Raw genomic sequence first — 121,896 nt, 5'->3', positions numbered from 1 at the left:
TAACCCATTTTGACAGAGGGGATATAAAGGGAATGGGCACTGGCCTAACTTTATGTGCATTGTCCCATAACATGGTACTGTCTGCAGTCAGGGTCAACCTTTGTATTTGCCTTGGAGCTTTCAGGAACCTTTCTCTTCTTGGCTCAATCAGACAGGTAGCCCCAAAGGCCGCTGTGCCAGGGATCAGTTTCAGTTTGAAAAGTGGGTGTTTGGATGTAGAGCAGAGAGATTTTGGTGCCATGTAGATGGTGGCCTGCAGGTTATTTAGGTACAGAAGCATTACTCTAGTTCACTTGATGGCCACAGGGTCAGAGCAGGATTGGATTGGCTGATTTGGCACCAGAGATGAAGTGAACACACTCTGAAAGCCAGCATGGCAGTGCTACCGAGTGCTTTTACTGCTTCCAAATTATTCATCAGCCATTAGAACTTGCATATTATGAATTATGGAAGAGTGCTGTTTCTGTTAAGCAAGGGGACATATTTTACAGTGGATTCCATTATTTCCAGATTATAAATGATGCATTGTTATAATACCGCATTCAGAATAATGAAACTGGACTGTTTGCTGAGCCCCATGGAGTCCAAATGGCCTTTGGTGTGGGACATGACTGGTGACAAGACAGGACCTGTAGCAATGTGTCCAGAGGGGAGGAAGGTGCAGTGTGAGGACCAGCATGAAGGAAAAGCTCCTGAAAAAAAATGGACCCAGAAGTCAAAGCCCATGCGAGTGAAGGTCAGCGATTGGGAGAGCTGCTGAATCCTGGCATGGGCCTGATGGCTGTGCAGGCTGGCTGGCATAGAGTGTTGCCTGTGAGTGAATAGGTATCCCCTATGCTGGCCCACTAATATCCTGGCCCCATCTCCCTCTCTGCACACTGATGACCATATGCCAGCCACTCTGGGTGTGAAGTGAGTGCTGGGAAGCAGGGTACAGAAGCCACTTCAGCCTGCAGTTCTGGCTTCCTGGTCCTGCAGCTCACATCTGTCTGAAGAGCCTGTGCTTTTCACAGTAGTCTAGGTGTCTTGCCTGCTGTCCTTCTTCCAGTAGGAATTGGCACTGTCATCCCAACTACAAAAGGAACTGCCTCTTATCTCCTACAGGGTGCCAGAGTATAGAAAGGCTCTTGTGGACGAGTGAAGAGTTGGGAAGAGTCATGTGTGGACTGCTCAGGGCACCTATACAAGGTGGTATTTTCTCTAGGGTACTTGAAAGGATCCTAATGCCCCCTACATTCCAGGATAAGCTCTTAACTCATACAAGTGAAGAATGTTTGTTCCTTGGAGTGATGCTAAACTTACACACTTCTGTGTGAGAACAGTCTTAAAGAGCCCAGAGGTTCTAGCCCCCCGACTCCACCCCCTATTAGTGTTGGTACCTCCTCTATGCCCTTCAGAGGCCTACCAGCTTCTCAGACTTTTGCCTCTTGCTGAGAAGGTCTGTGGGATCCTGAATCCAAAACAACTTCTGTGAACCAGTTTGCAAGCCTCATGAACAGGGACAGGGGCTATGTCCTGCCCTGTTACCCTCTACCTTAGTTCTGACCCCCTAGAAAGCACTTACTGAGTAGCTTGTATAATTGCCAGTGAATTGGTCTTAGTCCTTTCCTGAGCCCTTAAAGAAAAGCCCTGATACATGTGAAAGTCAGCAACTACTCAGTCCTTTGGAACCCTTCTCTGATTTTACTTCTATTTCCTCGGGTTGTCCTGGTTTCTGTTCTTTGAACAATAATTCTTGTCTCTGTTCTTCAGTTAGATCCAGAGCCTAGGTGCTGATCTATTCAACTGCAAAGGAGTATTTAGTGGGTTTCTAGCTAAAAGCCAGAGATACTTCAAATACCACATCTTCTTACTTGGGTGGATGGGAATAATGTAACAGACATGTTTTTAATGTCCTTCTTGCCAGAGAAGACATAGCCACATTTAGCAGTTCTGTTTTCTTTCCATGTTTCTTGTGAAATCCCCTATTTGCTACCTACATTGGGCTTATCTGCCTCTGTTTGTTGCCTCGTTTTTTTTTTCTTTGCCAGGAAAAGAATGTCTTTGTTCTTAGCACCTCTACCATGACCTGGCCCATCTGGTTCCTGACCTAGTTCTTCAGGTTTGGTATGGTTCTTATCTGTCTTTGGCTCTCTGCCCTTCTGATCTAACACATCCATATTCTTGTGACCCTTTATAACGTGGAGCTTGGTGCTTGCCTTGCTTCCTGTGAACTTCCAGTCTTTTCAGTTGCATTCTTTCCTATCACCCTTCCTTGCCTAAACCCTCAGCTGTGGGCTCTGTCTCTCTCCTCAGATCCCTGTGAAATCCATCTTCATACTGGAGACACATCCATCCCCCTGGGCTCTTTTTCCATCACAAACTGTCATGGTACCACCATCACCATTCATGAACATCTCTCTTGCCTCCATCCTATCCTGGCTAACAGTACTACAACTTCTTGGGGAATCTTTTTCCCTTATCACACAGGATGGAGTGCTGGCATTGAGTGCTGTTCTCTAAGTGATACTTTCTTTAATGATGCTCAGCTGACAAGGAGAAAACCAACCCAGAGGCCCAGCATCTCTTCAAGGGTACTTTTAGACCACAGTGCAAGAGTTCTGGAGAAGAGTCCAGTGATCCACGGTCTGTAGCTTTGTATCAACTCCAGAAAGTCAGTGAGTGATATTTATATGATTCATATTGAACACAGTGACCAGGGAAGAGATTGGCAGCTAGAAGATCCTAGGAGCATCCGTAACAGTGCTAGAAGAAAATGAAGTCTATGACTTGAGGGGGACCTGTGTTGTGCAAATAAGCCAGGTCATGTTCTGATAAGCATTCCGAAGTCTTAGAGGCTCAGCATAAAGCAGTTTTTCCCTGTGTCTAGCAAGTTAGCTTTGGGTGCATGTGACTGTTGCAACCCGTATGAGGTCATACATCAGATATCCAGCATATCAGATATTTACATTATGATTCATAATAGTAGCAAAATTACAGTTGTGAAGAAACAATAAAATAATTTTATGGTTGGGTTCACCACATCACGAGGAACTGTATTAAAGGGTTGCAGCATTAGGAAGGTTGAGAACCACTGGTCTAAAGTTCCCGTCTTCTGTGTAGCACTGCAACTCTTATGATATAGTACTCCCTTTCCTACAGCCCCCAAAGAGAAAATAGGTTGGGTTTAACAGTCACTTCAAAGACCTTGGAAATGACACCTCATATCTGTTCCTGTTTATTGGCCACATCATGTGGATGTTATTTATCTCAGTGTATGACTGGGCAGAGGAGACATGTACTCCACACCCAGAAACAAGACCCAGATTAGGACCTAAAATAAACACCCCATCATCATTTTTCCTTCCTATTCCTGCAGGTATGTTGATGACCCCATGGAAATAAGAGGCAGTTCCTTTTGTAGTTGGGATGACAGTGCCAATTCCTACTGGAAGAAGGACAGCAGGCAAGACACCTAGACTACTATGAAAAGCACAGGCTCTTCAGACAGATGTGAGCTACAGGACCAGGAAGCCAGAACTGCAGGCTGAAGTGGCTTCTGTACCCTGCTTCCCAGCATTCACTTCACACCCAGAGTGGCTGGCATATGGTCATCAGTGTGCAGAGAGGCAGATGGGGCCAGGATATTAGTGGGCCAACATAGCAGATATTTTGCTGCCTGGACTGCAGCCAAGCAGGGGTCAGCAGGAGCCATCAGCTGCTTTGATGCTCTTCCCAGCTTTTGATAAACGGTTTTGTAGCTAAATCAAGACAGAAAGGCAGATCTACAAAAGGCAGGGCCCAGCCATCATTCTCACAGCCACAGCAGGCCCTGTAGCCTGCATGATGGTCTCTGCAGTCTGCATAAATCTGTTTCTCAGACACAGGAATGCCATTCCTGGGCCGTCACATGTACAGATGCAGACACCATACTCCAGAACCTGGGACCCACTAACAAGTAAGTTTCACACCAAACCAGGTGGCACACTGAGACTTGCCCTGCGTCGGATCCTGGGAGTGCTGTGTGGGTAGCAACTGTGCAGTCCCACTGGCTCAGGTCATGTTGAGGAAGAAGCCATTAGAGGAGAATGTCAGAATGTCCCCTCCTCCATTGCTGTCAGGAGAGCTGGAGGTTTCCCTCCCCAAGTGAAAGATAGTCTGGGAGGAGGGCAGAACTACAAGTCCCAGTCCGGCCTCCTGGGGCAAGAACACGGTCTTGGCTGGACCTGATAGGCCACTTATTATCCACATAGGCGGGTCTTTACCTTTTCTGAGCCTCAATTTCCTTCAGTGCCGAATATCTAGGGATTGAATTGCATTCTCCAAAAATAATGACTGAAGTCTTAACCTCGGGGGGGTGACCTTTGCTGAAAACAGGGTCTTTTAGAGGTGAACAACTTAAAGCAGGTTCAGTAAAGCAGCCTCTTTATAAGGACAGCAGCCCTTATAAAGGAGGAGAAATCTATACTGGATAGTCAGGGGGAGATGGCCAGAGGACTGGAGAGAAGTGGGCAGCTGTCTGGAAAGCTGAGGACTGTGGCAGACTCCACAAGCTAGAAGTGGCCACACCTTGGTTTTTGACTTGTGTCTTCTAGAACTGAGTGGCGAGCTTCCCTTGTTGCCTGCCATGCAGCCCAGATTCTGTTACAGCAGCCCTAGGAGTGACTACATCGTGTATCATCCCCCTCCCCGTGGCTTGGAACAGAGAGACAGGCTGTGCTGATTCAGGCACAAACACAGTGGAAGGTAGCTCACACACAGAAGAGCAGGACACAGTCCCAGCCCTGTCTCTTTTCCTGTCCCCTAAAAACTGTGTAGCAGCTCAGTTTCCTCATCAGCAAGATGGAGACAGTTCTGCCTACTTTCTAGGATGTCACAGAGACGAAATAACAGCAGAACAGCCATTAAATGACTGTTGCCATCTTTTTAGAAGAGACAAAGGGGATGTCACTTTCTGCTGACAACAAGCTTTGACCTGACATTCATTTCTCCTTTTTTTTAATATTTATTTATTTATTTATTTATTTATTTATTTATTTATTTATTTATTATGTATACAATATTCTGTCTGTGTGTATGCCTGAAGGCCAGAAGAGGGCATCGGACCTCAATACAGATGGCTGTGAGCCACCATGTGGTTGCTGGGAATTGAACTCAGGACCTTTGGAAGAGCAGGCAATGCTCTTAACCTCTGAGCCATCTCTCCAGTCCCCTGACATTCATTTCTCAACGATTCTGCCTGATGGATGACAAAGCAGATTTCTGTCCCATCTTCTGTCCTGCTTTCTGGGTCTCTCCAGATGCAGGCACACCATGTCATAAGTCAAACTGGAGTGTCTTTCTGTTCTGGCCTCCCCAGGACCTACAGTCACCAAGATGTCAATGGTCAAGCTAGCAGCAGGGATGAGACAACATCTACAAGGGACTGTCCTGGGAGCAGAAGTTTTAAGCCTATCAAGGCTATGCTGTATGCTGGCTCTGCAAACAGGCCGTCTGGGCATCTGCAATGTGGTGTGTAAAGCCCTCTCAGAAGAAGTGCAAGTGCTTCAAACTGCTGGCACTGCCTGAACACCTGCTTCGTGTTCTCTGTGTACTTGATGTGGTCTGATCAAGCTCCTTCAGGACCTTTTCATACTTGTCCTTGGTCTATGTTGAAATTGACACAGAGGTTTGTTTCCATCCCACCTCTGTTTACCCCATGTGCCCCGTTGCTTCGCAGGCCTCCCCAAATTCCAAATCCAATCCCTGTGCTTCTCCATGGCAAGTTGCTCTCTCTACCTGCTCTGCCTCTCACTGGAGCAAAGCCCAAACAGGTAGATATAGACAGGAGGCGGTCACACCAACACTCAGTGTCCTGGGTTCCAAGCATACTTCTATGTTGGTGGCATAGTTGTGAGCATTCTGCTGCCTTTGTTCATTACATGCTTGTTTCCATTTTGTCAGTGGAGAGCGCTGTGCTGTCCAATGCTCTAACCTAGGTCTGGCCCCAGCAGCTGTGGCATGTGAGGCACCTTAGACACAAGGTCATTGTCTTAAATGCCAAGTGGTCCTTGGTCTCACTTTCATTACTAAAAAATGAGAATACTATCTGTATCAGTATTTTGAGACTTAAATGACAAGTACAAAGCTACATGGATTAGACATTTCTAAAGTCTGTCCATTCGGCTTCTTTTTCAAGGATTTCTGGAGGAAGGGCATTTAGTTAAAAGGATAGATTAAGAACAATATGGTCCAGCTTAAGCAAGTCTCTGGACAGAATGTGTTAATCCCTAGGATGTGATGAAAGTGGACACCTGACAAGTGTGCTCAGGCTTGAAGACCACACTCGCCCAGGCTTGTGGACTGTACTCTCCATACCATGCTAATCTGTTGCTTTTGTGGCTTCAGACAGTTTGTTTGGTGATAGGAGCTTCCTGGGAGTGAAGGGAAGGTGGGTTCTGGGAATACCTGTTTATTGAAGAGCTTTCCATATGTGTCTCTAACAACTGAAAAGTGTTCAAGGATGCACGTGAGGAGTACGTGGTGCTCTTCCTAAAGCAGGTACTATGCCAATGCTCAGCACACCTCACCAGCCTGTGATTAACCCTCGGTGTCCATTAGTATAAGTATATGGCCACCTTAGTGTTCCATCTGTAGCCTCTCAGGTGGAGGTCAGTAGAGTCACTCTTCTTCGGCTTCAGTGGAGCTGCCAAGCTTTTCCTGTTTTATACCCTATGGTGTACTCTGCTACCTACAAGTAGAGGGAGTGCTAATGGCCACATTCATGCGGAAGACTCCATTCTCAGATTCTTTTCTGAGGACTCTGGACTTTCTGAAGGCTCTGTGCCTCTTCATTTCCTTGAAACCTCCCCATGGCTGTGTTAAAAGTTGTCATTGCTGTCTAATGTGTGTGTGTGTGTGTGTGTGTGTGTGTGTGTACTGTCAAGATGAGGAACAGGTACAAACTAGGTAAACTATCACTACAAGGGGTCATCAGGAAAGGACCTCACTTGGTCACTCTCGACTGCTAATTTCTTTTTGATTTATACTATAATACTGCTTTTGAATAGTTTCCTTGCTACTTAAAAAGCAAAGGACTTCACTCCACGGGTACTTGGCAAGTAATTGTCTACCTGCCAGACACTCTGGAGGTGGGTAACCTGCCCCTTGTTGCTTTACAACATGCTTGTGCTGCATTCCAGACAACAAGCTTCCCTGCTTTTGTTACCAACAGAGACAAGTCTGCAGACTGAGATTCTCTGCATCCAACTCCAGGCCAGGTACTGAGAGACCAGCTGGTAGATTAGAGAGTGATGCCAGCTAGCAAAATGCAGAGCTAAGAGTGCCTGACATCTCATATTGACCTAGGGGAAGGGACAGCTTCCCATAGTTTTGACACTGAACTAAAGCCTTCTGCTTTCATGTCATAAAAGACTATTACTAATTTCTAGTTATTCTCACTTCCTGAGCACCTTTGTTATGCTAGGCACCATGTTTATGGTTCAGCCTCTGAATATTGCCTATTCCCTAGCAAATTGGAATAGCTGTCCCCATTTCACAGATGAGGAAACTGAAGCTTAGGGCAGTCACTGCATCTGCCGGAGACCTGCAGCTCAGTAGCTGAACTAGAGCTGAAAATAGACATTTGTTCCTGGTAGAGACAGTCTCGAGAGCAAAACTCGATTATTACCTGCTTTGTCAAGAGCATATTGAGTGTTGATTGACTCTCCCCCCACACACACACACATTTAAGTTAGGAATTTATAAAAATGAGAATGCCAATGGCTAATTTAGGGTGAAAATAAAAATACTCAAAATGTTTCATCCTTTGAGCTGTGGTCTTTATAGGGTACTGGCATTAACACTGAAGGACCCCAGGATAAAAAAAGGATCTGTTCTCATCTTTTTCCTCTCATGATCTTCACAGTATTAGCCAACACATTTTTACTCTGTTTGCCTGGCTGGCCATCCAATAAGTCTCTCTGCATTGTTCTTCATCTGTGGCAGCAGTTCAGAGCTGCTAACAAGAGGAAAGCTATACTTTGACATTTTTGATTTTCATCTGTATTGAGCAAAAGTTACCTCAATCAGTTGCTGATAGTTTTGATGACCACAAAGGGATTCTTAGAGGGCCTGAAGAAGAAAACCAACTCTGATGATGGTGCAAATTTGCCTTGTGACTGCCTGAACCTTGGCTTCAATTTTAGTCAATAGACTCTTGGCTGTCTATAATGTGTACCTCTACCCACCATAATATAACCTTCTCTGCTTGTCCTGTATTCTGGCTGTCACCTTCTAGTGGCCCCAGTTTAATCTCCCCTTTGGACTGCAGACTGGCTGAGCACTGTAATGGTCTGTAGGCTTTGTCTTTGTTCTGCTGACTTGGTACTCTATTCCAGTAGACTCTGGCTTCTGAAACTTTGTTTGAGCTAGTCTGGTGACTCATGCCTACAATCCTAACACTCAGGAGGTGGTTGTAGCCAACCTGAGCTACATAGTGAGTTCCAGACCAGCTTGGGCTACAAAGTGATACCCTGTCTCCAAAAATAAGAAAAAGGGAAGGAAGAGACTTTAGGTAGGGCTGCCACTCACACTGCTCTGTGCCTTGTCCCTGTCTGAAGCCTCGGGGCTTGTTTTGTGAGCACCTATAATTCCAGTTCTCACACCCTGTCTGCAGGGCCATTAACATTTCCAGGAGTGCCATGAAAAGCAGTTAAAGAATAGGCCTAGGAATCACCCCATGGTTCAAGAAAAAACACTTTGCAATGCCTGACATCAGTTTTAGTGAGGTTAAAAGACCAATTGGCTGGATGTTGGATTAGTCTGCTCTTGAAGGAAGAAGACTCTTTATCTAATCTTTTACGAAGTTATACCAGGACCCTCATCTGAGAGACTCCTAACTAAGCTCCTACATCTACAGACCCTGTGATCTAGACGGGAAGATACAAAAGTTTTAGGAAGGACCTCAGACCGTGGGCAGAGGGGGAATAGATAAAAGTCAGTACCTTGTGGCAACCACCTCAGGGTAATTCTAAATTCAAAAATAAGCCCCAAAATAAATCTAACAAGAACCAAGGCACCAGACTGAGAGCCAATGCCTATTTAGCCAAAACGAAGGGTACTAGGAAATGACTGCTTTGTAAAGGGCTGGCCAGGGAGTAGCCCCACCCAAGTGCAGCCACGTTTAGCCCTTGGGTTAAGGAAGCCCATGAACTTCAAATGTCATTATCAGTGGGACATTCTATGACACTTGTGTCCAGTTGTTACTGTTATCCCATACATTGTGGTATTAGTGTTTGGGTATAAAATGTCACCCCAAGCACTGATAGGTGGAAAGCTCCTCAGCTAGTGGTACTGTTGAGGAATGGTTGGATCCTAAGGTTGTTGACATCAATGGACTAATCTGTTAATTATTTGGTATTTGAATGGGCAGACCTTGGGACCTCTTTGCAGAAAGTGGGAAACTGGAGGAGTGCCCTGGAAAGAGTATCTTGTTCCTAACCCAGTATTCTATCATAAGGAAAGCACTCTGCCAAGTGTTTCTATGATGTTTAGTTTTGCCTCATACAGTGATGAGACCAAAGAACCATGGACTGAAGCTATGAGCCAAAATAAGTTTTAAGTCTTTACTCATTTCAGTTATACCCAGCATTTTGACACAACAGTAGATGCTAAGACATATGGATATTTTTTTCTGTCTATATGTATGTAAGGGTATATATATCTCTACATGTATACTTTATGTTTGCATATTGTATTGTGTACATTGTACTAAATTGAATTAGAAATAAACACTTGTTTATCAGAGAAACTGTTGTGAGATAAGCTCACCAGAGACTACCACTTAGACACTCTTGTTTTTTTCAAGACAGGGTTTCTCTGTGTAACCCTGGCTGTCCTGGAACTCACTCTGTAGGCCAGGCTATCCTCTAACTCAAGTGCTGGGATTAAAGGCGTGCACCACCACCACCAAGATCACTCAGACACTCCTAAAGCCAAAAAGAAGGTCTTTATTGCCAGCTGTTTGCTGCCTAGGGAACTTGCCTAAATTTTAGTCTTTTCTGAACAAAAAAATATCTCATTCTGGTTATCATATTTCAGTTAGCAAGAACTACAGAAGCTAAAATGCAAGGTTAGTGAGTGTAGAAATTTTCTTGAGCCGGGCGGTGGTGGCGCACGCCTTTAATCCCAGAACTTGGGAGGCAGAGGCAGGCGGATCTCTGTGAGTTCGAGACCAGCCTGGTCTACAAGAGCTAGTTCCAGGACAGGCTCCAAAACCACAGAGAAACCCTGTCTCGAAAAACCAAAAACCAAAAAAAAAAAAAAAAAAGAAAAAAGAAATTTTCTTGAAACTATGGACTAGTTCTTGAATGGGTTAGGTCTTTGTTCCCATTTTGGAAGATATTGGGCCCTATGTGCTAGACTTTAAGGTCAGATTGGTGCCTCTAACATGGCATCAGTTGTGCCAAGTCTGGTGCCTATTAGATAACAATCCCAAATGTTTTGCAAGTTTTGTATAACTTGGAAAAGTTTAGGAGAAGACTGCTTTAATATTGACATGTCTCTGATGTGTCTCTTGATGAACCAAGTACTCAAGTATGTATTTTAACATGTAAAGTGGCGAGTCCGTTCTACTACATGTACTACGGTACTATGCCTGTAGTGTGGCGCCTGCATTACGGGACTGTTCACGAGTAGGGCAAGGGCCTGGAGATTTAAACATACATATATACACACACAGAGGCACAGGTCATCCTTGAAATAAGAATGTCCCCTTTATTGTGCTTAAGGGCAACTTATATAGTGCTCTGACCATGCCCCAGCTCTTGGGATCTTTAAGCTGCAGCCCACCAGAAACTATTCCCCTGCCATCAGGAACTCCTGAGGGTCTTGTACTCAGAACAGCTGCAGGCTGCTCAGAGAAGAGGGAAAATAGTTGTACAGGAAATTCAGAGTCTTGTGGTCTGCAGTCCCCAACAGTAAAGCTCTTGTGTAAAGAAACAAGATAGCACTAATGCCTCAGAAATAAGGATAAGTTGTGTGCTTAGGGTATGGCTCAGAGGTAAAGTGCTGGCCCAAGATTAGCAAGACCCTGAGGTTCCATCCCTAGTTTCCTAAAATAAAATAAGCTGACAAACATAAATAGGATGTTTATAACCATAGGCAAGAGAAGACTTTCAAGATGTAACATACCCGTTGCTGAATATAAGTTTAAGTCCTCTGGGAAATTTCTAAAATGCAAAAACGTAATCTACCTGGATTGATAGGTGTGTCCTTGAATATTTAGAATTCTGGTTAACATATGTGGTTCTGTATGTGAGGAATATAAAGTTAATCCATGAAAAATTTAAAAATCTTGAGAGGCCAAGAGGATGCCTTAGTTGGTAAAGTGCTTGCCAAAAGCATAAGAGCCTGATGCTTGTAAAAAATTGAAGATAGTAGCATTTGCTGTGATGACAGCACTAGGCTGGTGGAGATGAGGACGCCTGCTGGCTGGACAGTCTAACCTGATCCTAGCCCAGCTGCCAGTGAAAGATCCTGTCTCAAAAGAAAAGGTAGACCCAACCAACTTTACCTCTGGCCTCCACATACACACTTGCATATACCCTCCGCACAATTGCATACACAAAAATATGCACACACAAAAATCAATAAATTTAGAAATGTTGTGTGCTTGGGCTGTGGATGTGTAAGACTCTGGCATGTATACAATTATACATCTGAGTATATAGTTCAATCTATAATACTGAGGAAAAATGAAATTGTTGAGTAGGCAAGAGCAATATGGAGAAATTTATAGGTATGATAATCTATTTAAAAATTTGTATGCATATAGGTGTTTTGCATGCATGTATGTCAGTATACCATGTGTGCAGTACCCATGGAGGCCAAAAGAGGGTGTTGGATTTCCTTGAGATTATATTTACAAATGGTTGTGAGCTGCCAGGTAGTTGCTGGGAATTAAACCCAGGTCTTCTGGAAGAGCAGCCAGTGCTCCTGACCACTGAGCCATTGCTCCAGCTCCATAAGAATCTATTTTTATGAGAACGCTGGAAGGGAGAGAGTATTTATTTATGAATAACAAGGGATTTTGTCGGTTTGGAATGTAGCCCACCAGTTCAGAGCACATACTGTGTTTGGTACCGAGCACCCACATTAGGCAGCTTCCAAATGCCTGTAACTCCAACTCGAGGGAATCTCATGCCTTCTGGCCTCTACAGATACTATCCTCATATACAAAACCACCCAATAGACACAGTCAGTCATCTTTAATGGGTTGGAGAGATGGCTGGCTCAGTGGTTCAGTTCCCAGTACTCACATGGTGACTCACAGCCAGCTGTGGCTCCAGTTCCAGAGCATGAGGCATCTGATGCCTTCTAATCTCTTAGGGCAGCAGACATGATACACATACATGCAGGCAAAGTAATCATATACAATAATAAATATAAAAACTTGTTTTAAAATGGTAAGCATTGCAGATGGAAATTGTGTAGACCTCTGGTTATCAACACATGGATTATAGAGAGAAAATCACTGGCAAATGGGAGAACAGTAGTTAACTTGGGCTGTGTGGGTGGAAAAACTGAATACCACTGAATGAACATGTCCAGTGACGCTGAAATTGTCACTGAAGTGTTGTGAAGGACAGCTAGAAGTCAAGAGGGTAATGGTGGTCCACAGAGGGGCGACAGAGAACTGGAGTTTAGATTCTTTGGGGGAAAGGCTAAAATTAAAAGCAGGTTTAGAGCAAAACCAAATAGGTAGAGGTGGACTCGCAGCCAGTAGATGAGAGATGTCTGGGGAAGCACAGATACTGAGCAATTGGTATGGTGGGGGTCTAAGGGGAACTCCACCATGAAGATTACTTAGAAAACATCAAAAGTCACCGGGCGGTGGTGGTGCACGCCCTTAATCCCAGCACTGGGGAGGCAGAGGCAGGCGGATCTCTGTGAGTTCGAGGCCAGCCTGGTCTACAAGAGCTAGTTCCACGACAGGCACTAAAACTACAGAGAAACCTAGTCTTGGAAAACAACAACAACGAAGGAAGGAAGGAAGGAAGGAAGGAAGGAAGGAAGGAAGGAAGGAAGGAAGGAAGAAAGGAAAGAAAGAAAGGAAAGAAAGAAAACATCAAAAGTCTCAGACTCAGGGTTGTGGTTAGGACTTAATATCCTGATGGTGTTTGGGCAAAATAATCCTGAAATTAGGTGCATAAAATTGGATAGTAAGAAAGTGCCCAAAGGCAAGCAGCAACAGAGATTTTTAGAATGAACTCTTTGGAAGACAGTGACAGCAGTTGAGGGTAGTGGAGTCAGAGAAAGAACTGAAGAAGTGTTATCCTAAAGGTGGGAAATGGAGAAAGAGATGTGAACAGAGCCACCTGCCATTCCCATGAATCTCCATGGTGGGCAAGGATTGCCGTTTAGGTCTTTTGGGAGGTAAAACAACAACAACAACAACAAAAAGACTTGATCATCTTCTCTGATTACTACTTTTAATCTGTCATCTCAGTTTAAAGCCTTTTCGCCCATGGAAGAAATTTTGAAGAGATAAAATACCCCTAAAGAAAGGATAAGTCTTTAATAATACAAGGGAGAGGAAATCAAGACTGACTCTGAAAAGAGGCTCTGAGAGTTGTACCATTTGCTATGGGGTTAACTCTGGGGAAGACACATTTGGCTACTATGTTCAGGAAGAGAAGGCTAGTTCCAGCAATCTGGCCACACTGGTAGCATCTGAACTTGCAGAGAGCAGGCCTGCCAGAGTAGCTCTGGCCAAAGAGCAGCTGGCTAGCCAGCCGTGGAGAAAGTATTGGCACAAGGACTTGGAACAGCATGGACAGAGAGCTCATGTGGGTGAGAAATGGGGAGGAAAGAAAGGTTGAGGATGAAGATGAGTACAAGGGCCAGGAAGAAGCCAGTGTGTGAGAGGACTTGGATATGAGGAGACAAGAGCTCAGCAGGACTGTCAGAGACAGGTGCTTCCTGAGAGCTACTTGGAAGAGTGAGAAGGACATCTGGAAGGTGACAAAGAGGCTTAAATGTGGAGTTCTATAAAGTGCTGTGTTACTGGGTCGAAAATAAGGACTGTTGAGTGATGAAAATGTGGCTGGCCTGGGGATGTAGATCAGAGGTAGAGCGTTTGTCTAGTATGAGGCCCTACATTCAGTCCCTGGTGCCACAGAAAGAAAAGAAAATACCTCTGAATGTGATAGACAGTAGGTCAGTTATGTAGGGAATGCACACTGAAGACACCAGTGTTGGCTGAGAGATGTCTCAGTAGATAAAAATCCTTGCCACTAAACCTGAAGACATGATTTCAATCCCTGGAAGCCATGTGGTAGGATGAAAGAACAAGCCTCTGACATGATGAAAGAACTTGTCCTCTGAATCTACAAGCACTCTGGCACATGGGTGCACGCAATACACTTTCCAAATTGTTGGAGTAGGAGTGCGCTTGCATGTTCCCGGCTGCCCAGACTCCTGAAATAATCACACAGAAACTATATTATTTGCAATACTGTTTGGCTAATAGCTTAAGCATATTGTTAGCTAGCTCTTACATCTAGAATTAACCCATTTCCATTTTATATTTTACCATGAGGCTCATGGCCTACCAGCAAGGTTTCAGCATGTCTGTCTCCAGCGGCAGCTCCATGGCTTCTCTGACTCAGCCTTCTTTCTCCCAGCATTCAGTTTAGTTTTTTCCCACCTAGCTCTACTCTACCCTATCAGGCCAAGCTAGTTTCTTTATGGTATTCACAGCATACAGAGGGGAATCACATTAATTTAAAAGGCATCAGTGTTTCAATAGCATAATTTACAGGCAGCGGCTGGAAGAAGAGCGAGTGGGAGGTGTGCACTAGATGAGTGGAAGAAGAGCAAGTGGGAGGTGTGCACTAGATGAATGGAAGAAGAGCGAGCGGGAGGTGTGCATTAAATGACTGACTATATGGAGAGGGGATGTGGAACTGAGGTGGACCTTGGTGGGTGGATCCATACCACAGTGGTAAGAGACAAACATGCCGTTCAGGCAGAGCTTACATGGGGAGTTTTATTGAGAAGGGAAGGGAGTAGGGAGAGAGAAGGGGAGTACAGAGGTGCAGATAGGCAGAGAGCTAGAGTGGGAGAGAGATACAAAGAGAGGCAGAAAGACAAACAGAGACAGGTGGGAGAGAGGAAGAGAAAGAAGAGGAAGGAGTAGGCCAAGTTCCACCATTTAAAGAGATGGGTGCACAGAGACCACACAGCAGACCAGTCTACTGCTTGTCTGCCAGGTCCCCAAGGGGTGGGACCGGATGTGCCAGGATGCTAACATTTCTCCCTTTTTTATTTATTAAAAAAGATGAGGAGTCAGGCAGGAAGGATAGGGAAATGAGGGTGCCCAGTTCTTGACACTGCTTCCTGCTGCTTGTGGGTGTCGAAATCTTGAGGGACCTGAGAAAACTGAGGAGCTGGCCTTGTCCTGGAGTAGCTGATTGTCTCACTTCTGTCCAGGCTCTGTGGAACTGTCTGGGGTCTCTTGGATGGGGTGTGGTGCTGACAGAGCAAGGACAAGGTTAAGTTTAAGGAAAAATTGTTTTTCTTAGGTCATGGTAATTGAAAGAGGGCTGTCAACACCAGGGAAAGGCAGGAGGCTTACGCAGTACTTATCTGAAGTGTGCCTGAGCTGTTTGAGGAGAATCCAAGTCAACTTCCTGGAGCTTACAAGAATTTTTTGAGTTTGTGAAAAGTTTTAAGAACATTAGCATCCCCACTGTCTATATTCTCTACTGAAATCTGCATTGTAGAAACTGCTGTATACTCATGGCAGAAAAATGATTTTGGTTGAAAGCATTAGCATTCTTTCTTCTATCCAGAAAATCGTGACAGATGTTTTTAGCACAATGAAAAGCACCTTTTAAGTCTATAGTTAGGAAACAGCCAAAGGAAATTTGAAATCTTGAGCTTGTGGCTATGATGCCAGAGCCCGATTAATAGCTTATCAGAATTCTATTGATTAATGTGAAGACTATGAACTTTTGGAGTCTTAATATAACAGTTGCATAATGAGAGAGGGAAATTGGGAACATGTTTTATTTCTCTTTATCCTCAGACCATAATAACTTGCACATGTACACCTTAATAACTTACATGTGAGCACCTTAATAACTTTATTTGCACACCTTAAAAAAACCTTCTTAGACCCTAAAACATTCTTAGATTTTCACACCTCAAGCTTTCCTATCGTTATGTAAATAAACCAGAAAGCACCTGTTCCTTTCCCTCGTCATGGCATCACCTTAACACTCAGGAGACTCAGGTGGTTGATCGCTGAGGGCAGTCATTGCAAAGCAAGTTCCTTTAAACAAAGGAACACTAAGTTACATTGAAGTTTGCTTTGTGAGTTTATCTCTTTTCTGAGTCCAGTAACAAGGTAGATTGTATCTGGACTTAACATCAGCTCTAGGAGAGCGAGGCCTGAAACCTGAACTTTATTTACACTGGGAAGAGAACTGGGAAGGCAGTTGAAGCCTTGGTTGCTGCTGTTAAAAAGCTACCAGTCATCAAACAGCATCAGAGTTCTGAGAGGAATAAAATTTTACCTGGATTAGCAATTAAAAATGGCTTGTTTGACTACCTAGACAGCCACCCCGGGGTCCTCCATGGTCGTTGAGGGCAGAGGTCTCAGGGCAACATTTGTGTTTGGCTGACAGAGGTAGGCCTGTAAGGTCCCAGAAGATCCCACAGGCGTCTGTGGAGTAAGGACTCATGGGAGGACCAGCCTGCCTTTGTCTAGACAACTTGAGGCAGTCAATTCCCTGGCGTCCTGTTGTCCACGGTCTGAAGAGGATCTTAGCAGTAGTGGAGGTGAAAGGCGGTTTTGCCCAGAGGCTAGTGCTGCCACTTACGAAGCAAGTTCCGGGTGGAGGGTCTTCTGCTCTCATCCATCGTCTTTGGAGGAAATAGATGCTGCCAGGAGCTCGCTTGTCTCTCTATTATGAAAAGCCTTTTAAATTAAACATTTTAAATGCCATATTCTGCAGATCTCTGAGCATTTGAGGACTGTCTATTGGGTATATCATATCTGAGTAGACAAATTTTGTCTTTAGTTACTTGTTTCCTTGTGTCTGAAAACATATAGAGGACTGCATAGGGCTTATCTCTATAATTAATTATATCAGTACTCAGCGTGACCACAATTAAAGAGCTTGCTCATGTATAAGATGACTCTTAACTTGTGGTCCTCAATAGTCTACAGTAGGTTAGCAGCTTCCATAAGACTAAGACTTCACATTACATTCCTATCAGATTTAGTCTTAAAAATAATGATTTTGGGCCAGGCAGTGGTGGCGCACGCCTTTAATCCCAGTACTTGGGAGGCAGAGGCAGGCAGATCTCTGTGAGTTCGAGACCAGCCTGGTCTACAGAGCTAGTTCCAGGACAGGCTCCAAAACCACAGAGAAACCCTGTCTCGAAAAACCAGAAAAAAAAAAAAGATTTTGAATTGAAGTTCTTTTAGTATCAAAATAAAACATTTTAATTGTAGATGATGAGTTCGGTAAAGAAATCAAGATAGCCATTCTGTGGGTAAAACTGAACCAGTTTGTACCAAACTGAGACTGTTTCCTGAGAAGGCAAGAAAAAGTTATAAGGGGAAGATCCCAGGGCCAAAAGGGGAACAGGAGAAAAAGGGGGCTTGTAAGTGGGGGTGTGTCCCATGAGCAGGGATTAAGGAATCACAGAGATGAGTACTGCCTTTGATAAGCCATAGGGGTCTTGACCCAAATACCCAACTCTGGGAAAAGGACCCTCTCTGGGGACCAGTCATTTTATTACAGATTAGATATCTTATTTATCAAACAAGTTGCCACTTATTTAGATTCTCTAGAAGCTTGGTGTTGAACATTTGGCAAAGACATAAGATGAAAGGTAAAGCCGCCAGTGAATGAGAAAGCAGGTTTGTTTTAAGTGGGAAAGGGCAGGTCTATTTCAGGCTGAGCAGGCGGGGAAGGGTTTCTGCTTGAAGTGGGTGCCTCTGGCAGGCCCTGCCAAGGCATGCCACTAAGCAAACACACCCGCAACCGAGTCAGTGTGAGAAGGAATTAGAGATAACGACGTGAGCAGAAGGTGAGAGACGAGGCAAAGAGAATGAACTCTCTCAAACCTTAAAGATCCAGTTGGGGTGTGCTGGAGGGTGTGCCCACTGAGCTTTCCTGACCAAGAATGCTATATGTAGAAATCCTTAATAATATGACTGTGCAGCCCCACACTCCTAAGCGTCATTGACTCAGCAGAAAGGGAGACTATCAGGAGACTCAGTATTCACTTAAGCTGGGATTTGGCACTCATACCCCTCGTAGGAAACTTCGCTGTTGTGGCTAGTCCATTGGCAGATGACCTCATTCGTGGCAATAATGGTCTTTTGTTTACGTATGGTGTGACCGGAAGTGGAAAAACTCACAACGATAGGTTCTCTGGGGTATGAGGCCTGCTTCCTCGTTGTTCAAATATGATCTTTAACAGCATAGGGTCATTTTTTTCTTAAAGATTTATTAATTTATTATGTATACAACATTCCTTCCATGTATGCTTGCCCGCCAGAAGAGGGCACCAGATCTCATTATAGATGGCTGTGAGCCACCATGTGGTTGCTGGGAATTGAACTCAGGACCTCTGGAAGAGCAGTCAGTGCTCTTAACCTCTGAGCCATCTCTCCAGACCAGCATAGGGTCATTTTGAGCCAAATGTTCTGTTTTTAAATCTAAGGATAGGAACAGCATGGAAATACAGTGTGAAGTTGATGCCCTATTAGATCAGAAGAGAAGAAAAGACATGCCCATTTCAGGTATGCCTTCTAGCAAGCAACAAGCAGATCCAAAATTTGTAGATATGATAAATGGACAAGAATTCTGGGGGCTGGAGAGATGGGTCAGTGGTTAAGAGTACTGACTGCTCTTCCAGAGGTCCTGAGTTCAATTCCCAGCAACCACATGGTGGCTCAAGCCATCTATGAGACCTGGTGCCCCCTTCTGGCTTGCGGGCACACATGGAAGGAATGCTGTACACATAATAAATAAATAAATATTTTAGAAAAAATAATTCTGCAAGGCAGAAGCTGATGAAGACAACATCTATTTTTTTGAAATCTATAATAATTACATATATGCTCTATTGCAAGAGGTGCAGTTTAATCCCATAAAACCCAACCTCCCACAATCTACTGCGAAAAGAACGACAATATGTATATTGCAGGTGCTAGGTGTATTTTTTAAGATGAGCCTCTCCACTGACACAAATAATTCCAATCAGACCAAATCAGACTGAATAAATGATGCCCACGTTTAATGTAGCTGCCCCTCCCCCTAAATAGCCTGTGGGAGTGGAGGGGCTTGGTGGGCTTTCCCGGAGGTGGAGTCCGGACCAAGGCAACGCCCATGGGGAGGGGGCTTACAAAGAGGAATGCTGGGTAGTATAGCAGGATGTGCAGAAAAAGAAGTGAAATCTACAAAAGAGACTTTTTGTCGTTTTTGGAGAAGTCGGAAATAGAGATGTATTATTAACAGCCGCCGTGGTTTGGACCCACCTGCCAAGGTCCACCTCGTGCCGTTTGCTAACACTGACAGCATGCAGCACAGGGCCAGAGGGAAGAGAGATGGCAAGGAGCATTACATGGGAAAGACAAAGGAAGTCAGAGAGAGGGGAGGACATGGCTAAGCAGACCCTCTGGAACAGGAATGTGGTTCAGTGGGCAGTGTGCGCTTGCTTAGCATATGCAAGGCCTTGAGTTCGATCCTGAACAAAGAGGCCAAACACACAACTGTTCCCACCCTGTCTGGGCCTTCTTTCAGCTGTCTCCTTACTGCTGCTACCCTTTGATCCTTGTGGGTTTTTTGGTTGTTTTTGATCCAGCTCTGGGTTGGTGAATGCACAGCTTTTGTGAGGTGCCAATTTCCCTGAGGGTGTGCAAGGAAAGTATTCCCAACTTCACACCAAGTCCCCTTCCCGAATATCCCTGAAGCTGCTGTGCTGCTCCGGGCAGCATGTTTCAACCCCACTTCCTCCGTACAAGCTAGGAAATGACTAAAGCCGCCTGGTTGAGAAGCAGCCAGCCGAACCGGGAAGAAGTTGGGGCACTGCATTCAACACCAAAACCTGTTTCTCTTCTATTGTGCCCTACCTGAGGCCATGTTTGTCAGCTGCTCCACGCTGACCCTTGTAAAAGAGGCACCTGCTCCCGAGCTCAAGCCTTCTAGCTACTAATGTTATTCGAAGTTTAGATGGCGCCCCAAGCACTATACAGTCATGTTTCTGGTCTTTCTAGACTTCTCAGTTCTGATCCTGTCAGAATCTGTGGCCTTGAGGCGGGCACTCTCTCCACTGACAGAACAAATTATAGTTACAAGATTACCGAACCGGTATGGCACAGCGCAGACCTGTAATCCCAGCACGCAGGAAGCTGATACTGGAAGATTCCAGGTCAAGTGCTGCCTGGGGACTATACAGTAGGTTCTAGGCTAGCCTAGCTTCACCGGAGAGAGGAGAAAACGAGGCAGCAGTTTGCAGCACGGACTTTCATTCACGGCTTAGCTTCAGCTGAGAAAGAGAGTACAAATAAACGTTCCTCCGTTGCTTCTCTCCAGGATCCCGTGAGGATGGGACCCGCTGGCTCTGCCACCCAGTAGGAAGAACGTGTGACCGTGGCCGTGGGAGGAGCCATCAGCGAGATGCTGGCGGGTACGGTGGGTAAGCGCGCTGCCCCCTGCGCAAAGCCTGGCGCTTCTGCCCTACACAGCAGACCAGCTCTGAGAGCTGATGGTCTGCAAGAAGGAGACGCTACGTCCGCGCATGCGCCTGTCGCCCCGGGCCTCTAGGTGAGAACCCGGAGGGTCCTGACGCGCCGCTGGAACGTCAGAGCGAGGGAGAACGGCGCGTGCGTCCGCTTTGTGGGCGGGGTCTATGTGCGGCGGGGGCGTGGCCCTCGTCACGCGCAGCCCCGCCCCTCGGTCTCCGGGAGGCGGCAACCGCTTCTCCTTGTCTCTTCCCGGTTGTCGGGGATTGCCTCACCTCGGTTCTCGGTGACCATGGGGGACCCCAGCAAGCAGGACATCCTGGCCATCTTCAAGCGCCTACGTTCGGTGCCCACTAACAAGGTAACGGCCCCAGGCGGGCTCGGGACCCCACGTCTCGCTGGACCCCGGTGTGGCCACGGCCATGGGAGGAGCCGCCCGGCCTGTGACACGTCGCACTGTGGGCCTGGCAGCCGCCGCTCCCCAACCTTCGCCAGCGAGGGACGGAAGGGGGGGGCACACACGAGGGGCTTGGCAAGGGAGTACGGGGTCCATCGAGAGCCTGGCTAGAGGCCCTAGGGGCCTAGGGAGAACTTGAGACATGGGCATCTAGAGGATGTACAGAAGCACAGAGCAGAACACCTGGGAGCACAGAGAGGGCCGGGGCATGGACATCTGGGGTGTCCCGCACCGGAGGACAGAGCACCTGGGCGTAGACAGAGGATGGCGGCATGGGCATCTGGAGATGTCTAGGGCAGAGAGAGAACTGGGGTCTGGGCCTCTCGGGATGGCCAGGATCAGAGGCCAGTACCTGGGGACTCGGAGAGAGAGAGAACCGGTTCATGGCATCTGGGGGTGCCTAGGTTTGGAGACCAGAGCACCTTGACCCAGAAGCACAGACAAGGTGGGGGGGAGAGCAGGGAGTGGAAGTACGCCTGTCTATTGGATAGCTGATCTCTGAGAAAGCTCGAGAGGCATACACTCTGGCTCCTGTGAGCTGAGGGGGAACACTTACAGCCACCTAGACCAGGGGGAAGCATGTCTAGGGGTCAGAACATTAAATGTGCTGGGCTCTGGGAAAGAAGGAATTATCCCCACCATGGTGCTTGTCTTTAGTGTTTCTCAGGACTGATGACCTGTTAGATCCTGATCCCATTGCCCTTTGGTGGCATCCCATTTCCAGATCCAGTAAAGCTAAGGTTTTCTGCCTTGGATGCCAGCTTTCCGTGTTTCTGAGGAAGTCCACCAAAGTTCACCTTCATCCCTTCAGAGGTTGAGGTCCATCCCTCCAATTTCTTTTCCCTGTAAGCGTCCCCACCCCACCCCCACTGTACCTCATAACGTTCAGCACGTGGCAGGCAGTGTTGTTATGATACACAGGGTTAAAGTGACCATTTTCCTGGGATGACGGAGTAGGGTGGAACCTGGAGAGTACAAAGGGCTGTCGTGTCACCGTGGACTCTCCCCACCCTCTTGGAGTTCAGTCTGGTCTCTACCTCCACCTCCAAGGAAACATCTGGTAACCAAGCACAGCCATGAGTCCTGAACTGGTGGCCTAGAAAGTTCCAACGTTTTATAAAATCCAGGCATTTTAGGCCTTGATGGTGAGAGTCCAGATTTTTATAGGCTTCTAGTGAAGGAAATGGTTCATTGGGGTGATAATGTCTGGTGAGTGCAGGAACGAGGAGACAGCTTCCAACAGTGTCTGTTGCTTTACTATTTCCTTGATTTTTTTTCAAATGTAAATTGATCTGTGTGTAGCAGGGACTTGCTTGTTACCACACACGATTGGATGTGCAGCTGGCAGGGTGGAAAATACATATGCTAGTGCTTTCTCTGCCTGTCACACCAGTATGTATTCTCTTTGAAGTCCTCAAAAAGACGCTGCTAAATAAGAAAGATAAAAAGCAAGAAACAGCAACAAAAAGGAAGATGTTCCCTTTAAATAAAAAGTCAGTGTTATGATACCAAGAGACACTTTTAAGGAACCCATGTGGGCTTGCTTGCATATTAAAATGTAGTTGGTCATGGTAGCATATGCTGTAATCCCACCACTTGGGAGGTGAAGCCAGAAAGATCAGGAGTTCAGGGGCAGCCTCAGCTACATAGCAAGTTCTAGCGTGCCTGGGCTACATGAGACTCTCTCTCAAAAAAATTAAAATTATTGTCCCTGGGCATGATGGTACATACTTACAATTCCAGAACTTGGGAGTCTGAGGCAGTTGGATTTCCAATAGTTAAAGAACAGCTTAAACTACATAGTGGATTTCTGGTTAGTCTGGTTACAGAGTGAGACCTGCCCTAAAATGTACACACACACACACACATTATATATATGGGGGGTGTGCTGCTGTGTTCTAGCTTTACCACGCTGAAGCACATCCCTTGTTCACTTTGCACTTTATTTTCATTGTCTGAGAATGTGGTTATGAACTGGATCTAACCGAAAGGGTGGTTGTAAAGATTAGATTAGATTAGATTAGATGATCCAAGAAAACCCTGTTGTGACTTTAGTCTACATGAATGAAGCCATTGTTTCCATTTTATTCTAAAGAGCACACCTGTGGATATATTATGTTCTGTAATATGATTTGTTTGTTTGTTTGTTTGTTGAGACAGGGTTTCTCTGTGTAGCCCTGGCTGTCCTGGAACTAGCTCTGTAGGCCAGGCTAGCCTCAAACTCACAGAGATCTGCCTGCCTTTACCTTCTGAGTGCTGGGCTTAAAGGCGTGCACCACCACTGCCTAGCTAGTGATAAGATTTCTAAAGCAAGATGCCAGAGTAGCTTCTGGTCATGTCTCATGGCACTTGGCTCTGCTTTATGGTCTTGGCTTGAAACTGTTGATGATGAAATGGCTTCAAGCCATGAAGAACAGTAAAAACTCGTTTTAATTGCTAGAAGGACTGGTTAACAACAAGCCCCTCCCATTTTCTGTAGTACTGGGATTTGAACCTAGGGCCTTGTGTATTCTAGACACTTTGCCATTGTGCTGTAGCTCCCCAACTCACCTCTCTCCCTCTCCCTCTTTCTCTCTCTCTCTCTCTGTCTCTCTCTCTGTCTCTCTCTCTCTCTCTTTCTTCCTTTTTTTGTTTTGTTTCTGAGACAGGTTCTTTCTGTGTAGCTAGCTTTAAACTCACTGTGTAACCCCGGGCTGGCCTTGAATTTTGCAATCCCCCTGCCACAGCCTTCTGAATGATGAAATTACAAGAATATGTCATTATGCCTGGCTTAACAGCATTTTTTAAAACACTTAGGTTGAGGCAGACGGATTGGCAAATTCAAGGCTAGACCACATAGCAAGGTCCTTTCACAAAGGAAAATTTAAAAATTAAATAAGTACCAATGTATAAAGACTCATCTGAGCTTATAAGGGCATGCCCTGTAAGTAGCCTGTGCTTTAATAGGGCTGTAGGCCTGGTATAGTGCTGTACACTTTTAATTCCAGAACCTGGAGGGAGAGGCAGGAGGATCAGGAGTTCAAAGTCATCTACAGCTACAGAACAAACGAGTTACAGAAGACCCTGTCTAGAAAAGAGGGGGGTAATAAAAAAAGGAACACTAAAATGCACAAGTCAGAAAAGGCAAAAAGAAAGCAGCTAGATTGGCTTTATTTGGAATTCGCCATCCACATTGCCTTGGATGTGATGGCGGTCTGCTTGGGTGAATGGCCTCGGCTCACAGGCTGCTTCCTGGTGTTTGTTCAGCACCCATTGTGTGCATTGCCATGTAAAGCACTGAGGACATTTATGCTGAAGGTATAGACATGACATATGCCTTCGAGACGCCTGCAGTGGGGTGAAAATAGAAGATGTGGGGCTGGGGAGATGGCTCAGCAGTGAAGACTGAGTGCTGCCCTTGCAGAGAGCCTGAGTCAGGTTCCCAGCACCCGTGCCAGGTGCTCACAGTCACTCCAGTCCCAAGGGATTCAGTGCCTCTGACCTCCAAGGGTAGCTGTACTCACGCCTACACACGCACACATGCGCAATTTAGAATAACTCTTTTAAAAGTAAACGGGGCTGGAGAGGTTGCTCAGTGGTTAAGAGCTCTTAATAATGCTCTTACAGAGGACCTGGGTTTGGTTCTGGCATCCACATGGTGGCTCACAGCCATTCATAACTACAGCTCCAGGGGCACCAGTGTCCTCTTTGGCCTCTGCCGACACCAGACACACATGTGGTACACAGACAGACATAAAACATTCATAAAATGAAGTCGTGTTTAAAGTAGATGAAGGGCTTCATTTGTTGTGCTGTCTGATATGGGAGACACTGGTGAAATGCTAGGGGTAGGTGCCAAGAACACAAATCACTTAGGGTCCAGTGTAGCTGAAATCAGCCTTGAATTTCTGATCCCCCTGCCTCCACTTCCCAGGCATGTCCCACTGTTCCTACCCTGGTTCCTGTATCTCAGCTCTGATGTCTGATTGTTTCCTTATTCTCCCTGAAATGATGGTGAAGGCCAGCTATTAATTTGTAAAATGCTGAAAATAGAGAGGTTATGCCCTTGTTTGAAAAGCCTCGAGAATTTCAACTCGTAACTGCAGAACATTCAGTCTGCCCCAGGCCCGCTAAGGCAGCAGGAGATTTCCCAGGGGTCCCAGGCAGTGGGGTGGCTGTGCATCCCTTCACCTAAAGCCATAGGATCAGATAACGAGTTGTCTCACCCACTAGACCATGGGGGCAGGGACAGCACAGGATAGGAAGTGCACAGCTGCTTCCTCAGCGCTGTTTAATGTCTGTGCCTATATCTCTCCCCTTATGACCAGCACCTCACGGGACAGCACTTGGCCATCAGGGACTAGGTCTCGTTGTGCGCTGGTGGACTTACGATGCCGTCCACTCCTGTGTACCTTGGCTTCTGTTACAGTGTCTGACACATAGCCCAGTGAGTCACTGTCCACTCTCCAAGCCTGCTGTCGCTGGTCAGCCTGAGTCCAGCATGGCGACAGCTATTCAGCAGCTTGTAGTTTCTCTTGCTTCCCAAGGCTGCAAGCAGCTGAGGGTAGTGTTCACTGTATAAAATGTGTCTAAAGTATGTCGGGAGGGGGGGGCTGAAAAATATTAAAGCTAATTTCCTGTTTGTGAAAAAATGTAATTGCTATTCTGATTTGAATTAACTATAAATATTAAATTCCATGGAAGACACTGTATGATTATTTATTTATTTTGGATGGTGGTGGGGTCACATGAGTACCATGGTATGCTTTTCATGACCTGCTTGTGTAGGTCAGAGGACAGCTTGAGGGATTCATTTCTTTCTTCCCACCATGAAGATCCGGAAATTGAACTTAGGTCATCATCAAGCTTGGCAGCAAGCACCTTTACCCACTGAGCCCTCTGGTGCCCAGCACTGTGTATCTTTAAATAGCTCTGTGCACGTGTTATCAGATAAAGAGTGTTTTCTCTCATTATCATGGAGGGGTCAGGTGGCAGTTTGTGAGCTGGCAATAAGTTGGTGTGCTGTTTACTTGGTTAGCAAACATTTGCTGAGTGCCTATGAGAAAAGACTACTTGATAAGAGTCCGTGGGAGGTAAATATCCAGAACCGTTCAGCCAGCACTAAACACCTGTGCTAATAGAGAAAACAGGTAACAGGGAAGGCCCAGCCCTGTAGGGACTCTCTGTGCTGACAGAGTGGAGGACACATTCTGTTGTCTGACCTGTGTGTCTAGCAGTTCTCAAAGTACCCTGGATTGGCGGTTGGGATAGCCGTGTTTCAGAGAGGAACACTGGAGTAACTCCCAGACTTAGCATCTTCCATCCACAGACATGTTCGCCAACATGGGTTCTGAGGTCAGGAGCAGAGTGACTTGGCCGGCTAGTGTGTCATGTCTGTGATGCCGCTCATGTCTGTCATCTGAGCAATCACTCCATCTGCTGGTGTGGCAAGCCTCCACTCTCCATAGCTGTTCAGCAAGGGCCTCACCCAGCTCCTTGCCACTTGAGCCTGTCCCCAGGGCTCTCTTGAGTGTCCTTGAGAAACTGTATCTGGTTTCTCCCGGAGGTAGTGACCCAGTGGAAACGGCGGTGACACGGCCAATCGCAGAAGTGGTAGATTGTCCTCCCACCTCATTCTCCGAGGCACCTTGGTAAAGTGAGGCGGAGATTGCACAAGGATATGATTATTAAGAGGTGGGGGATGATTGAGCATCTGGCTAGTGCCCCTCCTTCTCGGGCAGAGAGAGAGACTCACACCCAGAAGCCTGCTATGTGGGTGACAACCGCTGCCCCCGTGATGGGATGGGACAGAGTGTCCCGGCAGAGTCCTGTTCCTCAGCAGCATGCATTTATGAGCTAAGGCTCCCTACTGAGAGTTCTGAGAGAAGCAGTGTTTGAGATAAATCTATATTCTTACTGTATTTAATTAATGTAGCTTTATATTATTGCCGTCATCGTCACTATAAAAGAAATGTGAACGTTTGGAAAACCTAGGTGACATCCTTTCTCTTCCTGTGTGAGTATGTCCATGTGAATGTGTGGGCGCACATGTGTTCATGTGTGTGTGGAGGCCAGACGACAACCTCAGGGGTCAGCGGTCATTCCTCAGGTGCCACCTACTTTGTTTCTTTGAGGCAGGGTCTCTCACTGGCTTGCAACTTGCCAAGTAGGTGATCTGTCAGTCTGCTCCTCCTTAGCAACAGGTAAGCACAGCCAGCTGGTCCCCCCGCCCCCACTGTGGGCTCTAAGGGTGGACAGCATGCAGATCCTCATGCCTGCAAGGCCAGGTCTCTGTGAGCTGAGTTTCCCCAGCCTCTGGATGTAAAGTGTGATTCTCCCCCTCCAACCTCCTGGATGACTCGCCGACTGATGTCAGTTAGTTGCTGACCACATCTAATGTCTTTTCAGGTATGTTTTGACTGCGGTGCCAAAAACCCCAGCTGGGCAAGCATAACCTTCGGGGTGTTTCTTTGCATCGACTGCTCAGGGTCACACCGGTCACTTGGTGTTCACTTGAGTTTTATCCGGTAAGTGAGCTTTTTTTCCCTCACGGGCTGGAGAAATTGCACTGTTACGTGGGTGCATATAGTACTTGTCTCCCTGCTGGAGACAATACCTGGCAGGAAGAATTTAAAGGAGAAAATGTTAGTCATCTTTTGTCTGAGACGCTGGTTCCAGATGTTTGGAATGTGCTAGAATGTCTTTGTCTCATTTTATTATTGTTACTATTACTATTATTATAATTCCTACTGTTACTACTACTACTAGTTTTTTTGAGACAAGGTTTCTCTTTGTAGTCCTGGCTGTCCTGGAACTCAGAGATCCACCTGCCTCTGCCTCCTAAATCCTAGGATTAAAGGTGTGTACCACCACTTCCCAGATTCTTTTTATTTTTTATTTACTTAGTTCATTTTTCGTTTTTGAAACAAGGTCTCACTATGTAGACCAGGCTTGCCTTACAACCGACAGAGGTCCATCTGCCTCTACTTTCTAAGCCCTGGGATCAAAGGTGTCACCACACCTGGCTCCTATTTCTTCTTTAAATGTTGAGGGATTTAATGACCAGTTAAATTTTTTTTTATCTATTCCACTTTTTCTTATCATGATATAAGACACAAATAATACAGATATATAGTTCGCCTTTCTTCATGTACAGCTCAGGGTCCTTAAATGTCTTGACTTGTGACTGTCATGCTTATCTTCTTTGCTGTTTTTGCTTTTTTATTAGTGACATTGAACCTGGGGCCCCACTGAACTGCAGCCCCAGCCCTCCACCCATTTACTTTAACATTTTAAATTTTTATTTATTTGTATGTGTATGGGTATTTTGCATATGTGTATGTGTGTGCGTGTCTGTGTGTGTATGTGTGTGTTCATTCTGTATGTGTCTGGCCTTTGGAAGCCAGAAGGTACCAGATTCCCCTGGAACTGGAGTTGTAGAAGGTGAGGTGCCGTGTGAGTTCTGGGAATCAAACCCAGGTCGTCTGGTCCTCTGCAGGAGCAATCAATGCTCTTAAACCACTGAGCCTTCTCTCCAGCACACTCTCCCCCCACTCCTGGAACTCACTTTATAAGTCAGGCTGGCCTCAAACTCACAGAGATCCATCTGCCTCTGCCTCCTGAGTGCCAGGATTAAAGGCATGTGCCACTGATGCCTAGCTGTGCTGACTGGTTTTATGTCAGCCTGCCACAAACCAGCATCATTTTGAAAGAAGGAACTTTGATTCAGAAAATGCCCTTCACCAAATCGGCCTGTAAGCAAGCCTGTGGTGCATTTTATCAATGTTTCCCTCTGCTGTCTTTAAACTCTATGATTTGCCTACTTTAATACTTCCTGTGCTAGTTTCTAATGTGTTGCTTTGCTGAAACACCATCTCCAAAAGCAACTTAAGAAAGTTAATTTTGGGGCTGGAGAGATGACTCAGCAGTTAAGAGTACTGGCTGCTCTTCCAGAGGTCCTGAGTTCAATTCCCAGCACCCACATGGTGGCTCACAACCATCTGTAATGAGATCTGATGTCCTCTTCTGGCCTGCAGGGATACATTCGGGAAGAACACTATATAGATTAGATAGATAGATAGATAGATAGATAGATAGATAGATAGATAGATAGATAGATAGATAGACCTTAAAAAATTTTTTTAAAAAAGAAAGTTAATTTTGGCTGAGGGTTCCAGAGAGAGTCTATAATGGTGAAAAAAAATCATACTGGAAGGAAACTGGGCCAGCTTGACCATCAGGGATCAGAAAGAGGTCAGGAAGTGGGGTGAGGTTGTAAGAACTAAAAGCCCACCCTAAGTGATGTCCTCCAGCAAGGCTCCACCTCCTAAGGCTGCCATAACCTCAGAACAGCACCACCAGCTGGGCCCACAGGCTTTAACACAAGAGCCTGTTGGGGACGCTGACTCAAACCTCACACATTATGTGAATAGAGCTGGGGTGTTTGTCGGGCACTGGCTCCGTTTGCTTGGCTCACTCTTATCAAGGCTCGTCCATTGTTTCATAATCGGTGTTCCCGTCCTTTGGCGAGGCTGAACAATATCCCAGCCATCTGAGACACTGTTTTGCTTCTCTGTCCAGCCGTGGATGGACACAGTTGCTCCCATGTTGTAGCTCATGCCTTGAGCACAGGTGCACGCACATCACATTGGGAACTGTTGAGTCCTTTTGGGCCGGTACCCAGAAGTGCTGTTGATGACTCAGGTGGTGATTACATCTCTCCTGTTTTGAGGAAGCCCTACCTGTTACAGAGTGTTTGGGCCTTCTTACATCCCCCATAGCAATGCACTAGGCTTCCAGTCTCTGCTCATCTTCACCAACATCTGTCACTTGACTTTTTCCTCTTCCTCCTCCTTCTCTCTTCTTCCTCCTCTTCCTCTTCTTTTCCATCTCATCTCCTGTCTCTATTCTTCTTCCTGGTCCTCACCCTCCTGATCATGCCCTTTTGTCTTTTCTGTGGTGCCAGGGACTAAACTGGGGCCTCATGCATGCTACACAGGTGTTCTGCTGCTGAGCTAGACCCCAGGCCAGCCCTCCCTCCCTTTCTTCCCCCCTCCTTCCCTCCCTCCCTCCCTCCTTCTTCATTTCTATTAACAGCCATTGGGTGTGATGTGAATTCCCCAGTGATAGCGCTCAGTGTCGTCTTGTGCACTGTGCCCATCTGTGTATCTTCTTAGAAGACTTTCTGTTCAAGTTCTTGCCTGGTTTGGATTGAGTTGTTTGTTGTATTGAGTTTTCAAACTTCTTTTTGTTTGCTGTATATTGGCCCCTATAACAGAAATGATTTGAGAATTTCCTCCCATTTGATTGATGATGACTCTACTCTGTTTTCTGATACACCTGTTGGAAACTTTCCTGACGTCCAGATAGTGTGTGTGCCTTTCAAATCCTTCTCAAAGAACGAGCACCAAGCCCACAGCCGTGAGCTCCTGTTTTTTTCCCCCATAGTTTTAGTTTTATAGTTTAGTTTTATAGTTCCCCATAGTTTTATAGTTTCAAGTCTTACATTTATGTTTTTGATAATTTGGCTTTTCTTTTTGTTTTTTAGACAGGGTCTCACTAGGGTCTCACTATCTAGCCCTGGCTATTCCTACAATTATCTCTGTAGACCAGACTGACCTCAAACTCCTGAGTGCTGCAATTAAAGGCATGAGTTAATTTTTGTTTGTGAAAATAGCTAAGTGTATAAGTTCGTGTGTGTGTGTTTTTGTCAGTGTGTGAGTCCCCTTTGGACAGAACCAAGGAACTTGGATGCATACAGTGCCACACCAGTGAATGCTAGGCAGCTGTTCTACTGAGCTAGATCCTCAGCCTCTTTGCACTTTTTGGGACAGGCTTTTATACTTTTCCCAGGCTGACCTTGAACTCACTCTCTACACTGCCTAGGCTGGCCTTGAACTGGAGATCTTCCTTCCTTAGCCTCCTGAAGCACTAGGATTACAGACCCAACACCCACCATCCCTCTCCCAGCTTCCAGATTTACGTTTGAAAATGTTTTTTCCCAGATTTGTCATTAGCTGTTCAGATACAATGCCACACCCTGTCCAGAGCAGAGGAAGCACACTCCTGCTTGGGGCTGTTCTGTCCTTTTCTCCTTCCCAGGTCCCTTCCTTATCATCTGGCCTGTCCTCATGCTCACCTCTAAGGCACACGCTCACACACACAGTTACAGGAAATCAGGTAGGAGGAGGACTGGCCTGGAGCCTGGAACCTGAGCAGCTAGATCTGCTGGGCCTGTGCAGGTCCAACCATGTTCCTTTTCAAAGTCAGATAAATGTAACTGCATGAGTCACACACTAATGGATGACTCAAAAAATAACAACTAAAAAGTACCGAGCCAACGGACAGCTGCCTAGGCTGTGGACAGGAGAAAATCCAGGGCACACGTTACCCAGGACAATCACTGCCAAGTGTAAGGCCAACCTGGTCTACATAGTAAAGACCAGGCCTGCCAGGACTGCATAAAAAGACTCTGTTTCAAAAATCAAACAAGCATGCCGGGCGGTGGTGGCGCACGCCTTTAATCCCAGCACTGGGGAGGCAGAGGCAGGCGGATCTCTGTGAGTTCGAGACCAGCCTGGTCTACAGAGCTAGTTCCAGGACAGGCTCCAAAGCCACAGAGAAACCCTGTCTCGAAAAACCAAAAAAAAAAAAAAAAAAAAAAAAATCAAACAAGCAAACAAACAAGACATCACAAGCCTGGCAGAGTGGCACATGCCAGGAACCCAGCCCTAGGGAGGCTGAGGGCATCACTTGAGTTCATAAGTCCAAGACCATCCTAAGCAACCTCATGTCTCCACTCAAAAGAAAACATTCGGATGCTCAGTGGAAAAGGTCTAAGCAGCACCCACATATGTAAGTGAAGCATGGAAGCCCCTGTTCTGGGTCCTCCGTCCTCCCCCCTCCTCCTCGCCCTCTCCAGCCACACACGTGCACACAGATGAGCACCAGCACACGCCAGCAGTCGGAGCTTTTAGTGTGTCATGGTTGGTATATTTAATCAAGTGGAATTTGTGATTTTAGATTAAATTTCAAGGTAGTGATTTTTACGAGGACCAATAATTTCTAACCTGTCTTTGGTGGGCATCCAGCGAAACAAGGTAGGAGTGTATGTATAAACACCAGACTTGATGATGCCTGGGACCCAGAATTCAGCAGTGGCTGGAATTGCCCTGGCCCTGCCCAGCACCCAGGGTGGTGCTGTTCACATCCTCAGCTCAGACTCAGCTTTGTGCCTCTCGAGGGATTCAAGCAAAGAGCCTTAGCACGACACCAGCATGGAAGGGGACACGTGGCCTTGAAGGAAGAACCCTCACACATTGGAAACAAATGACCTACCACAGTCCACACTGTTCACCACATACTTTCTTCCCTCTGCACTGCTGACTATGGGAAGTCAGCATTCATTCCGCCAAAATCTACTTAAACACTCTACTTACAGAAGTGCTGTGTTGGGTAGCCACTAGTGAAGGGCGAGGGAGGCCACTGTCTCCTTACCTCATAGGCCACCTTCCCGTTACTCCATTGGTTAGCAAAAGCACTTTTTTCTCAGCACTCAGCTTTCACAGGACTCTCTGCTGGGCAGCAGTTCTTCCTATTGGAGTGGGCACTGCTCAAAGCTCATATGGGGCATGCTCAGGCCTCCACAATCAGAACCTTTTGTTGTGGGAATCCAGGGTTCTGAGGGAATTTGTTAACTAAGTTAAATACCCCCGCTTAAAGAGGTTGGAGAAATGGCTCAGTGGCTAAGAGCACCTGCTGCTCTTCCTGAGGACCTAGGTTTGGTTCCCTAGCATCCATGTGGAGGCTCATAACTGTGTGTAACTTGAGGGGATCAGACTCTGTCTTCGGGCCTCTGAAGGACCGGGCATACACAAGCTGTACAGACATACATGCAGGTAAAGCACCCACAATAGCAACTATCAGTCCCACCCTTTGTGGTTTTTGAAATAGGTTCACATGGAACTTTGGCAAGACTCCAATTTGTAGTTCTCTTGCCTTTGCCTGCCGGGTGAGGATACAGGTACACACCACTGTGTTTGGCTGCACAGAGGTCCCAAATCTCAGTGCTCTAGGAAATGTTATGAAAGGTTCGTTAGCAGTTTGATGCCAGAGAAAGGAAGTTTTCACACTGTGGGATCTTGTTTCTTTCCAGATCCACAGAGCTGGATTCGAACTGGTCTTGGTTTCAGCTTCGATGCATGCAAGTTGGAGGGAACTCGAATGCTGTAAGTCCCGCAGACTGGCCCTTTCCTCCTCTTTACTGAAGTTCAATTCTTATGTGTTTGGGGTGGGGGTGGAGATGGTGGGGGCAGATGGCAAAAAGCAGGCTCAGCAGCCAGAAGCATCAAAGGCGTTTTTTATTCAGAAACTCATTGAGTGAGTACCTATTGGACTGAATGCTGGGTGTCTGGTGACAAACCAACCCCTCTGGTGGTAGAGTCAGAGCACAACTGAAGAAGTAAATTCACAAGAAAATGAAGGAGTCTAAGTGCTTTAAGGAATCTGAAAGCAAGTGAGGATTTAGTAGACCTGGTGTGCTTAAAACAGAAGGAGGGGCTGGAGCGATCACTCAGAGTCTAAGAACATTAGCTGCCCTTCCAGAGGTCCTGAGTTCAATTCCCAGCAGCCACATAGTGGATTACAACCATCTGTAATGAGATCTGCTGCCCTCTTCTGTCATGCAGGCACACATGCAAATACAGCGCTCATATACATGCATAAATAAATCTTTAAAATAAAAAGGAGGTTTTAACCCTTGAAGGAGAGCCTCTGTGCTTACACTGGAATATGTGTATTTACATTAACTAGAGAGAATCAGGTCTACCTAGTGGTAGACCGGAAACCGGTTCAAAGAAGCTAGTGTGTGTAGCGGGGGAGGGGGTCATTTTCTTCAGTGATGTAGCCATGGGGTAGTTGTACAGGCTCCAATAAATAACTATACTTGACTGAACTCAGTGGGTCACACAAAAAAGCAAGCCCTCCAGTAGGCATGAAAGGAGAAGGGGCCTTGTTGGGAATAAGCAGTGATGAGAGAGCCTAATAGAAGGCAAAAATGACCAAAACACATTATATGCATACATGAAGTTGTCAAAAGAGGAGAAAAGATGCTAGCCCAAAAGGTCCTTTGAGACACTGACACTCCCTTCTTTTCCAAACGGTACGGACTGGTGACTGAAACACTTTCAGAGGTGCTGTTCAGCCAGGTGTAAGAAGTCATCTGTTGTCACATGTGGTGACCATGTCTGTAAACCTGGCACCCAGCAGGCAGGGGCAGAAGGAGCTCCATGAGTTCAAGGCCAGCCAAGACTATATAGTGAGACCCTGTAATGAAGAATTGTCATTTATTCTCTAAGACCTTTGTCCTGCCTGGTTTCTCTTTTGAGGCTATGCAGCCCTGGCTGTCCTGGAATTTGCTGTGTAGATCAGGCTGGCCTGAACTCACAGAGATACATAGCGAGCCCCTGCCTCTCACAAGGAAACCCTCATCAGAGTAGCCTTCAAGTCAGCATAGGTGGTTGGTGCAGATATGAAGGCCAGTTAACCCATTCTCTATCTAGTCTTGGGTCTAGTTTTATCAAATATTAACTTTAGGACCCAAGATGGTTCAGCCTGCTGTCAGGCCAGGTGACATGACCTCTATACCTGGAACTCATTTTCTGGAAAAGGATAACAAGAGTCCCCCAAGATGTCATGTGTGCACACATGCACCCCCAACAACCCATCCATCAACCAATAAGTGTTAAAAATAAAAATATTGTCACTATATTTGAAGGGATTTTCTTTTTAAATTTTTTATTCCATTCATGTCTTTGTATGTGTGTGCACATGCTAGTGCACATGCCATGGTGCCCGTGTAGAGGTCAAAGGACAGCTTGTAGGCGGTGAGCCTCTTTTCCCACCACATAGGTCTTGGGGATTGAACTCAGTTTGTCACCTTTGCAGCCTAAGCCTTTCACTGCTGAGCCGTCTGGTCGGCCCCAAGGATTCCCTCCTGTAGGGAAATTTACTTTAGAGCTTTCATGGTGTCCAGTTGTTTTCATTTTCCCTTGAACTTTTTAAGTCCCTCATTCAGTAGCATTTTGAGCCTGAGGTCAGAAGTCTTATATATTTCTGTTAATTTGCCTGCTTTTCTCTGTAGTCTTCCTTCTTCCACCAGCACGGGTGTACCACCAGTGACACCAACGCCAAGTACAACAGCCGTGCGGCTCAGCTCTACCGGGAGAAAGTCAAGTCTCTGGCCACCCAGGCCACCCGGAAGCACGGCACTGATGTGAGTCCCTGTAGATAAAGTTCATTCAGTAAAAAGCGTTCGTTTAATCCCAAGCAGTAAAACTCTCTGAAGTCTCCTGTGAGGAGCCAGGGCATGGAAGACCCTCATTATTAGAAGGACTCTGCCCTGTCAATTCACATGTGACCTGGACCAGCAGGTCATTCTTCAGTGACAGGGCCCAAAGGAGAGGGCCAGGAGATACGAGGATAAAGGAAGTAGGAAAGCGGGGCTCGGAGGTCTTGTCCAAGTTGGTGGTGTGTGCAAACGAGTTTATTAAGAAGTACAGCGTCTTGTATACAGTTTGCAAGGATCAACAGAAAGCTATCGCCCAATGGGACAAAGTCAGCAGGAAGGTAACCAAGCAGTGTCGTACAAAGGGAACATAGGGTACCAAGTGTGTCTCAGACAAAGCACACAGCAGCCTTGGGACTGATAACCACAGCCCTTTAAGGGGCAAGAGTTGAATTCTCAGGTTTAAGTCACAGTTCCCCCAAGACCCTGGCACCAGGCTGTTACTGGCTCTGCCAAGTAATCCAGGTCTTAGACAAGAAAGCACATTCCTTCTCCAGGTCAGGTCAGCTCTCAGTACACATGGAGGCAGAGGATCACTGCTGGAGACGTTAGGTTCCTTCTGGCCGTGGGTCATACAGGTCATGTTTCCATTAACTAATCAATACATAACTACTTAATGTGTGCTTCCAGTTAAAGATTTGTCATTTTAGTGTTAGGTGCGCTGGCTCACACTTGGGATTCCAGCACTTAGGAGGCAGAAGCAGGAGGAACCCAAGTCCAAGCCCAGTCTGGGCTATGAGACCCCATCTCAGAAACAAAAATAAGCTAACAGGGTGTCTCAAACCTAGGATTCTAGTACTTGGAAGGAAGAGGTAGGAGGATCACCTCAATTATGAGATCTATTTGATCTACACAGTGAGTTCTAGGCCAGTCAGGGTCTTGAAAATGAAGATCAGTCAACCATAAATAAAAGGATAACCTCATTTCATGGGCGTAAGCTCCGTGACAGAATGTTGCTGCCTGTGAACAACCCTGGGCTTCCACTTAATTAATTAGTTAATTAATTAATTGCCAGCTTTGTTTAATATATATTGGTGACATGTAAGCATTGACCACACAGGGGCCTTAGCTCAGGGCTGATGGGTCTTCTTGAAGGCACATCACAGCCTTTGGAAGCCTGGGAGCCCTAGACACTGCTCAGCCCTTGGGGCTGTGTTTACCATCGAAACCATTAGAATAAAAAGCGTGACAGTGAGGAAGGCAGGCATGCCCTGAGGGGGCACAGGAAGGCCACTCATTTGTTAGTCTGAGGACTGAAGCACAGAGCAGTGTGCCTGCCTCAGCCTCAGCCAGGAACATGTTTTTCCCACAGCTCATCTTTGCTAGTGTCTGGAGATGGATTGAAAGCATCAGGGGTGTTATATCGAGGTCATAAGCAACTTCAGTGAGGATGGAAATTTTGGGTTTGGACTAGGCCTGGTCACTGTGGTTTAGAACCTACATTAATATCTAAAAGGGTTTCAGGAACTGGGGTCCTTGACCTCCTGAGGGTGTGGACTTTGGAGTAACAGCTTTTTCCACAGTGTGCTCAGGGCCCTGTATGGACACTCTGGTGTTGTGTGTGAGGTACTAGGCAGTGTAAGCTGCAAGCTCCAGAGGGGAGTGGAGGGAAGAGAAGAGCTGAGGTAAACTCCCTGCTAAGCTCTGTTTTATTTTCCTTCCAGCTGTGGCTTGACAGCTGTGCAGCTCCACCTGTGTCCCCTCCCCCAAAGGAGGAGGATTTCTTTGCTGCCCATGCCTCCCAGGAGGTAAGTTTGCTACTTTGTTCTCAAGGTTTGTTTTAGATCATGTGTATGTATATGGGGGTTTGTACATGTGAGTGCAGTGTCCATGGAGTCCAGAAGAAGGCATCAGACTCTTGGAGCTGGAGTTACAGATAGTTGTGAACCTCCCTACATGGGTACTGGGAACTGAACTCGGGTCCTCTGCAAGAGCACTGCAAGCTCTTAACCCCTGAGCAATCTCTCTGGCCATGCTTCACATAATTTTAAAATGTGCTTATTCTGAAGCCCTAACAGGCGTGCATTTGCGATGCAGTAAGATACAGGCTGCCTGATGAGTTTCCTGTGCTGTTCTCTTTCCATGACTTCTGACTTGGGGTCTAACCTGGGGCCCAGAAGCATTCCCTTTCACAGTTCATAGGCAAGGTATACCTGTCCGGGAAAGCAAGGGCCCTGTCTTGTTTCAGAGACAGTCTAGAAGTGGCATCCACACCCCTGCTCCTGTCTTGCTGACTGGAATGTGGTCACCTCTGTACCTAGCTCTGGGGAAACTGAGTGCTTTCTTAGCCAACTCAGAGCTTGGTGACTGAAGAATAAAGACAGTTGTCATGGGGTAAATCTCAGAGCCCTGACGTCATAGGAGTAAATCTCAGTGCCCTGACGTCATGGGAGTAAATCTCAGTGCCCTGACGTCATGGGGGTAAATCTTCGTGCCCTGTCATCATGGGGTAAATCTCAGTGCCCTGATGTCATGGGGGTAAATCTCAGTGCCCTGTCGTCATGGGGTAAATCTCAGTGCCCTGATGTCATGGGGTAAATCTCAGTGTCCTGATGTCATGGGGTAAATCTCAGTGTCCTGATGTCATGGGGTAAATCTCAGTGCCCTGATGTCATGGGGTAAATCTCGGTGCCCTGATGTCATGGGGTAAATCTCAGTGCCCTGATGTCATGGGGTAAATCTCAGTGCCCTGATGTCATGGGGTAAATCTCGGTGCCCTGATGTCATGGGGTAAATCTCAGTGTCCTGATGTCATGGGGTAAATCTCGGAGCCCTGATGTCATGGGGTAAATCTCGGAGCCCTGACATCATGGGGTAAATCTCAGTGCCCTGATGTCATGGGGTAAATCTCGGAGCCCTGACGTCATGGGGTAAATCTCAGTGCCCTGATGTCATGGGGTAAATCTCGGAGCCCTGACGTCATGGGGTAAATCTCGGTGTCCTGATGTCATGGGGTAAATCTCAGTGCCCTGATGTCATGGGGTAAATCTCAGTGTCCTGATGTCATGGGGTAAATCTCGGAGCCCTGACGTCATGGGGTAAATCTCGGTGTCCTGATGTCATGGGGTAAATCTCAGTGCCCTGATGTCATGGGGTAAATCTCAGTGTCCTGATGTCATGGGGTAAATCTCGGAGCCCTGACGTCATGGAGTAAATCTCGGAGCCCTGACGTCGAGAGTCGCTGTGAGAATGGAATGGCACGAGTAGAATGCAGAGAAGCAGTGCGGTGGTGTCCAGGGGTGGCATGCGCAGTTATATCGCAGCAGGACAGCCACAGCGCTTCACTGGCTTCTTCTCAAGTCACTTTGCTAAGGGAACGTCGAGCTTGCAAGACCCAAAACACTAGCAGGTCCTGGGAAGCAACACTTGCAGACTTCTGGCTTAGAGCCCCGTGGTCTGGATTCTCCCTGATTCTTACTGTCCCATTGAGGAGGGGCTGCTACTTGCTCAGTTTTAAAATGAAATTACACGTTCATACCTGTCATGGTGGCACATACCCAAGAAGAAAGATTTACGATGATGCAGGTTTGGAGGTTACAGCCTGGTGTAGGCAAAGTCTTCCATCTAGACCACCGATCAGCTCTGTCCCACCAGCTGCTCCCCAAATACCCACACCGAGGCTTAATATTTACAGATGATCAGCTGATAGCTTAGCCATGTTTTTAACTAGCTCCCATCACTTAATTGAACCCATTTCTATTCATCTCTGTGCTGCTCCAAGGCTCACTTACCTCATCTATGTACTGCCCATCCTGCACGCTTTGCACCTCCTGGCATCTCCTGGTGATTCCTCAACTCTGCCCTTCTTCCCAGTGTCCTCCTCCCTCGTCTGGCTCTCCCACCCAATCTCTGCCTGCCCAGCTCTAGGCCAGTGAGCTCTGTATTAACCAGTGAGAGTAGTGCGTGTTGCCAGTGCACAGACTGTTTCATAGCAGTCAGAGATGGTTCTTCTTGTAGCTCCTGGGCCTGTTCAACATTAGGACACTGGTGGGGAGCAAACAGAGAAGCAAGATTGCTCATCTCATGGCCAGAGGAACTAGGGTCCCTTTTTTCCCTCCAAGGACCCTGAGACCTCCCTTTAGAACCTCCCCTGTGCAGGCTGGAGACCTGGAGGGCTTAAGCAAGCACTATCCATCATGGTCCTATGCTGCTGAGGCTGAGATGCACCACTGCTTCAAGTTAGAGGTCCACTTTGGCTGTAGAGTGAGTTCCAGAACAGCCTGGGCCATAGTGTGAGGCTCTGACTTGAAAAATCAAATTTAAAACACAAAAATCCACTGGGGAAATGGCTCAATAGATAAAATACTTGCCATGCATGAGGACTGGAGTTTGGACACAGGAACCATGTAAGCTGAACAGGTAGCAGCCTTCCTGTAATCCCAGGGCTCAGGAGAGAGAGATGGTGTCCCTGACGCATACTGTCTGTCTAGACTAGCTGAGTCAGCAAGCTCCAGGCTCAGCAAGAAACCCTGCCCCAGTAAATAAAGGGAGAGGGATCAAGGAAGATATCTAGTGTCAACCTCTGACCTCTGCACACACCTGTACCCACATATCTGTGACCATGTATGCCCACGATACCACACACACACACACACGATAAATCTTGATTTATTTCTTTTTTGCTATTATAACTTGCATATATATGTTGTCATTGATGACATAATAAGGAGTTACCAGAAGCTGATGATGGGGACACAGATATGTAACCCAGCACTCAGGAGGCTAAGGTTGAGGATCGTGAGTTGAGGCCAGCCTGGGTGGGAATGTTGCTATTGTTTAACACAGCACTAGATACAGAATAGACTGAATAGCCATGCTTAGTAGCTGAGAAATGGCAGCAGTAAAAAGATGGGCTGGGAAGAGAGAGCCAGGAGCAGCGTGGTGTGGTCTTGGGTTGGAGAGTTAAAGAGGAACTCGTGTGTATCTGTGTCATCTCCGTAGTGCATGTCTGCGCATGTGCAGATGGAGACGCTAGATAAATGTGCACGCGTGTTGGCCCAGCTTCCCCACCCTATGCCAAGAATGCCTAGAGACGGGCAGCAGTGGCAAAAGCCTTTAATCTTAGCACACGGGAGGCAGAGGCAGGTGGATCTCTGTGAGTTCGAGGTCAGCCTGGTCTACAAGAGCTAGTTCCAGGACAGGCTCCAAAGCTACAGAGAAACCCTATCTCAAAAAACAAAAACAACAAAAAAAATCAAGAATGTCTAGAGACAGTGACATATCCCGGCTCAGCAAACACCCTCAGCATCTGGCCTTGGTTTCTAAAGACTTATTTATGTGTATGTGAGTGTCTGTGTGTATATGTGTGCAACATATGTGTGCCTGGTGCCTACAGAAGTCAGAAGAGGACACCATGTCCCTGGAGCTGGAGTTCGAGGTAGTTGTAAGCAGCCTGATGTGGGTGCTGGGAACTGAACCTGAGTCCTCTACAGGAACAGCCGGTGCTGTTAACCACTGAGCTGTCTCTCCAGACCTTCAGCCCTCCTGCTTTCTAATTCCCATGTTCCAGCAGTGGAGCCAGGCTACCTATCGGAAATGACCACTGAGGTTTCTGAGCCAGGTATGCAGACCGTCTTGTAGAGTTAGAGCTCAAGCTGGAAAGTGAGGTGACCTGGGGAAAATGGACAGAGCTTCATCCAAAGGACTCATAGGCAGCCTGAAAGACCCACCCCACCCCCATGGTCAAAACTGGGGCAGTCTGAACTACAAAATCAGTGTTGTTACCACCCAAAGAGCATCTGCCACCAGGAGTCTGTGTGACTTCAGTGAGTACAACATGAATGGGGGAGGGACACGTCTTCCTCTTGGACCCTGAGCTGTGAGTGGAGTCTTGAGGACGTGCTCAGCTGGCCATTCCTCAGGTGCAGGTCAGGCTGGGAGACACCTGCCAAGACTGGAAAGGATGCCACATCCCTTCACCAAGGGTCAGGGGACTGTCTCCAGTGTTGAGTCATGTTGACACAGGCAAGAAGAGGACCACTCTGCTGTGAAGCACTGGACAACGTCCTTCAAAAGCTTCAAGGCCGTGAAAAATGATGACAAGCCACCAGAGCTCATGGTTGGGTCCCCGAGTGGCTCCAAGAGGGGAGGAAATGACTGTAGATACAGCAGCCTTCAGAGCCTGCAATGCCCAGGTGCTGCATCCATGACCATTTCCTGTACCGACGATGTGCAGAGGAGCCTGGGTACATAGAAATGTTCTGTGTGATTTGTATCACTTTTGCATAAATCGGAAATTATTCCAGCTGGGTGTGGTGGTGCATACCTTTAATCCCAGCACTCAGGAAGCAGAGGCAGGCAGATCTCTGAGTTTGAGGCTAGCCAAAGCTACATACTAAAACCTGTCTCACAAAAACAAAAATTCCAAAGTTTACACCTTAGAAGGGAAGAGGCTGGGAATATAGCTGAGTTGGTAGAGCGCTTGCTAGAGAGGACACAAGGCCCTGGGTTCTGTTCCCAGACATCATAAGCTGGGGCTGTCTTGCATCTGTAATACCAACACTGGGAAATGAAAGGAGAAAAGTCAAAAGTTCAGGGTCGTCTTCTGCCACAATACCAAGTTCTAGGCCAGTCTGGAATTCATGGTACTCTGTCTCAAAAAACAAACAAACAAACAAACAAAAATGGTGAGCAAAGTGAGACATTTGAACATTTAGGCAGGGCTGTGGACAGATGCCTTTGGGAGTCTTGCCTCTAGCACATGCTCAGAAGGGGCTCCTGCACTGCTACCCTGATGCTGGTTTGCTGTTAGTGATCCTTGCTTTCCTGCTAATGACTTCTCTCATCTCACCTCAGGTCAGTGGTACCGTGCGGGCATCAGCACAGCCAGAACCAGCTCCTTTAACACCGAGGACCATGGAAACCACTCCCGAAAAAAATGAAGGTGGGGCTCATGAAGTCAACACAGAACACTGTTCTGTGGTCTAGTAGCCAAGCTGAAACTGTTGAAGTTAAAATAGAAACCCTTTGTGTTAGCCCATGGATTCTAAAGACATTCTAGAAGGGTCCGAGCAAGACGTCAGCTAGAGAATAGGATAACTGGGTCGTCAGTGTCTGCTGTGATGCAGTATTGAAGTGTGGACTTCTATAATTAGAAGGCAAGATTTCAGAGTTCTTTTTTAAATTTAGTTTTAAAACTTTTAAGGCAAGGTTTCTCTGTGTAGTCCTGGCCATCCTGAAACTCTCTGTGTAGACCAGCTGACCTCGAATTGGCAGAGATCCACCTGCCTCTGCCTCTGGAGTGCTGTGATTAAAAGTACGTGCTACCATGCCTGGCTAAGATTTCCATTTTAAAATTGTTTAATAACTATTTCAAAGTAAGTAAGTCACACACACCTGCTAACTGTATTGCAGAACTTTATTGATTTAATGGTTTTTTGAGGCAGAGTCTCATGTTTCACAGGCTGTCCGAAAATTCACTAGGTCACTGAGATAACTGAAGAGTGCTGGGCTCACAGGTATGCGCCACCACACCCAGCTGTACATGTACTGTAAATATGCTGTCAGTCATTGTGTGATCTAATGTACGCATTAGAAATGACCTAGGTGCCTGTTGTGTCTAAAACTGAGCATCTTTCTTTCATCAGCCCAAATGTTACAGTAAATTAACAATAAAATGTACCTTTGACAGCCAAGCAGCGAACTTGGGATGTGGGACCCAGGAAAGACATCTGGCTTGTGGAGAGAGGCTCAGTGGCAGCCTTTGGGTTGGGGTGCAGCAAGACAGTTTGAGAAATGGACTCTGCTGCAAGGACTAAAGTTAGTGCTGTCTGTCACGAGAAGGGTGGTAGGAGAGCAGCTTCAGAAGCCATGAATTAACTCTAAGGTAACCCCAGCATGGATGCTTTTCACCTATGGTTTACAACCATTGCTTTCTTTCTCCTTTTTTCTTTTCTTTTTTTTTTTTTTTTTTTTTTTTTTGGTTTTTCGAGACAGGGTTTCTCTGTGGTTTTGGAGCCTGTCCTGGAACTAGCTCTTGTAGACCAGGCTGGTCTCGAACTCACAGAGATCCGCCTACCTCTGCCTCCCGAGTGCTGGGATTAAAGGCGTGCGCCACCACCACCCAGCTTCCTTTTTGATTTTTTAAGACAGGGTTTCTCTGTGTATCCCTGGCTGTCCTGGAACTCATTCTGTAAACCAGGCTAGCCTTGAACTCAGAGCTCCACCTGCCTCTGCCTCCCAAGTGCTGGAATTAAAGACATGTGCCACCACTGACTGGCTATGTGGATTTCTTTTTTGTATCCTGTGGTTGAAATGCCTTGGAGAAACACAGGAGTCCAGCCTGGCATCCTCCCCCTTCTTTTCTGGGCCTGCAGCTCCAGATGCAGACAGTGGCCACTCCCAACACACCTGCCTTCTGCATTTTGTCTCCATTCTAGCACAGTACGCCCTGTTCTGGAGATTGCTGTGTCCCTTGGGTTGCATGTGACACGTGTCCCATGACAGAGCGTATGTGGATGTGCCATGTGCAGTGTAGTAACTGAGTGCCTTACTGTAAACCACACATGATGAGGGAGAGTTCTGAGACATAGCTACAGTCTTAGCACTGAGGGGCAACGTCAGGAAAGTCAGGGTTCAGTGTCATCCTTGGCTGCCTAGGGAGTTGAAAGCCAGCCTGAGCTATATAAAACCCTGTCCAAAGCAATTACAAAGTGGAATTCTAAATGGTAGCAGTTGAAAAGACCATTAATTTTCATTCTATAAAACCATTGTTTTAAACATGCATTGACATTCTAATGGGCAGAATTCTGTCTTTTTTTTTTTTTTTTAAAGACATGGTCCCATGTAGCCCAAGTGGTCTCACACTGGGCTACATATAGCTGAGGATGACTTTGAACTTCTGATTGTCTTGCCTCTACCTCCTGAGTCTGGGATTACAGGAGGACACCAACGTGCCCAGCTCTTACAGCAATTTTATGTCAAATTGCTTATGGCAGGGAGCAGGTTGTGTGAGGGTGGTAATGGAGCCAGGGGTCTGGTTTGATAGGGGAATGACAGCCATGCTTCACAGCACCTTAGGATAACCTGCATCTGTTAACGCTGCCTAACAGTAGAGAGGTTTCAGATGTGTCTGACACAGAGAGGTGCTAATGTTTGGTACGATACATGATCATGACAAACTGTGGGCATTGTCGAAATGCCACAGCGTGCCTCATAAATACATAGGATTATTATATGTCAACTGAAAAGAAAAATGTATTTAAAAATGTGAGGGTCCGCGTGGTGGCCCACACATTTAATGCCAGCACTCAGGAGGCAGAGGCAGGCAGGATCTCTGTGAGTTCAAAGCCAGCCTGATTTACATAGCGAAACCCCGTCTTTAAATGATAATGAAAAAGGTGGGGATGTAGCTCAGTGGTAAAGCACCATCTTGGCCGTGTGCACCATCAAAAATATAATGACGAAATAGATGGTGGACCTGAAAAGCAAGGTGATTGATGTTCCCAGATGAGAAACCTAGGACTGAGCATTAACATCAGTGCTTTACATTTTCAGGTGGACCGGAACAAGGGCCAAGTGTGGAAGGTCTGAACGCCCCAGGGAAGGCTACAGTAGGTAATATGCCAAGGGTCCAGGGGTCGTCTTTGAATTCTGCCCGTCTCAGTTCTTACAGTGTTCAGCATTGTGACTGAACCCATTCCTGAGTTTTATCAGGCAAAGCTGCTATTCCATTTAGCCACTGTAGCTGTGCACCTTGCAGGGGCTGGTTCACAAACGTGCCCACTGTATGAGCTCAGAGCCCCGCACCACCCTTCATCAGACATTCAGCATTTTCTCCACGTTCTAAACTTCAAAGCCAGTGTTCCATTTTTAAGGAGTTATAATCTGATATTGATGTGTATTAATTTTCATGTATTGGAAAGTAGCCACACTGATGAAAAATAACTAAACCTCTGGTCATTTTCACCATCTGTCAGACTTCTCAGTCAGGAGCAGGTTATGAAGCATGTGCAATAGGAGTCTAAAACAGAGCTGTGGAAAAGAGAGTCCCCGTGGAATCCTTTTCACACTTGAAGTCTAGCGCTAGTCTCTTCTTAGAGCTGAAGATTGCAGTCTGCTACAGCAGGGGATTTACATGCTCCCCTTCCCACCATAAGGGTTCGTGCATGCATTCGTGCGTGTGTGTCTTGGAGTGGGATGGGGCTTCATGCATGTTAGGCAAGGGCTCTACCACTGAGCTGTACCCCCAGCCCCAGGCTTTATTCTTCCTATGCCACCAAAATGTAATTCTAAAACCAGAATATATATCTGTGTATTAAAAATTATACAGAAAAGCTGGGTGGTTGTGGCACACTCCTTTAATCCCAGCACTTGGGAGGCAGGGGCAGGCAGATTCCTGTGAGTTTGAGGCCAGCCTGGTCTACAGAGTGAATTCCAGAATAGCCAGGTCTACACAGAGAAACTCTGTCTCAAAAAACAAAAAACAAAACCAAAAAATAAAATAAAATAAAATGATTCAGAAAGTGATATTTTAAAGAAACTATAGAGCGTGTATTTTTGTGAAATTTAGAAAATGCTGATACTAAGACCTTAGGAAAGGCCAAAAAGCAGTGAAAGAGGCAGCTACTACATGACAGGCTGGGGGCTGGAGAGATGGCTCAGTGGTTAAGAGCATTGCCTGCTCTTCCAAAGGTCCTGAGTTCAATTCCCAGCAACCACATGGTGGCTCACAACCATCTGTAAAGAGGTCTGGCGCCCTCTTCTGGCCTTCGGGCATACACACAGACAGAATATTGTATACATAATAAATAAATACATGACAGGCTGCTTCTCATGATTCAGTCAGTGGCGGGATGCTAAGATCTGTGTGTAAGTCAGTAGGAAAACCCCAGCCCGGGCTTTAGTTAGAGCATAGTGCTAGGCCATTTCCTGTTTTTATTTTTTTAAATATTTATGTATTTCATTTTGTAATAGGTATTTGGCCTGCATGTATGTCTGTGCACTGCATGCATGCAAAAGCCTGCAGAGGTCAGAAGAAGGGTCAGATCTTTTGGAATTAGAATAACAGATGGATGTGAGCTACCACGTGGGTGCTGGGATTCAAACCCAGGTCCTTTGTAAGAGCAGCCATTGCTATTAACCTCTGAGCGGTCTCTCCAGCCTCCAGTTTCCTGGGTTTTTTGGTTTTGCTTTTGGGTTTTTTCTTGTTTAGTTTTTTTGTGTTGTTGTTTTTTTGTTTGTTTTTGATTTGGTTTGGCTTTTGGTTTTTTAAGACAGGGCTTCTCTGTGTACCTTTGGAACCCATCCTAGAACTCTCTCTGTAGACCAGCTTGGCTTTAAACTCACGGAGATCTGCCTGCCTCTGCCTCACAGAGTGCTGGGATTAGAGGTGTCAACTACCACCGTCTGACTCGATTTTCTGTTTTTTTTTTAAAGATTTATTTATTTATTTATTATGTATACAATGTCCTGCCTGCATGTGTCCCTGCAGACAGAAGTTGGCACCAGATGTTATTACAGGTGGTTGTGAGCCACCATATGGTTGCTGGGAACTGAACTCAGGACCTCTGGAAGAGCAGTCAATGCTTTCACCATTGAGCCATCTCTCCAGCCCCAGTTTCCTGTTCTTAAGGAGCTGAGGCTCAGTGGTGGAGCACTTGCCTACTAGGTTTGATTGCCAGTAGCACCGAGCAGTGGTAATGGTGGTGATGATGGTAATGGTGGTAGTGAGAATGTTGATGATGGTGATGGTGATTACCATGTGTGAGGGGGTGCAGTAAAGAAAATGTCAATATGACTGCTCATTTTTTATTGTGAATAAGAGCAAGAGAACATCCAGAGGCATCTGGAAGAGTCCAGAGCAGAGAGAAGAAACAGATCAGACCTAGCCAGGACTGTCTACTAGAGAAAGGAGAATAGTGTATAGGGAGAGAGTAAGAGGATAGATAACAAGGGATAGAGTTAGTACATTGAGGCTGGGTTGAGGTATAATAAAGACAGCAGTAATCTGAGGTGGGGCGGGGCAGGGGCTTTGAGGGACTGAGGAAGCCTAGAGGCCAGCATGGGCTTTGATATGCAAGCACAGGTTTATGTCAATGGAGCGTATGTCAGTTCTACCAGAAGGAAGGGAAATGACTCCTTTTGGCAGGTGGGAATCAGTTGAACGTGACTTTTGTCTAACTACCAAAATTTCTCTGTAGCCCTGGCCATCCTATAACTGACCTCAAACTGACCAGACTGACCTCAAACTCACAGAGATTCGCCTGCCTAGCAACAAAACCATAAGCGGGATAACAACAACACAAAAAAATGAGGACTGAGGTGTAGCTCAGCAGCATGGTGCTTGCCTAGTATTCCTGAGTCCCTGGTTCAATCCGCAGCATCAAAACTGTTTTTTAAAAGAGAAAACAAAGACAGGGGTGCAATCATTACTTGATTGTCAGGGCTCTGGAGTAGAAGAAAAGATCTTGACGGGAATGGGGCTCATGACCTAGGACACCTGGCCCAACTCTGGGAACTCCCCTGCCTCAGACAGTGCAGTCATCTCATCAATCTGATAAGGCTGCATGGAATGAGCAAAATCTTCTGAAGTTGGGGCCACAAAGCTGCGGTTTCTCATCACGTAGGAGTGCTCTGAAGATTGAAGTTGGAGGGCTGCTAGGCTCTGTCATCCCCTGGGAGCAAATGAAGAGAGGATGCCAAAACCCCATCACAGAATATGGCTGGAGCCCAAGGCTGGACAGAGCTTAGATGGCATGGGGTGGGGCAGTGCTTCCAAGGGCCACGGACAGCAAATAAGGCTCAAGGTAGCAATAGACAGCAAAGAGGCCACAAGCAGCAGAGAAGGCATCCAAAGAAACCATAGGAACAGGCTAGAGAGAGGGCCTGATAGTGAAGATCACTGGCTACTCTTGCAGAGAACCCAGGTTCAGTTTCCAGTCTGTAACCCTAGTCTCGGGCAATCTGATGCCTTCTGGCCCCCAGAAACCCCAGGCACACAGATGGAACACAGGTAAACGTGCAGGCAAACACCCACACACAAATGGAAGCAAGAACCCCAGGAGCAGGCCGGCTCCTCTGCTGATAAAGGAGCTCTCAGCTGCTTCCTGGAGAGTGAGTAAATGAGAAGACAAGGTGGTGGCCCTGGGGGAGAGCCTCAGAGCAAAGGTACCTTGGCCAGTGCCAGCTGCAAGTGTGCAGGGCTGTGCAGCTGCGGTCAGGCTTGGGTGATGGAGCATCCCAGTGAGGCGCTCGAGTCTCAGCACCTCTCAAAACAGGCATGTGAAGACTGTTTATTTAAGAATGTTGGATTTCGCCGGGCGGTGGTGGCGCACGCCTTTAATCCCAGCACTTGGGAGGCAGAGGCAGGTAGATCTCTGTGAGTTCAAGACCAGCCTGGTCTACAAGAGCTAGTTCAAAGACAGGCTCCAAAAACCACAGAGAAACCCTGTCTTGAAAAACCAAAAAAACAAAAAAACAAAAAAAAGAATGTTGGATTTCTATGTCAGTCATCACGGGTCACATGTTCTTACCTATATGAGAGAAGGACTTTTGAATTCTTACGTGCTTTAGAACATAACATAACCATATAGTCTTTGAGAGTTAGAACTCTTTAGGTCTGCTAAGAAAATTTGATTAAAAATGGTCTTCCCAAGAAAGGGGTTCAGGGTTCTTGCAGATATGGGGGATCAGGACAATAAATGTTTAGGGGTTGACATTAGGCTGTATCACACAGAGAAAGAACCCCAAGTCCAGGCCTTGTCTCACCTGGGTGATAGCTGTACTTTAGAAGTTCTTGATGCATATAATTCAATAGGAGAGTTAGCTCCTCTTAAAATTATTTATTGCACTTTAGTTATCTGTGGAGTGGGGTGCATGCTATGGCATGTGTATGGAAGTTAGAGGACAGCTCATAGGAGCCCACCACATGGGTCCTGGGATCAAACTCAGGTTATCAGGCTTGGCAACAAGTGCCTGTACTCACTAAACCATCTCACAGAAGAGTGGGGTTTTTTTTTTTTGTTTTTTGTTTAAAGATTTTTACTTATTATGTATATAGGTTTCTTCCTTCATGTATCCTGCAGTACAGAAGAGGACACCAGATCCAGATCTTATTACAGATGGTTGTGAGCCTCCATGTGGTTGCTGGGAATTGAACTCAGGACCTCTGGAAGAGCAGCCAGTGCTCTATTCCTCTGAGCCATCTCTCCAGCCACCCAGAAGAGTGTTTTTAATGCTTGTGGAGAGCAGGTCCTGGGATAAGCACAGACTGTTTCTCTAGTGTGTACTTAGAGCAGGTGTTTGCTCTGAGCTGCAGTGGTATATGGTTATACCCTGACTCTGTGCTGATGAAGCCCTGGGAACCTGAGAACATGCCTGACAACATACACAAGCAAGGCATCTTATTTATAAGACACACTAGAATAGAAAAGTAATGCATAAAATTCTATCTGTCTGACTTCTTTTTTCCCCCCTTTGGCAGAAGTTTCATCTATTATAAAAAAGAAACCAAATCAAGCAAAAAAAGGAGTAAGTATTACATTGTGTAAAAAATACAGGAGTTCCCCTCTTCTGCTTCTTCGGCGTACACATGTGTTTTCTCTGTCTCTTTCCCTCTTTCTCTCTCCTCTCTCTCTCTCTCTCTCTCTCTCTCTCTCTCTCTCTCTCTCTCTCTCTCTCTGCCTCTCTCCCCCAATAAAATGCTTTATGCCAAAAAAAAAAAAAAAAATACAGGAGTTTGACTCTAAAGACTAGAGATCCATTTTCTCTTATGAGTTTTTTTTTTTTAAAAACTGGCATATACTCACTGCACATGATACTGGCTTTCATAAATCACTATGATGGTACATGTCTTTAATCCCATCACTCAGGAGACAGAGGCAGGTGGATCTCTGTGAGTTGGAGGCCAACCTGGACTACAGAGTGTGTTCCTGGTCAGCCACAGCTACACAGCGAGACCTGTCTTTAAAAAGAAAAAAGGAAGGAAAAAAAAAAAACTATATTGTGTAGATAGAGACTGTGCTTTCCTTTTCCAGCCACTTGGAAACTATCTTAATTACAACACTGTTTGGCCAATGACTCAGGTGTATTTCTAGCTAGCTCTTACATCTTAAATTAACCCGTTTCTATTCATCTATATACCACCGAGACCTTTTGGGGGGCCTTATTCCATCAAACCACATTATCCTGGAAGGAATCTACAGATTCTCATCTCCTGTGAAAACAAAAGCAGAACCTCTTTTACACAGTAGCACATCCTTAGACTCAAAATTTGAAGTCAAGGTACTTTTAAAGTATATATGTTGGTTTAGCTTAGCAGCCCCCAGAATCAAATGTCTCTCTGCAGTCAAAAAACTCAAAAAAAAAACTGTAATAATATACATAATCCAGACTGTGTATTTTCCATCTTTATGTGGTTTAATTTTCTTTACTCCTTTAATCTATGACTGTCTGTACTCTTTTATATTACTTTTACTATCTCTTTAAAGACTTTGTTTGATTTTTTAAAACTATTTATTTTTATAACTGTCTATACTCTTTTTCTTCTCTTTCACAAGTGTACGTACATTTATCCAACACTATGACCCATTCAGAGGTGTTCTTCATCTGAATCTGTCTTTATTGCATATCTGTAATCATTTTCTGAGTAGGAGCGCTTTTTTTTTTAATGCTAAGTGGATGTAGCTAGGACCAACTTCGTGGCCCTGTCTGTTTGCTCCACCCAGTCCAACATGGTGGACTGTTCAAAGCCTCTACAAGCCATGCTCATGGCCCCAGCTCCAGGGACGCAGCGGGTATGTTACCATTAAGCAATTTGTAACACACTGCTCAAAGACCCCATTTAAGTGCTCTGTAGCAGAACCTCCTGAAAGAACCAGAGTTGTTTGTTCTGCCAGCACAAACCAGGAAGCCAGATCTTAAAGAAGCTGTGCAGTTTTGCCACTAATGCTAAGTCAGAAAACCTTCTCATAAAGGAGCCGTGCCTCTGCTTACCACTAGCAAACAGAGCCCACATGAGAAAATGCTGCTACCAAGAAGCTGTACTTAACTCTGTTCTTTTGTGTCTAGAATTCCTTCCTAAGCTCTCTCAGGTTTTATGTGGATGTAGTTGGCCCTTGTTGAGCACCATTTTGTAAACAGAGACTGCTTGTTTGTCTCCTGGCTGCTCAGAGCCAAATAATCATACAGAAATTATATTAATTATGGCACTGCTTGGCAAATAACTTAGGAATATTCCTGGCTAACTCTTATATCTTAAGTTAACCCATTTCTATTAATCTGTGTACCGCCATGAGCTGTGGCCTACTGGTAAAGTGATCTGGCATCTTCCTACTTCAGTAGCTACTTTCTGACTCTGCCTGCTTTCTCTATATATCTCTGTTTGGTTTTCCAGCCTAGATTTAATCTGCTAAGTCATTGGCCAAAACAGCTTTATTTATTAACCAATAAAAGCATCACATATACAGAAGACATCCCACATCACTTTCTTTTGTGTCCTGCAGAATGTCTGTCAGTTTCTTTGGTGAAGAAGGAGCCCTTAAAGGATCATTCTTTCTTTTGGAAGGTTTAGAAGTTACTTTTCTGTGGGTCTTGCATGTCCAGTTCATACAGCATACTACCAAGCAGTCCAGGAAAGAACAGTTTCTTGCCCAAATGACTAGCCTTGTCACATTGAAGGCAAATTCCATAACGAGTTTTTCGATGCCCATCAACCTCTCTGAAGTGATTGGTGCTGCCAGAAGCAGACGTGTCTCACTGTTGAGAAAAGTCTTAATTTCTTAAAACACTTTAAATGCCATATTCTGAAGATCTTTGAAAGATACATATCTATCTAAAATATATCTCTGTACATTTAGAAAATCTAATATGGGGGCTGGAGAGATGGCTCAGCGGTTAAGAGCATTGCCTGCTCTTCCAAAGGTCCTGAGTTCAATTCCCAGCAACCACATGGTGGTTCACAACCATCTGTAATGAGGTCTGGTGCCCTCTTCTGGCCTGTAGGCATACATGTACACAGACTATTGTATATATAATAAATAAATAAATATTTTAAAAAAAAAGAAAATCTAATATGACTACAAGTTTGACTGTTACAGATAACTATTAATCCATAATTTTTAATTATACATTACACTTTTAAATGAGCTGTATAAACATAATACCTTAAACAAGAGTAGAAATATACATATAACAAAATTGACCTTAAATTTTTATCAGTAAACCAAAGTCCATACCAATATATTAATTTCTTTATCATATCCCCTTTTTTTCTTTAGAAAGACCTTGACTGTCATCATTAAACCCTTATTATCAACCCACTTTAGATGAAAACAAACGTTTATAAACAATATTTGGGAATGTGAGTGTAGTTTTTTAGACTACTTCCTGCTGATTGGGGATGCTGGTAATCAGGTCTTTCATGGGGTATCCTGTGTGGTTGGTTCATTTCAGCCAGTAGTCCTGAAGCTGTCAGGGGTCTTGTTTGGTCAAACCATATTAGCTGGTAAGAAATCCACAGCTTTCTATACTTTGTGGAAACAAACACAGAACCTCTCTTCCAAAGTAACCTGTCCTTATACTTAAATTTTGAAGTCAAGACACCTTTAAAATATATATGTTGGTTTAGCTTAGCAGCCCGTACAATGAAATGTATTTCTGTACTTAGCTCATTCACAGTCAAAAAATTCAAAGAAAACACAATAATATACATAATCTAGACTCTTTGTGTATTTTTATTTTTTAATTTTTTTTTTTTGGTGGGGGGACAGGGTTTCTCTGTGTATCTTTGGCTGTACTGGACCTCACAGAGATCTGCCTGCCTCTGCCTCCCAAGTGCTGGGACTAAAGGGGGTGCCCAACTACTCTATTTCCTTTTTTTTTTCCAGGACTTTATGCTTTTTCTTTTCTCTCCCAAGCCTATGTATATTTTTAAGCACACTGTAAACTACTTAGAGGTTTGTTGTTTTTTTTTTTTTCATCTGAATCTATCTTTACTATATATCTCTTTTTCTGACCACATTTGCTAAACAGTATGGCTAGGATTAAAACTGCAGCCTTGGCAGCCGACTCCACCCCATTCCTTACCTTTTTGAGAATCTAGCTTCATGGGAGCCACATTTATTGTCACAATTCTGTGGAGTTTCTAGGTCCATGTCACCACCAAGAAGCCTGATTAAGCACCATCTAAGTGTTTAATGGCAGAGCCTCTTAAAAGAGCTGCAAGATTTTAGCCACTAATGCTGAGCCAGGAAGCATCCCTTAAAGGAGCTGCACCTCTGCTTGCTGCCAGCAAACAGAACCTACCAGAGAAAAGACACCTACCAAGAAGTTGCACTTGACTCTTTTCTTGTCTGTCAAGAATCCTTTTTTTTTTTTTTATGGGGCTGGCCAGATGGCTCAACGGTTAAGAACACTGAGTGCTCTTCCAGAGGTCCTGAGTTCAATTCCTAGTACCCACATGGAAGCTCAAAACCTTCTATAACTGTAGTCTGATGTGATCTGATGCCCTCTTCTGGTGGGTGGAGGTACATGCCAACAAAGCATCCCTATACATAAAATAAATATATCTTTAAAAGAGGGAGAGAAAAAAAGAATCCTTTTTTTTTTTTTTTTTTTTTTAAAGATTTCACAAGCTTTATGTGGAGAGTCTTGCTAAATGTTTGGGGCCTGTTTGTAGGCACAGATTGTGCTTTTGTTTCCCCGCCATCCAGACCCAAATAATCACATACAAACTATATTAATTACAACACTGTTTGGCCAATGGTTCAGGCATATTCCTAGGTAGCTCTTACATCTTAAATTAACCCATTTCTATTAATCTTATGTATCCCCATGAGGAATCTTTCTCCTTTGACAGCTACATGGTGTCTCCTTGACCCTGCCTACTCTCTATATATATCTCTGTTCAGATTTTTTCACCTGGCTTTACTGTGCTAAGCCATTTGGCCCAGACAGCTTTATTCATCGACCAGTAAAAGCAGCACATATACAGAAGGACGTCCCCCATCAATATTGGAATTCATCTTGCCCTGAGCAGAGCAGTGCCTTCACTTATTTTGAGCCATAGCACAATAAATGTGGTGGTTTTGTTCAGTGAGTATTATACTTCGTATTTTCTAGAATACATGTTTAACCTTGTCGTCTGGTCTGTCTGTGGCCAAGTAGAGACGCCTGTGAGGACCAGAGGGTGGCTTTGTGAAGAATTCTCCCTTACAGCGATGCCTGCAGTAAGGGAGTCATTCTTGCAGGCAAGGGTTGGGGTGGGAGCACCCATACTCCCCCTCTTCTCCTATACCCACTCCAGCTCCACCTCACTCGGCAGTCCTGGATACTCCCTTGATTCCCATGGATCCCATGTGTTTCATTCAGTGTCATCATCTGTGTGTGGGGTAAGGAGACTGCCAGCCTCACTGAGGAGACTAAGCAGGAGAAGGAAATGTTTGTCACAGACCTGGCAGGTCACAGGCCTCAGAGTGTATTGCTGCAGTTATAGGTTTTAACTCTGGGTAGAATAAAATCTAACATATATTGCAGCTTGGAGCCAAAAAAGGAAGCTTGGGAGCCCAGAAACTGACGAACGCATCCTTCACTGAAATCGAGAAGCAAGCACAGGCCGTGGATAAGAGGAGGGAGCAGGAAGGCCTGGCCAGGAGCGCACCGAAAGAGGAGTCCATGTGAGCTTCCTTTGCTTCTGCCGTCTATGCTTTGACTTTTAACTTGGTTTGTTTTCCAGGTACCCTGTATTTTTGGTGAGTGTGCTCTTCAGGCATAGTTTCATGAAGGCTTGTGTTGGTGCGTGTGGGAAGGTTCAGCACTGATGGCTCTGGGAAGCAGCAGTGGACCCTGGGGGAGCCATGGGCGGGAATGGTAGACGGGGCACAGTGTCAGTAAGATGCCAGTTGTTATCCAGGAAGGCAACTACAACAGAAAGACAGGCTAGAGCAGAGGTTCTCAGCCTGTGGTGCACGAACCCTTTGGGGGTCAAACAACCCATTCACAGGACTCACCCAAGACCATTGGAAAATAAGATATTTACATATAACTCACAACAGTAGCCAAATTACAGTTGTGAAGTAGCAATGAAAATAATTGTATGGTTGGGGTCACTACAACATGAGAAACTATATTAAAGGGTTGCAGCATTAAGACAGTTGAAAACTACTGGGCTAGTGGCCCAGTACCCACTTAGCATGCGTGAGAGTCTGTAGTCTGTCCCCAGGACAGACAGACTGTCGGGAATGCTGGTAGGACACAAGCATTGTAAGGCTGTTGGTAGCAATGGGAAAGCAACTGAGGCTCGGGCTTTAGCTCAGTTGAAGAGCACTTGCCTGGAATATACAAGAGCATTCCCAGAGCATGCGCCCCCCACAGCAGAGTAGAAGGAACCTGAATGTGTCTCCTGAATAAAGGATGTGTGTCCTCACAGTGTGATCTGATAGCTAGGAAAAGAATGAATACCTGGATGCACATTGAAAGTTTACCCAAAGGAAGAAAGCACACACAAAACTACACAGTGTGATTCTCCCCATAGGAGATGTCTAGCAAGCAGATCAGAGGTAGAGGCCGAGGAGGGAGAGCAGGTACTATTAGTGCAGAGGAAAAGACAGCAGGGCCCTGGGTTTTAGTTTTGTTTTGTTTTTTAATGTATCTGTTTGTGTGTGTGCGCGCACACATATACACAAAGTCACTACATGTGTGGAGGTCAGAGAACAACATGGCAGGAATAGGGAGCTCAGGGATCAACTTAGGTTGTCACACCAGGTGAGTCCCCCCCCCCCCCCCCCCGGCTGGGGAGCTGTATGGACCATCTCCTGTGAAGTCTCATTTATATGTAAACTGTCTTCCAAAGAGTCTTCTTTCTGTGGAGTCGTGTTTTTGTGTGGACCTTCTGCGAAGTGTTGTTTCTGTGTGTGCTGTCTTCTGCGGAGTCTCGTTTATATATAGACTGTCTTCCAAAGAGTCTTGTTTCTGTGTGGATTGTCTTCTGTGGAGTCTGATTTTTTTTTTTTTGTGCAAACCATCTTCTGTGGTGCTTGTATCTGTGTGGACTGTCTTCCATGGAGTCTCATTTATATGAACTGTCTTCCAGGGAGTCTTGTTTCTGTGTGGACTGTCTTCTGTTGTACTTGTTTCTGTATGGAGTATCTCCTGTGGAGCCATGTTTTTGTCTGGACTGCCTTCTAGGGAGTCTTTTTTTCTGTGTAGACTGTCTTCCAAAGAGTCTTGTTTCTCTGTGAACTATCTTCTGTGGAGTCTCGTTTTTGTGTGGATTGTTTTCTGGGGAGTCTCATTCTTGAGTAGACTGTCTTCTGTGGTGTTTGTTTCTGTATGAACTGTCTCCTGTGGAATCTTGTTTCTGTGTAAACTGACTCCTGTGATGTTCTGTTTCTGTGTGGACTGTCATCTGTGGCATTCTGTTTCTGTGTGGACTGTCTTCTGTGGTAATTGTTTCTGTGTGGACTGTTTCCTGTGATGTCTTGTTTCTGTGTAAAGTATCTTCTGTAATGTTCTGTTTTTGTGTGGACTGTCTTCTGTGATGTCCTGTTTCTATGTGGACTGTCTCCTGTGATGTCCTGTTTTTGTGTGGACTGTCTCCTGTAGTGTTCTGTTTCTCTGTGGAATATCTTCTGTGGTGATTGTTTCTGTGTGGAGTATCTTCTATAGAGTCTTGTTCTTGTGTGGACTCTCTTCTGTGGAGTCTTGTTTCTCTGTGGACTGTCCTCTGTGGTACTTGTTTCTGTGTGGACTGTCTCTCGTAGGATCCTCTTTTTGTGAGGACTGTCTTCTGTGGTGGTTATTTCTCTGTGGACTATCTTCTGTGGTGATTGTTTTTGTATGGTGTGTCTTCTGTAGAGTCTTGTTCTTCTGTGGACTGTCTTCTGTGGAGTCTTGTTTCTCTGTGGACTGTCCTCTGTGGTACTTGTTTCTGTGTGGACTGTCTCTCGTGAGATCCTCTTTTTGTGTGGACTGTCTTCTATGGTGGTTATTTCTCTGTGGACTATCCTCTGTGGTGATTGTTTCTGTGTGGAGTATCTTCTATAGAGTCTTGTTCTTGTGTGGACTCTCTTCTGTGGAGTCTTGTTTCTCTGTGGACTGTCCTCTGTGGTACTTGTTTCTGTATGGAATGTATCTTTTGAGATCCTCTCTTTGTGTGGACTGTCTTCTCTGGTGGGTGTTTCTTTGTGGATTGTCTCCTGTGATGTTTTGTTTCTGTGCAGACTGTGTTCTATGATGTTTTGTCTCTGTGTGAAGTATCTTCTATGGAGTCCTGTTTCTGTGTGGACTGTCTTCTGTGGTACTTGTTTCTGTGTGGACCGTCTCCTGTGATGTCTTGTTTCTGTGAAAAGTATCTTCTTTGGAATCTTGTTTCTGTGTGGACCATTTTCTGCGCTGCTTGTTTCTGTGTGGACTGTCTCCTGTGATGTTTTGTTTCTGTGTGGACTGTCTTCTGTGGAGTCTTGTTTCTGTGTGGACTGTCTCCTGTAGAGTCTTGGTTTTGTGTGGACTGTCCTCTGCAGTGATTGTTTCTGTGTGGACTGTCTTCTGTGATGTCCTGTTTCTGTGTGGACTGTCTTCTGCGGTTCTTGCTTCTGTGTGGACTGTCTCCTATGATGTCCTGGTTTTGCATGGACTATCTTTGATGGTGACTGTTCTGTGTGGAATATATTCTGTGGAGTCTTTTTTCTGTGTGAGCTGTCTTCTGTGGTGCTTGCTTCTGTGTGGACTATCTCCTGTGATGTCCTGGTTTTGTGTGGACTGTCTTCTGTGGTGCTCTGTGGATTGTCTCCTGTAGTATTCTGTTTCTGAATGGGCTGTCTTCTATGATTGTTTCTGTGTGGGCTGTCTCCTGTCATGTCTTATTTCTGTGCAGACCATCTTTAGTAATGTCCTGTTTCTGTCTTGACTGTCTTCTGTGGTGCTTGTTTCTGTGTGGACCATCTTCTGTGGGATCTCTTATCTTCCTGTGTTTTTTATCTGCTTTAGCTAGAATTGTAGTCCACTGAATAACGGGCAAAACAAATGACCCTGATTTGTGAGGTTCTTTCAAGGTACAGTTTAGATGACATTTATTGAAATTCTGACAACAGTACCTGGAGCACAGTAGGAGTTCAGTTAGTGCCACTGGCACGCAGCAGGTGCTTAGCAGTGTGACTTGTTTCTGTTTGTGCTGACGTTGGTTTGCTGAGTGAAACTCAGAGACTAAGCGTGGATGGTTTGAGATTATTTTCCTGTTGAGCTCTCAGAATGCCAGGGGCAGCACTGACCTGTGTAGACAGACTTTCTCTATGACAGGAGTCAAGTGGAAGACTTGAATTTCTCTTTTCATTGCTTTCTGACCAGGGCAGAGGCAGCTTAGTGCAGCTGTTGGGAAGTGGCTCTGCCTGTGCTGCCAGGGCTTGAAGTAAACTCAAAAGCCTGGTGAGACAAGAGCTGCGGGATGCACCCACGCCCTCCTTTGTGTGATCAGGAAGCTGGAGAAGCAGGACACAGAGAGACTAGCATGAGATGCTGGCCACACCCACCTTCCATGTGTCTGTCTTTAGGATACATTGAAAACACATTGAAGAGGGCTTAGCTTGCAGCTTGAGGGTGTAGTGGTACTTTCTCATCATGGCCACCAGCCACAAATAAGAACATAGATACTTAGTATCAATTATTACACCAGTCATAGCAACATGTCTTCACAGTGTGCAGATATCACACAGCATGCGAGTAGAGCGTTTCCCAGGCATGCAGAAAGCCTCTGTGCAGAGGTGTCTGGTGGGGAGGGAAAGAATGATTTTCTTGGGAACCCAGTTTGGTAGCTTTGTTGCCTTTCTCTAGGACCTCATGTGACTGACCACCTGTCCCTGCTATGCAGACCAATTTCACCCCTGTCTGAGCTCTGTGTTCACTAGGGGAGAATGAGGGTGAGATCCTGGAAGCTGACATTTCTAGTGAGTGTGAATAGCTACAGATTCAGGGATCAGTGGAGGTGTCAGCATGCCATACCCTGTCACACTGTGAAGCTAATGGCCTTGGCAGTTCCTCATCCTGGCTGGCTACCCGGTTTGCTTCTGTGCATCCTACAGCCCAGCCATCACCGTGGAGAGCACATGCTTGTGAGCAAGGAGAGTCCCTTGTCAGTCACTAAGAGCCCCTCCTATGATCTTCCTAGTTTCCGTTCTTCTCCAGGGGACCTGTTGCCCCAGTTTGTCAGGTAGTGACTCTAAAGAAACCTGACGTTTTACCATGTTTGCTTAGGAAGACGATATAAGACAGCTAAAAAAAAAAAAAAAGACACCTGTCAAATCAGGGCCGACCCAAGAAATCCCCATGTCTTGTCTCAAGAAGGAAAGAACACGAACAGGAGTAGAGTTTCTCTGGTGTATTTTTTTCCTGCCACGGCACAGGAGTCACTTTGCACAGGGTTCTGATGCTCGCTGCTGAGGGGGCCCTGGCTCTGTCCAGGGCGTTGGGAAGCAGATGGTAGGCATGTCATTTCTCATGACACTGCCACTTTTTGATGCAAACTCCCGTTCTGAATGACCAGCATACATAGCTTTCTGTATGACCAGCTTGAGCTTGTGGAAGCCTGGGAGCAAGGGCAATGTGCACACACCTTCCAGGCCCAGTGATGCCTTCTTTAATAGAAATCAGGGTATGGCTGGGACACATGGGATGGCCCAGCAGGTGACCTGAGTTCAAACTCCAGAACCCACGGTGGGAGAACTGATTCCATAGATTGTATCCCCCCTCTCTCTCTCACACACACACACCATATACATGTCCCCCACCCCACATACAACATGTATGCATATAATAACAATAAAATGGTTTTAAAGCTAGAGATAGCGCCTGGGTGTCCATTTTAAATGTTCTCAGAATGATACATAAGGAGACACTAGAGGAAATTATTTGAAATACAGCGGATGATTTATATATTTATGAAATCAATTCTAGATATATTTTCATCTTTTTAATTAAATTAATTGTATGTATGATGTCTCTCTGCTTGTGGGAGTTAGCATGTTTTTGCAGGGGCCTGCAGAGGTCAGAAGAGGGCGTCAGATCGCCTAAAGTGATCATAGTTTCATCTTAAATGACACAGACAGTTTACTAACCACATATGCTGGTGTGTCCCAGGGAAGTGTAATCAGATGTCAGTCAAAGGGAGGACCCTGTGTGGGAAGTAACCAAGGAACTCGCCATGCTACCCCAAAGCGGAGGAAGAGCCAGAAAGTCCTAGCTGGTACAGCATCTGCAAGTGTGCTAACTAGAGAAGGACAGAGATGCTGGAGCTCAAGGGGGCTTTCTTGTCTGCAGTCTGCCCGGGATTTTAATGTCAGTTGTGGTTGAAAGCTGACCTCACGAGCGTGTGCTTTCCCAACAGGGTCTCATCACTACGCTTGGCCTACAAGGATCTCGAAATTCACATGAAGAAAGATGAAAACTCGAACCTGAGAGGCCAGAAGAAGGTGGAAGCCGAGAGGCTAGGCATGGGCTTTGGGAGCGGCAGGAGGTACGGTCTGCTTGGCCAGGTCAGCCCAGTGCAGTTTGCTCATGGCAAAGGGCTCTAGGGGCTCATTTCAACCTCAGACCGTTTCCCTGGTGCTCTTCCTTTCCTGGTTGTGTGGCTTTGCTTTGGTATTTAGTATATTATGGCTCTGGCTGGAGCTTCATGGGTAGTATGTGCACAAAACCCTAGGTTGGTTCCCCAGTACCATAGAAACCAAGATTGGGGGTTCACTCATTCTGAGCTACAAGAGTCCCTGTCTGTCTCAAAATAACAAGTACAGACTAGCTTTAGGGTAAAGCTAAGTATAGTGGTGTGCGCCTCTAGTCCTAGCACTCAGGAGGTAGAGGCAGAAAGATCAGGAATTTCAAGGCCAGCCTCGGCTATAGAGCAAGTTCAAGACTAACCTAGGCTATGAGACGGGGGTGGGGGGAGGATGTGATGACAGATGGCGCACATGGTTCTTGAAGAGAAGGAAATGGGCCCGAGTTTCCAAGAAGTGTGCAATGGAGTGGATGTCTTGGGCACACCCCATGCATGTGGCTGTCTTCTTCCCAGTCCTGCCCTCCGAATGACCTCTAGCTTCCAAAGCTCCCATTGGGTTTCCCAGCCCTTCTGATGAGCTTAAGTTTGTTCAGAGTACAGCTTACAGCATTTTTTTGTTCAGTAAGACACAAGCCTTTAGGAAACCAGTGATGTAATACTTCCTGTTTTATTTTGTCTCTTCAAGTGGCATCTCCCATTCCGTGACTTCAGACATGCAGACCATCGAGCAGGAGTCGCCCACACTGGCAAAGCCAAGGAGGAAGTACCAGGAGGACCCAGACGAGTCGTACTTCACCTCCAGCCCCAGGTGGTCTCAGCCTGGCCGCAGCCAAGGGTGCATTAGGGGTTGTCCTTAGGAACCAGTACACATCAGTGCCTGGCACCGTTTGAAAGCTCTGGCTGATGCGAATCTGTGCGTAGGACCAGAGGGCAGGGAAGCAGTGAGGGGCAGTGTTACAACCAGGAAAATGTTTGTTGCTACAGTCAGCAACTGAAGATTAAAGTCAGAGGTGGAGGAGATGTTTCTGTACTGTGAGGAGTGGAGAGAGGCAAGGGCTGGAGCATGCCCAAACCTTCAGTGGCTTCTGTGTTGAAACACTGCCTTCTGAAAGCTCCCACAGAGTCTGGGAGAAGATAGCATTTGCAGATGGATTTATTCGGGAAAGCCATGGCTATTCTCTGAGGGGATCCGACGGTACTAGGACAGCCTGCTTCTGTCCTTTTGTGTCTACTGTCTGCTGAGGCAAAACGTGAGGCTGGCATAAGGCTGAATGTGGTGGGGACAAGTGTCATCTGGAATATGTCACCTTGTCAGGGCCGCCCAGAAGCTGTCTTCACAGGAACTTGGGGTGGCTTTGACACGTAGGTGCAGAAACCAAGTAGCCTAGGTTGAAGGCTGACTGTGCCGCATGTGAACCACATAACAGTGGCCGGGTTATTAAGATGCTCCCTGCTGCAGCCTCCTCATTTGTAAATGAAGCCTCCTGGTGGTGCCTGCCTTGCTGAGGCACTACCAGCAGCGCATAGCTCTGCTGTGGCTTGTCTACTGTAGTCTCGGGACTTGTCCAGAGACATGCGGCTCAGCGAGTGGCCAGGTGGGCAGCTGCGTTAACCACACCGAGGACCCTTTCACTTCTGGAGTTAGTGGGGAAGGGACACATCTGTCAATGATGGTGCTGCCATGGTCACACAGGCTTCCTGGTGTCACATGGCCGCAGACATGGACGTCGTAGTAGAACAGACGTAGGTTGTTATCTAGAGTCAACTATGAAATCACTGACTTTCCTATCCAAGCTCCCAGGTAAGGAATCGTGCAGATAGCTCTTTCTTTATTTCTAAGCACGGCTCTGAGTTACCCGAGTCCCAGTATTTTAGAGAGAGCTTTCATAGCTTGCTGGCATTGTCAGAGGCTGCCTGCTCCCTACCTGCCTCTGACTTCAGCAGCATGCTTGGGTCTGCCCATACTGTGCATTTGAGAAAACCGAGATACAGCTGACACGAGAGAAATTCAGGTTCGTGTCTAAACCTGGACACGTCAGGCCATTTCACACACGGTTTAAGGAGGGCTGGGCGAGGGTCTGAGGACCGACTTCCCTGCTCAGTCGTAATGCCCATGGAGGGTGGTAGGAAGAGACAGACTCACTTCTTGGAGCGCCACTTCCAAGCTTGGGTAGCAGTGTTGGTGAAAGGAAGGGTTCTGGCTAAGGTTGCCTACTGAGTGGGACCTTTCCCATCCCCACAGCCTCAGGTCACGGAAGAACTCGTGGGGGGCTTATGTGTGCCTTGGAGCCTCCAGCATCCTCTCTCAGTCAGAAGGGTCAGCCCCAAAGGCCGCTGTGCCAGGGACCAGTTTCAGTTTGAAAAGTGGGTGTTTGGATGTAGAGCAGAGAGATTTTGGTGCCATGTAGATGGTGGCCTGCAGGTTATTTAGGGACAGAAGCATCACTCTAGTTCACTTGATGGCCACAGGGACAGAGCAGGATTGGATTGGCTGATTTGGCACCAGAGATGAAGTGAACACACTCTGAAAGCCAGCATGGCAGTGCTACAGAGTGCTTTTACTGCTTCCAAATTATTCATCAGCCATTAGAACTTGCATATTATGAATTATGGAAGAATGCTGTTTCTGTTAAGCAAGGGGACATATTTTATAGTGGATTCCATTATTTCCAGATTATAAATGATGCATTGTTATAATACTGGACTGTTTGCTGAGCCCCATGGAGTCCAAATGGTCTTTGGTGGGGGGCGTGACTGGCGACAAGACAGCGTGCTAGTTGCTAGAGGCTTTTCCTGGGGACCTGTAGCAATGTGTCCAGAGGGGAGGAAGGTGCAGTGTGAGGACCAGCGTGAAGGAAAAATGGACCCAGAAGTCAAAGCCCACGCTGGGTGAAGGTCGGCGATGGGGAGAGCTGCTGAGTCCTGGCATGGGCCTGATGGCTGCGCAGGCTGGCATAGAGTGTTGCCTGTGAGTGACTAGGTATCCCCTACAGAGTGCCAGCACATAGAGAGGTTCTCGTGGATGAGTGAAGACTTGGGAAGACCCATGTGTGGACTGCTCAGGGCACCCATGCAGGTGACATCTTGTTTTGCAATTTAAAGGCACCCATTGCCCCTCCAGTCCAGATAAGGTTTTCACTCACATAGATGAAGAATGTTCGTGTTGCCAGGCGATGGTGGCGCACGCCTTTAATCCCAGCACTCGAGAGGCAGAGGCAGGCAGATCTCTGTGAGTTCGAGACCAGCCTGGTCTACAAGAGCTAGTTCCAGGACAGGCTCCAAAGCCACAGAGAAACCCTGTCTCGAAAAACCAAAAAAAAAGAATGCTCGTGTCTTGGAGTGGTCATCTCTAGAACACTGAGCGCCATTGTTGAAAAGAACTGAGTATCCTAGTCCTTCCCCATCTAGTGCTGATACTCCCCCCACCCCGCCATGTTCTTCTGAGGGGTCGACCAGCCTCTGGACTCCACCCTATGGCATCACAACTGTCCAAGGGAGTGGCAGTGTCAGCAGCCTGAGGCTACAACAGAGGGACCCCTCTTCCCTGAAGCCTTTAGAGAGCGAGGTCAGCGGGAGCACAGCTGCTGGGGGGACCTTGGAAATGGATGCCTCACGTCAGCTCATGTTCATTGCCACCTCTAGTGTCATGTCTGCCCTTCATTTCAGCACATGGCTGGGCAGGGAAGTCAGTTCCCCATACCCAAAAGCAAGAGACCCAAAAGGAGTGAGCATCCTTAAGTACTCCCTAGTCACTATCTCCTCTTGTTATAGCAGGTACTTTGATGACCCCATGGAGTTAAGAGGCAGCTCCTTTTCTAGCTGGGATGACAGTACCGATTCCTACTGGAAGAAGGACAGCAGCAGAGACCTCGAGCCTGCCGTGCAAAGCACCAGTTCTTCAGACAGGTGGGAGCTGCAGGCTGGGCAGCCAGGGGCTCCTCTCATAGGACCAGGGGCTGATGTATGTGTCACGAGTGTCCTGTGCTGCTTTAGGAAGTGGCTGTGTGTTGGGGGCACATGCCGGAAACATCTGTGGCTGTTAGAAAGCAGGTGTGAAGGCCAGTTCCTTGGGGGAGTCTCAGCCCATGTGTCAGGGTGACCTGGCTCGTGAATGAGTCACCTTCCCCCATGTGAAGACTATTTGTAAACTGTAGGAGTCCCTATTTCCTAGGCAACAGTTCTGCAGTTTCGTCTTGTGTGTGTGCATCTGTGTTTGTGTGTGTGTGTGATGCTGGGATGTGTTTCTGGGTATATATACATGTGCATGTGGGGGAGTGCTATGTGTGAGTGTGTATACAGGTGTGTGTACATGTGGTCTAGGGATATGTGGGGGAATGTGCACATGCATGAGTGTGTGGGTGCTCTCTATGGGGTGTTGAGTGTGCTTGGCAGGCACACTGCACTGAATTACACACGTGCCCTTGGGAGTCTAATTTTATTGTTTTATTTTGAAGGCAATTTTCCTGAGTTACCCAGGCTAGCCTCAGACTTGACATCCTCTCGCCTCTGGCTCAGTTTTCATAGTCTTGACTAGCACACAGTCATGTAGTGACCGCTAAGAACAAGGCCCAGGACATTCTGCTGCTGCCAAGTCCCTTGCTCTGTCCTCAGCCCCCAGCCCCTGCTATTCTCTTTTTGGATCTTCCCACGTGGACTAGTCATCCAATAACTGGCCTTGCCTGAACTCTGAACTCGTCAGTCACCTGACTGCAGAGGTCACCTGACTGAGGTAGCCTGGCCTCCGCCTCCACAGCTCTCCTGTTGAAGCAGGAGCCCATCATTTACTGTTCACACCAAGGAACCTTACACGTGTAGTTCAAGGTTGCCCCGTGCGTTATACTCTGTTGATGGCCAGTGTTGTCCTGCGCAATCACAGTGTGGGCAGCGTCGGCTAACACAGTTAAGATGGGAGACTCCACATAAGTTGAAATATGATCTAGGTTTGCTTCACCGCCCTTGGTGTGACCAACCCTGGCTGTTTCTCGCTCTAGGCCTAGCACTCGCCGGAAGCCGGACTACGAGCCTGTTGACAACACGGATGAAGCCCAGAAGAAGTTTGGCAACGTCAAGGCCATTTCCTCAGACATGTACTTTGGAAGACAAGCCCAGGCAGATGTAAGGGTGCAGAAAGCTCCCACAGGAGCCCCGAGAACCAGGAAAAAAGCTGTGGGGACCATGAGAGGGTGGGCTGCTGAGGGAGAAGAGGCCCCCAGACAATAACGCTGAAGCCAAGACCAGAGCCCAGGTCTGCCTGAGCACCCTGGGCAGCTGTGGAGTCAGGAACCCCGTCTCATTGCTCTTCTGCCTCTCTGGGGAGAGTGGCCATCAGTCAGCTTTTGAGTAAATTCAGGTTTTTATGTAGCAGTAATTGCTTTTGATCAGTTTAACATAGTTAAATGGAGCCTGGAAATGTTTGTGGGCGACAGCTTCATTAGCCAGCTGTCACCTGCCTTAGAAATGAACACATTCATCCAGGAGTCTGGCTAAGCTGGGGCCAAGCCCACTTCCCTCTAGTGCTCAAGTGCAGAGGGGCTGTGGGGCTAGAACTCGGGCATGCTGGTTTGTCTCTTAGAGGCCTCATTGCCAGAGGGGCCTCCAGCTCTTCTGCTTGGTTTATTTTTAAATGTGTTAATGGGCTGGGGTACACTCCTGCAAGTATGCCTGCCTGGCATACTCAAAGCCCTAGGTTCTATCCCCGGTACCACACACACACACACATATACACACACACATGTGCACGCTTGAACACACACAAATTTGAAGTACTTGAAGTTGATGGCCTAAGCGGTGTGCCCAGCACTGAGGGGTTTCCTAGGGTGGCTGAGAGCAGTACTGAGCTCTGGCTGCCCCTCATCCTGACCTCACTGACAGTGATGTGGAATGCTGCCCTGCGTTGCCATGACCTACTCCACTATAGAGCACACCTTTATTCCACCTCCAGGGCCTGGCTGGGAGTGACACAGGAGGTAGCCAAGGGGAGCAGACTCATTCCAGTTCTCTTACTCTGCCTTTTTCTGTCTAGTTTGAGACCCGAGCACGGCTGGAGAGGCTCTCTACCAGCTCCTCCATAAGCTCCGCAGATCTTTTCGATGAACAGAGGAAACAGCCAGCAGGTGAGGGGTCATGGGGATCCCAGCACGTGCGATTCCATAGGGCCTTTCCCTTGCCAGGATCCCATGCCCCATCACCTTTGCCCCTGTGTGAGCAGTGAGAGCTGAAGCTGTCCTTCCAGGAGTCCTGTGAGAGGAGACCGCATCATGAAGTTTATGCCATAGCACCCTTGTCACCTGGCAGTTTGGTATCCAGAACATTGCGAATACAGGAGGCGGGGGCTCCTGCGAGGTGCCCACCACTCACTAGCTGGGGTCATTGTTAGCCTCCGTCTCCTGCCTGTGGAGGAGTTGGACCTGAGATACTGTGTAAGGTACCAACCACTTAGGGTCCTGCACCCAGGAGTCACCTCAGGCCCCTCAGCCCTCAGGACACACAGGCACTGAGGAGTGGAAGAGCCTGTCTCTGCTGCCCCTCTACATCCTGCATGAGGTGTCTGGTCATCCCAGGGCTGAAGTCTAACCATGTGCCCAGATGTGAGCCCCAGAGCAGGCCCTTCACTGCCCGCCCAGAGAAATGCCTCCGCTTTTACCTGTGCACTCACTGTCCCAGAAGGCCTTCCTGTGTGGGCACCCCACACAGCCTCCACCAGGCCACAGGGCGAGAGTGAAATGACAGCAGCCTCTGAGGTCATTTCAGGAAAAGAACCAAGAAGGGGTCTTTGGAGCCAGTGCTGCAGACTGAGGTCTCTGTGTGCTGGTTTGCATCATTTACTTGACAACCAGACTGGCTTTGGCCTACAGAAGGCCTGAGTGTTTGTGTGGGGTGACCATCTTGGCAGCCACGCTGCCTTTGAGACATTAGAGTGGATGCGGCTTCAACAGAGAATGTGTAGGGTTCGTCTCGACTGTCTGGAACCTTCTGTGTGGAGGTTCTGGCATGTGTAGTCATTATGGCCTCAGGTACAGTGGCACTGCCAGCTTGCCTGCTTAAGTGGGGAGAGCCGTTCTAGGCTGGAGTGTGCTGGTGCAGTGGCCGGCAGGTAGGCAGCAGTGTTCAGAGAGACTGGTGGGCCAGCCTTGTAGGTCTGCTGCCTGACGAGGCTAGGCAGGACCATGGCGCCTGTGCCCATCCTTCCTGACTGCAGGCATGGAATGTTGTTGGTCAGCCACTGCCCAGCAAGTCTTTAGCCAGCAGTCTGCTACCTTTTCACGTCTGACCTTCACATCCTGGCCTTTGTCAGGACTTCCTGTTGTGATGTGACACACCCCTAGCACAAAGGCTGCACCCAACCTCCCCGAGGTCTCCGGGCAGAGCCCCTACCCTGTCCATGCTGGCTAGTCATCTCGGAGCCAGCCCCAAGACCCAGTTGTTGAAATATCCACATGCTTTTTTAATTTAATTTCTTGGAACATTTACTCCGAACATGATTGTTTGTTTAAACACACACACAAGAGGAAAAGACAAGAAAGCTCTTTGAAGCAAACACACCCTTCCGCCCTTCACATTGTTCCGGAACATGGCTAACTCAAGCCTGCCTCCTGCCCCACCACCAAACAGAGGTCCCCTGAACTCTGACGCTGGGGCCATAGCAGCAGCTTGGGGAAGGCCTTTGTGAATTGCTCCCTAGGGTGTCAGGCCACCCCCTGACTATGGCTGGTGGTCTGCTTTGAGCAGAGCTTGCTCCTCTCCCCGCCCCCGCCCCTGCTACTGAGCCCATCTGAAACCCCAACACCACTCCCCTCGCGACACCTGCAGCCACCGCCCTGAGCTAGCTGGACAGCCTTACCAAGGATTCGTTCTTTGTTGTGCGCTTCAGCAAAGAGCCTAAGCGAGTGTTAGAAGGGATCCTGTTGGCTCATCCTGATCACTCCCGTGTGTCAGATAAAGTACCTCCTGTGCAATAGATCCTTGATGGGGTGGTACTCAGGGCTGATCCCTGCTAGAGAAGATGGAAGGGTTGAGTGAGAAGCATGTGTGGGTATCAAAGCTATCCCATCACATCAAGGCCTGTGGCCACTTCTATGAGCAGGGCCAGTGAGTATATGGACTGGGCCATCCGAGAAGGGATGGGGCATTTAGGACCATAGATGCCAGAGTAGAGGGAGGTATATGATAGCCATGTTAGAAAAAAGCTCAGGGTACAGCTTATTTCTTGGTGTTTTTAGCATGCATGCATGTGTGCATGTATACATAGGCACCTGTGTATATGTGCATGCCTCTGTGTGTTTACGTGTGTGTGTGTGTGTGTGTGTGTGTGTGTGTACACATGCCCTTGCTCATGCATGCATGCTTGTGGAGGATGGAACTAATAGTCCCTCATCACTCTCCGCTCTATTCTATGAGTCAGGGTATCTTAACCGAAGCCAGAGCTCACAGATTGGACTAGTCTAACCAGCAGCTTGCTCAGGGAAATCCTGTCTCCACCCTTCAAGCTCTGGGATTGCTGGTGGGCTGTCATACCTCACATTTGTGTGGGTTCTGGGGATCTGAACTCTGTCCTCACACTTGAGGAATACAGTATCCACAGAGCCATCTCTCCAGCCCCCTCAGTGTCCCTTTCAAGAACAGACTGATGGTTCCAGTGGAATGTCGCCTGTGACTCGTCAGCCTACACAGGCATGCAGGCCTGCAAACCCAGACCCAGTCGGCTCTCAGGCTTTTGCCTGCTTAGTTGTTACCCACATCCATCAGGCAACACTGCCCTGAGACCCAGAGTGTCAGCAAAGTGTCTACAGTGCCTGCCTCAGAGAAGTAGCAGGCCAAGTGTTTTGATCCTTGTTAGATTCATTATTCTTAAAATCTTGGACTTTTCTCTCAGTTTGTCTCCATTTCTGAGAATGTGGTCCATAAATAGCCCATTAAAGAAGATCCATGACTCCGCTGGAGGGTGAGAGGGCAGAGCCCTGAGTTCTGGGTGTCCCCAGGTTCTTCTGTCTAGAGCTGTTCCCATGACCCAGACCTTTCTGCGTGTGTTGTGTCTGTCATTCATCCCTGCTGCCCACTGGCCTCTTCTCTGCCAGAGCAGCCAGCACGCTGCTGAGCCCTTGCTCACAGGCTGGTACCCTGCACTCACACCTAGTCACTGGCTTGCAGCCTGGCTCCTGCCTCTGCCTCCTCAGTTCTTCCTCCGGCCAGCTGTCCTGGGCCTGTGGGGACTCCGCAAGCCTCCCCATACTTGCACCTCACCCACAGCAGGAATGAGGTACCTGGTGACCTGACTACAGCAGGACCGATCTGCTCTTTTCTGTGCCCTTGGCACTTGACAAAGCCTTTGTCACAGGTGTGCTGAATGAATGATCGAACATCTGGAGAATGAATGAATGCGATATCCTCCATGCCTGGAGCGTGCCTTCTGCCCAGCACAGGAGCTGTCACAGGCCTTCCCAGTACCTCCAGTTCCCCATGGCCACTGCTGGCTAACGTGTCTGATTCCATTGGAGCCTTGAGAGTCACTGTACAGAGTGCTGTGTCCACCTTACTGTGGTGGAACCAGTACTGTCCTCTGAGCCCTGCCCCACTGTGTGTTCATCTTTGTGGGCACAGTCGTAGCTTGGGAGGTGACAGCAGAGGCAGAGTGGGTTCGCAGAGCTACACATGTCCTTAGAAGAGGGGCGAGCTGGCATCTCTCTGTGTGCAGGAAGCTACAACCTCTCGAACGTGCTGCCCAACGCCCCAGACATGGCGCAGTTCAAGCAAGGCGTGCGATCGGTTGCTGGAAAACTCTCTGTCTTTGCCAATGGAGTCATGACGTCCATTCAGGTGAGTGGCGCTCCGCGAGGCTCCCAGGGAACTAGGATGTAGCTGTGAGCGCGAAGCTGTGCTGCAGACTAGCCCTGAGACAGAAAGATCTCGAGTTCCAGATCTGCCTGGGCTGAGACCCTGCCTCAGGCAGCATTTTCTAAGTTCCTACTGGGATTCATATAATTCCCTAGTTGTGAATTTAGAATGAAGAATTCTTTTTTAAAAAATTAGATTATTTTATTTTATAGGTCTGCATGTTTTACCTGCATGTATTGTGTATGCATGCCTGGCCATACAGAAGGGGTTAGATCCCCAGAACTGTAGTTACAGATGGTTATGAGCTGCCATGTGGGTGCCAGAATTAAACTCAATCTCCTGCAAAATCAACACTCGCTATAAACTGCTGGGCCATCTCCCAGCCCCACAGAAGAGAGGATTCCTAAGCTAAAAACCATCCACCGTCTCCCTGCTCTGGGATTCTGCTGTTTTGTTTTAGTTCTAGACTATGAAGTCCTGGCTGTCCTAGAACTCACTCCGTACCCAGGCTGCCCTCTAACTCACAGAGATCCACCTGCCTCTGCCTCCCAAGTGCCGGGATTAAAGGCGTGCGCCACCACTACCTGTGGCTGCGTATCTTTCTAAATGAAGGAGTCCTATTGCTCTGTGACTGTATGTTCTCCACTTCTCAGTGGCATGTTCTGTGTGGCTCTCTGGAACTACAGATTCTCCAGAAGCCGTTAGATGTGGGGTGAAAATATGCTTATCTAATTTGCTTGTTCCACACATTGGACATCGCACTGTTCGCTCTCTTTTTGAGTTTTATTTGTATTACTCTATACTCTGGTACCTAAGGATGTTTTCCTAATGTATAGAATTTCCTCCATACCTCTGCCCTTCGCTCGTGCCCTCCCAAGTTGGTCCTCTTAGTCCCCTGGACAGTTTTGCTTCTACTTTACACATACATACTTTTATGTATCTGTGAAAATATTATCTTTCTGTGTTGGACTTAATTCACCTAATATACAGTAAGGAAAAGGCGGAGCCTGTTTGTTAGGACAGTGAGGACTTCTCTAAGCTTGTGAATGGCTTGCTTAAGTGCAGCCATTTGGAAGCATGCTGTTGGGTGAAATGTGGCCCGGAGGAGGAGACCGGGTCAACGCTGCCCCTTCTGCGTCCATGGAGGCTCTTGGTCTGCAGACAGACACTGCTGCGGCCTTGGTGGAAACGTGAGGAAAGCCCTCCGTGTAACAAGCCTAAGGTCTCCTCCCTCAGGTCCCCCTGGCCCCAGTCCTCCTGGCCGTCACTGTCCCTGCTTTGTGGGTGATCATCTTGTTTTTAGAGTACTCCCACTCCTGTCCTGCACTTATAAGTGAAGAAACAGAGCAAAGACTAAACCTCTGGAAGATGCACAGGGACCAAAATCAAAGTTTCAGACTTGAGACAGTTCCTCGGTGCTGGCCCCTGCCTTGCAATCCTTAGTACAGCCTGGAGCTCCAGACCTTCCTTGGGCAGCTCACTTAAAGTGTAATCCAGGCAGGTCTCCAAACCCCACTCACCTCCTGCCATAGAGACGCTGAAGCCGTGCTGCCAACACTCATCTACTCTCTGTGCCAGGAGCTGGGTGCCTGCAACAACGGCCGTGGGGTACATGCACAGGAGGAGACAGATGCAGTGTATTGGAGTAAATGTTGGTCTGGTTCTCTCTAGGATCGCTATGGCTCTTAATCCTGGTGCCAGGCTGTGTCTAACCTGGTAAAACTCCGCTTCAGACGGACCTGGGACCACATCTGGCTGCACCGAAGCCTCAGCTGCTGTGCAGGCAAGTCCTGCTGGTTGGCGAGATGCCTGCACACTCGGAGTGTGCGTCTTTCCTTTGAGGCACCCCCATTTCTATGTAGTGGAGCTCTGCTTTCATTTCTGGTTTAGCGTAGCTCTTTGTGTCAGTCGAGCACATCCTTGCTTTGTCTTTGTGGAATCTTCAGTTCTAGGAGCTGGGAGCCTGAGCTGCGGGCTTCTCCCACTGCTCCCTGAACTGGGAGCCTTCCCCAGAGCACCTGAGAGTCTCCACGGACTGTGGGCTCAGGGCTGCCAGAGCTAGCTGGTGCTGGATGGGTCAGAGAAATAAAGCTCCAGCACATGCTTCCCTCTGCAAAGGCGCAGACAACAAAAACCAGACCAGAAGTGCCCGGCCTCTCACTGACAGATCACTTCCTGTGTCCCTCACACAGCGAGGAGATTTCAAACAACACTTAAAGCCATCTGTCACTTTGTAAATTATTTTGTACATTCTCTACACTTAAAAATGATCCCCAATCAGTTCTTTTTAACAAGCCCGAGCTTCCACAGTGCCAAGGGAGCTCATTGTGACATGGTGACAGGTGTTGCAGGGCCAGCTAAGGGCTCCCAGTACACCTAGAAATCACCCGAGGCGGCCATGTGACTTCAGGATCAGCTCAGATTTGGGGAATGGTAATTATAATTGGGTGATTTTGTTAATATTTTTTATCTTGACCTTGATGTTCCAAAAGTTACAGGATAAATGTAAATCGATAGTCGTTTGGCTGTGTTTTAGACAGCACCAGAATATATTGTTCAGCACAGTAAAATATATTTGAAATTTGATGAACCAAAATGTGATTTCAGATGATTATTTTGTGAATCTTTCTTAAAAGATCCAATTTGTAGACTTCTAAATATAACAGACAGCACAGCAGACCCTGTTGCCTGTGTTGTCTTTCACCAGAGCCTTTGCAATGACTCATGGGAAACTGGGCGTGGGTGACTCTGTGTTATGGGTGGGACTGGCAGGTGGGTGCCTCTGGGAGGGGAGGGGGCTTCCACACATGGGCACGTGCTCTTACTGTGGGTTGTCATGACAGGGTCAGGGTACCCTCAGGGTATGTTTTCCCAGAGGCCTTGATTACTGATATGCAGGAAAGGAAGGGGTGCTGCTGGTGTGTTACCCCCTTTTCTCTTTATTGGTTCAGTCTTGGGAAGGGAGCCAGGGCTTTGAACATTCTGAGCACTGAGAACTCAGCCCGTCTTTGTCAGGGATGCCCCATGACCACCCATCCGTGAGGAACACGGCAGCTGCTCATCTTCTGAACATTGATGCGGAACATGAAACACTGACAGCCACGGGGGGCGGGGGGAGGCCCAACTTGCTCTTCTCATCTGCTCCCCGATCTGGGGCCTCCTCACTGGGCAGCAGGCTTGCTTGGGTGTCTTCTGAATCCATGTAGTCAGTGTTTCCAGTAATTCAATGAGGACTCAGGGCTGAGTGCCATGCTGTGCAGACGAGTGCACTGCCCATCCAGAGGCCCTGTCTGAGGTGTGCTGGGGAGAAAAGGGGGCGTGGCTGTGCAGTATTAGGTTTCATTGCTGCTACCAAAAGCTAATTGTTCATGTTGGCTGAATGAAACCCATTTTGGATCTTTTCTTTTTTGCGGGGAGGGGGCAGCAGCTGGAGAGAAGCTCAAGGGTTAAGAGTACTCAGAAGACTTGGGTTCAATTCCTAGTACCCAGCTGGTGGCTGCAGTTCCGAGGAATCCCACACCCTCTTTTGGTTTTGGCACACACGGTACACAGGCAAAACACCCAAAGATGTTTTTTAAAAAAAAAAAATCTCAAAAAGTAAAATGGGAGCGTGACCCAGCAGCAGAGGACTTGCTTGCTGTGTGTGTGGCCAGAAAAGACAGAAGGGCCCAGAGCCTGTGTTCGCACTGTATCCAGTGATAGAGACACGGGCTGTGTGCTCTTCTGCGCCTCAGTCCCCGTCTGTCCCGATTGTGGTTCCCGTGTCCTACCCAGCCCTCTGCCTCGCTCACTGGGAACTCGGTGGCTGTGACACCCGCTGCAGACCCAGCACAGACTGTTAAAAGGGTGTCCACATGACTCTTCTCTGGTTCCCTGTGCTTCGCATCTGTGCTGGTCCTACTGAGGCAGCTGGGGTGACATGGGGGGCATTGTCCAGAAAGGATGGGTCTGGCCTAGTTGAACCAGGCCTGGGGCTGAGCCTGGGCTCTAAAGCCTTTCCAGTCCCTGTACCCAATATGACTTCCTGCCCCCAGGTGAGTCACATCCAACTAAACCACACCCCTGGCCACTGAAAACAAACCTCAGCTGAGGAGCCGCTGCACGCAATAGGACTCCTGCTTGGCTTTCTGCCTCCAGCGGCCCTCATCTGCACCTCATCTGGAAAGTCCCTACTTGTATGGGCACCCAAAACTCTTGACTGTCACTGTCCTCCTATGGGCCCTCAGCTTGCCATAGCCAATGCTGCTGCTTCTCTGAGTGGTTATGGTCCAGGGGAGAAGAGAAAGTCTGTAGTGCCTGGGAATGGGGCTGGGAGGTAGGGAGCTGTGGCTGGACCCTGGTAAGGGTGAAGGAGTTTGCTGGAAAGTATAAATAGATCGTGAAGAAGTTAAGGGCTTGCTAGGTATGAGTAGTTACCTGGTGGAAGAGCCAGGGCAAGAAATGTAGGGTTCTGGCATACAGATGGGTCTGCCTATGTTGGGAGCTCAGAGGAGGGCCAAGTTGCAGGGGCACCCGTGAGCTATCCGGGTAGAGCTGGCTTTCAGGGACAGACTGGAACTGCCCAGAGCTGGAACCCACCAAAACAAGCCAGAGGTCAAACGAAGAGGAAGCAGCTACAGCAAGAGAGAAGGACCAGCCACAGAAGGGGTAGACAGTCCAGCGAGGAGGTACACCAGAGCCAGATGAGAAGATCTTCAAGTGCGGAAGGACAGGCAGTGAGTGACTATGGGCTTAAACCCACCCAGTAAGGTCCAACAAAGGTGGAGACCATTACTCCCATGTGTCGAGTACTTACTTGGTGCTAAATCAGTTAAGCTTTGTGTTCAGGGGGTGAGAAAGTAGCTCAGTTGATAAAGTACTTGCCTAGCATGTACAAGGCCCTAGGTTTGACCCCTAGCACAGTATAAATTGGACATTGGTGGTGCATGCCTGAAATCCCATGATCCCAGCACTCCAGGAGGGAGCCAGGAAGATCAGAAGCTTGGGGTCTTCCTCCACTACATAATTCATTTGAGGGTATGGGCTACATGAGATCTTGTCTCAAAAAACAATTTTGTGTTCAGTTGCTATAACCGCACAAAGCAGTCTCGTGATACAGATGTGCTTGGGGTTCAGTTTCACATCAAACATCTCAACACGACGATGGCGGCAGGGACCAGACCCCTGCTCGCCATCTCAGCCAGTATGACGGTGGGACTTGCATTCATATGCTCTCAAAATGGCTTCCCTAATTTCAGCCATGGAGTCTGCAAGTCTGGGCAGGAAAAAGGGCGAAAAGGGTCTGTGAGAGATGTCCTGTCTTCACCCTTGCCTCTGATGACCACGATTTGCCATTTGGAGCTGCCCATTGCCTCTCTGCAGACATAAAGTTCAACCGGGAAGGAACAGGCAACTGGGAGACATGACAACCCGAGTTCAGTCCCCAGCCCAGAGGAGACGATGCAGGGGAGGAGTAGAGTGTGGCTTCTGGAACCCCAGCTCCAAGGGCATAGAGATGGATCCCAGGGGCTCACTAGCTGCCAGTCTAGACAAATCAGTGAGCTCCAAGTTCAATGAGAGACAGCCTCAAAAGCTAAAGTAGGGGCTGGAGAGGTGACTCAGCAGGGAAGAGCATCTCCTTGTCTTGGAGAGAACTCGAGTTTGAGTCCCAGCACACACACACACACACGGAAGCTCACAACTGTCTCCAACTCCAGCTGTAGGGGCTCTGACACCTTCTGGCCTTCAAGAGCATTAGGCATACGTATGCACCGTGCACAGAGACACATGCAAACAAAAGACCCATAGAAAAGAGGCCCAGGAACATTGCGTGACAAGTGAAGGTTTCTTCCAGCAAACCTGAGGAGTTCAATGCCTGGGACCCACATGGTACAAGGGCCATACTGACACCGCAGGTCGCCCACTGACAAACAGCCACACATGCACCAATGCATGTGCATGCCCGTGCATACACACAAGTAAATACACAAGGGTTTAAAAAAATAAGGTGGACAGCCATAGAGGAAAACACCTGATGCCAACCTCTGGCCTCTATACCCAAATGCACAGGTGCACACCCCCTTAGACACCGTCATACACCACACACACACACACACACCACACCACACACACACACACATGTATAACAGGCAAATAGGTGTTAGGAATGAAGTCCCATAGGCCCAGTGCCTAAAGCAGTTCTGAGGAGATAGTACGAATAGCTGTGTCTTGTGGTTGAGGAAGCTAAAGTACCAGTACTCAGCTACTAGAATGCACTTCATGGTCACCCAGATGACCAGACTCTGTTTTGACTTACCCAGAAGCCTCAGAGATCTGCCTGGTTCCCTCCCCCATCTCCCAGACTTGATGTATTGGCTCCTGGCCATGCACCATTGTGTCCATGGCCTCAAAGACCAGCCTGGTGGGCTCTGATCTGCAGGAACTTTGATGGCCCTTCCTTTCAGCCCGGAACTGGGCAGTCTCTGCACCCTCCCCCACCTCACAGACTGGAACAGACCTTGGAGAAGAAAGGGCTTGGCCAGGTCCCAAATGAGCCAGGTCTTCAGGCTTTGCAGGAAAAATGTCTGTTTCCTGGGCTTCTCCTAGCCCAAACTGGGTAAGCTGGTCTGGGGCCCACACAGTAGGAAATGCAAAAACCCAGACCCCCTGGCCCTGGAGGAGAAGGATCAAAAACTGGGAAATGGTAAAGGGATTGGAAGGTGACTGGATGCAGAGGTGGAGACCAACGAAAGGCAACGGGCTGCTGAGGCCTGGAGAGCTGGAAGGAGCAGGTGGCTACTTTCCATATAATATGACCTCCCTAAGAGGACATGAAGTTGGGAAAGGCCGTGGGGAAGGGTCTAGACGGAACTAGAGGGGTGAATAAAATCGAAATGCATTCTATACATGTATTAGCCTTGCAATAAGCGGGAAATCTATTTTTAAAAAATGACCTTCCTAGCTGCCAGCAGAACATGCTGGAAAGTCCCCTATAGAGTCATCATTGGCATCGTCCCCTTGGGCTTTTCAGGGCATGGAAGGGTCAGTTCCTATTCAGTCCATCCAAGGACAAGCAGCTGAACACAGTGGTCCCTGATCAGGCAGCTAGCTCTGGGGACCCTGTAGAGTCAGTCATCTGGGAAGAGGGATCTTCAGTGGAGAAAATGTGTAGGCAAGTCTGTGAGGCATTCTCTTGACTGATTGATGTGGGAGGACCCAGCCCCGGTGGTGCCAGCCATGGGCAGGTAGTCTTGGGTTGTATAAGAAAGCTGACTGTCCCAATTATAGCAAGAAGAAAAACTAATAAATACAGACAATTCTGAAAAAAAAAAAAAAAAAAAAAAAAGAAAGCTGACTGAGAGCCGGGCGGTGGTGGCGCACGCCTTTAATCCCAGCACTTGGGAGGCAGAGGCAGGCGGATCTCTGTGAGTTCGAGACCAGCCTGGTCTACAAGAGCTAGTTCCAGGACAGGCTCCAAAACCACAGAGAAACCCTGTCTCGAAAAACCAAAAAAAAAAAAAAAAAAAAAAGAAAGCTGACTGAGGACCGGAGTGATGGCTCAATGGTTAAGAACACTGGCTGCTCTTCCAGAGGACCCAGGTTTGATTCCCAGCACCCACGTGGTAGCACACAACCTTCGGTAACTTCCATTTCAGGGGATCCAATACCCTCTTCTGGCCTCCGCAGGCACTGCACGCATGTGATACACAGACGTTCATGTAGGCAGAATATCATACACATAATAATGGTGTTAATCCCAGCACTCAGGAGGCAGAGGCAGGCGGATCTCTGTGAGTTCGAGGCCAGCCTGGTCTAGAAGAGTTAGTTCCAGTACAGGAATCAAAAAAGCTACGGAGAAACCCTGTCTCGATAATAAAATAGTAATAATAATAATAATGGTGATGATAACAAAGACTTTAGAAAGAGAACAAGCTACGCGCATCACAAGGATCAAGCCGGTAAGCAGCATTTTTCCATGGTCTCTGCTTCAGTTCCTGCCCTGACTTCCCTTCATGGTGGACTTCAGGCTGTAAATTGAAATAAATCCTTCCTTCCCCAGGTTGCTTTTGGTCATGATATTTATGCAGCAACAGAAACCAAACAAGGACAGCCAGCATCGTTGGTTCTAGGAAGCGAGTCTGTAGCCAGGCCAGCCATCCAGGGCAAGGCTGCCAAGGCTGGTTAAGCCAGGTTCATTTCAGTTCTTGGATAGCATCCCACTAGACCTGGGTTGAATCAAGCAAAGGCTTCCTGTGCCTTTCCAGATGGTGACAGACCCCACTTGACCCCAAAGGGGGAAGTGCCCTGGGCGTGGGTGATGCTGCCTCCTGTGCTCCCCAGGAGGGCATTCTGTGAGACTGTAGGAAAAAACAAAAAGTGGGACTCTAACCATAAACTGGATACAAACCTGTGAAGAGAACAGAATTCAGGCTGATGGCTCCTCTGGTAAAGGCACCTGCCCCCAAGCCTGGTGACCTGAATGTGATCCCCAGGACCTGCGTGCTAGAAGAGAACCAACTCCTAGAAGTCCTCTGGCTTCGCACCCACGCTGCGATCCGTGTGTATTCCCCAATGCACAAATAAAATGTAAAATAGTAATAAATTCTAAAAACCAAATCAAAACAAATTGTACAATTTAAAAGCCTGGTGTGTGGTATCCCACACGCGCACGCACACACACACACACACACACACACTGCTGATGCCTCTGATGTTTCAAAATTCAAGTTCGGGGATTTTACAACCTTATCCCTACCACCCCCACCCCCGCTCAGTAGTGTGTCACAGCACTTGGTCAGGAAGTCCTAAAACTTTTCTGTGGAACTGTGGGCAGGGTTTATGCCTGGAAATGGGGCTTAGACTTGAAGAGAAAGGAGGTCAAAGGAGACACGCTTAGGCCCGTGATTCACCCTGCGTCATGCGTGATTTGGGACCATGAACAGCAAAGCGCTGAGCCTATGGCAAGGCCTCAGATACTGCAGTATGCAGGAGAGAGAGAGAGAGAGAGAGAGAGAGAGAGAGAGAGAGAGAGAGAGAGAGAGAGAGAGAGAGAGAGAGAGAGAGAAAGAGAGAGAGAGAGAGAGATATGCATGTGGCAGGTTGAGTACAGGTACAGAGCTGCCTCTTCCGACTCACCTCTGGGTGCACGGAAGACAAAGCTGATACGGGATTCAATAGGGACTAAGCCCTGTGCTCCTCCAGAGAGTCAACAATGTGAGAGTCACTGTGATTTGTGACATCTCTCAAATAGGAGCAACATCTGCCTGACCCACTGCACAGCTGGAGGGAGACTGTGGTGGTCTCAATGAGGATGGCCCCCATAGGCTCCTATGTTTCGGCCCCAGTTGGGGAACCTATTTGGGAAGGAATAAGAAGTATGACTTTGTTGAAGGATGTTTGTCACTGGGGGTAGGCTTTGAGGTTTCAAAACCCCATGTCATACCCAGTATATGTCTCTTTCTCCCTCTCCTATCTATCTATCTATCTATCTATCTATCTATCTATCTATCTATCTATCTATCTATCTATCATCTCCCTATCCATCATCTATTTATCTATTCATCATCTGTCTATCATCTATCTATCACCTATCATCTATCATTTATCTATCTACCATCTATCATCTATCAACATCAGTCTACCTATCATCTATCACCTATCATCTATCTATCTATCTATCTATCTATCTATCTATCTATCTATCTATCTATCTATCTATCTATCTTGTACTTGCAGATAACATGGTGAGTTCTAAGCAGCTGCTTCAGTGTCATGCCTGCCACCATGCTCGCGACATGATAGTCATAGACTCTAACCCTCTGGAACTATAGGCCCCAACAAACTCTTCTGTGAGTTGTCTTGTTCATGGCATCTCTTCACAGCAATAGGACAGTAACCAAGACAGGATGGAGCCTAGAACCAGGCTAGCAGGAAATGGGAGCAGTTCAGACAGAGGCGCCCGGGGAAACAAGGGAGTGCTATGTGCTCTCTCTCCACTCTTAACTGCTTGCAGATTAAACATGTCTAAGAAAAGGAAATGAGGCTGGGCGGTGGTGGCGCACGCCTTTAATCCCAGCACTCGGGAGGCAGAGGCAGGCGGATCTCTGTGAGTTCGAGACCAGCCTGATCTACAAGAGCTAGTTCCAGGACAGGCTCCAAAGCCACAGAGAAACCCTGTCTTGAAAAAACCAAAAAAAAAAAAAAAAAAACAAAAAAAAAAAACAAAAGAAAGAAATTAAAAAAGAAAAGGAAATGAGTCAGGTGGTAATGGTACATACCTTTAATCTCAGCACTTCAGAGGCAGAGGCAGGCAGATCTCTAAATTTGAGGCCAGCCTGGTCTATAGAGTGAGTTCCAGGACAGCCAGGGCTACTCAGAGAAACCCTGTCTATAAAAAACAAAACAAAGAAGAAAGAAAAGAAAGAAGAAAGGGGTGAGGAAGGAGGGAGGGAGGGAAGGAGGGAGAGAGGAAGGAAAAAAGGAAGGAAGGGAGAAAGAGAGAGAGAGAGAGAGAGAGAGAGAGAGAGAGAGAGAGAGAGAGAGAAGCCGGGCGGTGGTGGCGCACGCTTTTAATCCCAGCACTCGGGAGGCAGAGGCAGGCGGATCTCTGCAAGTTCGAGGCCAGCCTGGTCTACAAGAACTAGTTCCAGAACAGAAACCAAAAAGCTACGGAGAAACCCTGTCTTGAAAATCAAAAAAAAAAAAGAGAGAGAGAGAAAGGAAAGAAAAAAAGGAAGGAAGGAAGGAAGGAAGGAAGGAAGGAAGGAAGGAAGGAAGGAAGGAAGGAAGGAAGGAGGCCCTCCAAAACAAAGCTGCATTTCAGGATATGACTGATAGGGTTCTGTCTAACTCGGACCCAGAAACTGTCCCCACCCCTCAGATATCCCAGCCAACTCAGGCAATACGGCCAGTGTTTGAGACAGATGTGCTCGATTCCCAGGAGTACAGTTCAGCCAACAAGCATCACCTGGAGATAACTGCTGAATCTCCACCGGCCCTGGCTTTGGGAAACAAATACAGGGACAGATGGGCCCCAGAGGCTGAGAAAAACACACATGTGCCTATGCCACTCCTGATGAAGGGCAGAGTCACCCCAGGCAGCTTCAGCCCCTGGAGAGACAAGAGCCTTCACAGAGAAGCCAGCTTTTGCTTCTCAGGAACCAGAGACAGAATTAAGCAGCCATACGCAGGACTAAAGACAATGGGCAGGGCTGACCTGACTGTGTTAACCCCGTGGAAACGAAGGTCCCAGTCCTTGAAGCTTCTCTGATCTAGTGCTGGGGTGGCACCTCTGGCTACAACCTTCCCGGGCCAGGCCACCTATGACCTTCATTCTGGTAACCACGGCTGGACCGCAGATGAAAAGGTCCCCAAAGACACTGCCATGCAACTAACTGGACACCAGGATTTGGTGTCCAGGGAGTTGAGCCCCGGGTACCTGTTGCAGAAATCAAGTGGTTCCCGTTGAGGAGGAGGGAGCTCAGGTACTGCCTGGCACGCGGGACAAAGACTAACAAACTGGGGTTCAGGGAGAGTGCCGGCAAGTTGGCACCATATTGGCTAGCGGGTTATGTGCACCGAGTGTGGAAGTGGAATTAATAAGAGGCTGCCATGGGCTCCCCCAGGCGGCATGGGACAGCCACACTGTGAACCTAAAGCCCAGGGCAGACATCCCCAGGAACTTCTTCCCCAGGGACAGGGGGTGGTGTGGGGAGGCTGCCCCCAGTGCCCGATTCATGCTGTCTCTTGAACTTTTCTCTCTTGCCATCCTCTTCCACTTGAGCCTTGCAGATGCCCAAGCTGAGGGTCAGGATGGCACAGCTATAAATGAAGGGAGGCGTGAGCTTTAGAACTCGGGTCTTTGGTGCAAAGCCTGGGGTCACCACGTGACCTAGTTGGCTTTCTGTTGCTACGGTTACACAAGCTGACCAAAAGCAACTCGGAAAGGAAGGGCTTTTTTAGTTGACACGTCCCGATCCCAGTCCCTCACTGAGGGAAGTCAAGGCAGGAACCTGGAGGCAGGAACTCAAACAGAGACCGTGGAGGAGTGCTGCTTACTGGCTTGCTCCCCATGGCTTGTTCAACCTACTTTCTCATACAACACAGGACCACTGCCCACAGTGGGCTGGGCCCTCTAATGTCAATCATTAATCCAAAAAAAAAAAAAAAAAACCCTTGCAGACTTCCCTACAGGCCAAACTAATGGAAGCATTTTATCAATTAAAGTTCGCTCTTTCCAGGGGTCTCTCTCTAGCTTGTCAAGTTACACCATAGCACACAGTCTGGTTTGGTTCCCAGAACCCACATGGTGGCTCACAACTGTCAAGTTCTAGAGGATCTGACTGCTTTGCCTGGCCTTCGAGAGAACCAGGCACATACCCGAGGCATTCACAAACACACAAAATACAAATAAATACATCTAAAGAAATTAAAAACAAAACACATTAATTACCTATATATTAATTTCCATATAAACATTGAATGTAGCCAAGTGTAACGTATATGCCTTTAATTGCAGCACTTGGGAGGCAGAGGGAGATGAATCTATGAGTCTGAGGCCAGTCTGATCTACATAGTGAAATTCAGGATAGCCAGGGCTACATAGTGAGATCCTTTCACGAAACAGAGCAACCTCCGTAAAGGATAAACAACAAAAGTCACACACAGTTTTCGTTGCTATGTTTAGGCTATGTTGCCCATTCTGACTTTGCATTTGAGATCCTCCTGCCTCAGCTTCCTGAGCAGCTGGGGTTACGGGTACTGGCTCCACGCCTATCTCTCCGCTTTTGTTTGGGATCGCATTGTTGTGTATCCCAGGCTGTCTTCAAGCTCTACATGTAGCTGAGAATGACTTTGGACTCCCGATCCTCCTGTCTCCACCTTCCGACCTCTGCTGCCAGGATGCGCCACCACACGTGGTTTAAGCCGTGCCGGACGGAGCTCAGACCCGAGGCCTCCTGCACACTAAACAAGCATTCGACCAGCTGAGCAGCATCTCCCACCCTGACTCCAGCCTTTTTCTGAGCAGCGTGACTTCCGACCGTCTCGGCTGATGCATTTTACTATCACCGTGTTCACATGTCCCATTTGCATGAGCCTTGTTATTTTGGTATTGTGTTATGTCCCCAAACCTGGGTGGAGAATACCTGACTCAGAGCGACCCACGCAACTAGAGAGGAGGCATGTGGATTCCACAGCTCCCAACAACGCTGTGAGCACAAACACAGGCAGGATGATGCAAATTCAAGGCAAAGGAGGAGCCCAGGGCAGCTAGTGCACAGTCAACACGTGAGGAGCCAGGAGGGCGTGACAGGAGGTCCACGCCAACCTTGCAGGGTCAACCCAGGCCTAGCTCCTAGTGCAGGGTGACCCTGGCTCCGTGTTGCCTATAGGTGTGGTGTGGTGAGGAGCTCTGTTCTCTGGGCCCTAACGTGTCATACACATTTCCCATAATGCCAGGTTCCTCCATCCTAGGGTCTAGAGATAGGTAATTGATGGTTGTTATTGTTTGATATTTATATCAATGCCATATGATCATGAGGACCATGTCTGCTACCAGAGCAGTGAACTTGGTTATCAAGGCAGTGACTCCCTAGTACCGATGAGCTTTCTTTGATGCACTGTCTTGCCACGTGATGATGCCCTCCCATGTCCAATCTATTGAGGGTCCCTGACACGAGATCACAGAGAGCCAGCACCATGCCCCTTGACCTCCAGCCTCCAGAACCGGGAGTCACGTAAATCACCACCATCTTTGATACTAGCTAACAGCAACAGAAACGGACTGAGACACCAAGGAAATCTGTACAGGTTCTCCTGTCCCCACCCCAGCAAAAACCAAGCAAATATTAATAATAACAATAATTCTTTCAGGTATAAATGGATTCTAACACCAAAGGCAGAGAGATGCCCAGACTGTAGGTGCCATTCCCTGCCTTGTCTCTCCAGAACAGAAGTGTGGCAGCCACACTGTGACAAGGAAGGTCCTGCCACATGACAGAAACAGGAAAACCTGCTTCCTGCAGCCCGACTGTGTTCTTCCCAAACTCCCCATGCCAGGTACCTCAGACATACAATTATAGTTGAGTCAGGATAAGGAAGCAACTGAAGGAAATCAGGTCCGTGGCTGAGCCCAGCACCACGACTTGGGAGGCTGAGGCAGGAGGATCAAGAATTCCAGGCCAGACTGGTATTGCCAAAACTCCTTCTCTGGAGGAGATGCAAGCAATGCTCTCCCTCCTCTTGGGTCCCAGAAACAAACCAAAGTGAGATTCCACCAAAGTCCAACCTGAGGCCTGTGAGTTTAGATTACTGACAGAGCCATGAGTGAGGTTTCCACAAAGGAGCAGAAAGGACCTGAGAGTAGCCACCCTGGAAAGTTTGCAGCCAGCATAGATGATGGCCTTCCCATGGCCACGTAGATAAAGCCCCTGCACCTCTGGTCTTTCTCCACTCTAGTGGTTTGAATAGGCTCAGGCATTTGAACACATGGTTCCCCACTGGCTATGCTTTGGGGAGGTTATGAGGAGGCACACCCTTGCTGGAGGAGGTACATCAGTAGGGGTGGGCTTTGAGAGTATATAATCTTGCCCTTTGTCTTAGTTAGGGTTTCTATTGCTGTAAAGAGACACCATGACCATGGAGACTCTTATAAAGGAAAACATTAAATTGAGGTGACTTACAGTTCAGAGGTTCAGCCCATTATCATCATGGCAAGATATGGGGGAGTGCAGGCAGATAAGGTGCTGGAAAAGGAGCTGAGAATTCTATATCTAGATACAAAGGCAACAGGAAGTGAACTGAGACACTGGGCTTGGCTTGAGCATATATGAGACCACAAAGTCCGCCTCCACAGTGACATACTTCCTCCAACAAAGCCACACCTACTCCAACAAAGACATACCTCTTAGTAGTGCCACTTTCTATGAGCTTATGGGGACCAATTACACTCAAACTACCGTATCCTTCCTCCTTCTTTCCTCTCTGCTTCGTGCATTTGAAAATATGAGCCCTCAGCTTCCTGCTCCTGCTCCATGCCTGCTGTCATGCCTCCCCGCCATGATGGACTAATCTCTATAGAACCGTAAGCTCAAACAAACTCTTCCTTCTAGACGTTGCCTTGGCCTGGTTGTTTATCACAGCAACAGAAAAATAACTAAGACACCACCCTAGATCCTCAAGCTTCTCCCCAAGGCCACATACAATTAGAGCAGAATTGCTTACAGCTGGTTGTGAATACTCAGGCAAGGGTTCCATGACCCTTCCCACACCCAACATCCAACAAGCCCACCTGTAATGAGTCTTTCTCTCTCCTGCCAGCCAGCTCCCAAATAAGGACACAAAGATGTATTATTAATTATGAGAGACTTATTTTCAACTAGTTCTTATAACTTAAATTAACCCATATTTTTATTCATCTACATTTTACCTCTGTCTCATTCTATGTGTCCAACTTGTTCCATGTCTGCCTGGGGTCTCTCATGCACCTACATTCATCTGGAGTTTCCTCTCTCTGCCTAGAAGTCCCACCTATCTCTCCTGCTTAGCTCTTGGCCATGTAGTTCTTTATTAAACCAATCAGAAGGCACCTTAGACAGAAACATGTTTTTACTGTGTAAACAGATTTTCTGCTACACCCAGCTGTGATTGAAATTACTAGTGCAGGTAAGAAGAAAACACGCAATACGCAACAAACCCACTTAGGAGTTTATTAGGGCATGTATAGGTCTGGGGAAGTCAGTGTGCAGAGAGAGAGAGAGGAAGATGGCATGTCCAGCTTTTAAAGGCCACATAGAGCATGTGCACATGAGATTGACATGTCTACGTCATATACGGATGACAGGGCTGATGCATGCACGCAAGGGCTTAGCTGAGTCATACGTGGATGATGTAACCCATACCACACATAGGTCATACTCTAACATCCCAGGGGCCATTAGGCACTTCTGCCTAAGGGCTTGTCTGCACATGCATGGCCCCTAGAACCCAGAAGTGTCAGCCTTAGGAGGCTAAAATCATTACATTCCACCCTTTTGTTTATTATAAAAATGGGGAGTTTGGGGTCTTTAATGGGTGGAAATCAGGTGCGTTAAGGTCTCTCATGACTGCTTACTACTGATTTTGTGGGCATTGGAGAGTTGAGATGCTTGATCATGTCCTGGGTGGCTGATTACTTTTGTGTTTTTTCTGGGATCTATGGAACAGGGTGGCTGGCAGCTTAGACCTCAAAAGATGCTGGAAAGGCAGAAAATTATGTCTGGAAAAAATTTAGATCCTGGTGATTAAGGGAGGAGAGTCCCGAGATGGAAGATATAGGGTATTTGGGGGGGGGTGGAGGAGGGAAATTCCCAGGGGTTCCTGAGACAAGGAATGATAAGAGAAGAATTAAATGATACTTATTCTGGGTGAGTATGGTCCATTTAGATAGGTCCAATTGGCTCCCTGGAACTTATGAAAAAAATGTTTGAAAAGAAATAAATTTTAGACATATTAAAAGCTTATGATTATGATGATATAGTGTTGAAATGGAAGATGGTGGGGAGGAGGGAGGAAAAGAAGGGGAAATTATTGGAAAGGGGAATTATTAGACCCCTCGATGTTTTACCTGAAGCAAATCCCTGACTTCAAACTCTACTACAGAACTACAGTACTGATAACAGCCTGGTATTGGCATAAGAACAGACAGGAGGACCAGTGGAACCAAATAGAAGACCCGGGTATCAATGCACACATCTTCGAACACCTGATCTTTGATAAAGAAGCAAAAAATATCAAATGGAATAAAGGAAGCATATTTAACAAGTGGTGCTGGCATAACTGGATATCAACATGTAGAAGAATGAAAATAGACCCATATCTATCACCATGCATAAAACTTAAGTCCAAAGGGATCAACATAAAGCCAGCCACACTGAACCTTATAGAAGAGAAAGTGGGAAGTACACTTGAACACATTGGCACAGGAAAACACTTCCTAAATAGAACCCCACCAGCACAGACACTGAAAGAAACAATTAATAAATGGGACCTCCTGAAACTGAAAAGCTTCTGTAAAGCAAAGGACATAGTCAACAAGACAAAACGACAGAGTACAGAATGGGAAAAGATCTTCACTAACCCCACATCAGACAGAGGGCTGATCTCCAAAATATACAAAGAACTCAAGAAATTGGTCACCAAAAGAACACATAATCCAATTTTAAAAAATGTAGTACAGACATAAACAGAGAACTCTCAACAGAGGAATCTAAAATGGCTGAAAGACACTTAAGGAAATGTTCAACATTCTTAGTCATCAGAGAAATGCAAATCAAAACAACTCTGAGATTCCATCTTACACCTGTAAGAATGGCCAAGATCAGGCTGGAGAGGTGGCTCAGAGGTTAAGAGCATTGCCTGCTCTTCCAAAGGTCCTGAGTTCAATTCCCAGCAACCACATGGTGGCTCACAACCATCTGTAATGGAGTTTGGTGCCCTCTTCTGGCCTTCAGGCATACACACAGACAGAATATTATATACATAATAAATAAATAAATATTAAAAAAAAGAATGGCCAAGATCAAAAATACTGATGACAACTTATGCTGGAGAGGTTGTGAGGAAAAGGGAACACTTCTGCATTGCTGGTGGGAATGCAAGCTGGTACAACCCCTTTGGATGTCAGTGTGGTGATTTCTCAGAAAATTAGGCAACAACCTTCCTCAAGACCCAGCAATACTATTTTTGGGTATATATCCAAAGTATTCTCAATCACGCCACAAGGACATGAGCTCAACTATGTTCATAGCAGCTTTGTTTGTCATATCCAGAACCTGGAAACAACCTAAATGCCCCTTGACCAAAGAACGGATAAGGAAAATGTGGTACATTTACACAATGGAGTACTACTACACAGCAGAAAAAAATAATGACAGCTTGAATTTTGCAGGGAAATGAATAAAAAACATTATTTTGAGTGAGGTATCCCAGACACAGAAAGATAATTATCACATGTACTCACTCATAGGTGGTTTTAAACATAAAGCAAAGAAAGCCAGCCTACAAACCACAATCCCAGAGAACTTAGACAACAATGAGGACACTAAAAGAGACTTAAATAGATCTAATCTACACATGGGAAATAGAAAGTAGAAAAAGACAAGATCTCCTGAGTAAATTGGGAGCATGGGGACCTTAAAGGAGGGAAGGGAGAGGCAGGGAGGGGAGCAGAGAAAAATGTAGAGCTCAATAAATATCAATAAAAAAATCAAAAGAGAATTAGAACACTAATCCAACAAATTTATGCTCTTTTAGTCCACAATTCAAAAAATCTCTGTGCAAAAGAAAAAAATTTAAAAAGAGAGAAAAAAGATTATGACCTAGGGGCACACAAAATGGACAACATGAAGACACAAGAAGCCAGTGTCTACAAGCCAAAAAGACACCACCCTGCTAATCCTTTCAACTCAGACTTTTGGCCAACATTTAAAGTAAATCTCCATTTACTTTAGAGTTCAGGGTTGTGTGTTAAAAAGGGCCAGATAAAAATAACCCAGATATCAGATTTACATTCAGAACATACAGTGTGCTGTCAGCAAAATCCCTTCATCAAAATCTAAGTCAAGCCGGGCGATGGTGGCGCACGCCTTTAATCCCAGCACTCGGGAAGCAGAGGCAGGTGGATCTCTGTGAGTTCGAGACCAGCCTGGTCTACAGAGCTAGTTCCAGGACAGGCTCCAAAGCCACAGAGAAACCCTGTCTTGAAAAACAAAAAAAAAAAAAAAAAAAAAAAAAAAATCTAAGTCAAGGTGGACCTCATAACCAGGCCTTCCCAGCAACCAAGGAAGCTGAGGCAGGAGAACCAAATGTCCAAGGCCTTCCTGGGCTACAGGCTGAGTGAAGGTCCAGCCTGGGCAATTTAGTAAGACCCTATCTCAATATATGAAGTTTTTTGCGGGGGAGGAACAGAGAGATGGCACAGTGGTTAAGAGCACTGGCTCTCCTTCTAAAGGACCCAGATTCAATCCCCAGAACCCACATGGCAGCTCACAACTGTCTGTAACTCCATTTCCAGGGGATCTGACACCCTCATACCAATACACATAATTAAATTAATATTTTTAAGAGTAGAGCATTGGCCTGGCATGTGAAAATAAGGCTCTTGGTTTAATCCCAGCACTGCCAAGATAGAAATATAAGATGCCAGGCTGTGGTGGCACACTCCTTTAATCCCAACACTCAGGGAGGTATGCACTAATCCAACAAATTTATGCTCTTTTAGGTGGATCTCTGAGTTCGAGGCCAACCTTGTCTACAGAGGTAGTTCCAGAACAGCCAGGGCTACAGAGAAACTCTGTCTGCAGTGGGGGTCACTGCTGCTCTCCAGGTGGTCAAAGGCTGTGTGACCTTGGTGGGGTGAATCTTTACCCAGGGCACGCTCCCGTCAGGGTCTTCTGTGCGCTGCAGTTCTCTGAGGTAGTTGCGTTTGTCTGTATTAAAGGCCCAGCAGACTGCCTGTCCTTGGCTGTCCTGAGTCAGTTCTCACAGTTATCTGGAGTCCTCTAACTAAACGTTTGTGCCTGACTTATCTGTCTCGTGTCTAATAGATCTGCATCAGAGAATGTGTCCCTCAGTGTAACTGCCCTACAGCCCCCACCAGCCCTTGCTCTAAGGACGTCTACAGCCACATCCTGAACCTACAGAGACTTCCCGATTGGCAGTGAGCCATCTACTCAATACTCCCACCGCCATAACCAGGAAATGTCCTGACAGTCCACTGTGCGCGTGGACCCTCTTCCATGGTGGAACAGGGCACCCAGAGCAGACAGGCTGTGTTCCTGAGCCAGCGTCACTCACACCGAACTCACAGTTTTTCGTTTTTTGTTACTTTAGGTGTGTGGATACACACGTGCTAGAGCAGGTGTCTTCGTTGATTGCTCACGGCTTAAGTTGTTTGACGATGTTAGATTACTAAAAAACAACTATGCCGTCTTATGCCCAAATCCGTGAAGTCCCCCAAAAAGCCAACAAGGAGACCGAGTCCCGTATGTAAAAGCAAGGAGCCTTTATTTTATGCAAGTCTGCAAACTCGGTCTCTCCGCATGTCTAACATATTGGAATAAACGGAGAGCCCCGAGTTCAGTTAGAGTTGGGTTTTTATAGTAGTAAAGGTGGGGGTGAGGGGTTTCTGAGGTTCAGGACCCCTGATTGACAAATGTCTAGGGGTGTCCTGGTGAGTGTGCTGGCAGGTGGTCCTATCTACAGCAGTTGGAACATTAGGTATTTTCTTTGGATGGTTTGTTTTTCGGTGGTGTTCAGGTAATCTCAGTTTGTGGTTCTTCCTGCAACCATGTATTGCTTCGGGGTAAACTATTGAGACTCAGGCCTCCATTAAATTTATCGGTGACTGAGTCCTACTCTGGCAGGTGATAATGGTAGGAAGTAAAGAACTTCCTTTGGCGCCGGGCGGTGGTGGCGCACACCTTTAATCCCAGCACTCGGGAGGCAGAGGCAGGCAGATCTCTGTGAGTTCGAGACCAGCCTTGTCTATAAGAGCTAGTTCCAGGACAGGCTCCAAAACCACAGAGAAACCCTGTCTCGAAAAAAAAAAAAAAAAACCAACTTCCTTTGGGTGGTTTGTTTCTATTCTATTTAGCTTATTATGGCTTCTGGCAGAAGCAGAAGGAGGCTCAGTCTGACCTTAGGCCAGATCATGTTTAGTCTCGGCCAAAGAAGCCTTTTGTCACCCACTAACTAAAATACCTACAGAAGAAAATGGGGTGCAGGCCCCTAACAGGGGCGGAAACAGCTGCCATAGTCTGCAAGGGAAGCTGGGAAATGTAGTCTTTCAGCAAGAAACCACCAGACTAGGTCTCTCATCAAAACGGAAGCTTTTGTATTCCCCTAGACTATCCTCCTGTCCGCACCTCTCCAGTGCTGGGAATACAAGGCCGTGTTGTCACACCCAGCTTTCTATGTGAGTGCTGGGGACACGAACTCGGGTCTTGATGTTGTTTTATATTTTGTGTTATGTATATGAGTGTGCTGCCTACATGTATGCTTGTTCACCATGTACATGCTTAGTGTCCACAGAGACCAGAAGAGGGAGTTGGATCCTCTGAGCTGATACTACCATGTGGGTGCTGGGAACTGAACCCAGGTCCTCTGAAAGAGCAGACAGTGCTTTTAACCACTGAGCCATCTCTTCAGACCCTCAACTCAAGTCTTTTTTTACATTTTATTTTGTTTTGTTGAGACAGGGTCTCCCTATGCAGCCCTAGCTGTCCTGGAACTAGCTCTTGTAGACCAGGCTGGCCTCAAACTCACAGAGATCAACCTGCCTCTGCCTCTTGAGTGCTGGGATTAAAGGCGTGAGCCACCACCACCACCAGGCCAAACTTAATGTTTTGTGTGATAAGTTCTTCGTAACTGAACTGGCATCCCTGTGATTTGTTTGTTGTTGTTGTTGTTGCTATGTTTGTTGATTCAGTGACTCATGTAGCCCAGGATGGCTCAAAATCAGGGTGGGTAAACACGGCTGTGAACTCCTGATTTGCCGCCTCCGCCTCCAAAGGGCTGAAATTCCTGACATGTTTCAGTCATGCCGACACTTCGCCATCACATGACCCTGTCACAGAGCCCTGTTCTCTTTCAGTGTTGTCAGAGTTCCATAGAGATGACATTCATTGCTGGGCACTGCCCGGCTGTCCCAGCTGTATTCGCTGCCTTCTTTGGTCACTGGCTCAGGGCTGCCTGAACCCAACTCCCAACTGCCACTCCCGAGGATCCACACACATGGCCTTCACTCTTGCAGTTTACAAGTCGGAGGATGTCTATTTATCCCCGAGAACACACACTCGGGAGACGGGGTGGGGATGGGGTGCATAAGTACATGTTCCTGCTGTGTTTGCCAATAGTCTGGTTATGTTTTACGGAAGCAGAGAGAAAAACACACTTTAAAAATGTATTATTTGCCAGCACTTGGGAGGCAGAGGCAGGCGGATCTCTGTGAGTTCGAGACCAGCCTGGTCTACAAGAGCTAGTTCCAGGACAGGCTCCAAAACCACAGAGAAACCCTGTCTCGAAAAACCAAAAAAAAAAAAAAAAATGTATTATTTGTTTATGTATCTGTGTGTATGTGCAAACATCTGTGGTCATGTACGAATAACCTGGGGTTAGAGGAGGGCACTGGATTTCCTGGGGTTGAAGTTACAGTCAGCTGGGTGGGAAACACCCAACATTAAGTGTGCTAAGATCCAAACTCAGACCCTCGGCCAGAACAGCAAATGCTCCTGCTTGCTGAGCTGTCTCTCCAGCTCAGTGAAAATACGATTTTTTTTTTCACCTTAGCTTGGAGGTAACAACCAGATGCACAGCTTCCACGTTGCAGGAGGCCATGCATGGGAGGTGGTCCTTTCTCTCTCACAGAGCCCACCGGGCAGTAATACAGCCCTTACCTGGATTTTGGTTGAGAAAGTAAAAGGGCCAGCAGCATTGGCTACATTGTGGTGAAGGACATCTCTTTTCAGGGTGCTGAAACAACCCATGGCTTTCACATTGTGTGGTACCTTAGTTTCCACTGTGTGTGTGTATACGTGTGTGTGTGCACGTGTGTGTGCACGTGTGTGTGCACGTGTGTGTTAGACTTATTTTATGTTTTACTTACATGAATATATGTGCACCATATGTGCCCACAGAGGTCAGTTGGCAATAGATCCCTTGGAACTGGAGTTCATGGATGGTTGTGGGCCGTTTTTTGGATGCTGGGAATCAAATTGAGGCCCTCTGCAAGAGCAGCAAGTGTTCTTAACGACCCTCTAGCGCCAGTGACCCATTTTCTTTTTTTACTTTTCAAGACAGGGTTTCTCTGTGGTTTTGGAGCCTGTCCTGGAACTAGCTCTTCTATACCAGGCTGGTCTCGAACTCACAGAGATCCGCCTGCCTCTGCCTCCCAAGTGCTGGGATTAAAGGCGTGCGCCACCACCACCCGGCTAGTGACCCATTTTCTTAAGAGCTTCCCAGATGCTTGGTGTGGTGGCGCAGGCCTTTAATCCCAGCACTTGGGAGGCGGAGGCAGGTGATTCTCCCTGAGTTCCAGGCCATCCAGGGCTATAGAGAGAGACCTTGTCTCAATCAATCAGTCAATTATTCAATAAAATAAAAATAGAGAGTTGCCCAGACAGTTGGTAAAACAAGTATTTCCAGGTGAGCCTGTGAGTGTATTTAGAAGAGAAAAACTGATAGAGAAGATAATCATGTGCACACACACACACACACCCAACTCACCACCATGGGGAGTGGCCATATCCAACCTGCTAGGGTCCTAATGGAACCACAAGGCAAAGGGCAGGAATGGGAATGGCATGCCTAGCTGATGGTGGAGTTAGCCTTCAACAGGAAAGTTTAGAGTACACAAACAGTATTCAAACCACAGGCAGGGTTTTATTTAGATGACCTCATTTTATATCCAAATACACAGCCCATGTGAAGGCCACCTATGGACATAGTCCACACACTGGGGGTCTCACTCCCTACATTTTCCCTGTGTGTGGCACTGGGGACTGAACCCGGAGCCTCACAAATGTTAGTCAAGAACTTCAGCTTAGTCAAGAGCCACAGTCCTGGACTCCTTTGCAATTTTCGGCGCAGAGCCTCTAGGTTACCCAGATTGGCCTTGAACTCACACTGTGGCCCAGGTCTCCAAACTATAATCCTCCTGCCTCGGGCTCCCAAGGAGCTAGATGACAGGCCTGTGTCACCAGGCCCGTATGTCACCACACAATTATAATCAAAATAAGATCCTTGGCCGGGCGGTGGTGGCGCACGCCTTTAATCCCAGCACTTGGGAGGCAGAGGCAGGTGGATCTCTGTGAGTTCGAGACCAGCCTGGTCTACAAGAGCTAGTTCCAGGACAGGCTCCAAAACCACAGAGAAACCCTGTCTCGAAAAACCAAAAAAAAAAAAAAAATAAGATCCTTGTATGTGGGAACCCGTGTAAGAAGACCGTGAACTTGCACTCAGGAGGCAGAGGCAGATGGATCTCTGTAAGTTCGAGGCCAGCCTGGTCTACAGGGTGAGTTCCAGGACAGCCAGGGCTACACAGAAAAATCTGTCTCAAAAACAAACAAGAAAAACAGAAGGAGGAGGAGAAGGAGGAGGAAGAAGAGGAGGAAAGCTGTGAACTGTTAACTACATTGAGGCAGAGTGTAGAACGCTCTTTCCACGAGATGGCCTACTAGAAAGAATTACATAAACTAAGATAAATAAGTGTACTTGAGCCGGGCGGTGGTGGCGCACGCCTTTAATCCCAGCACTCGGGAGGCAGAGGTAGGCGGATCTCTGTGAGTTCGAGACCAGCCTGGTCTACAAGAGTTAGTTCCAGGATAGGCTCCAAAGCTACAGAGAAACCCTGTCTCAAAAAAAAAAAAAAAAAAAAAAAATGTACTTGAAGCCCAGCAGTGGTGGGGCACTCCTTTAATCCCAGCACTCTGGAGGCAGAGGTTGCCAGATTTCTGAGTTCAAAGCCAGCCTGGTCTACACAGTGAGCTCCAGCACATGCAGGAATAAATAGAGAAATCCTTTCTTGAAAAACTAAATAAAATAAATATACATGAAAGCAAAGCATGAAGAGAATTCCCTGGCTTTTCTACATTGTCTCTGTAGGAAAGACAGAGACCTGGGAGGAATATTCATTGCTCCTTTTGCACATTGACCAAAGATGCTAAGACATAACGCCAGGCATATCACCTTGCTAGACTTGTATTTGCTTAGGCTAAATGTAAACATCACCTCATGTTTTAATAATAAAAACGAGAAGTGCTTTGTTTGCACTAATCTTGAGCCCAAACACTTGGAGTACCTTGGTTAGGTTGCTGCACGCAGATCTTCTGACATTTTGCTCTACGCTTGGACACTGCCTCCCTGGCAGGGGCGGCTCTACACTTGGAGGCATGGGAGGAGGAAGAGGAGGAGTAACAGTGGATGAATACACTCAAAATACGTTAAAAATACGGACACAGCCAGGGCTACAAAGAGAGACCCTGCCAAAAAAAACAAAAAAACAAAAACAAAACAAAACAAAAAACCTGCCATACAGACTTCACCAAAACCTTCTGAAGCAAAGCCAAATGCCACCATAGACACGGCGGCATTGGCTTGCTAGAGACATCCCAAGACACGGGGATACAGGAACCACGTACTATCAGTGTGACACTGAGCGTCACGCCACACAGCATCTGCTGAGAAAATGTCACAAGCTTCTGAGCCTAGGCCTGGCCTGCCTCCCCAGAAGGATACTCTCCAGTGTGTGTCTCAGTGCTATGACAGCATGTCACAGGCTCAGTGATTCTAAGCAATATCAGCAAAGCCGGACATGGCAGCACACACCTGTAAGTCGGTATGGTCAAGGGCAGGCAGTGATAGGAATTATGATGGTGGTGGTCATGGTGTTGGTTATAATGGTGATTGTAGTGGTAACAAGGGTAATGGTGATGATGGTAAGGGTAGTGGTGACAAGCTGGGATGGCAGGGATGGGAGTGGGGATGGTAGTGAGGATGTCACAAGGATGGTGGTGGGTGGTGGTCCGGGGGTTGCTGGTGGTGGTGGTGATGGTGGTAGTAAGGTGATGGTGGTGGTGATAGTGGGGGGGTGTGGGAGAGTAGAGTGGAGTGGGTGGTGGTAGTGATGGTGGTGGTGGTGATGGTGGGGGTGGGGGAGTAGAGTGGAATGGGTGGTGGTGATGGTGGTGCTGGCGCAGAAGATGGTTGTTATTGGTGATGGTGGTGGTGATGGTGTGGGAGATGGTTGTTATTGGTAGTGGTGGTATGGGAGATTGGTGGTGGTGGTGGTAGTGGTGATGGTGGTAGGGGTGTGGGGGGTTAGAATGAAGTGGGTGGTGGTGGTACTGGGGGTGGGGGGTGGGGTAACCCTGCACATTCTGGGTGTGCTCTGCAATTCTTTTGAGAAACCTATTCCCACCTCTTCTTCGGCACTACTCTGCAGCAGGGGACGGAAACCCAGAGCCTCAAAGGGAAGACATAACCTACAAAGGAGGGAGAGCCATCTCATTTTCCCGGGCGGTGAAGATGCAGGGCTGGGGCAGGGTGAGGACAGCATAAAGGCACACTGACAGTAGCAGGGCAGGCTTCTCACTGTTTGGTTCCCTTAGAAAAATACCGTGTCAGTCCAGGAAAACCCAGCCATGCGTCATGAGGACATAATCAGCATCAATCAGTTGGCCTTGCAGGGGAACAGCAAGGAAGCCTGCCAGAACTGGAGCCAGATGCCCAGCTAATCCGGTTAGGGCTGAAGCTGAGCAGACACGGACAGCCTGACCCATGTCTATTAGGGAGTTCACTGGCTCCCAGAACCACAGCTCAGGGCTGCCCAGGCTTCTGCTAACAGGGTGCTACCCCAAACGTGAGGGAAGGGTGATCGTTCTTCCTAGTTAGAAGATAAACAAAAACAAACAAACAAAAAACCCACTGAGGGCCGGGCGGTGGTGGCGCACGCCTTTAATCCCAGCACTTGGGAGGCAGAGGCAGGCGGATCTCTGTGAGTTCGAGACCAGCCTGGTCTACAGAGCTAGTTCCAGGACAGGCTCCAAAACCACAGAGAAACCCTGTCTCGAAAAAAAAAAAAAAAAAAACAAAACAAAACAAAACAAAAAAAAACCCACTGAGGGTCTGCTGGGCCCACAGTCACAGGGGGTGAACTGCTGAGACACAGTGTATAGGTATCCCAGCCTGCCTGTCTCCTAGGGGTAGGTATACTCTGGCTAGCACTGCCTGATATTACCATGTGTGAGAACGGACCACAAGGCATTCAACGAAACCCACTTTAAGAGCTTTATTAATAAAGAGAAGGAAAGGAGGGGCATGCACAGGCCTGTCTGCAAGCAACGTGGTGAGAGAGGGTGGAGCAGGAGTGTCTGTCTTTTAAAGGCCGTTTAGTGTGTGCGCACGGGATTTACAGAGCCACACCACGCAAGGTTACAAGGTCATGCTGCACACAGATTATGTAAGACATAAGACACCTGGTGTCACTAGGCATTTGGGTCTGATGATGGCCACGGGACCCCAGATGTGAAGGAAATGACAACCCTGTCATTGAATGGCTCTGGCTGACTCTGACCAATCCCTTTCCCATGGGTTCTTTTAAGTACCTGGAAGCCACACCCACCCCTACTCTCTATCCTCACCCCTCCACCCCCATCCAGAAATATGCTTTGATTCCTTTGTAGACTTCCTTGGAAAACATTTGGCTAGGTCACTTTCTGGGGACTTTCTTTTTTTTTTTTTTTTTTTTTTTTTGGCTTTTTCGAGACAGGGTTTCTCTGTGGTTTTGGAGCCTGTTCTGGAACTAGCTCTTGTAGACCAGGCTGGTCTCGAATTCACAGAGATCCGCCTGCCTCTGCCTCCCAAGTGCTGGTTTTAAAGGTGTGTGCTTCCACCTCCCGGCTTCTGGGGACTTTCTTTAGGTCACAGAGAACTCCTGTCTCAACCCCCCCCCAAAAAAAAAAGATGTCTTATGACTTCTACATATGTGATATCTGCCCTGCAATAATAATACATAATAAGGGTTTTTGTTGTTGTTTGTTTGTTTGTTTGTTGTGTGTGTATGTGTGTGCGTAGTTTTCGAGACAGGGTATCTCTGTGTAACATCCTTGGCTGTCTTGAAACTCTCTCTGTAGACCAGGCTGGACTCCAACTCCCAGAGATCCGCCTGCCTCTGCCTCCCAAGTGCTGGGATTAAAGGTGTGCACCACTACCATGCCTGGCCGAATAAAAAGTTTTCCAAAGAAAATAAACCAGTGATAGGAAGAATGGGCATAGTTCACAGACGACAGACACACACACACAGCTACAAGTAACAAAACAGCAGGCATGAGAAAGGGACCCTTGCTCTCCAAATGGAGGGGGGGAGAGGGAGGATGGGAGAGGGAAGGTGCCTCATGAATATGTAAATGACACGATGTGCAGGCTCAGGTGGAGCTCTCCAACCCACTCCTGCTCTCAGGAGTTCCTTTTCCTTCATGGAAAAACTGTCTCTGTTTCCATCATCAGCCACGTGACCACAATCTTCGTTGTGGAACTCAAGAACCTGGACATCTCAGTGGGTTTTCTCTGGACTCAGGCTCATTCCTGTAGCATCAGACAGACAAGACGCACTGTGCACCCACTGATCAAGCTGAAGAGACACTGAGCTGCATCTGGTGGATTGATTACTTGTCACTGTATGGATGCCACCTCCGCATGGGGTCATCAGAAATGACAAGTGTGGGGAATGCCTGGGAACCCTTCTGCTGGGCATAGTGGTGCACACCATCAACCCCAGCACTCAGGAGGCAGAGGCTGGTGTGTCTCTGGGAGCTTGAGGCCAGCCTGATCTACATAGTCCTTGTCTTAAGCATAGATATATGATAGGTAGATAGATAGATGATAGATAGATGATAGATAGATAGATAGATAGATAGATAGATAGATAGATAGATAAGAGATAAAAATAAACTCCCTCTGTAACAATAAAGTCAAGAGGCTAGGGAAACAAAGCTGTGTTTAATATGCCATTCTACAGAAAGGGATGTCAGCAAAAAAAAAAAAAAAAAAAACAGCTGCTGTGTGACTTGGTGCCAGGCAGTGGCTTCTAAATCCCCCAACCCTAAGAAATGCCTGCCCTCTTTCTCCAATAGGGCGGGACTTCAGGGATGCACAATCCAGCACAGCCCTCTTCGAAGATCCTCTACTGTATTGGTTTGGGATTCAAGGCCTTTTCTAAGGACTACTCTGGGACTATTCTGATCATGGCTTCAGGTCCTATGACAGATTGCCTGTCACTTTCCATCTCGAGAGTTTTAAAACAAACAGATCCGCAGCTTCCAGCTAGAGAGGGGCCTGATGCCTGCTTCTCACCTGTAACTCTGAGGAACCCTAAGTTCATCCTAAGTGAAAAGGGACCGTAACAATTTCTTTTTTACACAAGGGATGTCCTCCCGCATGCCAGCCATGTCACTATGAGGTACCTACTCTAGACGTCAGGGAAGAGACGACACATCTCCCATTGTGCTGGAAGCGGTACACAGGACTGGAGACTAGGCCTGCAAAGGGAGGAAGAAGACCTAGGCAGTATGTCCCTTGTCACCCTCTCTACCCACCCTGGTAGCAGGACAGGAAGGGAGGGATTTCAAACCCCAAGGGAAAGCTTACAAATGGAAATCTGAATCTTCAGGGCCACACCCTGCAGCTGCCCCAACACAGGCAGGAGGACAGGCAGTGAGCTAATTCCATCTCCTCCTCCCCACCTGCTGTGATACAAGTCTCTGAAGGCCATATAGTCGCTCAGGAATCAGAACAGTCTGAATATATACATTCAAACAACGGGAATGACTGTGTTTGAAGAAAAAGGCTTCCTCTTGTTCTGAACAAGTCCCAATATCCCCTGGGGCATTTCTCCTGAGCAATCCAGTATCACATCTGTTTGCCTTGCTTCGGGCATAATAAGTAAACCAGAAATTACTGACTGTGTGCGTAGCTGGGGGTGTGTTGATGCAGGCCTGCAGTCCAAGAGCTGGGGAGGCTGAGGCAGGGATTGAGAGTTTGAGGCCAGTCTGGGTTACATTTTTTTTTTTTTTTCATTTTGAGAAAGACAGGATCTCATATAGCCTAAGCTGACTATAAACTTGCATACAGCTAAGGCTGGCTTTGAATTTCTGATCCTTCTGTCTTGACCTCTCAAGTGCTGGGATTACAGTTTAACAGACACTATACCTGATGTAAAAGACTTGAGCACCCACGGGATTTGGCAACTGCAGGACTCCTAAAAATACCCTCACAATCCCTATGGATTGTGAGGGATAAATAATAATAATAAGCTATTATTATTGTTGAGCTATATAACCCTTGCTGGCCAGGAACTCACAGAGAGCCACCTGCCCCTGCCTCTGAAATGCTGGTATTAAAGGTGTGCAAATCTACAACTAGCTGGGATAATTTATTATTCATGATTATCAAGAATGTTTTACTGAGCTCTAAAGTTCAATACCATAGTCTTTTCCCAACATTCTATAGAATTAATCAGGCATTCATACCGTTCTCTAGTGCCTTTGTTCACTTCTTTTAGTTTATTAAGCATTTTAAAGTTATTTTACCATATGTGTGTGGGTATTTTGCCCAACTGGATGTCTCTTATAGAATATTAGTTAAAGGGGCTGGAGAGATGGCTCAGAGGTTAAGAGCATTGCCTGCTCTTCCAAAGGTCCTGAGTTCAATTCCCAACAACCACATGGTGGCTCACAACCATCTGTAATGGGGTCTGGTGCCCTATTCTGGCCTGCAGGCATACACACAAACAATATTATATACATAATAAGTAAATAAATATTTTAAAAAAGAATATTAGTTAAAGATGTGATACATTTGTTTATTTTTTTATTTTTTTTTTTTTTGGTTTTTTTCGAGACAGGGTTTCTCTGTGGTTTTGGGGCCTGTCCTGGAACTAGCTCTTGTAGACCAGGCTGGTCTCGAACTCACAAAGATCCCCCTGCCTCTGCCTCCCGAGTGCTGGGATTAAAGGCGTGCGCCACCACCGCCCGGCGATACATTTGTTTATATTGTGGAAATACTGTGGGATAAAGCCCTTATGCACTGCAAAGACTTGTCACTCATATTGGCTTAATTAAACGCTGATTGGCCAGTAGCCAGGCAGGAAGTATATGCAGGGCAACCAAACTAGGAGAATTCTGGGAAGAGGAAAGGCAGAGAATCAGTCACCAGCAAGATGCAGAGGAAGCAAAATGAGAATGCATTACTGAGAAAAAGTACCAAGCCACGTGGTTAAACATAGACAAGGATTATGGGTTAATTTAAGTTGTAAGAGCTAATTAATAATAAGTCTGAGCTAATAAGCCAAACAGTTTATAATTAATATAAGCCTTTGTGTGTTTCTTTGAGATTGAACGGCTGTGGGACCTGGGACCTGGTAGGACAGAAACTTCCATCTACAGTGCAACATTTGGTTAATGATGCAAAGATGTGTTGTAACACATCTTTTATGTTGTTCTTTTATGTTGCATTTGTTTAATTCTGTGAAGCTGTGTTACTTTGCTTGTATAAAAACACCTGATTGGTCTAATAAAGAGCTGAACAGCCAATAGCAAGGCAGGAGAAAGGATAGGCGGGGCTGGCAGGAAGAAAGAATAAATAGGAGAAGAGGAGAGATCAAGGAGCAAGAAAAGAAGGGGCCAGTCACCTAGTCACACAGCAAGCCACGGAGTAAGAAGTAAAGAAAGACATATAGGATAAAGATTAAAAAAAAACAAAAAAACCCAGAGGCAAAAGGTAGACTGGATAATTTAACTTAAGAAAAGATGGGCCGGCGGGCGGTGGTGGCGCACGCCTTTAATCCCAGCACTTGGGAGGCAGAGGCAGGCGGATCTCTGTGAGTTCGAGACCAGCCTGGTCTACAAGAGCTAGTTCCAGGACAGGCTCCAAAACCACAGAGAAACCCTGTCTCGAAAAACCAAAACAAAAAACAAAAAAAAGAAAAAGAAAAAAAAAAAAAAGAAAAGATGGCTAGAAATAGCCAAGCTAAGGCTAGATATTCATAAGAAAAAATAAGCCTCCTGTGATTTATTTGGGAGCTGGTGGCTGGAGTAAAGAATAATAAAACAACCAACTACAGATGTCTGCACACCATGTGTGTACCTAGTACCTGTGGAAAACAGAAGAACCCATCAGATTTCCTGGGACACACAGTTGTGAGCCATCACATGGGTGCTAGGCTTGAACTTGGGTCTCTGGAAGAATTTCTTAACTGCTGAGCCAGCTTTCCATCTCTTTAATTGTGTGTGTGTGTGTGTGTGTGTGTGTGTGTGTGTACTGATAAAACAGCCTGCCTCCATCTTGGACTTAAAATCCGTCTTATAGTAAAGGTAAACTAGACTCATTCCTCTTCATTGTCTGTTCCTGGGTGGTGCCTGGGTGGTCTCAGTTTGTGGTCTTTCTTGGAACCAGGTATTGCCTTAGGGTAAACTACTGAGACTCGGGCCTCTGTTGAGTTTGTCACTGCTGGGTCCTACACTGTTTATGTTTAAACCTGTTTCTCAAGGACTGGGCTATGTCCCTGTTAAAGTTTTTTTCTTGGGCCTGGTAAACCTCTCTGCCAATGCAATAATCCAAATCAAACCAAATCAGACCAAATTAGAAAAAGCCCAGGTTTAACGGATGCCAACGTTCCAGGGAGGCCCTCTGGGAAAATACAGAGAGGAGAAAGGAGAACCAGAGAGACCACATGTTTGTTCTGGGGGTGGGGAGGTAGTTTAAATAGCTTGTGGGAGGGGTCACTGTTTGGTGGGCTTTCTCGGAGGTGGAGTTTGGACTGAGGCAACTCCCAGGGGAGGGTGCTATGACTCCCCCAAGCCAAACGTTCCAGACTCCTTGTATATATGGATGCCAGGCGGCTAGGGTGACGCTTGCAACCAAACATTCCAGACTCTTTGGATAAAGGGGTGCTGGCTCAAGTCTGGCTAATTCTGTGTGCATGGGGCGACATGGGAGAGGGGAGAGCTGGGAGTTGGTGGGCTCACGCTCGGCAAGAGGTGTGGCTGGAGAGGTGTCCGGTTTACTGCCATCTTGGAGACCTCAGGCATCTGTTCCTTGAGGGAGCTGAGAAGGCAGGTGGCTATATTATTATTGGGGCTAGCCATGGAAGGGTCATTAACTGTCAGAAAGAATGGGACAGAGAAGTGCCCTGGTTGTACAGGAGAGGCATGAGACATGAGAGCAAATATGTCCTTTAAAACCAGATTTTAGTTGGTTAGTGTCCTTTTGAGCCAAGAGCTGGTGCCGATGTTGACATTGTCTGGAGGGCCCTTTGTAAGTTGGTCTTGGGTCCAGACAGCAGGAGTAAGCTGTAAAATATGCTTGAAAATGGGTGGGGTTAAAATAGGCTCTTGAGACTGTTAGTTCTACCAGACCAGATTTCTTTGGAGAGCACCAGCCTTAAAAGCAGTACCTGCCGTTAGCTGCTGAGTACAAGAGGCCAGAAGATTTTTTTCCTGTGGGGGGATGATTTAGTCTACCTGTCTTGGCAGGATGAGACAATCAATCCCTGGTGTTGCATCCAGGAAACTGATGAGGTGGAAGGCTGTTTTTTGTTGTGTGGGTGGCTTTGCCATACCCAAAGGCAAGCCTCCAGGGGGAAGGTCTTTGCAACCATGTATCTTCTTGGAGGAGCTATAGGATGTTGCAGGAGCTGGCATGTCATTGTGTTAGAAGCTCTTTTTTTTAAAATGCCATACGCTTGGATCTGCAAAGGCACTTGAGAATTAGGTACCATTACCTGTTAGTTATATTTAAATTAGACATATAAGTTAAATTTAGACATGTATTTTACCCAATTAGTTATGGCTTATCAATGCTAGTGAATATAAGATTAAAAGGAATATTTTAATAAGTTAAAGAATTTTGGAGGTAAAATGTCTCCTTGGTAGGTCCAGCACAAGTGGGTACACTTACCAAAGATGGAGCTGAGGTCAAAATGGTGGCTACCCACGTATATTTTTCCAGAGCTGCTGTAATCTGGAGTTACAAGTTTTACAGATCTTAAAATGCATACACATACACCGAGAAATAAGACAAACATACTATGGAAACAAATACGTATAGACACAAAAGCACAGTGTGGCCACATTATTTTAACAGACAGACAAAAGTTTTTCTTTTGTTGTTTTTTTTTTGTTTTGTTTTGTTTTTGGAACCTGTGTCAGTTGACCAATTTAAAATCCCTGTGTAGGCGGCAGAAGCCAGGGAAGCACACGGGTGGTCCCATTGAGGACCAGATTAGCAGATGCTGCAAGAGAACAGAAGCAAAGGACAGAACACCTATACGGTTTCAGAGTGGAGGGAACGGAGCCTTCATAGAGGCCCATCGTGAGACAAAACAGCAAACAGCTAGAGAAGCCAAGAGGGGAACAGGGAAGGGGAATGGGAGTAAAAGGCAGCCCAAGGGCAATAGAGGATCCGGCTTCGAATTGCAAGAGCTCATTTATACAAGTCTATGCCAAGTGATATGACTCTGGAGTCAGAAAACAGAGGGGTGTGAGAACCACGTGGGACAGAAACTGTCCCACGCAAATCTCACCTCAGCAAGAACTGCCTCACCACTTTTGGTGGGGTCAGGTGCCTGGCACAGCCGTGACTTCAGCAGACTATCCCATTTCGGCCTGTACGATAAAGGGGAGCTCACCCAGGCAAAGCCCATCTTAGCGTGGCAGAGAGCATGGTGACAAGGGCATTTTCCATCATGTAGCCCCAGGCCAGTGGGAAAAACAGCCCATCTCAATGGGACCTCCAAATATTAAATTTTTTCTTTGGCCATGTAAGCCTCTTTGCAGACGCAGTAATCCAAATCAAACCAAATCAGACTGAATTAGAAAAAGCCCAGGTTTAATGGATGCCAGCGCTCCCAGAAGGCCTTCTGGGAAAAATGAGAGAGGAAAGGAAAACCGAGAGACCATGTGTTCCGGCTCTGGGAGGCAGTTTAAATAGCCTGTGGGAGTGGTCTTGACCCTCCCTGGGGAGGGGGTCACTGTTTGGCGGCCTTTCTCAGAGGTGGAGTTTGGACTGAGGCAACTCCCAGGGGAGGGGGCTTTGACACCCAGCCAAACATTCCAGACTCCTTGTATATATGGATGCCAGGGGGCTGGGGTGACACTTCCAACCAAACAGTCCTACCTGTGACCTTGACTACAGACGGTTCTGTTCTGCCTCCCAGGAATGACAATCATGTCTTTCTTTGAAAAAGCGTATAATCATCTTGCAACCCTACCTTTATGACTATGTTGTGTTTTTTGTTTTTTTTTTTTTTTTTTTTTTTTGGTTTTTCCGAGACAGGGTTTCTCTGTGGTTTTGGAGCCTGTCCTGGAACTAGCTCTTGTAGACCAGGCTGGTCTCGAACTCACAGAGATCCGCCTGCCTCTGCCTCCCAAGTGCTGGGATTAAAGGCGTGCGCCACCACCGCCCGGCCATGACTAACTTGTTATAAGGAATACCCTGACCACTTTGCGACCATGTCTTTGTTTCAAGAGGTCATTAGGACCAACAAGTTCCTGTAACCCTGCCTATTTTGTCTGCTAACCCCCCATTAGGAAATCCCCAACCCCTGAACTATAAAAGCCACCTCTTCCTCACATCCAATGCTGACCTCAAACCCCACCTTAGTGGGGAGTAGCCGGTGTACACAGATAAAACAGCTTGCCTTAATTAATTGCTTGCTTTAATTTGGCCATGATGATTTGAGTCGGTGGTCTTTCTCCCATCTATGGGATTAACACTAGGACCTCCTGAGCTGGACATACCCTCATTTCCCATAACGGTCTCACTTCCAGAAGAAGCTCATGTGAAGTTAGATAAGCACCTTTTTTCTCTTGGAAACCAGTGAGAGGTGGAAACTGCCTGGGGTGGGGTGGGGTGGGGTGGGGTGGGGTGGGGGTGGGGGGAGTACCTGTTTCTGAAAACTCATTCATTCACTCAGCCATTCATTCATGATTTTTCTTTTTTTTCTTTTTGAGAAAGGGACTCATTGTGATTGTGTGGTCTTGGTCTTGGCTAGCCTGGAACTTGCTTTCCTGTTTTGAAACAGTCCAAACTTGTTTTCAATAATGAAGATTCTTTTCAGGCTCAATAGCGAAACACTGAGATCAGATTTCAGGTGAAATACCCTTTAGTTACCCAGGCCACCTGCAGAGGAGAACTGAGCTGTAGACCTGGACTACGGCAAAGCTCACCTTGAAGGAATTTCCTCCCTTGTAATCAGAGGGGAATGGCTGAGATAAGGCTTCACAGCAATTGAGGAACGTGCCCCAGGGCTTCCGTACCCAGCTACTTTCTAGCTCTCAAAGGTACTAGATAGGCTATAGGGCAGTAAATCAGGTTGTTTGGAACCCGGCAGCCAGAAGCAGATCTGGTTTTCCTGACTTCTCTGTGATAAGGTCTCAGCAGGGAACCTGATTGCTGCAGCAAGGATTGGGGGGGGGGGGGGGGAGGCGCGGGAAGCAGCCAGGGGGCGTGACTAAACCTAAGGTCCAGCCAGTGCTTTGGTCTCACAGCTCCCGAGTTTAGGTTGGTCTCCAACTGAAGGCAACCCTCCCGGCTCAGCTTCCTGAGTGCTGGGATTACAAGCACGAGTCACCACACTCAGATTCAGCCTTCAGAACTTTGGTATTGTTTTCAAGACTCGGTTTCTCTGTGTAGCCCTAGTTGTCCTGGAATTCCCTCTGTAGATCAATCAGGCTGGCAGGGATTTCTGATTCTCTGAGAACAGAATATGAAAGACCCCCAGTGCCGGGGAGACTCTCACTCAAGTCTCGGGATAACACGCACCCCCCCTTCTCAGTAACTCACGAGACCGTCCTTGCTGCAATCACACGAGGCTTTAATGAGATGAGACCGGAACCAGTGCACTGGGGCCAAGACTCAGAACCCACGCAGGGGGAGAGTTCGACGCCGAGTGACCAGGAGAAGCGATTTTTTAAGGGAAGAAACCACAGCCCAGTGATCCAGAATTGGCAGGGAGTGTGTCACAGAAATATCCCAAAATACCAGTGAAGATTACAAGGGGGCAACCCCATGCCTCTCAGGACCACTCCCAAGGTCATAATCAGCTAGTTCTTTTTTTTTTTTTTTTTTTTGGTTTTTTGAGACAGGGTTTCCCTGTGGCTTTGGAGCCTGTCCTGGAACTAGCTCTGTAGACCAGGCTGGTCTCGAACTCACAGAGATCCGCCTGCCTTTGCCTCCCGAGTGCTGGGATTAAAGGCGTGCGCCACCATCGCCCAGCTCAGCTAGTTCTTAAAACACATTACAATGACAATCACAAGGGGGAAACTCCCTGTTTCTCAAGATTATTTTCAAGATTACAATCTAACTATCTTCAGCTAGTTCCTGAAACAGTCACTAACCGGCTAATCCTAGATTTTTGATTCTTCCTGCTTGGATTTTTGGCTATTTTCTTCCTGCTGGGGAGGTCTGGATTTATCCAGGTCTTTCAAATACACCTTTCTTTCCCTAACCACAGTGGCGCCAGGTTTTCTCTTTCCCTAAGGCTTCCATCTTTGAATCCTTTTTTCTTTTTTTAAAAAAATTTTATTTATTGAAGAGGGTCTATGTAGCTCTGCCTGGCCTGGAACTACAATGTAGACCAGGCTGGCCTCAAACTCACAGCAATCCTCCTGCCTTTGCCTCCTAAGTACTGGGATTTTACCAACATGCCTGGTCTGATTATTCCAATTGTTATTTTTTATTTACGTGTATGCGCACACACGTATGCTCATGGAGGTCTATGTAAGAATAAATGTGTTAAAACCTGGTAATATAACTATCATGTGGGACCGAACTCAGGTTGTTTGACTTGGAAGCAAGCATTTTTCACCCCTAAACCATCTTGCCAGCCCTTGATCCTCTTGGTTTATTTTATTTATGTGTGCTTGTGTGTCTGTGTGAGAGTATACTGAGTGTGTGGAATCCACGGGAGCCAAAAGAGGGAATGGGATTCCCTGGAACTAGAGTTGCAGGTGGTGTGAGTGGCCTAATGTAGATGCTGGGGACCGAACTTGGGGCCTCTGGAGGCAGCTCGTAAGGTCCCGATCGGATGCCTCAGCACCACCAAGGTCTCTCTACCAGTAACTGCCAGTAAGGTTAAGGCTACCCCTAGCCATTTAACCAATAATACTCATGCGACCACTGAATTAGGATCCAGATGTTTACAAGAACAGGGTTGTAGACAATAAGACCAGATTTTACACAAAGAGGAACAAAGGATGCATCCTATGTGTTAGTATTCAGGCATCTTCACTGGCCTGCCCTTGGGGTCCTGACGGGTACGTTCTCAGCTCCAGCCACTAAGGGTACCTCCTCTGCCTGTTCACTACATACTCTTTTAAAAGGTAGGCCCTCCCCTCCCTCCTCTCCCCTCCCACTCCTGTCCCTGGTCTCCTCCCTCCCCTCCCTCCTTTTCTATTCCCTTTCCCCCAATAAAAAACACCTTCCTCTCGCGCAGCGTTTTTTATGATTTTTTTTTTTTTTTTTTTTTTTTTTTTTTGGTTTTTCGAGACAGGGTTTCTCTGTAGACCAGGCTGGTCTCGAACTCACAGAGATCCGCCTGCCTCTGCCTCCCAAGTGCTGGGATCAAAGGCGTGCGCCACCACCACCGCCCGGCTCGCAGCGTTTTTTAAATTACAACACTGTGTAGCCTGCTTATGGGAAAAGGGAGCTGACACAGCCATGCTAACCTCAGGAAGAAGGGAGTCAAAGGGACTCGGGGGAAATCCCCACATATTTGAAGGCCTAGGACGAATTTTAGATAGAGCCAGAGGGGAAAGCCGTCTTTATTGGATTGGATAACGGCTGCATGGAGGTAGGGTTTCCCCATACTTGATCTAACTCGATTTGAGGCAGAAGGAAAATGGAAGATGGGAAAGAAGCAGCTGTACTGTCTATAAAGTTGGGTGTACTTTAATTTACCAGAACAGTCTGTGTTAGCTTGAACATAATTGGCCATTATAAACTCAGCACCCAGCAGCGGTGCTGTTGGGAGGTGTGGCCTTGCGGAAGGAAGCATGTTACTACGGGGGCAAGCTTTGGGGTCTCTTTTGCTTAAGTTTTGCTCGGTGTCAGAGTCTATTTCCTATTGCCTTCTGATCTAGATGTAGCCGACACCGTGTCTGCCTGCACGACACCATACATACTCCCAGTTGCCATGCTCCCCACCATGATGATACAGGACTGAACCTCAAAACTAAGTCACCACCTCAATTAAATGTTTTCCTTTATAAGAGTTACCATGGTTATGGTGTCTCTTCACAGCAATAGAAACCCTAACTAAGACACAGCCCAACACCGCGGATGCTGTGCTATTCCATAGCATGAGGAAAATTCTAATTAATGACAGAGAACGACAATGAGATCAACTCTGGCCAATTGCCAAACCACTGGGGAACCATCGACTACATCCCTCAGCCTAGAGAACTGGAGACAGAATATGGTATCCCTCCAGCCCAACATACAGAATCGAACCAAACCAATATCATGGAAAGCCTCACCTGAAAGGTGGCCTTTATTTAAGCAGAGGCCAGGCAAGGCTGCCACCCAGAGCCAACCCTCCATTCTGTCAGAAAATCAGGGATAGAAGACCATTTGGAAGAGGAGATCAGATATTAATAAGACAGCCCCAAAGATGATTCAGAGACAGATTCCTTAGGCAGACCAAAGAATGGATGCAATCACAGCTCCAGAATCAAAAAGGACCCCAGACCCTTCCTACAGATCCCAGCAGAGATCACGGGAATGGTTCAAGGATGAAGGGGCTGATTGACAGACACAAGGAGTTAGATGAGAACTTGCAGCCTCTGCCCACCCCTGCCAAACCACCACACTGAGGTTAGGATTGAAGGAGTAGCACGAAAACCATTCAAAGCAATGACAGAATCTATCGAATTATTAGTCTATAACTTACCTCTAAATATTCCCACAACATTTATACCAGCATCTAATCGTGTACTGAGGATGGATGTCATCCTCAAATTATTTACCCAATGGCATCACATTAAAAAAACTTAAACCAGGCCAGGCAGTGGTGGCACACGCCTTTAATCCCAACACTCATGAGGCAGAGGCAGACGGATCTCTGTGAGTTCGAGGCCAGCCTGGTCTACAGAGCAAGTTCCAAGAGAGCCAGGGCTGCAAAGAAACCTTGTCTCAAAAAAACCAAAAGAATAAATAAATAAATAGGGGCTGTACTGCTCTTCCAGAGATCCTGAGTTCAATTCCCAGCACCCATATCAGGTAGCCCACAACCACCTGTAACTCCAGCTTCAAGGAATATGACATCTCTGGCCTCCTTAAACACCTGCACCCATGTGCATAGCCTCCAACACACATATACATACACAAAATTGAGCCGGGCGGTGGTGGCGCACGCCTTTAATCCCAGCACTTGGGAGGCAGAGACAGGTGAATCTCTGTGAGTTTGAGACCAGCCTGGTCTACAAGAGCTAGTTCCAGGACAGGCTCCAAAACCACAGAGAAACCCTGTCTCGAAAAAAAACAAAACAAACAAAAAAAAAAAAACAACATACACAAAATTGAAAAGTAAATACATAAATATTTTTAAAATAAATAAATAAACCCTTAGACTATATATCACTCAAGTCCAAATCCCCCTTATAAAACTCCCCAAAATTAAGGGATCATTTACCAAGCAATACCTGCTCCACAGAGGTGATGAAATCATCAAAGATGTTGCAAGTCAATTATCGAGGGAAGATATTATTGAATCCACACGATCCTTCGACTTCAGTAGTTTTTTTTTTTTTTAAAGATTTATTTATTTATTATGTATACAACATTCTGCCTCGATGTATGCCCGCACGCCAGAGGAGGGTGCCAGATCTCAGTACAGGTGGTTGTGAGCCACCATGTGGTTGCTGGGAATTGAACTCAGGACCTCTGGAAGAGTAGCCAGTGCTCTTAACCTCTGAGCCATCTCTCCAGCCCCCTTCAGTAGTTTTTTCTGACCAGCAAAGAAGCCAAAATAGTCAGGGGAGTAATTAACTTTCTCTACAAATAACAGAAAGTTTACTGATGTGGAAGATACATTATTTTGCTTTGTTTTGTTTTGGTTTTCAAGATAGGATTTCTCTGGTAGCCCTAGTTGTCCTGGAACTTACTCTGTAGACCAGGATGGCCTTAAACTCACAGAGATCCACCTGCCTCTGCCTCCCTCCAAGGCATGCACCACCACTGCTTTGTAGAAAATATTTGCTTGCCGGGCGGTGGTGGCGCACGCCTTTAATCCCAGCACTTGGGAGGCAGAGGCAGGCGGATCTCTGTGAGTTCGAGACCAGCCTGGTCTACAAGAGCTAGTTCCAGGACAGGCTCCAAAACCACAGAGAAACCCTGTCTCGAAAAACCAAAAAAAAAAAAAAAAGAAAAAAAAAAAAAAGAAAATATTTGCTTAAAGATTAGGAATTACAACCTCAAATCCTTTGGTACCATAGGCTATCAGACATGTTCTTTTTTTTCTTTTTTTTTAAATTTATTATGTATACAATATTCTGTCTGTGTGTATACCTGCAGGCCAGAAGAGGGCACCAGACCCCATTACAGATGGTTGTGAGCCACCATGTGGTTGCTGGGAATTGAACTCAGGACCTTTGGAAGAGCAGGCAATGCTCTTAACCTCTGAGCCATCTCTCCAGCTCCCATCAGACATGTTCTTTAGCATACCAGTCCACGTGGACTCCAGAGACAGTGCTACCTTCACCTCCAGTGATAAACAACACAGATTCAAGAGTGTTCAAGACTATAAGAACCCGATCATTGCCCATGTGACACTAAGGCAGTCTCTGGAGAACCTACCTATATTGGACTGTCTACTCTTTTTCCTTATTTCTTTTTTGTTTTTTCAAGACAAGTTTCCACTGTGTCATAGCCTTGGCTGTCCTGGAACTTGGTTTGTAGACCAAGCTGGCCTTGAACTCACAGAGATCTGCCTGCCTCTCCCTCCTGAGTGCTGGGAGCAAAGACATGAGTCACCACCATCAGGCTGGACTGCCTACTCTTAAACTACATAGATAATATTTTGATTGCATGATACAATAAGGATAATGTTCAAAACCAAATGGAGACAGTGCTCGATACCCCAGTACATGATGGCTGGACCATTAATAAGGCAAGGAGAAAGGGAAAGATACAAAATTTCTAGGTGTGTTATGGACATCTGAAGGACCCCAGGTCCTAGATATCATATTGCACAAGATTTTAAATATCTCTGAACCCAGGGACAAAACTCAGGTGCAACCCCTGATTGATACGTTTGCAAACTGGAGGGACCACATACCATATTTACAGATTATCACGAAACCCTTCTACAGGGCTATTAGAAAGGCAGCTGGTTTCCAATGGAGAGAGGAATAAAGAGAAGCTTTTGAGACAGCCTGGAAGCTCCTCTCTGAGCAATCAGCCTGACCAATATTGAACCAGATGACACTGTAATTATGGATATCATGGTTATTAGGGACTATGACAACATGACTCTTCATAAAGCAAAAGGGAGTCCATCAACATTTGCCTGTGGGCTTCTGTTGCAAGTGTTCCCTATATGTGCAGAATAGATACTCGTTCTTTGAGAAACAGATCTGGTCATTTTATGAGGCATGCAGAACCCTACACTCAGTCATTGCCAACCACCCTATCTATGGCCATAAGGGAGTCTATTCTAATGATGGACTGGATCCGTTTAAAGGCAGAGCATCCTTCAAAGGCTCAGCCATAGAAGGAAAAGTATTTCAGTGGAATTGGTACCTGCCTGGATTCCTTTGTGACCAGGATGTGTAGCAAAGGCATCTGTGACTTCCTGCACTGAAGAAATAGCTCAATTGCCTATAATCCCCAGACTCCAAACCGCTCACCCCTCTATGAAAAGAGATACCTATTGGACTATGGGGAATAATGAAATGGTCGTTTGGCTAACACATGGTTCACTGATGGCTCATCAACAACGGATGGGACCAAAACTAACCGGAAAGTGGGAGCCTGCAGACTGGGGGATGGAATGGCTATTACTAACCACTAAATCAGCTCAGCACACTGAAGTGGTAACAGCATTACTGGCTATTAGACAGCTAAGAAAGGCAAAAGGAAAATCTATATCTTCTCCGGTTCATAGTGGGTATGCAATGGTACAGCTATATGCAGGCAAAACTTAGCAAAGACATCAAAATTTATGTAGCTTATGTAGATGCCCACACAGGCAAGACAGATGAGTCGTCCAAATATAATGGACTGGCAGACAAACTGGCATCATGTTCACTTAAGACTGGAATATTACAACTTGTTAGGAAACACACTCAGTACAAACCAGCAAGGACGATAGATCACATAGTTGGTAAACTTGAAAGTTTACCCTCACACTAAAAACTAGGGAAATGGAGAACCAAACTGAATCAGGACAACCCTATGAGAATAATTATTAAAAGGAACCCTGACTGAAAAATTAGGAAACCTGGGAGCAGTAGTATAACCAGTAAGGAAGAAATCCTAGGGTTAAGACATAAGACATTGGGACAGGCAGGCGCACACACACTCAGTGCCAATGGTTTCCTAAGAAGAGCCCCAATGTGTCCTGGCATACCTAAAAACAGGTCAGTAGAGACTGCCACCGTTGCCCAGCACTTAAAACCAGATTCAGACATCAAGTCCCGGCTGTAACATGGTCTCCTAGACAATTTAATTATAAACTACAAATAGATTTAATTGGATTCTTGAATACTCACAGGGGCCCTGTATGCCTGCACCCTTGTAGATGTAAGCACAGGCTAGCCAAAGAAAGTCATAAACCAGACCAGTTGGCAACGTTATACACCCTCTGGTGTTGGACAGCCAGATACAGCTGCCCAATAATTATTGAGTCAGCTCAAGGAACAAACGTTACCGGATCTGAAGTTCAGAAGTAGCCCCAGACTCTGGACATACAATGAGACTTCCATCTAGCATGTAACCCCACTACAGCTGGTAATATAGCATAATGGAATGGATTGCTCAAAATCAAGTTATTAAAACTTAAGGATACCAGTTAAGGAAGGCTATTGAAATTGCTTGCTACGAGTTAAATCCTAGACCAAGATTGAATAGAGCTTCTCCCTTAGAAGAGGCTATTAAATTAGACTTAGAGCAACCACTGGATATTTCCAGACCACACAGAATAACTCCCCATAAATGTGTTTACAGGGACAGAAATAATCAAGACTTAAAGGAAACAGAAGCCCTGGAGCCTAGAACAGACAATGGAATCCGGACCACAGACAAGAAAGAAGATCTGAATCTTAGAGAATTAGATGATCTACAAGCATAATGTGCCTAGGACCACACCGAATACACTAGGCTTGCTCATTCATAAGGGTAGTAAGAGTCTTAGGAAGAATTTACTCAGCACCTGTGCTAACACTGGTGCCTGGACAGGGAGGGAAGGAGCACATGGCAAGGCACGGCCATAGAAACTTGAACGGGAAATAAACCAGAACACATGATGGAGCAACACCATGGCATTGATATGCTGCGCCATGGCACCCAGGACACTGTTCCTCAGACTCCTCCTGTTGAACTCTATAAGCTTACTATTACCCAAAGAGTCAAGTTCAAGTGCCCATTGTCCAGTTCGCCATCACCAACACCAACACCATTGAGCTCATCAGAATCAGGGACATCATCAACACCCACGTCTACAGCAACAGGGACAATAAATGAAGCTACAGTGGAGGCGACCATATCAACAGCTACAAAACAAGTAAACCAAGGCTCAAGCATGATATTGGTGACTTACCCTAGTACACCTTGATGGATTCCTACCAGAAAACTGGGATCATGAACACTTCTTTCTAACCGTCACATACACCAGGAAAGCATTCTATGCTCAGAATGCTCATTGTGAAGCTATTGGGATACAGTTTGGTATAGCCATTGTGACAAGCGGAGGATGGCTAATGCCTGCTTTGATTTTGAGAGCCATAGTCACCAATGACCAAGAGGAAGCAGAAAACACCAGTTTTGAGGAATGAAACACAGATTTGGAGAAATAGCCATCTATAGCTTCCATAGAGAGAAATATCTCTTAAATCATCCCTCCACCTTACAGTGAAGATCAGGTGGAGAAAAAGACAAGATACCAGGCATGGGAGACTCCATGCTTGACTGTGAAATAGCCAACACCAAATTTCTCTAAGCATTCTGTGCCCCATATGCATGGCAAATGAACCCCATTTGGCTACCAATACAATAAAACTACAGGGATTGAAAATGAAAATGTATATGTTTACATCAACATTAGCAGGCATGATACAATTTGCAGCCTGAGGATGCCCTAGGTTCTATCATTCTTTTGTGCCATGGTATCATGTAAAAAAAGGCAGACAACAGAACCTTACAATGGTGAAAAACTGCAGGCATGGATCTTTCCAAATCGGAACCCTGGAAACAGACACACCCAGGATGTCCCTATTATTTCTACATGATGCTTCCAGTACCACAGCTCAAGGAATGTGGCATTGGAGACTTTTTTGTGGTCCATAAGCCCATCTTGTGGAACCAAAGAAGGCAGCCTAACATCGTGCATCATTGATCGAAGAGAACTGGATGAGAGCAGCAAATTCTTCACAGCCCACGACAAGCCAGCATTTGTCAACCCTCCTACCTCCCCACCAATGGTTACCAGCAAGCCCATGATAATGACTGACCTCAGCCTGCCTGCAAGACTTAACATTACACCTAGGACCCAGAAGATCTCACTGACCTTCAGTTTCAAAGCATGGCTCCCACCTGAGGAACTCTGCTCTGAACCTGAGTTTAGGGGAATAGCAGTCTTCCCTACTCCTCGGGAACAGGTTTGCGGCAAGAACACCCTGACAAGTGATGTTGCTGGACTGTGTCAGTTGGCTCTTCACACGGAGCTGGCTAACACCTTCTGTCTTTTCGGACATCAATGCCGATATAGCAGACACCAGAAATCTTACCGATCCATAAACATTGACTACTAATGCCTTATCCGATGGACTAGCTACTACTCACAAACTGATTATAGGCCTTCGTCTGGAACTAAATTTATTAAACAACATTGGCAGATACTCATAAATATACAGCTGGAAATTTGAAGAGACTAGCTGTAGTCAACCATGTAACCCGCCTGGCGGGTCTGTTATTCTAGGGTTGTAACCCGCCTGGCAGGTCAGTTATTCCAGGGTCCCGAAGAGGCGCTATCTGAAAAGACATGGGCGGGAAAGAGGTAGGAGACCAAGCAGAGTTCTTGTCAAGGTCTCCGTTTATTAGCGTAATGGTTGTGGCTTATATAGCCCTTGAATGAGTAATTTGGCTTGGGATGGGGGCAAGGGCATGGCAAGGGCAGGAAGGGATTTTGCAGCAATGGTCACCAGTGACACTTGGTCACGAGTCGGTCACGAGGTCTCGAGTTGGTCAGGAGTCGACACACCTAGTGTTCTCTATGCAAGCGGAATCGTTCCTTTTGTGATTCCAACCACAAACAGTTCTCTAGATAGTTGGAATGTGGGGCAGGTTCCGCTAATAGATAACTCTCAAGATAGTTGGGTGTGGGGTGGGCTCCGCCAACAAACAGTTCTCAATACAGTTGGGGTGTGGGGCTCTCTGCAAACATCCCCAGGACAATGGTCCCTGCTATAATCTTTGGGAAAATGGCTCCCGACACAACCAGATCTCTCAAAATTATCTGCTACAGCTTACTCAGAGAAACAGACAAGGAGAAGGTCTCCAAGCAAGACTCACTTTTCAAGGAGTAGAGACAGACTGGTCTCTGCTCTTTTCTACAGGATGTGGAACAGAAACGGCAGTCTACAAGACTCTACCAGAACCAAGGCAAACCTCCTGGTGCGAGCATGCATTCTGCAGAATCCATTTACTCTTAGTCTATCCAGACAATGCGGCCCCAGGTTATTACACACACCCATTGCCTAAGAAACCTGAGGACGGATTGCTATACCCACTGATTCTTTCCTATGGACTAGTTGGCCTAATACAGAGGTTTTCTGCTACCCGGAGGAACACACCATCTGACTCGGGACAGTACCTTCTGGCCACCCACCCTCTGTCCAATGAGCTGCAGATATCAGAACTGACACCCCTTCTGACCAACTCACAGACCTTGGCAATGGAGTCCTCAACACGTGCTCCATAAGAGCTTTTAACCTACAATAGACATCTGTAAATCACCATGGACACCTTGGCCTCCCCTTCTGGTTCTGTTGAACCTAATTGTGGGTCTATAGAATTATAGCACATCTCTCAGGACAGGTAAACATGTCCAAGATATTACCCTAATCTGTGAACAGGACATGCTTTTAACTTGGGTACGTTATACAACTATAACTATATATATGTCACTATATATACATATCAATGAACACAAAGATGACTCACTAGGGAAGGCCAGGAAAGCCATTAATGACATTTCCATTGTCCTCCCCTTTAACAAGCGATGATTACAGTCAATGGAGATTACTATGGATAGACCCTGGGAGGACAGAGAGAGTCCAACATTTTTCAGCCACACTCAAAGCAGACACTATTGCTTATACTCATAAAGTTAGCAAGCTCGGGAAATGCTCTTTATCTGACGTGATGCGATTGGTAGGCTGCCTCGATTTCAGTATTCTTGCTTCCCAATGTAGAACGTATTCCACCAGATAAACAAGAGCTTTTGGCTTTTCGCATACGTTATATTGAACCGTTGAGCATGGAAGTTCTTTACGATTATTTTGGGCTTGTTTAATAAACTTCATTTTGGAAGGACTATGACAGCGAGCTCCAGAGACTGACGTACCAGGAGGAGCAAACCAGGCACGCATGATCCCAGCAGACACATCTGTGCAGACCGGGATTGAAGAAACTTCTTCAGGAGATGTTTTGTCTCCATGGCGACACCAGGAAGGTTGTATTCCAGAGTTTTGCTTCTACACCATCAAATAAATGTCATTTTCTTCCAGAAGAGATGATCTGTATACCCTGGTCTCAGATCCAAATGGGCACCTCTGGAGACTGGCCAGACTTGCTGCTACTCTATACCCACCTCTTGGTTTTCCATGAGATTAGCATACACAAATCTGAAAACAGCACTGGACGCTAATTGCAAACTCACTGGACTCGTAGGTGCTCTTTTCATTAATAAAAAGGAGAAATACCTGGACCATGGCCAGGACCCACATGCTTGACCCTGATTGGGTCAGGATGATGCTAGGCTCAGTGGCTCACCTCGGAGCCCTACAGCTCCACACCTGCTGGGTACCTGTTGGGGGCTGTAGATCCTAAATTTCCTGTAAACAACCTGTTATGCTTGCAGCTGTTCTGAGCAAAACAACTTGCTTTTTCCTGTGTTTGTAGCTACTCTGAGTTTGAGACCTTCAGGAGTTCCTGATGACAGGGGAGTGGTTTCTGGTGGGTTTGGCTGGGGCGTGGCTATCAGTTAAGGATCCGCGTTTAAACGGCTTTGGTACACAATAAAGGGGGCCTTTGAGGCCGGGCGGTGGTGGCGCACGCCTTTAATCCCAGCACTTGGGAGGCAGAGGCAGGCGAATCTCTGTGAGTTCGAGACCAGACTGAGCTAGTTCCAGGACAGGCTCCAAAACCACAGAGAAACCCTGTCTCGAAAAACCAAAAAAAAAAAAAAACTAAATAATTAAAGGGGGCCTTCTTGTTTCAAGTATGACCAGTGCAGGCTCCGCACTACAGGCGTACCGTAGTATGGACGGTACCGGTACCATTTACTCTACAACAATTCTATTTGAAAGTGATTCCATTACCCTTTATTTCTGAATGGGGTTTTCCCGGAGGAAGTGCATACAAATTTGGGGAAATACGCATGTGCTGTAGAGATCACTGCAGTGTCCTGCGATGTGACATCAGACACTTGCTTCACCGTGTTTTGCTCAACCACTGTGTGCTTCATTGCCTGAGGGTTCTCGCCTTCCATTTGTCTCTCAGTGGTTGGGATGTTCGCTGTATGCTTTCTCCTTTGCCCGCTTTGGCCTAAATTTGCAGTTTGCCGTGGAACTATGATGTTAAGAATTCTTGCTGGACGGTGGTGGCGCACGCCTTTAATCCCAGCACTCGGGAGGCTTCTAAAGACCTCCCCTCACCTCTGCTCTCTGCCTCTGCCTGGCCCAGTGTCCCTGGCCTCCAGTTCCTCTTGTCCTCTTTGAAGTGATTTTTTTAAAAAAGATTTATTTATTTTTCTATGCATTGGTGTTTTGCCTGCCTGTATGTCTGTGTGAGGGTACCAGGTCCTCTGGAACTGGGGTTACAGACAGTTGTGAGTTGCCATGTGGGTACTGGGATTTGAACCATGGTCCTCTGGGTTTTTTTGTTTGTTTGTTTGTTTTTTTGGTTTTTCGAGACAGGGTTTCTCTGTGGCTTTGGAGCCTGTCCCGGAACTAGCTCTGTAGACCAGGCTGGTCTCGAACTCACAGAGATCCGCCTACCTCTGCCTCCTGAGTGCTGGGATTAAAGGCGTGCGCCACCACCGCCCTGCTAAAAAAAAAAGAATTCTTATGTGTGGTCGTCACTGGCACTTTTTATGCCACAAGGACCATAATGGACATAGTAAAAAATGCCTTTTAGACGTGTAAAAATAGCTTAGTTAGGCTCCCCAGTACATCCAAGGCTGTACCCGATAACCTGAACCCTGGGACGTCACTTAACTCAAGATAAGGAGACCCAAGACTGGAAGCCCATGACACCCACTGGACAGTATACATAAGCAGAGGTCAAGAGCAATGCTCTGCAGCACACCTGGAGAGACACCACCTTGATCTGCCCTGCAGGTGGAGAGGATCCTCCCACCCTCGGATCAGAGACTTCTGCTAGAGACTGGACCTGACCTTCGAGATGCTTCATACTCCATGGTGAGCAGCCATGGAGAGATAGGCTTGGGACCGTCGTTAGGAATTTAGAGTGTGAGCCTTGTGTAGAGACCCTCGGCATGATAAAATATAGTTTTTGTTGTACCAGCGACACATGTCTACTCTTTTGCTTGCGACATTTAGCAAATGCTCTTAACCGCTGAGCTGTCTCTTCAGCTCTGGTTTGTTTTTCTGAGAGAGGGTCTTATGTACCCCAGGCTGGACTGCAATCCACTGTATAGCCTAGGATGACCTTTAACTTCTGATTCTCTGGTCTCCATTCCTCAAGTGCTGAATTGAAAGGCGTGCACCACTGCAGGGTGATAGTAGTGCACACCTTTCATTCCAGCCCGTGGGAGGCGGAAGCAGGTGGGTCTCTGGGAGTTCAAGTCAGCCAGGGCTGTTTCAAGAAACCCTGTCTCGAAAAACCAAAACAAAAAACAAACAAAAAAAAAAACTTGTGTACCTCCATACCTACTTTATATAGGCTGGGGATTGGACTCAGGATTCAAGCATGCTAGGCATGCACTCTGCGCTGAGACCCATCCCTATCGCAGGATAAAACATTTTCAAAGTGTTTCCAAATGGCTTGTTTTCCCCTCCCTCCGCCTCCTACTCAGGAGCACTTCCTCCGTGGTGAGAACTATTTGGCTCTTGCAGATCAGACTCCAGAGAATATCGGCCCCCTAGAGCGAGAGACCTTACCTCACTTCCTTTCCTCTTTTGCAGCGCTGGGGCTGGAACTCAGGGGCTTACCTTTGCTCCTGCTAGGCGAACTCCCAGGAAGCTCCGCCCTCAGCCCCTGGATCTTTTCAAAACTGGTTCACTTCGTTCTCGGCCTTGGGAAACCCTCCCCAGGCCTCCGCGTGAGGACACATGGGACTCTAGACCGTTTCCACAGCCAGGGTTTCAGCATCTCTACCCACGTTCTTTCCTGGCACCTCAGCGTCCCTCCGAAAGCGTCCATTCGAGTCCTCTTGTTCACCCTGGAGAAACTTAGGCAGGCGGGTGCAACACCTGCCCTCAGCCCCGCATGCTTCCAGGCTTGCTAAGATGGTATCACCTCGAGGCCTTCCCAGGGCTCCCAAAGCCTGTTCAATGCAGAGGCTCTGGGTAAACTTTAACCATTCACCCTCTGGGTGTTAGGTTACAGAGCCTGTGCATAGCCGCCGGCGCCCCCCCCCCCCAGCTCTCTAGGGGAGGAGAAAATTGATAAACCAGTCTAGTCTGGCGTTGCAGTCTGTTTCCCAACCCTTCCCCACCTTCAACCCAGGCCCACGACAATCTCGAATTATAAATTGACTTTAGCTAGTGCCTTGCCACCTGGTGATTCCCGGCATTATAACAGGCATAGCAGGGATGAAACCTTCCCAAAGGGACACTTTGGCAATCAGACTATTGAAGCAGTGGACCCTAAAAAAAACCTACTTCCTTCCAGGAAACTTGTGCTGGGAGAGAAGAAGGTCACGAACCAGGGTCAGCCCCGGGAAAACTTTTCTCCCAGAAAGAGTCACCATGCTGGCTGACAAGTAGTGACTCACCACACAGGAAAGACAAGAATGGTCCTCAGTAGGCGGAACCACACCTTGACTGACAGACAGCTGCTGAGTTAGGGATGACTCTGGCTTTTGTTTAAACCTCAACTTCACTTCA

The 121,896-nt window shown here is 46.9% G+C and overlaps 1 protein-coding gene across 2 annotated transcripts; it reads left to right on the top strand.

Moving 5' to 3' along the window:
- Positions 1-20,938: 20,938 nt before the first annotated feature.
- Positions 20,939-73,489, top strand: Arfgap3 (ADP ribosylation factor GTPase activating protein 3). 2 transcript variants are annotated; one of them, XM_057792224.1, is made up of 16 exons: positions 20,939-21,089; positions 27,573-27,691; positions 33,319-33,391; positions 35,305-35,436; positions 37,173-37,256; positions 42,304-42,391; positions 45,004-45,063; positions 49,931-49,977; positions 54,982-55,121; positions 60,821-60,949; positions 61,674-61,796; positions 64,763-64,894; positions 65,980-66,103; positions 67,011-67,101; positions 70,680-70,801; positions 72,491-73,489. In XM_057792224.1, exons 1-16 carry the CDS (start codon positions 21,021-21,023, stop codon positions 72,506-72,508), a joined length of 1,551 nt encoding a protein of 516 aa, XP_057648207.1. In that variant the 5' UTR covers positions 20,939-21,020; the 3' UTR covers positions 72,509-73,489. The 2 variants fall into 2 exon arrangements, with proteins under 2 accessions (XP_057648207.1, XP_057648206.1); XM_057792223.1 differs by having other exon boundaries at positions 64,760-64,894.
- Positions 73,490-121,896: the final 48,407 nt, after the last annotated feature.

The sequence above is a fragment of the Chionomys nivalis genome, chromosome 17, assembly GCF_950005125.1.
Source record: "Chionomys nivalis chromosome 17, mChiNiv1.1, whole genome shotgun sequence".
In the NCBI taxonomy this organism is placed as follows: Eukaryota; Metazoa; Chordata; class Mammalia; order Rodentia; family Cricetidae; genus Chionomys; species Chionomys nivalis.
The sequence above is the reverse complement of the archived record's forward strand: the minus strand, read 5'-3'. Positions and strand labels throughout refer to the sequence as shown.

What these genes read in the sequence shown, in the direction of transcription:
- Arfgap3 (XM_057792223.1), top strand. Translation starts at nt 21,021, where the DNA reads ATGGGGGACCCCAGCAAGCAGGACATCCTGGCCATCTTCAAGCGCCTA. An exon ending in CCCGGAAGCACGGCACTGAT is followed by an intron (nt 35,437 to 37,172) that starts GTGAGTCCCTGT and finishes TTTTCCTTCCAG; the next exon opens with CTGTGGCTTGACAGCTGTGC. An exon ending in GAAGACAAGCCCAGGCAGAT is followed by an intron (nt 66,104 to 67,010) that starts GTAAGGGTGCAG and finishes TTTTCTGTCTAG; the next exon opens with TTTGAGACCCGAGCACGGCT.